Consider the following 144,179-nt stretch of genomic DNA (forward strand, 5'->3'; position numbering starts at 1 on the left):
GGGAATCGGTATCGACTTCAATTGATGCGATTGAGCCGAGCATTGCGCGAGAAGCGGCCGCAATACGCGGAGAAGTATGAACAAGTGATTCTACAGCATGACAACGCTCGGCATCGCGTTGCCAAGCCAGTTAAACCCTAGCTGGAAATACTGAAAGGGCAAATAATATACTACCCCACCCGCCATATTCTCCAGATATTGAGCCATCCGATTATCACCTGTTTCGATCGTTGGCACTTGGTCTAGCTGACCAGCAGTTCCATTCATATGAAGACATCAAAAAATGGCTTGATAGCCTCAAAAGATGAACAATTTTCCCACGACGGTGTACGAGATCTTCCAGAAAGATGGAAAAAAGTAGTAGCCAGCGCCGTGGGCAATACTTTCAATGATTCACTTGTAACCATTTTTCCAGAATAAAGTTGTATTTTCATAAAAAACAACAGCGAGAACTTAGTTGCGCATGAATAACTAAAAGAAGATTCGCTTAGCTACCGGATGCTAAATTTTTTTTTTTCAAGCACGTTTAACCCATAGGTCCCCAATGTTTTTGACAACCCCTAGTAAAATTTTGTAAGGAATTTTTTTGTAGAACATATTAATCCTTTAATACCCAGTTTAAGAGGGTTTTTGAACAATTTTTGAAAAAATGGGTTAAATATTTAGTCACATAACAAAAAAAAGTATCATTGAATTTCACTAAAAGCCTTCTAAGACTAAATTTAAGAAAAATCAATATTTGTACTGGATTCACCATAATATTTAATATAGGATTTGATCAATGTTGCGAAATTTTAATATACTGTAAAAAAATTGTGACCCGGTTGACCAAAACCCAGTTGGGGTTTTACTATTTTACATGAGTTCTATCATTTGCAATTGGTTGGTTTGGGCCCGAAAATTGCTGTCACACAGTGTAATATTTATTTAAAACTTAAAGAAAATCTGTTATCTTGCTTTGGTTTAAATTTTTTACAGACATTTTTATCATTACGGTCTCAATTTTATAGAACAAATTATAATCTTATACATAAACATTGCAGTACCGATGCGGCACATCCAATGCGCAAAGGGCTTCTTTTTTGTAACAATAGTGACGTCATTATTCTTATCATTGAATTTTTCCTCGTCTGTGCTATTGCCAGCTAAAACATCCAAGGTTTGAAAGATCCCTTCCTCAGTAAGTTTAGTATTTTGATTTGGTATTTGATCAAAAAAGAAATTTTCAATCTTCTTGTGCCTGAAAAATGTAATAAAAAGGGTTTATATCAGCTTCTTAAAGTTTATTGTTTACTTATTACCTTTCTGAAACAGTTAACAATATTCTGTTGTTTTACCATCTCCCACGCCCTTTATTGGCTCCAAAAACTCAGTCACAAAAATGTGTCGCTTCAGCGCGCACATTTTTTATAGTGTCTGTATTTGTCTATACTGAACTTTCAATGCATGAATCACTCCTTGCTCCAGCAAATTTATAAGCTCGGTTGAGTTAAGGGAAAGATTCTGATTCTTCTGTCCAGCTGACATGCAACTTTGTGACTGGCAGCGTAATCCACAAGCAAAATAATGTTGTTGTTTGGTTTTTTCATCTACTTATCAAGCGAAAGTAAGATTTTATTCCAAATATTTGTTATCATCCTTCCTTTCCCATTAGCGAAGTATGGCAAAGGAATTTCCACATTGCGAAAACATCGAGGATTTTGTGACTTCCCAGTGATGAAAACTTTTTTGTACGCACCAATAGCATTACACAGAAGGAGCAAAGTAAGTCGAACATTTTGCCTTTTCCGAAAGGGCAAAGGACTGTCTGTGATGCCCACCTTTTCCATGTGCTTTGCCCATAGGAAGTGGCCCGTAATCATTTCAACCAGCCTCCTACAGTCCCCTCTGCTTAATGACAGGCGGATTTGCGACAGTCGGTCGGGCATGACAGGTAACATCAGTTTTGTTCATCTGCAGCCTCTCTCAGCCTGCCAAGCTCGCTTGTGGGTTAGAGTAACCCGTTTGCTAACCGTGGCTTTGATGGCTGCAGATGGTAGCAGAACGGGCCTCAGTTGGCCTTAGAGGCCAGTTTGGCTAAAGAGTCAGAGATCTCGTTTCACGCGATACCCATGTGTCCCGGGACCCACGTTAGCATCAGACTATTATGTCTACCGATATAGTTCAGCCCGGATTTACAGGACGTAACTACCCCTGATGTGGTTGGGGGCTGTTTGAGGCCATGAGCACAGGTTTGTTGTATACACATATAGATCTGCCTCTCCATCTGTTTTTCACAACAGTATACAACACAGATGCATGCATTCCAAGAGCAAAGTGCAGTTTTGTCCCGCTGGATTCCACGTAGACCCCAAAGCCGGAGCCGTGCTCGGTCCTGGAGCTATCCGTAAAAATGCGAAAATAGTGTTTGCCGGGCTCATTTTCTGAGTTTGTCCACAATTGAGGCTCTGGCAGCGCCACACTGTATCTCTTGTCAAGCACGACTCTGGATGGCATGGAGTCAAGGGGCATGGCAAGGACCGTTGGGTCGAAGTCCGTGCCTTCTCTGTTGCCCAGTGCCGTACAGTGCCGTATCAATTCTCATTGTGTTGCAGCCTGCAGATGGCCTTCAAAGCCTCTTCTTAGATGAAAACATCAAGTGGTGTTATACTAACTAGAGCATCTAAAGCCGGGTCTGACGTGGTCGGAAATGCTCCTCCGCAACAGATGGCCACAGCGCGTTGTACTCTCTATAAGGTCCTCCTGACTCCCACGACAGAGAGTACACTCATCCAGACCACTAATGCATAGGTGATAATAGGTCTTATCATAGCCGTGTAGATTCAAAGCTTGTAATAACGGCGTCATGTTGCCTCTGCTGGTCAAACCATAATAATAAGGCTTTTTCCACTCTTTTGCGTGCACTGCTCCAGCGCGTCTCGGGCTAAACCTCGGCAATTATGTGAAAGGAAGTTAGAACCAAGTAAGTATGATCACACCACCTCTATCAGAAACGAGAATTTTGCATTTAGTACTGATCCGGCTTTAGATCGTAATACATCACTTTTAGCTCACTCAGTAACCGCTTAACCGATTTTACAAACTTATTTCGCGCATTGTCTTTAGCCCCACTCGAAAATTCTTTGCAACTTTTTAATTCGGACAATAAATGCTCTCACCTCCCATATAACGATATATGTCACAGGTGATGCTAGGTTTTCCAGCTTTCAGTAGTGGGAGAGTGAAAATTTTAAGATAGAAATTGAAGTGAGGCCTCTCTAAGCGATTTAAGCATCATAGTGACACAACCCAGATGCTTTTAAAACTTAAAAAGTTTGCTTGTGTATTTATCGATACATTTATTGATGAAGCAAGCGAGATATCTGAAAGAAGAATCTAAGAAGGCTTAGAAATGTTCAACCAACTAAACTCTATTTTGAAACAACTAAGGACGGCCTGTAAGGATCTCGCTACATAGGTGGATTTGGACGACATCAGGAAAGTTCTCAAAGCCGATCTTTTCACAGGTCTAAACTGATAGTAGTGCCTTTAAATTCATTTTTATTTATGAATTTCGAGCTTCAGTAACTTAAAGTCCATTTTTTGTATAACATCATCTGTGATTTTACAACAAAAAAACAACAGTTTTAATATCTGGCAGTCCTAAACTCTCACTGGGAAACAGATTCTCGTTTTAAACTAAGAATTTTAATTAATCATTACACTGGTTCACTCTTGTGCCCCCTTCAAGAATGCCGTTGAATGATATTTTTAAAGTAAAGTACGATAAGCTGCTTTTCTATTATTCTTTCAAAAAAAAAAAAAATCACAATAAACCCAGTTTGCACAAATAAATCAACTCTGCTACAAAAGACCAACGGAATATTTGAAATAAGTAAAGGGATTATTAATTTTTGTTTCACATTAGCACTTTTATTGAATCTATGGACAGACAAACAGCTTTCCATGATCAACCAGCCAAAAGAATTTTCTCTCTTCAGCCACCTAAGTTTTCGATGGCAATAATATTGCATTTTTGGAATGCAATTAAATGCCTTCGGTGCAGATTTGCAAACTACAAACACAAAGGCATGCAAATGTAGCTAAAATCTGTAATTTCAGCAATATCAGCAGCAAGCGCACAGAACAAAGGCAACAACGCTTTGATTAGCTCATGCAAATTTTATATATTTATATGTAAGCATGTGTACACTCATATACTCCTATGCCCCAATGCCCTGCCGGAAAAATTTCTATTGGCAAACTGGTTTGCTTCAAATGAGTTGGTTTTTCTAAATTGGTTACTTTTCATTCAAGCGACAGATGAGTTGTAAACAATGAAGGCCTAGGAGTTGTCTATTAGCCTCCTCTGCATTGATCTTACAAAAGTTCAAAAGTTGTATTAAATTATGCAGATAACCCTGCGTAACAGCACTCTGGCACTTTTATGGTCTAATAAAGATAAAAAAAAATGTCATGAGAGAAATTTCTTATAAAGCGTGATTTTTTATACATAGGAAAGTTTTTCAAGAAAACACACCTAAAATTCAGAAAAATGCATGACATTTTTATTTAAATCGATAGTACCGTCAATATAATTTAATGTTTGAAGATTATTTCATGCAAATGTTGACCGCGACTGCGCTTCAAATGGTCCATCCACTTAGTCCAATTTTGGCATACTCTTTCCAATGTATCGGCCGGTATCTCACATATAAATGCTTTAATGTTGCCTTCCAATGCGTTAATTGAAGCAGGCTTGTCCAGTAGACATGAGCCTTAACATAGCTCCACAAAAAATACTCTAAAGGCGTTATATCGTATGATCTGGGTGGCCAATTGACAGGTCCCGAACGTGAAATAAAATGTTTACCGAACTCGCCTCTCAGCAAGTCCATTGTTACGCGTGCTGTGTGGCATGTGGCACCACATGTCATGCAAGTCAAGCTCTTGCATTTTGGGCAAAAAAAAGTTGAATATCATTTCAAGGTACCGCTCACCATTCGCAGTTACGTTACGATTCACAGCATCTTTGAAGCAGTACGGTTCAATGATACCTCCACCCCATAAACCGCACCAAACTGTGACCTTTTCTGGATACATTGGTAGCTCTTGCAATTCTTCTGGCTGATCTTCACTCCAAAATCGACAATTCCGCTTATTTACGTACCCATTGATCCAAAAATGAGCTTCGTCGCTGAACACAATTTTTCCATAAAAAAGTGGATCTTCGGCCAACTTTCCAAGAGCCCAGCCGATTCACCAAAAATTCTGCGTTGCGATAGGTCGTTCGGCTTCAATTATGGCACCAGCTGTATTTGAAAGGCTTCACAACCCAATCCTTTCGCAAAGGCTTCACAACTCAATCCTTTTCCACGTTGTTGAGTAACAGAGGCGCTATTGCTGCGAACGGCGACGAATCGATAATTGATGATCATCATTAACACTGGCCGATACAGCTGCGATATTTTCTTCAGTTCGCACTCTACGTAAGCGTGTTGGTGGTTTGATGTCCAATAATGTAAATTTGGTTTTAACGTTAGTCACAATAGCTCGAATAGCCGCTTCAGTTGGTCGATTTAACTGACAATTAAATGGAAGAAGCGCGCGATAAACTTTCTTAACAGAACTCGCATTTTTATAATAAAATTCAATGATTTGCAACCGTTGTTCGTTTGTAAGACGATTCATGGTAAATTTATAGACCAAACTGAAGAGGTTGACGGTGAAACAAAACACGAAACGTGCGGCAGCTGTTTAAGCCAACTTTTTAAAAAGATAATAGCTAAAAAATCACCCGTTAGTTATGCCCTCAATTTTAGGAAACTCCGCACAAGTTTTTTCTAATGGCGATCGCTCCTCGGCAGGCAATGACGAACCTCGGAGTGTATTTCTGCCATGAAAAAGCTCCTCATAAAAATATCTGCCGTTCGGAGTCGACTTGAAACTGTAGGTCCCTCCATTTGCGGAACAACTTTAAGACGCACGCCACAAATAGGAGGAGGAGCTCGGCCAAACACCCAAAAAGGATGTACGTGCCAATTATATATATTATACATATATATAATGTCGTAATTCCTATATGAAATAACAATAAATGGAAATAAAAAATAGTTTAAAAAAAACTAAAAAACACGCTTTTATTGCCAATCGAACTAAAAAGTATAAAATAAATTTTAATGACAAAGAGACTTATAATGAAGTAATAGCAAATCGAATGATCAGTCATAGTCAACTACCTCAGAACAGAATTATAGCAAAAATTAAGATACAAATAGAATAATTCAAATTAGAATTAAAAGCGTGGGATGCTTGATATAGTAAATATTACAATCATTCTATTGGCAACTACCTATGTACAGAAGGTTATGAAAGTGAAGCAAAATGCATCCCACGCTTTTAACACTAATTTGAATTATTCTATTTGTATCTTAATTTTTGTTATAATTCTGTTCTGAGGTTAATGGTTAATGGTTAATGGTTGTAAAGGGTTAAGGTGTGGCCCTTTAGCACTGTGACCATATTGATCTATTGTGCCCCCTATGCTGTCTATTGAATGGGAGGGAGTGATTGAAGGTCTTCATCTGTAAGCATGAACTTGTTTAAAAACATTTTCCTTCTATGCGTCAACCCCGGACATTCGATAATGAGATGTTCTAAAGACTCCTCATCTTCGCAGCAGAATCTGCAGGTGTTGGTGTTAGTTATGCCTAATTTATGTAAGTGTTTGTTGCAGGTGAAGTGACCCGTGAGGGCGCCTGTGAGAGTGCGAATGCTCTTTTTGTTTAACGTGAGGGCCATGTTAGCTCTTTTAGCGTTGAAACTTAGGAACTTTTTGGAGTGTCTAAGACCCTCTACATTGTTCCAATACTGATTTAACAGAGTTTTGGCCCAGTATTTTACTTTTTGTTTTAGGTTGTTTTTGTCGAATCCGAACATAGGACTAGGTCCAATGAAGTTTTCATCTGCCCCTTTTTTGGCTTGAAAGTCTGCCTTTTCGTTGCCGTCATATCCCTTATGTCCTAGTACCCAAATTAATGAGACATTGTTTTTGGATGCCAGATTATTGAGTGCCTTGTGGCATTCTAAGAGGGTTTTTGAGTTGTAGGTATAGCTATCTAAAGCTTTTAGAACTGATTGGCTGCCCGAGAGTATTCTGATCTTTACTCTCTTGTGGTTTCTACGTTGCATGATGTTTACTGCTTCCATTATTGCGTATAGTTCCGCTTGGAAGATAGTGGTGTCCCTGGTGAGAGTGTATGATTTGTGGATTCTGGGCCCCACTACTCCTGCTCCTACACCATAAAGTGTTTTTGATCCATCAGTGTACCATTTTTGTGAATCATCATTCATCCATTTCGGGCTTGTTTGTTTGTTCTGAGGTAGTTGACTATGACTGATCGTTCGATTTGCTATTACTTCATTATAGGTCTCTTTGTCATTAAAATTTATTTTATACTTTTTAGTTCGATTGGCAATAAAAGCGTGTTTTTTAATTTTTTTAAACTATTTTTTATTTTCTACTTTTTAGTTCGATTAGCAAAAAAGCGTGTTTTTTAGTTTTTTTTTTAACTATTTTTTATTATGAATGGAAATTATTGTTATCATTGCAGTCAGTGAATTAATGATTCGATATATTCGTGTTATAATATATTTAATTCCTTTCTTATCGACTGTGAGTCTAAAACTATGCAGTTATCGGCCGTGATAAAGAAGTAATCGGGAAGAAGAACTTATTTCGTGGAGGGAGCCTGAGAAACGGCTACCCCACTCCATTGGCCAGTTTTTTTCGATTTTCGTGGTGTGGTGCACTATGAATTCCTTCCACCTGGCCAAACTGCTAATAAGGAATATTATTTGAGCGTTATGCGCCGTTTACGTGAAGCAATTCGTCTAAAAAGACCAGAGTTATGGGCCAACAACTCTTGGTTTTTGCATCACGAAAATGCACCGTCTCACACTGCACTCGTTCTTCGTGACCATTTCGCGAAAAATTCCACGCATATCGTTCCGCAACCACCGTATTCGCCTGATTTGGCTCCATGTGACTTCTGGCTATTCCCAAAACTCAAGAGACTACTCCGCGGAACGTGTTTCGAGTCGATTGAGGAGATAAAAGCTGAATCGAAGAAGGTGCTGATGGCTATACCGGAAATGGACTATTTGGCATGTTTCGGGGATTGCAAAAATCGTTGGCATAAGTGTATTTCATCGAGAGGGAATTATTTTGAAGGGGATGAAATTGATTTACAAGAATAAATAAAGACTTTTAATTTTAAAACCAAATTCACCTTATTTTTTGCCCACAGGTACAAAAAGAAAATATTAATCCTGGCAATCCTAATAAGGATAATGGAAAACTTTTATCAAATTATTGCATTGTCATCGGTCCTTGATAGGTGTGCAAAATTCCAAGTCGATCAGATTTTTAGAAGCCAGTGAAAATTAAGCTCAAAGATTCCATTACATACATACATACATACAACCCGACCTAATAAAAGTGTGTTAAAAAAGAAAAAAATCGCGGAATAAAATACTTAAAAAAAAAATTAATTTTGGGGCGAATGTTCTTACTATTATTGTTCCGAGAAAATAATTTTTTTGCAAAATTTTCGAATTATAAATTTACATAGAAAATAATATAATAAAAAAGATTAGTGCAAAATTTCTCGGAGATTGGTCAATAACTTTTCGAGTTATCGTGTACGCCAATTCAAAATATATAGTTTTGAGAAAAACGCGTCTAAAGTTTGAATACAACGTAACTATACCTCTCCCAGCGCTCGAACGCAAAGAATAGAGTCGTCACGGTTGACGATCTATAATATAAAAAATACTTAAATTTACGTTCTAAAAGTTTTTTGACATATTCTTTAAGGATTATATTAACATTTTACAGGTCTCTGTCCCCTTAAGACGTTCGCGGCTTAGTAATGGGGAATTGCATAATCACTAGACAATTTTACTTTAACCGTGCTTCCTTTTACCATATGTTAATGTGTGAACAGTGTACGAGTACATAGCTGAAGAGTAAATTACTCTTAACATGCGAAGCAAATTCACTCGCAATTGACGAAATCTCACAAGTTCAGCACAAGAAATTTTCTCCACTAACTCACGCTTTTCTTGCATGGTGCTTTTCAAACTACACACAAATGTATTATATTTGTGTGTGTAGATTGTGCAGTGTTTCTAGCAATGAAAGTATTATATTAATGCTTTAAATAAAATATTTGCAGAGGTATTTCAAAACTTTTGTAAGCTTCTTTATTGAAAAACTGTAAAAAGTCAATAATAACCAATATCTTTGAAAAGACTATTGTCAGGAACTGCTTATGCGTAGTTTTATCAACTATATTTGCCTGCTAATATCATAAATTTAAAATTATTTTTCTGCTGACACCTTTCGGACATAGAGCAGCTGCCGCAATCGGGTTCATCATGTGCACATTACACATTTCACTTCTTTTCAAATACCCACCCGCACAAGGGCTGCAATGCATTACTTGAGACACAAAGTAAAAGTTCTGTATCAATTTCATTTCAATTTTTTTTATTTGTCTTCTTAACGAACATTTCATTTATTTTATCTATCGCAAACCTTACACTTGCAACGTCACGCATGTCTGCCTTCCAGATGCCCCCCACCACCAATGCGCTGCAATCGAACTTAAAATATGTGCTTTCTGCAAGCTGTGTCGAATTTATACAAAATTTTAGTATTGTCTATGTTTATTTTATCGAAATTTTTTGCCTCTTATCCTATTTCCTGCATATATTCGTATGCATACATTTCTAATCGCAAAACCCGAAATTTGAATACAAAAGCGCTGACGATAGCAAAACATATATACATACATACGTATGTATGTGCGTTCATATATTGGAGGTATATCCCGTGCATGCGGTATCTGTCACATCCGATTATAATTTTTATTACATTTACCCACATTTTTTGGCCTGTGTGGATTTATGTTACACTGGCGTGTAGGGTGGGCCGCTGCCTGTGTAGGTTGCCACAACGCTTGCAAAGCACTAAAATTGTGTTTAGGGCCTTTTGTGGTTGGGATGTGAATGTTGCATGCCCGTTGTTCTAAATTTCCAAATTTCAAATATGCTAATTGTTGAATGTTGAATCCTTTTTTGTGTTTGACTAGAATTTACAATGTGCGCTTATGCTTTTTCCTAGTTTTTTTCGTTTACGCTCGCAAACTCTTTCGAATGATAAACGCATTATGTCATACCCGTTTACACTAAACTCTACAGCACACACGCGTATGTCTGTATACACTGGTGGGGAAAATAATAGAAACAGGAGCGACTTGCAGCACTGACGTGTAACTAATAATAATATAAATGTAATATTCAAAAATTTGTCCGCTGTGATTCCACACAGAGGGAGGGAAGGGAAAGGAGCAGGGAAGAAACCAGACAGGAAGAAATGGGGCTTTGGATGAGAGGATGGCGACCAAAGGCGGTGATTTACAATCGCATTAACCACTTCAAGCTACTATTTTCACCAGGTGTGTGACATTTAAACACGCAATGTACGCAGGTGTAGCGAAAACGTGAGAGCCCAGATGCTTAAACTTTTGCCCGATGAGAGCACGGCAGCTGCGAAGAAGGTGCTGAGATGACTCCACCTCGTACTCCACACAGTTTCTGCTGAAAGGACTTGAAGCACTCCGAAGCCTCACCGCATGAACACCTAACAGACAATGCCCGGTAAAGATACCTACCAAATTCGGAACCTGCGCCTTTGTTAGCCTTAAAAGTTCCCTCGATGGCCCCCGAGTTACTCGTCGCCAGAAGGATCTCGCGACTGAGCAAATTTGCGCACTAGCCCAGCACTCGCTAAGTTGACGTGAGGCCCATCCTTCCAGAAGCCGACCACAAGTTCTCAAGGGATTCCCAATCCTCTCATTTTGTGATGAAACCATTTACAGGGTTCCCTGTCAGTCAGTTCATCTGCCCAGCAGTTCCCCTCTATGTTGCTGTGACCGTGAACACAAAGGAAAATAAGTTATTCAGGCATTCGAGGGAGAAGACACGCATTCCCTGACTAATTTCGAACGCACAAACAGCGAGCCTAAAGCCCTATTTGCCGCTTGGCTATTGGAATGGATATCCTTTACTGTAATTACAGAAGTAAGCAACCAATCCTCTACTTCCTTAATTGCCGCTACTTCCGCTTGGAAAACACTACAGTGGTTCGGAAGCCTAAATTTGAGCTTGATGGGAGCTAGCGTGGAAGAACAAAGATCCAGTGCCATGGGGATGAACTCAAAGTTTTTAAGAATACTAGAGTGTCCGTAGCTTAAGTCTAGCTTATGATCTGAAAACCTTAATCTGATTTCGGCGCGTGCAGCGGCAGTTTTTCCTGCAATGTCAGCGGATGCCACATTCAACATAGCGTTGAGCGCTAGAGTAGAAGGGGTCCGATTCCAATTAGGGCAGATCTTTGGACCCTCTCCAGCTTCTTAACTGATGTCATTCTTTCCACAGAGTTCCACCAGGAAAGGGCTCAGTAGAACAAAATTGGCTTTATAAAGCCAAAATTTAACTTTAGGCGAAAAGTCCCACCTTTTGCCGATAGCGCCCCTACAACCATGGGCCAAATTGCCGCAGTCAAAAAGCGCTCCAAGAAAAAGGTGTTCACCGCTGTCCACGTACAAATAAAAAAAGGAGGGACAGAAAGCGTAAGACTACAGTTCGGCAGGACAAATTGGTCATACGACAAATCGAAAGGATCAATCAAAGGATCCATTCAGCACTTAAGAGGAGATAAAAAGAAATGTGCAGTTGGAAGAGGTAAGCCGAAGAATGAGATATAGGTTAGGTTAGCCAGCTTGCTTACCTAAGGCAAGGAACTCAGTGGCCCTAAGGCCCATTGTGATACATGCACTTGATTTCCATCAACTAACTAAGTTGCTTAAACCACTTAGATCTCTTTAAGAAGGTAACTCGTCCACCACGACCTCCAGTGAGATATTTTGTAAATTTCACAAAAAGAAATTTTTTTCAAAGAAATAAACGCCAAGACGGCTTCTTTGAAGTGCAGGGCATTCACAGAGGAGGTGTTGTACCGACTCAATTTCTTCTTCATCTAAACAACTCCTTCAGAAGTCATTGCGAGGTACACCCATTCTACTGGCTAGGGTGCCAATAGTGCAGCAAACCTTTATAATACCTGTGAGGACGCTGATAGTAGATCATTTGAATCCAAGCAATATCTTTTATGATTCAGTTTTGGTCAGAGCCCTTTGGAAACCCTGCAATTAGTAGTCAGAAACGACCTTCTGTTTGTTTCCGCGATTATGCTCAAGTCCATCGTAGTGTATAATTCCTTTAGAGGAATGTTTATGTCCTCTACCACTAGCTTAAGGTTAAGCTCAGAGCCTTTCCTCGCACACTTGCCTGCTCTTTCATTTCCGTCCACTCCAGAGTAGCCGGGAATCCAATAAAGTGTGGTGTTGTGTTGTTTGAGAAGTGAGTGGGACCTTCTGCGTTCTTTAACATATCTTGAATTGATGTGCGCTGAGGCCAGGGCCTACATCGTTGCTTTACTATCACTAAAAATTGTAAGGCTTGCTGGAGGTAAGTCCATCAGTCTTATCGGTTTTGCTGTTTTGTCCATAGCGTAGATCTCAGCTTGGAAGACGCCTAGAAGATCTCAGCTGGGTGGCTAAAGGACCAATTTACGAATAATCGTTCCCGGCACACTCCCGATCAAATCCAATTGTCCTTCTTTGAGCCGTAAATATAAATATGGTAACACCTTCATATAATTTGACTCTGGTCGTCTGCAATCCTTCGTGTCAATTATTCGTCTTTTATAGTCTCTTTTCAGATCTATCTTGGATAGTCTGTTTTCAATGGGTCTTGCAAGTGTTCCACAGATGGTAGGATTGATGCATGACTGTACGTGTTTCCTTTGTGCATGTCTGCTCCTTTAATCATGGAAAGATTTCGCCCTTAACATATATATCCATGGGTGGAATAAGCAGCATCACTTCCAGCGCCACCTGAGGCTTTGATCGGAGAGCTCCTGTTATTCCTACACAAGCTAATCGTGGGAATTTTATAAGATTCTTTAGGTAGGGTTGCAGACCTCCCACCACACGAAAGCTCCATAAGTCAAAATGGGTCTGTTAATCGCCTTGTACGCCCAGAGTTTAATATATGATTTCAGGCTCCATTTTTTGCCAAACGCGATAAATTAGAGATAAATTGGGCATTGCAAGCTTTCTTCATTCTTACCTCGGTTTTCCTTTTCCAAGAAAGCTTTGAGTCCAGAATTATGCCATTTGGATCCGAATTACTTGGATTCGAGAGATAGAGTTAGTTCCTCCATCCATAGAGTTAGTTCCTCCATCCATAAACTCGGTATCTTATATCTTCTAGTGAACAGACCAAGTTCGATCTTAGCTGGGTTAACCATTAGACCGTTTGAGGTCGCCCACTTAAAAAGTTCCTTTAACGCGGATTGCATGAGCCAGCTGATAGTCGAGACTTCGGCAACTATCTTAATCCATTTCTTCTTCATGGTAATAAGCAATTAATTTAAAACTAGGTTCCTCAGTATAGCTATAGGTTAAAATAGGCAAGTTTGCCGAGAAGAAGTTCAAGAAAAGTACCGTTACTTTCAAAAAAGAGTATCAACCAGAGACTTTCATTAGTGTTGCGACATTTGCATCGCGAACACTGGCTGTTTGGGTATACTATGGCCAGATAAAACAAAGATAAATATGTGCGGATCCGATAAAAAATACTTCGTGCGGCACCCACTGCGTGCAATCCTACTTACTCCTGCCATAAGTTCTGTTACAAGTTGAGCTCATTTTAGGTATTAAATTATAATACTTTTTTTAATGAGGTTAGTTTTGTTTAATCATACAAATATTGAAGAAAAGAAACTTTAGTTTTTATTGGAAATCGGAACCATTTGCTTTTACACAATCCTTCAAACCATTAGGCCGCTCAGCTTGCAACAGCACGGCTCCCATGGATATTGACATCGCTGCTCAAACCAAAGATTGTTTGAGACTCTTCAAATTTCATTGAGATCTTCAACAGGCCAAATTCTTCAATTCTAACCATAAACTGCAGTCCAATGTATTTAGATCTAAATTTCCCGAAGGCTAATCCTCTGCGGCTATGAATCCAGAAATATTGTTTTTTAGCCACTGCTGGGTGTTTTTGCCTTATGGACTGGGGCGTAAACCTTCTGAAAGATTCAACGCTCTCCATTGAAGAGAGTACTGTTCAACTGCTTCACCACACCTTCTAAGACATCTTCCCGGTACACTTTTACCTCGGTCTTAACCGCTTTTGCAGAAATGAAGAAATGTAGCACCTTAACAAGACACTCCCCACCAAACTAATGGTTTCGAGGCTGGGTGGTGGCCACGCTGACCACTTGGAACAACATTTTTTTAAGTTTTAGCAGTTCTTAATTTAGAGTTTCTTTAGAAGTTTTAGCATAGATTTCGTCGTTTTTTTCTTATTAAAAACTTCTTCAACAGTGAAATTTTTTCTCATCTGTAAAAAAAATATTTTCATGGCCGTTGACCGCGTGCCACCAAAGATGCTGCTTGCATCTGTCGAGTCTAATTTTCTTCAAGGGCGTTGTCAAATATGGCCAGTTGAGCGATGGAAGGCTTCCATGTGGAAGTCAAGTCTAAACAGATTTGCCATAGATCTGGTCGATAACTAATTTCCGAGGACATGATTTTCTCCTTTCTAAGGGGATTTCTGCAAATCCTTTTTCAAACGGCTTTTATAGCTGCACTGGTTCGAAACGCGCGAGGTTGACCACTGCTTTTTTTGTTTGTTACTTCAGACGTTTGAGAAGAACGACTGATCGTGCGGTAACCAAATATACTCGAAATATTTAGCTTTTCCAGCAATTCATAAATCTCACTTGAAGTTTTATCACACTTTTACTTTTACCTCTGTAATACAATCACTGCACTGCGATTTTCCTTAGCTTCCCACTCCATTGTTAGCGGCTCCTTCAAGCGAAACTTGCCACGAAACTGAGTATAATTTTTGAGCAGACAATACAAACGAACAAAAGAAAAATAGCGGAACTTATTTCTGTGAACTCGTTCTCGCCGTATGCAGTGTAAAATTTGTAACAGAATTTATGCCATTACTAAGTAAATCCACAAAAAAAAACTAGAACTGAATACTGTTTCCTTAAATTATTTATGTTGTTTTCTGGTTTCCTCAATTTTTAATCTTTTTAATCGTTCCGAGTTAACAACTCACATAAATATTTTTTTCAAAAAAATAAGAGCTAAAAAAGAAAATGCGAAAAATTGCCTTGTTTCTATTATTTTTCCCACCACTGTATGTGTGGGAGTGACGTTATCTTTTCACCCTTTCTAGCTTTTCAACTATCCGCTTCGATTACTCAACCAATACGAAAAGCGAGGCCGACAGAATTTATGTATTTATCTCTGTTACAGTTTTTGCGCTGCACGAATGAGTTTTCGAAAAATTCCCGCACTCTAAATGATCCAATATTGCAGAGTGCAAAGTTGTGCATATCTTGACATTTGATGAGGGTCACTACATTCCATAGCAAAAACAAAAGGATTAAGCTCACTAATACACAAACACAACGCCTGCTGTGCATTTGCAGTCCTTTCAACGCAAACTTAAATGGTTACGTGGAAGTGGTAAGGGGCAATATTTAAAAAAATTTCACCTGTAATATTTCGTTCATTTCATCCATGTTTTTTCAGCGATTCCCTTCTCTGCTCTCTGCCCGCCTTCTCGTCTGATTGGTTTTTGGCATCTATCATTGCTACAAGCAGGCAATCAATACATACTTACATATACATATGCATACACAAATACATATGTATTTGTATGTAGATAACATCGGCATTTCAACGCCATTAATGGCTCATCGATTGGTCTGTCGACAAATTGGCAGCCTAGCGGCTTTTACTGCTTTTATATTCATATATATACACACACACACACATGCGAGTATATAAATTACAAAAGTAGTAAATCGTAGAGGTAAAAGATTACCAATGACTGCGATAAATTATTAAGTGGAAAATTTGTAAACGAGCGAACAGCTGACAGCCTTGTCAAAGTTTTTATTTGTACCACGCCGTGGCATTAACTGTACTTCGAGAACCGCAGGTGCTTAAGTGTTTTTGGGCAGGCTGAGCGTTTGCGTAAATAATTCGCATAAATTCTGTAATATTTAAAATTTTGCATATTGAAGCAATTTTGTGGTGTTTATTACACAGGTTGATTGAAAAGTGTCGAAAGTGACAATTGTTAACTAGCAGAATAATCAAACTTTATAGGTACTTACTGATGGGAAAGAGAATATAAGTATCAATCCACCGTAAAGCATGCCCGTCGTAAGAGGCGACGAAAATCCTGCAGGAGAGGCCACACATATCCTCGGCTCGAAAGGCCTCACATACCCAGAGAAACTCTAGCACCAGGGCTGTACAGCTCATCAGCATCAAGCGCAGTAATATCCTCATTACGGTATATTGGAGAATATTTCATACAGTCTATAGGCTGATGAAAGCATAGGGTTTTCCAATAACAGGTGTTATTTTGAATAGCCCGCTATTTCGGTAGATGTCACTTTTGAAGCTGTCATTTTCTGATTTGACAAGTAGAAACTACGCCATTAATAAAATTGAACCGATACACACTTAAACAAAACAATTAAATTATTAAAATTAAAATTTAATAAAAAATAAAAATGATGAAAATTTGGCAGACACGGTTCGTAAAACTGGAACATTTTTGGGTCATCGTGAAGCACCTTGTCGGACCGCAATAAAGAAATTGGTGAAAAATTCGAGCTGTTGGGACAAGTTAGTGATGTGAGGAATAAAACCCGTGCACGTCGCTCAAGAACAGCCGTAAATTTTACTGTTGTAGGCGAAAGTGTTGAAGAAAACCCAGGTTTGTGCATTCCTCGTCGTTCTTTGGAATTAGGCATTCCATAAACGTCATTACACCGTATTTTACATAAAGATTTGGGTCTTAAGGCTTATAATGTCCAGTTAACACAAGAACTCAAGCCGGCCGATCATCAACAACGTCGTATCTTTGCTGAGTGGGTATTTCAAGTGCATGAAAATGATTCGGAATTCCATCGAAAAATCATCTTGAGTGATGAGGCCCATCCATTTCCACCTCGGTGGCTTCGTCAACAAGCAAGATTGTCGGATCTGGGGCTCAGAAAATCCAAGAGGTAGTGTTGAAAAGCTTATCTATCCTCAACGTGTGACTGTTTGGTGAGGTTTATGGTCCGACGGAGTCATTGGAAAACCCTATAGTACTCTATCACATCAGCATGCTGTCCCGTTAAAGTTGTGGCAAGCCTTCGGGTACGTTCGTCACAAGCCACCATTCGATTGGTGATGCAGGCTCAGTTGAGAAATCCTAACTACTTCCTGTCCTGCCTCTGAACTCTATTACCCATGAAGCATAGAATCAACCTTCGCATGGCCTACTTGCTTGTATACATAGATAATCATGGACACACTTGGGCAAACTGCACTTTCGTGTGAGGATAGCGGCCTGAAGTCGGGACTCAAAAGAACTGAAAATGAATAACCAAAATCAAAAACAAACAACCGAGGAAAAAAATAGAAAAAGAAAGCAGAGATAAATCTCGATACAGTGCAACAAAGCGAAGCCTCACAGTCTGAGGCACAAGAAGACGAGTCTATAGCATGAATGCTGGCTACAAATACGGTGGACCCAGATGTAGGTGAATACAATTGGTCCTTTATTCCTTTATGGGTGCCATAATGGGTTCTCTCGAGGTAATGTAAAAAGTAGTTCCGGAAAGACTGCCTCTGCAGAGAGAAGGGACGGTTTTAGTGAACACTTAACGCAGTAGACGATGGTTGCTGTAGGTGTGTAGGCATTTCGAACCCTACCTCACCCACCACAAAAAAAAAAAATCGGTACGTGATTTTAATTTTGCACCTTCAGTTCACAAAAAATTGATTTTGATCTGTCAATTCATTTTTTGCCTACAAGCCATTTTATTTGAGGAGATTTCTAATTTTTTCTTTTTTTGTATGAGGAGGAAGCATCTCCAGCCTGTATTCGTCAGCGTGGGATTTCAAGTCTAACTAAATATCCTACTATAAATGCATCAATCCCTTCCTGATACTGCGGTTAAGTAAATCGTCCCGAGGCAGTTGAGCACCAGGCTCTACATCAGTTACTCTTCACATGCAGTCCATCAAAAGTTGCATGCACTTCAATCCTCTCCCAGTTGAGTGTATTTCCGAAGGAAACCACCCCAGTTGGGCCTGTCTACCCTCTCCCACCATATTTGTCTCCCGCCGACTTAAAAATGGAATGTTTCCTCGTCAAGTGCCGTCTTTTTAGCAATCGATGCCTTCGTAGGCATCTGTGTGCTTTTATGAATGCTGCATATCGCTGATTTCTGACGAAATCTTATGCCACGCACACTTTGAAGTCATCATGATGTCGACTATGTTTTCTGGTATTATCGGATCTTCTGATAGTTGCCTTACACATCCCTTACATCTAACTCTTCATCGTTCCGGTACTACGGTAGCTTTTCATCGAAGACAGAGAAGCTTCAAGAAGGCGTTCTGATAAACACGGCCTCTTCTACTCTCCCCGCGTCCAGGTTCGCCAGTTTCAGAGCCAACATCATGCTATCGGACCATTTTCTAATTAGGTAAGGTTAGCATATCGGTTAAGCATCATCAAGTGTTCTGGGGCGGAGGACCTGCTCTATGTACGTGCCAATAAGCTGCCAATTTTCTGCACTTTCTTCCATTTTTTCGATGATGTTGTCTGCTCTTAAAGGATCGAGCCTGCATTCGACAAGTTTCCGATCTGATTTCCATCTCTCACATTTGAGGAACGTATGAGCTCCATCGAAAGGTGCGTCTTCGCAGGCGCTGTCAGTGGTTTCCGTTTTCACTATTTTGTTTAGATGTTTGCGAAAATACGCATGTCCAGTTAGCATCTGGGTAATACAGAAGTTCACTTCTCTGAATTGTCTGTCATACCACTTGTCTATGCTTGGTATGAGTTTCGCGGTCCATTTACCTTTCGTCTCTGACTCCCAGCGCTCTTGCCCTATTTCTAGTGCGTGTATGCTTTAATTTGTTGTTTTGCTCTATTAGTACTGGCGCATGTGCGGTCCACTATGGCGCTTACCGAGCTCCATAGTTCTCTTCTAACTCTATCGCTAGAAGATATATTGGTACCGAGCCGCTGTTGATGTGCACTGCTGCGTCTGATACCGTGCGATACGCTGAAGCCACACGGAAGGCAGCAGTTCTTTGGGCCTTGGCAACAATCTTGCGGCGACACTCAACTTTAAGCGTGTCCGTCATGTCCATGAGAAGCTTCCACCTGCTTGCGATGAGGCCTCCGATATTAATCATCAATTTTGATAGCACTGAGATTGTTTTGGCAGATTTGTCAGCAGCGTAGTGGATTTGTGCTCAATAAGTCAGCTTATTGTCGAGTCTGATGCCCAAATATTTCAGCATATTTGAAGTGGTTATGTTCTCTGTGTAAACTGGCATATTTACTAGAGTTATGCGCACGTTCGTAAGTAGAATTAGTTCTGTTTTTTGTGCGAGTCGAGCCATGTATTGGTCCTTATCGTCGCTTGTGTAAGTTTCCGCCTTGCCGCATCTGCATCGAGTGCAGTAATAACTGCTCCAATATCATCTGCATATCATACAAGATAACAATCGTCGGGCATGTCCTTGGTGAGGATGTCGTCATAACTGGTCCGTAAGTAACTAAAACGGCTTTCGTGGTAATCCAGCATATTTACTAATTCATTTTCTTCAGCCTATATAGGTACTTTCCTTTTGCATGTACAAATATGTAGCTTTCTTCATACATATCTCGCTGGCATAATCTCTTAAAGTTCTATTCAACCATGCACAAGCAAGTACATACATACGCATATGCAAATATATTTTTAAGCCTGCACTTTTCTCAGTAGTAGTTTAATTGGCTGATAACGGAATACATAATTAATCAAATACTTAGAGATTAATAATTGACCTTTTTTGCACTCTGAAATATAAGTATTAGGGCGGGTCGATTTACAAATCACTCATTTCTCTGTGAAAATCGTACTCTAGGGATCAAAATAAGAAACTTTGCCGAAGGAATCATACCTCTAAAACGAATTCTGATGTCCTCCAATTTGGGTCGAACGAAAAATCCCACTTTGACCCATTTAGAGTGCTCCAATCGAATCCAAATGTGTGGCCGACCCCCACGGCCGATCCACCCATGCCAGTGGCACACCCCCTGGAACTCCCCTGGGGGGTTCCCCATACAATCATTTCAAAATATCACCATTTTTGGCCTTTACATGAGAAAAGAAACTAAAAAGTTCGACCCAAATTGGGGGACATCAGAATTCGTTTTCGCAAAGTTTCTTAATTTGATCCCTAGAATATGATTTTCATAGAGCAATGGGCGATTTTTTTGCCTTCAAACAAATCCACCCCGCCTAATAAGTATCCTTATATTGTAATATTTTGCCAGTTAATTTTAATTAAATATTTATTTTTTTAAATAAATGCATAATATTAGGGGACCATTTTGTCACAGCCAATTGGAGCAAAATTGATGAAGTTATGAGTAAGTTGCTCGAAGCCGAGTTTCCATATCTACTCAACCTTCTTTTTCTAAAACTTGTAATTTTTGAAGTCCCTGTACGCCATAGCTGCTGGTCCAATCATTTGAAATTTTTTCATTTTTGGCGAACACTTTTTTTGGCTTCCAATTGCTACGAAAAATGGAAAGCCAAAATTCTTCCAAGTATACCTCCAGAAACATCTCCTTTAACAAATCCAATTAATTGTTTTCTTCCTATCCCGCCAATTAACTTTTCTTGAAGCACTTCCGGAGATGCATTGTCACTTGCTCACTTTCCAATATTTTGTAACGAAACTTAAAAAAAATATTATCCAAAGTAGATTTCATCAAAAGGCGGAACATTTACAAATGCCCAGCGATCGAGTTTTTTGTAACTTTGGTAGGACTATTACAAGATGATAGAAAGAAGATTGCGCCCATCAGAGAGTGTGTGACGTCACGTTTTTCCGAGTTGTACAGTATTGCCAAACATTTGCTCTTCGCAATAAATTTAGTGCTTTTTTATGTATCAAAATGCGAAAATTTCTAAGTTGGCGTTTGTTTCTTATTTTTAATTTAAAGCTACCGAAACTTTAAGTAAAAAAAACTGTATTATTATACAAAAGAAGGTTAAAAAAGGCCACTCTGAGAAGATTTTAGTGCTAATGAAAATTAGTTGGTTCTTATGAAATTTGATATTTTGAAAGTGTGAATTTAATTTTTGGCTCCATTTAAGGTTATGCAAGAATATTAAATGTCCCTCTCTCAACTCTTACGACATACTGACATTTTTACAAAAAGAGTACCTTATCTAGTTACATAACCTCAAATATAGCAAAAAAGTCGTCCCCTTAACAAAAGAGTCCCGCCTAACAAAAAAAGAAACTCATAAATTAAATTGTACATAAGCATAACACATTTATTGAAAAAAAACGCACATTTTAACGCATATAAAGTTCTTTCAGTGATTCAATAAAAATTTGTTGGGTTATTTTCTTTGAATGGGCATTTTAGTGCGTTTTTATATCCAAAGCTAGGCAACACTGCAGTAGCGAGAGAGAGATTTGACTGCCGAAAGCAGACGAACACCAACAGCACCTGCAATCGCGGGCAATGCCACCAGATGTTAAAAAAAGTAAAGCTAAAGCTAAACTGAGTGAATTATTTAACTAATTATTAAAAAATGTATATTTTAAAAAATTATAAACATTACTTTTAATTAGAGCAGGCTAGAAAAATGTCATGAAGAAAGAACTAAAAATCCGAGACTACATAACAAAAAAAAAGCTAAATTAAGTTGTGAAAATGGTAATCTGGTTACACTGGTGCTAAAATCAAGTAACTCATTGTCAAATTCGCTTAGCGCAAAGTAACGGGACCACTATACCGCCATCTCTCTATTCTTTCCATCATGGGACTATTATTCACAGATATGACAACCTAACAAAAAGCACTCAACTCAAATCAGTTGACTTAGAGCGTCACCTGGCGGTTGTTCCGGAAACTTTTATGTAGCTTTACTGCCAGCGCTTCTTTGTAGTCGACGATGAAGTAAATATTCATCATATATTATATGACAAGTAATAATTCATAACATTGTTAGTACCTTTAGGGACTAATCAAACGTTATGTAGATAAATGAAAATTAACATTTCATTAATAATTATCCTATATTTTTACAATTATTCGAACTCATACAGCGCAGTATAGGACTGCCAGAAGTCATGTCGACTGTTTCATCTTGGGCGCTATCACGATCAAAGTTGTCAACCGCTGGCTACACCGCATTTTGCGAATTTTCTGGCTCCATATAATATCCAACTAGGACCTGCTAAAAAAAAATAACCAGCTTGATGTGGTGACTGAAATTCGAAAAAAGTGGAAGTGGACAGCGCATACGCTTAGTAAAAGTGATGACAATGTTGCTAGACAGATCATGCGTTGAAAGCCCCTTCTAACAAACTAGCCGAGAAGAGGGTAGGTCATGTACCGCCTGGAGACGCTCAACAGAAACCGAAATGAACTATCGTGGTTTTACGGGAAAAGAACTGGGATATAAAGCTCTAAAGCGTGTCCGTTGGCGAAGAAGCATTATTGACGTCCTATGCTTCAATACGAGTTAAATGAAAGCCTGTTTCCCGTTTAAATATGTTATTAATAAACTTTATTTACAAGCTTTAGTAAATAAATAAAAATAAAATAAATATGCAATTAATAGTCCAACACCAATCACATATTCCAATACCGATCTTACTAAAGTTGTTCAAATTGAACTGTTTTAGTCATCGCTTTATAAAGGCAGGGGCACCCGTAGATATCTCAAATGCATCTGCTTGATGTGTGAATATTGCGAGTACTAAGTGCTATACTACTGCCTTTGCTAAAGGTCCCTGATATGACTATGGCATTCCGCGTAAAATATGCACCGGGTAGCTAGGGTTTATTTGATTATGGATTGTAGACTACTAATAAATTTAATCTTCAAGTTTCAGTATATAACTGAAAGCCAACGGGCGCGGTTCAAAATAAATTTTTTTATATTATTTTTTTGCGCTTGTCAGTAAAACAAAAGCTTCGAAAAATATGAAGCTAATATACGTAGTATTTTTATTCGTTTCTCTTGCTGCAGCGGACGAGACATTTACCGGACCAGTTCCAGTACAGACAAATGATTTAGCTCTAAATACTAGACCACGTCTCGACTGCCTAAGGGTCGATCATCGCGGCCAATGCATCAGCCATGGACCACAAAGAAATGTGTTTCATATACAATTGTAAACATAAGCAAATACATCTGTGTATCTCTTTATTGATGTGAGCCTTAAATAAATACATTTATTATGATTTTTCCATAAATTAGAATTTGCGTTTATATTCTTTGTTATTATATGATAATAATCGTTAAGTGTTTAGAGAGTGAATTGTTGAGAATAAAAAATTACAATCTATTGGCGAATTGGAAAATAAATATAAATAATTAGAAAAATTTATTAGTTGGTAATCAATTCACATAGATAAGCAAGTAAGTACAAACGAGGGTCGTTTGAAAAGTGCGTGCAAAAATAAAAGCTACTTAATTGCTTGGGGTAAACCTTTTTTTATTTTTCCACATATATTTTCCTTGTAGGCTTATACGTCCAATGCCGTTCTAGTTTGTTGATCCCTTTCGAATTTCGTTATTCGGCCGTTATTATTAAAATTATTGATACCTTTCGGGACACCCTCTGCAAATGTAAAAACACCTAAAACACTACCAAATATTAAATTCCAAGCCAATCTGAGTTGATTTTGAGGTTCCGACTTGAGTCTCAACTTAAGAAAATCGTCGATTTTCAAAAAGTACGATCACATAATCATTTTAATCATTATATGAATCATTCGATTAGATTTAAGTGTTTTACACTCTACTGATGATCAGAATCTCTTGAATATCATTATTTGATCACAGTATTGTGAAGGTTAAATTTAAAAAAATTAAGTGAAGAGAAGCTAAACTTTAATTCTCTAAAAATCAGTATCTTACATTAAAAAAATATGTTAGTGTAAACACTTCAGTAAGTGCTCATATAACTTCTTGTAATGATTTAGTTTTCTGGTATTGTTTGGCTCTAACTAGGTTTTCCATTTATATTTTTTTTGTAAATTGCACGTGCGCATTCACAAAAGAATCTTATTGTTGCGAATGTTCTTAAAAAAAATGAGGTTCAAAACAAATTGTTTTTTTTTTTGCAACTCTCTTAGTATTTAGTGTTGTACTTTCTTTCTATTGCTGCATGCTGGTTACACTGATATCACTAAGCTGTATAGCTGGATGCTTGTGAAATTCGATCATTGGTCGGCTACTTGATCGCTTCATTTTATTTTAAGTTAATTTCTTAATGAATGTTCGATTTCGATTATACTGTCGGGATTTTTGTGGTTGTTGTTTTCGGGTATGGTCATTTGAAAACATTGAGTTCCGTGTTTTCACGTTCGCGGAATCGTTCATTGCTTTTTCCACTGTTCTTGCGTCTCGAAACCTCTACTCAACCTTTCCTACTGACTGATTCAGTTTAGTGCGCGTATGTGACCGTCAAACTATGTGTTTATAAAGTGTAATTTACGTTCTAATGTTTCTTGTGTTTCACTTAAAGCGGAAAATATTGTATAATTATTAAATGGTAAAGTTACGTTCTCCTTCGGAAATTTATTTTTTGGGATCCGAGACTCCACAAATACTTGGCTCCAAATTACCATAAAAAGAGGTTGTCTGTAAAGTCGGTTTACTGACGATAGTTTAACGTGATAACGTCATAAGAAAATACTGATTGAATGGTTGCATTTTTCAAAAGAAAATTTTAATTTTATTTGTTTGATAGATATTTTGTGTGGATATAGAGAATGAGTTAACATTAACATAACATAATATACTTTAACATAACATAACATAAAATAACATAACATAACATAACATAACATAACATAACATAACATAACATAACATAACATAACATAACATAACATAACATAACATAACATAACATAACATAACATAACATAACATAACATAACATAACATAACATAACATAACATAACATAACATAACATAACATAACATAACATAACATAACATAACATAACATAACATAACATAACATAACATAACATAACATAACATAACATAACATAACATAACATAACATAACATAACATAACATAACATAACATAACATAACATAACATAACATAACATAACATAACATAACATAACATAACATAACATAACATAACATAACATAACATAACATAACATAACATAACATAACATAACATAACATAACGTAACATAACATAACATAACATAACATAACATAACATAACATAACATAACATAACATAACATAACATAACATAACATAACATAACGTAACATAACATAACATAACATAACATAACATAACATAACATAACATAACATAACATAACATAACATAACATAACATAACATAACATAACATAACATAACATAACATAACATAACATAACATAACATAACATAACATAACATAACATAACATAACATATGTGCGAACACACTCGAGCTTGACTTGTTTACAGTAGCACAGAAAACAAACTATGTGACGTATCACGCTGAAATTTCCCATGTAAGCTTATAACAGTCCTGCCAAAAAACAAAAAATTTATTTTTGCCATATGTCATCCGCGGACCGTTTTATTGATACCGTCTCGCTCATATTTGAGTAGAAGGTATGCTTGGAATTAATGAGGCGGCCGTAGCCGAATGGGTTGGTGCGTGATGACCATTCGGAATTCACAGAGAGAACATAGGTTCGAATCTCGGTGAAACACCACAATTAAGAAAAACATTTTTCTAATAGCGGTCGCCCCTCGGCAGGGGGGGCGCCATGAAAAGGCTCCTCATAAAAATATCTGCCATTCGGAGTCGGCTTGAAACTGTAGGTCCCTCCATTTGTGGAACAACATCAAGACGCACACCACAAATAGGAGGAGGAGTGCCGCCAAACACCCAAAAAGGGTCTACGCGCCAATTATGTATTAAATATAATTCTAAAAGCCGGAAGCGAAAGCATATTGATGAAAGAAGTAAGTCAATAGGGACCAGTTCTCAAGGTGTGAACAATGAGTATTTAATTCAATACTTAATTAATTCAATTCACTAATTTTAATGTTAAAAATTAATTTTGATTAGATCAAGAAATTTTTTCTTCATCCGAAAGCGATATCAAAACACAAGATGATCCGAAACTTCAAATGATGGATAAGGAAGTACTGGGGCCATTGAGAAGAGGCAAAAATAAATTCCTTACGCCGAGACTTCTTGAAGCTTTGGACAAGTGGAAATCTGATTAGTGCCTATTCATTTAATTATTGCAGTCGCAGAAGCACTTGGACATCCCGTTGATACACCTGGAATAAATCGCACAACATTACAGGAGGAACGTAAAAATAGGCCGATTGAAAATATCTGCATGTGTTAAAAATAATTTTAAGCTATGGAAAAATTGAATTTTTTAATTGTTTTTATTTTGTATTATTCAATATATAAAAATATATTATTTTTTTATAGGTTGCAGCTGGAGTGGTACACTGTGATGGAAAAATGTTTCCTGAATTAACAGGACTAGAAAAGCGCATCGTTTACCAGTCATTACCTCTCATGGAAATGGTGAACAACTATTGGCAGTTCCAAAATTAACTACTTCAACTCGCCTAGAAATTGCTGAGGCTGTTCATGAGACATAATATTTGTTTACTTTTTTTAATATTTAGATTACTATAAAATAATTATTTCTTAGAAACTAACATAGTTTTAAAACACAATATTCTAATTCTTCAACTGCAATATTTCGAATAGTAAACATACATTAACTATTTTTATTTTACTTAACTTGAGATTAATTTAAAAAAATACCCATTTTTCTTTATTTTTCAACTTTAGGTTCTAATCGGAACCTTTACATTTTCTCCGATTGGCTTAAGATTTCATAATTTGCAGTTTTTTAGGTAACCTTACTTTTCTAGAAAGTGTCCTGCAAAAACTAAAAGTGTTTTATTTTTTCCACAAGAATAACGGCCAGCCTATTGTCCACGCCTGATAAATTACCATTAATTTCTGCAATCACCTCCTCATTTAAATAAAATCATTTTTCCGCCAGCCAATTCTTAAAATTGGGAACAAATAGTAGACCGAGGGATACGAGCGAACCAACTCTAGAGAAAAGAGAAAAGGGCGTATGTGAAATGAGTTGGATCCCTATATTCATTACTTTTGTGACCACATCTGCTGAGGCGTGCGCTGGTGCGTTGTCGTGATGGGAAAAGGAAAGTCACTTGACTTCCTCGAATGATAATCCAAGAGTGTTTGCCGAAAAACCAATGCACTCACAAAGAGTGACTGCTTGGTTCGGTTTAGCCGGCGTCATCATTGGGCAGTATTTTTGTATTTTTTCCAAAATGAGGCCGGTCAGGCAGTTAATGTGAATAGTGTTCGCTATCGTGAGATGACAACAAACTTTTTATGGCCCGAATCGGAAGATGTGGATGTGGACGATATGTGGTTTCAACAGGACGGTGCCATTTGTTACACAGCTACCGAAACAATGGCTCTTTTGCGCGAAAAATTTGATGGCCGAATAATCTCACGTCGCGGCGATATCAATTGACCGCCAAGATCATGTTATTTGACACCGTTGGACTTATTTCTTTGGGGTTATTTTAAAGAAAAGGTGTACGTCGATAAGCCAACAACAATTCAAGAGCTAAAGGATGAGATAATTCGGCACATTAACGGAATAAAACCTCAATTGTGCCTCAGCGTCATCGAAAATTTGAACCATCGGATGGAGGTGTGCCGACGAGGCCACGGCGGCCATTTGGCCAATATTTTGTTTTATACGTAATTGAATCATGCCAGTATTATTAATCATAATAAAAAGAAATGATAATAATTTCTTAAAAAAAAATGTATTTGATTCAAAATCAACACCGGCCCTTAAAACTTAACTACCCTTTATAAGCTGCACCATATTGGCCTTGCAACGAAACTGGTGAAGCTTATAGAGAATATATACAGCGATACAAAGACAGTTGTATGGAATGGCTCAGAACCTTCAGATATATTCAAAACAAACTCAGACGTCGAACAGGGATGCTCGTTGTTGTTGTCGTTGTTGAAGTGGTTGAGTATTTCCACTGAAATAATCCTAATTAGTGACCAGCGCCGTTTTATTACCACCGGCCTCGTATAAAGATGTTTTTTTGTGTCCCTAAGTCAAATCCATTTAATGAGGTCCAAGGATAGCAGCAAATTCTTTATCTCGGTGTCTGAGATCTCATTAATTTGCTACAAGAAAGGCTTATCAAAGGAGCGGAGTCGACAGCTTCTCCAGATAGGATTGAATAGTACATTGAGTCTAGCTGCATGCTCCCCACTTCCCAATGACCTGTAAGGGTTGCAGTGATGGGTGAGATGTTTGGTCGAGAGCATCCTAGCAGATCATTCGTCCTTTGAATTTTGTATGACCGACATGTGTTTTTTCTTGTAATACATGTAGTTAGCTGTTTCCATCTTCTTTCGGCTAAAGCATGATAGTGTGAAGCAATGGATGCTTTTCATGTGTTGAGTGGGGTGGAGACTGCCACCGCCTCTGCTATTTCTAGTGTCGAACCTTTTCTTGCTAGCTGATCCGCTATCTCATTACCCCGTATGCTCCTGTGACCGGGCATCCATATCAGAGTGATTTCAAGCCAATGACTAAGCATTTCCAGCTCCTCTCTACACTGTGAGACTAGATAAAATGGAGTTATAGCTGCTTGACTGTCTGAGAAGATAGCTACTCTTGCACCAACTTCCTTGTAGAGTTTTTGTGATTTGCATGCTTCTCTGATCGCTAACAGTTCTGCCTGGAGCACGCTGGCATAGTCAGGAAGACGAATTGACTGGGATAGGTTGAGCGGCTCCAAATGGAAGCCAGGTCCCACACCACAGTTCATCTTAGAACCATCGGTATAGATTTCGTTATCGTATCTTCCAATCACCTTCCCTTTGCTCCATTCGGCTCTCGGTGGAAAAAATGCTTATTGTCGCCAATAATATTTGCGCTTTACAAAAACCACTTGCAGGAAAGCTTAGAAGGAAGATTAAAGATAGAAGGGAAAAATATTAGACTTCTAATGCATGCGGATGATATCATTTTGTTAGCGGCAAATCCAGAAATAACACCTCCGATGAATTTTAAAAAACATTTTGAATACAGAACAGCTGCAGCAAAAAATGGTATTAATACTTCGTGGACTTGCCTTTTAAAAAGGAAAGAAATTTCAATTGAAGCATTGAAGCTAAATGGCAATTTTTTCTTGCAGTTCGTCGTTCAATACAGTCATACACAGCACAGGCGTGGGGTTTTGGATGGTTTGAAGAAGTTGATATACTGCAAAAGTACTTTGTAAAGCAAATTCCGAAGCTACCATCGCATACGCTTACATACTTACTTCTTTTGGAAACTGGCATGCAAGAAAATCGTTTGTTCACTTTAGAACTGTTCCTTAAGTAACTATATGCGCAGAATTTTGTTAATGTGCTCACCAAATCTGCCACATTATCTGTCCAAAACTGTTATAAAGAAAGAAGTATTCTGGACTAAATTTAATCCACATATCACAGTGATCAGCTTTGTTTATTGCCATAAGGTAAGAGAACCGCACCGGAAACTGTAAGCACTGTAATGAGGATAAGAGAGGTGTTGAAGTAAAATATTTTTGTTATCCTTACGATTTACCAATAAGTATTGTTGGATTTATAACTCTGCAGTCAGCTGCAACGCGGGCCGTGCGAGATAACTACAGGGAAAAGAGATCGGAAGTGAGGCGCCTCTTCAGACGCAAGAAACGAGAACAGGAGAAGCGTGAGCGTGAGTTGCTAGAGGAGTACAGGGGCAGGAATGATGCTCGAAAATTCTATTCAAGTCAAGCGTCTGACACAAGGTTTCAAGACCGGAGCATCAGCCTGCAAAGATAAAAACGGAAATCTGGTTATGGATACACAGTCCACACTGGCCATATGGAGGGAACACTTCTGCAATTTACTTGCTGGCGATGACGCACACAATTCCGACCCAGTAGAAGATGACCCCGATTCCGCCAATCAACGATAATTTGAACGTTCCACCACCTAGTTATGCCGAAGCCAGAGTTGCCATTAAGCGGCTCAAGAATAACAAAGCGGCTGGCGCTGACGGCTTGCCCGCTGAATTGTTCAAGACTGGCGGCGATGTGCTGATAGGGAGCATGCATCAGCTCATCTGCAAAATATGGCTAGCAGAAAGCATGCCCGACGATTGGAATCTCAGTGTCCTTTGTCCTGTACTGAAGAAGGCTGACCCAACGATCTGCACCAACTACCAGGGCATCAGTCTTCTAACCATCGCCTATAAGGTCATGTCTAGCGTCCTATGTGGAAGACTTAAGCTGTTGCCAACACACTGATCGGGTCTTATCAGTGCGGCTTCAGAAGTGGTAAGTCCACCATCGACCAGATTTTCACATTACGCCAAATCCTGGAAAAGACCCATGAAAAGCAAGTCGACACCCATCATCTCTTTGTCGACTATAAAGCTGCGTTCGATAGCCCGATAAGGGATTGCCTGTACGCCACCATGTCTGAGTTCGGTATACCAGCGAAGCTCATACGGCTTTGCAGAATGACGTTGAGCAACACAACCAGCTCCGTCAAGATAGGAAATAACCTGCCGAGCCATTCAATACCGTTCGAGGTTTCAGACAAGGCGATTCACTGTCATGCAACCTCTTCAACTTCGTGATGGAAGGGGTGCTCCGAAAAGCAGGTGTGCATCGCAATGGCAGTATTTTCTACAAATGTGTCCAGCTCCTTGCGTACGCCGATGACATTAACATTATCGGCCGCTGCAAGCGAGATGTCACGGCTGCGTTTTCCGCTATCGAGAAGGAATCATCACGAGTGGGTCTGGCGGTGAACGAGGGTAAAACGAAGTATATGTTGTCTACAACGCGGAACACACGGCGTGTAGGAACGCACGTCATTGCGGACACCTATACTTTCGAAGTTGTGCCAGAATTTATTTATCTTGGCCGTTAACAGCAACGACGATATCAGCCTGGAGATCAAACGGAGAATCACTCTTGCTAATAGGTGTTACTATGGGCTAGGTAAGCAATTGAGTAGTCGAGCCCTCTCTCGCATGAGCAAACTGACACTTTACAAGACGCTCATCATACCCGTGTTGCTTTATGGCGCAGAGGCATGGGTAGTGTCACAAACCACGAGCTGTATGAGCTCTACGCCGACATTGACGTAGTTCAACGCATCGCCATCCAACGCCTGCGTTGGCTAGGGCATGTCGTGCGTATGGATGAAGAAGCTCCAGCAAAGAAGGTGTTCGAGGGCGAAGTCCAACGGAGCCGACGAAGAGGAAGACCATTGCTCCGGTGGAAAGACCAGGTGGAGGAAACCCTATGTTCGCTTGGTATACAGAATTGGAGAAGGCGCGCGCGGAGCAGAGGCGCCTGGAGAGAGCTAGTGAGGTCGGCCGTAACTCGGTAACTAGTTGTTATGGCCACCTAAATAAGTAAAGTTCATTCCCTTTCATATTTCATTATTATTATATCTTTATATATAAAAATGAATGTTTGTTTGTATGTCCTCGATGAATTCAAAAACTACTGGACCGATTATTATAAAAATTGGTATATATTTGTATGTATTTTTCCACGGAAAAGGTTTGTAGAATATGCTCATTGTTTCCAATCGCCACCAGGTGGCGCTGCAGAGTACCAACTTCTGCCCCGTTCAACCGATTTTTTCGAAATAAACAAAATCAATAAAATGGTTTAGAATGAATTGAATAGTTGTGTACTGATTTTTCTTTAAAGTTATTTTTCTTAAATTTATTTTAGTTGTTCGAGTAGCAACGCGCGCCGGGTACAGCTAGTAATTATTTAAAAAAGTAAGTAAGTAAAAAAGTTTAAATTTGAATTTTTAACACTACTAGTTGGAAGCCTTCGGCCGATTTCTAATGTACACATATGAATATAAGGATGAATTTTTCCTGCACTAAGCAAAGTTTTCTATTATGTGGAATTTTCATAATAAACAAAAATGTATGAGTAGCTCATGTCTGCGTTAATTTTTAGCTTCCCTCTATGAAATAAGTACCCCATTCTCATTTACCTAAGTCGTAGATACAAAATTTATATGAATGGAATTTCAATCCCACCAGTAGTGGCCCAATTTTTAGACCCAAAAGACACTTAGCGAATTAATTTTCTGCAAAAATATTATTTCTAGGGTAACCAATTCAAATCTCGAACCAAATCGGACCATGAATACGATTTGTAAAAGTACCGTGTGTCTTTTAAGGGCTTGAAAACTCGAAATGATAATACAAAATAGAAATATTTTGGAAGGATTTTTTTTTTTTTCATTTTTAATAAAATCTGGTAGATAATCTCATGGCATTTATTTTTTTAAAGGAATAGGGGTAACCAGAGGCCCGAAAAAATTATGATTTTAAATAATTTTTTTTATTTGCTTATTTTGGGCTTTATTTTACAAAAATAAAAACACAAAAATAAATCATATTTCGAATTGACTTAAGCAAAATTTCAAAAAACAAAATTAATAATTGTAAAAGTTATCGCTGTTTGTGTGGAGCCCGTTTCTCCAGAAGTCCCTTGGGGTGATCATCACAAGTCCTTGAAGATTCATCTAAAATCAATCGGGCAGGAGAAATAAGTTTTATTAATAGATAATCTTGTGCCTGATCGAAGCTTTTTATTTTTTTTTTTTCAAAATTAACAATACCTATGGCGGCCTCAAAAAATTTTTTTCAGATTTTCAAGAAAAAAAAACCGACAGTTTTGTTAAAAAAATCGAAATTTTTGAAAAACAAATTCTTCGATCAGGCACGAGTTTTTTATGTTTTTCAAACTCAGTTTAAATTTTATTAAAATCTACCAAGCGGTTTTTAAGTTACAGTGATCAACAGTTCAAAAAACATAGTTTTGAGAAAAATGCATTTAAAGTTTTGCTTCTGCTAGCGAACATTCCGGAGCGCCCAAGCGCCTGTTGTTAATTGTTGAATAACTCGAAAAGTAATTGACGGATTCACTTCAAATTTTCACACACTATTTTTAAGATATTATACTTTAAGAAAATGTTAAAAACAATTAAATTTTTTGAAAATTCTGACTACCCCTAATCCCCTATATCAGGCATATGTCCGCCGCGTCTACGAATTAAACAGTCTATTCAATCAGTGCAATTTTTGGCAACTTTTCCCAATAAATTTGGTCAATGGTGACTTGAATATTGCAATAAAGCGATTGATAAGCGCGCTGTATGGCAAGTTGCACCGCCTTCTAGGAACCAAATCTCGTCAATGTTTAGCTGATGTTCCAAAATTTTGGTAACAAACATTCAATCGCTCGCCATTTGCCGTAACGGCAGCTCCTTCATCAATTCCAAAGATGTAGTCAGTGATCTATGAACTTCACGAACAGATTTATTTATTATGTCTTCAAAGTAAATGTCCACAATTTGGAGGCGTTGTTCTGACGTTAAATAGTTCTTGTTGACTTGAAAAACCTTACTGAAATGAAATGTGAACACTGTTTGCCATTTTCTGCTGTCAAAGCATAGTTATGGGCATCGATAGTTCTCATGCAGCTGAAAAACACTTTATTTATATAATTCTGCACCACCTCAAGTATCTAAAAACACCTGGTCACCTGCAACCATGCACGAATTTTCAATTTCACCGTACAGACAGATGAACAATCAAATTTATATGGCTTACAAAAGTGATAAAAAAATTGAAAATTTTTTGCGATTTCTCAAATACCTGTATCTGAGCTATAAATGGTCGTACGACAGTTCTAAACAACAACTTTTGGCGAAAACCCAAAACGATTGTTTTCAATTCGAGTACCGACGTCGCTACAAGAAAAGGCCATATATGTATATGTAGGTATTAAGAAAAAAAACAGCTTATTAAAGCTGGGTAAAAAAGTTATTCAGTGGTTTAGTAAGAAAAAATGTTTTCAAGTCTGTGGATCCAAACGGTGCAAAATGAAAAAAATGGGAAGTTTATTCCTCATACTAATTCTGAGAATTTGTGATACCCCTTCACTTGTTTTGTTAAAATATCTCAAAATTAGAGCCTTAAAGCGACTATTTGAAAAATCGTCAAAAAATGTTTTTTTTTACCACTAATGGAGGACGTTTCTAGAGGACTTTTCTAATGAAGCAATACTGGGAACAGTTCACAGTGACAAACAACTACTCAGGTATATCGAACATAGAAATATATCGTATCTGAGTATTGGGGGCAAGCAGTTTTCTTGATTGAACAACATAAGGCAGTGGATCGGTATACAACGTGTGGGTCATCTTTTCTAACAGCTAGAATTATTTTGAAATATACTTGTAGCTCAAAATTTGTAATACTTATGAAACAATGTAATAATATATTGTTTTTAAATTATATAATCGCTTGCATGCGAATACGAATAGCAAATAAATAAGAAGAAAATGGTATATGGTCCATTCGAGGTTTGAAACATAATATCCTTGGCGGTCTGAAACAACACAAAATTCACAACTACTGCTGACGTCAATACGGCCCATAGAGCTTTCAGCACTTCACTTTTAAACTCTCCTTCATAAGCAACAACTGTTGGGAATGAGTCCGGATTTACTGAAAGCACTTTGAAACCCATCAAATGGTCGAAAAATGTACTTCCATTTATTCAATAATCGCCACACTCTATTTCTATAACAAATAAAATTCATCGAATAATGTCAAGATTATGGGGAGGGTGTGCAAAATGAGCAATAAAAGTAATTTCGGTACTTACGCCAAACACTTTGAAAACTCTCAAGTGGTCACAGACGCTCGCCATATGTGCATTTTAAAGCACTTGACATACATACAATCGCTCTGATGACTTTCACTTTCCATAAGGTGCCCTTCCATTAAGCACAACAAAACGACAAAAGCCACGCGCCCATATTTATAATGCACCATTTTTTTCACTTTCCCTAACTAAAAAAGATTTTGATAAGTAACGAAAAGTAAATAACAATACGATTTAATTTTTATAGCAACCAACTTCAAGAGTGACCTCCATTTGATTTACTCCCCGCCCCCTCGCGCCCAATCAACTTCCTTAAAATACTTGGTGTGGCTTTCCGGAGGATTTCAGGCCAGGCGCATTCGGCTTTTTCATAAAATATTCATTGACTTTTAACAAAAGAACTATTAACCGGCGAAAAAATGTACGGATACACATGTGAATGTCCTGTGTAATGGAACGTGAGTGTGTGTGAGCATATGTGGATATACAAATAAAGGTATGTGTAATTGTGTGTGTAAGTGTGGCATCAGCATTTCAGTGGTACCCGGAAATAAATGGCGGTTGGCGATGCCAATGATTGTTTTTCGAAGGGATAACCGGTGAAGGAGTAGCAATTGGAAATCACAATTTCGGAAAATCACAATTACATATACAAAAGTAAGCTGGTGAGGTAAGCCTTGCAAGAGAAGCTACTAGTACCGAACTGATGCGCTTTTAGTGGATTTAGAGCCATGACTAGTTCACGCGCCTGCTCATTCCAGAAAAGCCGCTGCTAAATTTTATGCTAGTCAGTTTTGCACAACGAAGTGCGAGGTGTCCCTGCCGAGCTGTATATGAGAAGGGGTCATTTCATGGCTACCTGTACCATTTTACGTGCATGATAACTACTTTAATAATTTTCAAAGTTATTAATCCTAAAACGGCGAAATGCGCAAAATAACAATAAAAAATAAAATTTATTTTACATTGAATAATTGAAAAAAGATGGGGTGCCTTTTATATGTCGGGATTAGAGAGCAAAAACAAATTTTAATCATCGAAAATTACTTTATTGTTTTTCAAAATATTCTCCATGAAGATCTATACACTTTTGCATGCGTTTGAACCAATTGTCGAAGCACTTTTGCCACTCTGAATGAGGTACCTCCAAAACATGCGTTCTGAATGCCGCAACCGCTTCTTCAGGTGTCGAAAAACGTTGACCTCTCAGTTTGTTTTTTACGTACGGGAATAAAAAGAAGTCATTCGGTGCCAAGTCAGGACTATACGGCGGATGACCCACTAGTTCGATGCTTTGGGTGCTCAAAAATGCAGTTGTTTGAGCCGATGTGTGAGAGCTCGCATTGCCCTGGTGAAGAGTGATCAGTCTTTGGCGATTGGTTTTCCTAATTTCTTGGAAGACAACTGGCAAACAAATGGTTGTGTACCACTCAGAATTTACTGTTCTGCGTTGATCTAGTGGTACGGTTGCGACATGTCCAGTTTTTCCCAAAAAAAACAGGCGACCATTTGCTTGGAAGTGCTTCGTGCGCAAACAACTTTTGTTGGATTTGGCTCATCTTGAAACACCCATACAGTCGATTGCTGTTTACTTTCGGGCTCATACGCGTAAATCCATGATTCATCACCTGTCACGATGTCATAGACGTGTTTCGAAGCCCCGCGATCGTATTTTTTGAGCATTTCCTTCGACCAATCGACACGAGCCTTTTTCTGAGCGATTGACAAATTGTGTGGGATCCAACGCGAACAAATTTTTTTGACAGTCAAATGTTCATGCAATATTGAATGTATGCTGGTCCCACTAATGCCAAAGATTGTCTCAATCTCACGATAGGTCACATGACGATCTTGCAATATCAGTTCGCGCACAGCATCAATGGTTTTCGGAACAACAACTGATTTTGGACGACCTTCACGAAATTCGTCTTGGAGTGAACTACGACCACGATTGAATTCACCATACCATCGATAAATACTGGTCCTTGATGGAGCTTCATCGCCAAAAAATGAATTAAGTTCATCCATGCAAAGTTGCTGAGTTAATCCACGTCGAAAGTTGTAAAAAATAATCGCACGAAAATGTTCACGATTTAATTCCATTTTTGAAGCGAGATGAATCTTTTATGTTACTGTAAACAACACAAATAGCGCTGGTATTTCAAAACGTTCTGAGTACGTAAAAGCCAAAAAATGTCAAACTTTGCGATATAGCTGTCAGTTACCAGATTGCAACACCAGGGTTGCCAAATCCCGAAATATAAAAGGCACCCCTCGTATTTCACTTATGCTTCCATGTAGCAAAGAACTTTGTTAAAACATTGAATATACTCGCATAAAAATGGCAATAATTAGGGCAATCATAACAAAATGTCGTCACCCAATTTATGGTTTTTCGTGCGAAAACCAGAAAAAAGTGCTGAACAAGTCGAATCATATCGGCCCATCAGCCTATTGCCTCTAAAGTAAAGGACTGCCTTCAATAAAAAAAAAAACATCTCTGGGAGCTTTCATTGCAAATTAGGCGTCTCTCGACCAATATTACCTTGTTTTGGGCAATTTCAATTATCCCATTCAAGTACTCAAACCAAACAATACCTTAATTTCATTTTTTGAATTTAAAATGCAATAACTTAATCGCACAGATCAATTTTGTTATAATACTTGATACGCCTATATGATTGTTTGATCAGATATCTCGTAAAATAAGTCTTCCGCTATGAGTATTAGAAAAAAGTTGTTTGTTTCAATCAGTTTCGACATTCAAGTGAGATGTGAAAGCTTTAATTTGAGGCTGATTTCCTCTAGGAGCAAACCACTCCCTTTGAATAATAAAGCGTTTTCCAATAAGAGTTGTTATTCCCGTAGAAGATCAATGGTTTCGTAGCGCCATCTTGTTGAAAATAAACGTTGTCCAGTTTAATACCATCCAATTCCGGTCATAAAAAATCGTTAACGCATCTCTCGATAGCGCAATCCATTCACCGTAACTGTTGCTCCAGCTTCATTTTCGAAAAAGTAAGGTCCAATGACTCCGCCGGACAATAAACCGCACCAAACAGTCACTCGTTGAGGATAGAGAGGCTTTTCAACAATAACTCTTGGATTTTCTGAGCCTTAGATCCGACAATTTTGCTTGCTGACGAAGCCATCGAGGTGAAAATGGGCCTCATCACTCAAGATGATTTTTCGATGGAATTCCGAATCATTTTCATGCATTTGAACGACTCAATCAGCGAAGCCACGACGTTGTTGAGGATCGGCCGGGTTGAGTTCTTGCATTAACTAGACTTTATAAGCCTTAAGACCCAACTTGTAATGCAAAATACGGTGTAATGACGTTTGTGGAATGCCAAAGAGAATTTCAAGAATTCCAAAGAACGATGAGAAATGGACAAACCTGGGTTTTCTTCAACTCTTTCGGCTACAACAGCAATATTTTCATTTTCGGCTGTTCTTGAGTGATGTGCACGGGTTTTATTCTTCACATCACTAACGTGTCCCAATAGCTCAAATTTTTTACCAGTTTCTGTATTGCGGTCCGACAAGGTGCTTCATGATGACCAAAAAATGTTCGAGTTTTACGAACCGTCTTTGCCAAATTTTCACCATTTTTGTAGGGAATTTTATTACTTTCAATGCGTTGCTTGCGCGAGTATCGTTCCATTTTTATTAATGGCGTAGTTTATACTTGTCAAATATCAAAAACTGACGGCTTCAAAAGTGACATCTACCGAAATAGCGGGCTATTCAAAATAACGCCTGTTACTGGAAAACTATTATCAGGCGTATTGGAAGTATCTTCTTCACTATCCGCACACTACTCGCGTCATGAGTAACAAAGTCCTGCACTGATAACCAAATCGTAATATATTATTTCAGAACCACAAATTTTCCTCACTACTTCGGGGTTTCTCTGCCAGGTATACACCAGCACTCATCTGTATAAACATGCAGAGCAGGAATGTACTCACGGAAGCGCACACGAGTGTGTTTACGTTCACTTTGCCGCACTTGGTCACACACGAACGATGGAGAGTAGCTAAAAGCGTTGGTAGCTGGGGACAAAGTTGGACAACACTCCAGTTCATTTGACTTGAATGCGTAGTTGAAGAAGGGCGAGAAATTTAAAAAGTGGGAAAAAGTTTACCAAATACACCACACAGTTCTATATAACCCTTACACCACCGGGGTTGAATAAACGCAATTGTGAGCATCAGGAGATACGAAAATTTTATCATCGAAACATATCGCACCCTAAATACAAAAGGGGCACAACTCAAAATTTTCCACCCTCGAGCTTGACTTGTTTACAGTATCACAGAAAACAAACTATGTGACATATCACGCTGAAATTTGCCATGTAAGCTTATAACAGTCCTACCAAAAAACAAAAAATGTATTTTTGCCATATGTCATCCGTGGACCGCTTTATTGATAACGTCTCGTTCATATTTGAGCTTCTGCTCATTTTGAGTTGTGACCCTTTTATATTTAGGGTGCGATATATGTATATCGTTCTGCTGCGTTGGGTAAAAACATGTGTAAAGATTAACTTAGACAAGAACGTTCCGGAATCAGCGAATTGTCCTCAAAGCGAGATTACATCCTCACTGACCCTTAAGTTCATCGAGAAACTGAATGTGTTATGAACGCACAATTGCATCCGGCTACTTTTGGGTCCCAGGACAAAGGGGCAAAACTGGAAACGAAGTAGCGGGCGCATTGGCAAAGCTTAGAAAACCATTAGACGAATAACTCAATGCCTACATTTCTACTTAAGTTTAGCTCTCGAAATTCTCGAAAAATTCAATACTTAAAATACTTGAAGTGATAAACGCAGCACCCAGTATCATGACTATGACCCATTTAAAAATAATTGCTTGACTTGCTTTGACTTACCAAAAGTGTGCTACTTCATGGTTTACCATATTTCGTTAAAGCTGACGAGAGATCTTCAGGAGACTAGGGACCACTAATGAGGAAGTGAAATTTAAAGAAGGGGAAAAGCCTTGCACTCTCCCATGCATCATGCCGTGGATTGGAAAGTGAACAGAGTGGCAAAATATTCTTTGGAGCGATAAAACCAACGAGAAATTTGTTTTGAAATGATGCCAACAGAACTATACGTAAGCCCCATTGTAAATAATTCCATACAAAACTCAGAAGACTATTAAATAGGACGGCGAAAACATAGTAAATTGTTTTGAAGGTAATTCAATTCAAAATTTTTTTAAATTTATTAAACAAAAACGACAAGAATCGAAAGCAAACAGCGCAATTTTTCAGCTACTATTAAAATTCAATAGGTTTTAAACTGATCAAAAGTAGTGAAATTTTGATGAAAAATTCTAGAATTTTTTTTTATATATAAAAAATATTTTAAATTGGATTTGTATGGTTTTAGCATGATAATAAATTATATTCTCATAAACAGATTATTAAATTGAATAATAAGCAAATAAGTTGCCAAAACTTCTCAATAATTTCTATTGCTATAAGTATTTATCGCAGTGTAGTTAGCTGTACTACGGGTCACAGGTAAAGGAAGAAGAAAGCCAGTTTTCCATTGGAAATATTATAAAATAAAATAAATAAATGAATAAAAAAGAATAAAAAAGTACTTCTCTAATTACAAGACATGCCGAAGTATCGATTATTTTAAGAATCTAAACTTTTTAAAAGTTCGGGTATTTTATTTTCAATCTAACACTTTTTTTTAATAGGACTATGGTTAAGTTCGTGCGGTTTTTTTTCGAAATTTGAAACTTTATTGACGTAAAATGGTTACAAATTTAATATTCAAAGTATTGTCCATCGCTTACTACTCCTTTTTCCCATCTTTCTGGCAATTCACGGATTCCCTTTGTGAAAAATTCGGTCGGTTTTGCCGCAATCCACGAATCGATCCATTTTTTGACTTCATCGTAATTACGGAAGTGCTGGTCAGCCAGGCCATGTTGCATCGATCGGAAGAGATAGTAATCGGATGGCGCAAGGTCTGGACTATACGGCGGGTGGGGTAGGACATCCCATTTGAGCGTTTCTAAGTATGTTTTGACCACTTGTGCAACATGTGGCCGAGCATTGTCATGTTGCAAAATAACTTTGTCGTGTCTATCGGCGTATTGCGGCCGTTTTTCTCGCAGTGCTCGGCTCAAACGCATCAATTGTCGTCGGTAGACATCCCCCGTAATCGTTTCATTCGGTTTCAGTAGCTCATAATACACAACACCCAGCTGGTCCCACCAGATACACAGCATAACCTTCAGGCCATGAATATTCTGCGCCGACGTCGATGTTGAAGCATGGCCAGGGTATCCATACGTTGCCCGAAGTTTTGGATTGTCGTAATGGACCCACTTTTCATCGCCAGTCACAATTCGATGCAAAAAACCCTTTCTTTTGTGCCGTTGAAGCAGTTGTTCGCATGCCATAAAACGGCGTTCAACGTCTCTTGGCTTCAATTCATACGGCACCCAATGGCCTACCTTTCGGATCATTCCCATGGCTTTTAAACGTTTGGAAATGGTTGATTGATCAACTCCCAAAGTTTTTGCAACCTCTTCTTGCGTTTGAGCCGGATCTTGATCGAGCAATTCCTCCAATTCGGTATCCATGAACTTTGGCGGCGCACCCTCGCGTTCTTCGTCTTCCAAGCCAAAATCACCACTTTTAAAGCGTGCAAACCACTTCTGGCACGTTCGCTCAGCTAGAGCATGCTCACCATAAACTTCCACCAAGATACGATGACTTTCGGCTGCTTTTTTCTTCATATTAAAAAATTCCCCGCAAAAACACATTATTTGGCACGAAATTCGACATTTTCAAGTGTGGTAAAAATATTGTTGTTTACGCTTCAAATAAAAAACTTATACTGACGTTTGTGCCTTACGACAGTAGCTCTCCAATGAATGTTTGGAAATGTGGATCGATGGAATAATAATCAAGTTACGCCATCTGTTGTAAAACCGTAAGGAACTTATTCATAGTCCTATTATTTTTTTTTTTTTTTTTTGTATTATAGAGGTGCGAAGTGTAATGTTTTAACTTGATTCCATCAAATTTCAACAAAAATATATGGTTTGACCAAAGTTATAGACATCTTTGTTGGACAGCCTCTGTCATTTATTTTGCAAAATGTCAAGTATATCGAACAATCTACTACCATGAGAAATGAAATGAGACTTTTTTTTAATTTCAAATGTTTATTAACAAAAAATGGTTACAAATTGAATTTACAAAATAATACGCATCGCTAGCGACACATTTTTCTCATCTCTCAGGCAATTTGTGGATGCCGCCCCAAAACAATTGGCCGTCTTTGGCCGCAAACCAATCATCGAGCCATTTTTTGGCTTCTTCGTGAGAATTGAAGCGCTGCTCGGAAAGTGCGTGGCCCAACGATGCAAACAAATGTTAATCGGAAGGCGCCAAGTCTGGTGAGTAAGCCGCATGCACCAGCGGCTCCCAATCGTACGTTTCCACCAATTCCCGGGTCGCTCTTGTTCGATGGGGCGAAGCATTGTCACATTGTCAGTTAATGCAGCACCCATCTTCCGACCTTTAAAATCATGCCCATGTCTTTCAAATATTTGGAAATGGTTTTTTGGGTCTCTCCCAACGGCTCTGCCATCATTTCTTGCGTTTGACCAACATCTTCATCCAACAATGCTTGCAATTCGGCGACCTCAAACTTTTTCGGTGGCCGGCCACGGTCCTCGTTCTCCACCCTAAAATCACCACTTCGAAATTTTTCAAACCACCTGAAGCACTGTGCTCTACTTAGAACATGTCCACCATAAGCTTCTATTTATAAGCATTTGATGAGCTTGAGAAGCGTTTTTCTTCAATTGATAACAAAAAATCAACGATGTCCGCAAATCGTAGTTTGAAGGCACGAAATTCGACATTTTTAAGAGCGACAAAAATGCATTGTTGTATGAAACGTAACAAACAATAAACTGAATATTATTCACAGATGACAGACGAAAAAAAACAAGACATTTGGGAAGGTTTAAAAACCACTCCTAGCGACATCTATGGACTAATAGCTGAAAGTCTCATTTGATAGGTATATACCGGAAGGTTGCTCAACAAGCTTTGCGGTTCCATAAGAAAAACATAATTTTATGGTTTGAAATGTACTTAAATATTCAGTACAGTTACCCTAAGCATCAGTACATCTGTTCCAACGAAATGCTATATTAATTTATACGCTTCCCAAAATGTTGACGTCATAACCATTTGATGAAAAATGTTTACCACGCATGAAGTTTTTTAAGCCTGGGAACAGATGGAAGTCGCTGCGGGCCAAATCTGGTGATGCTCCAGTAGAGTAGATGCTCCAACAATTCGAACTTTAATTAATGGTTTTGAGCCATTGTCAAAATGCTCTTGTGACACCGTGCAGTGTCCTGAAGAAAAGAAATTTTTTCTTTTGCAAACTGGATATTTCTTCATTGCTTATTTGCTCCAGCCGATCTAAAAGGTTACAATAGTAATTAGAATTTATTCCTCAAAAATATCCCACAAAAACTGATGTCAACAACTTCTTGGCCGATTTCTGGGCACGAACTTGTTTTGGAGCCGAAGCACAAGGTTCACACTACTCTTTATCCTCCTGGTGTGACTTAGGATCCTGGTGATACACACAAGTCTCATCCATGCTGATGAATCGATGTACAAACTCCACTTTATCCCTTCAAAAAGCGCTAGTTGTTGCTGAGAAAGTCGCATTCGAATGTTAGTGAATGCGGCACACAGCTTTCCGAAACCCAAATACTTCAGTCAAAATATTGCCCAATGAGATGCTTAGGACTTCTTCTAAATCGTTTTCATTCTCTTGACAATTTTCCAATACGATTTCCTGTATTTTTCTACGATTTCTGGTGCTCTTGCTATTTTTGGGTGTCTTTGACGTGGATTGTCTTCTAGGCTTGTACAACCACGTTTAAATCCAGCAACCCATATTTCTACTGTACTAATTGATGGTGAAAGTCCTTATACACTTTCAATATTCGTTCACAAATATTCTTTGCTGTTAAACCTTAAAAAAAATCAATCACTGCGAAATACTTGATTTTTTCCATTGTAGAAAATACTGGGACTCGTCGGTACTAAATAGCTTGCATACAAAATATGAATTGACGGATTGAAATGGAACTTCACGTACGAAGAAATTTCATATGAAAAGTGTATAAAATAACACACAAAAAAATTTGGGTAATACAAAGCCCTCTCTTATTGAACCACAAAACGTATTTATGTGTCTAAATGAATATTACGTCGAATGTAAATTATATGAATTAATTAATTGAAGATAACGTTTTCATTATTCAAAAATTTAAGCAAGAAAAAAACACGTTGCTCAATTCCCAATATGAGAATCATTAGAGGCAATAATTTGAGGTCAAACCCAAAATTTAAATTTTCACAAAGGCTTTAAGCCCTGTTTTATGGGGCATTAGTTCTCAAAACTACTCTTAATAGGTGTATATGTATATGTGGAAGTAAGTGTATATACGAGTACGTATGTATGTTTTTATATCTCTCCATATGTGTATCTACTTGCATGCTGCCGCACTGAGAATTGTGCGACCAACCAAGCGACTAACCGGTCAAATGGGCAAGCGTCCAACCCGCCGCTAAACCCGCAGGATATATTCAAGTGCAGGATAAACGTGTAAATGGATGCGACATCGAAGACGAATGGAATGCAATTCATTTTCAAGTGGTTTTTAACGAAAGCGCCAACCGGCGAACACCGTCTGACTGCCTGCGAACAGCGCACAGCTTCGCATCGAGGATAGCGACAATTGAAGCAACCGGGAGGTGAAATGAATGATGTCAATATACTAACCGGTAATGGAATTGGTGGGCGATGCTGGATCCGGCTAAGAGCAGTTAAACTACGACTATCATATGGACAAACTACAACGTAAGCGAAGCGGGTAAACGCTAAAAAAACGAGCGAATTGGCCAGTGCATTTCATTAAAGTGGTCATTTTTACTGCGTTCGAACGGTGATACCGGGTTAAATTGCTGATAAATGTAGTGTAATGCTTAAGGACATAAGTTGTATGAACGTAAGTAAGTGCAGGTATGTGAGCATAAAAATGAACACACACATGCATGTATGTCACACATACACCCAAATACCCTGCAGGGAAGAATAAGAGTTGTGGACTAAAATACCGCCAGTTCACTTTCCAGCTCAAATTTGAGGGAGTGCAGAAGCCTCCAAGAAACCAGCACTAACACCGATAACAAAGGGTCCGGCTCTGAAAGTATTCGATGCGGTACCAGCTGGTGGGAGCAGGTATTGGCTTCACTTGTTGTGTCCCACTGGCGCCGGTTAGCGCGAAGGAGAGACGACTGCCGCGCTTTGTTAAACTCGGCCAAAATCGCGTAAGCGGTTATCGCTATACTTAAAAAGAAGAAGAAGCCTCCAACTATTGGCATCACTGGGGCGTGTAAAATATGCCCCACTGCCGCCTTTAAAGTCATTCTGTACTTACTTCCCGTTGGTCTTCAAGTTCAATCCATTGCTGCTCAAAGCGCTATTAGGTTGAAAGGTGGTTGGCCTTCGGAGGCAATCTCCTATAGGACATGGTAGCATTCTGGGGCAGATTCCTTCTTCTTTCTCTATGCTTCGTACGGATTTCTCCATCTGCAATCTGGATTTAAAGGGTTGTACCAGGGCTATCTTAACACGTAGGCTGGATTGGTAGTAGAGTCTGCACGGGCAGACCTCTGTTTTCACCGACAGATCCAAGATTTAATCCGGAGTTGGAGCGTAGGATTTCTCTAAATCAGGCAATATTTCTTCTTCTTATTCTTCTTCTTCTTAATTAGCGCGATAACCGCTTACGCGATTTTAGCCATGCTAACCGGCGCCAGTTGGGCACACCAAATGAAGCCAAGTCCCTCTCCTCCTGATCTTTCCAACGCAAAGGAGGCCTTCCTCTTCCTCTGCTACCACCAGCTGGTACCGCATCGAATATGATACTTTCAGAGCCGGAGCGTTTGTATCCATTCGGATGACATGACCCAAACAACATATCCACTGGATCTTTATTCGCTGTGCTATGTCTATGTCGTCTTAAAGCTCATATAGCTCACCGTTCCATCGCCTGCAGTATCCGTCGTTGCCAACGTCAACGTTGCGCCAAAAATCTTATGCAGAATCTTTCTCTCAAATACACCAAGCATCACTTCATCGGATGTTGTCATCGTCCACGCTTCTGCGCCGTACGTTAGAACGGGAATGATGAGAACCTTGTTGAGCGTTAGTTTTGTTCGTCGAGAGAGGACTTTACTACTCAGTTGTCTGCTTAGTCCAAAGTAGCACTTGTTGGTAAGAGAGGTTCTATGTCGTCGTGGCCACTCCTAAGTGAATGGCGATCATTAACTTTCCCCACTTGCGTGGACTGCTACATATGGAACCATCCTCCCAGTCAATATTTCAGTCTCCTTTAAACTTCCGAAAGCTAGTAACGCTTTTCAAGCAGAGGTCTCCGCGACACTGCAGGTATGCAAAATGCTTAGAGATCGCAAAAATGTGTTAATATAATACAAAATTAAAAATCGATTTACCCGAATGTGACTTGTAGGCATTTTGGCATACTCAAAGACAATGGCTTTTTTCAGCTCATTGAGACTGGTGAATCTTTTAAATCGGACCTTGCTCGCCAAAATGGCTCAAAGAGAATAATTAATCGGATTCGCGTCGGGTGAATTTGAGAGCCATTGTGTGGATGTTATGAAGGTCGGAACGTTGTTTTTTAACCATTCTTGGTGCATTCAAGCTTTGTGAGATGGTGACAAGTCCTGTTGAAACGCCCATGGTCTGCCACCGAAATGATTGTCTACCCACGGCTTCAAAGTAACTTCGAGAATTCTTTTCCGATAATATTTCGTATTTCCCTTGCCGCCACGGCCGATGAAAACGATTGGAGAGCGCCCATCGGCAGTTACAGCGGCCCAAACCATTACCTGTGGCGGGTGCTGCCTCCTGATGGCCAATCGATGACTAAAATTCTCGTATGAATGGCCGATCAAATTAACCCTATCATTTTAGGCAAAATTTTCTCGTCAGAAAACACAATGTTCGGTAATTAACTGCTTTGACCAAGCGAAACAACTCCTTCGCTCTCTCAAGTTTGATTTGTTGCTGCTTTGGTGTAAGATCATGCGCCATTTGGTTCTCGTAAGGCTGACTTTGAGATCATTTTTCAGAATGCGTCGGATGCGACGGTCAGATATTTTCAGTTGCTTCGCCATTTGATTGGCACTTTGTCGAGGATTTCGCTCAAGTCGCTTCTTCACTTTCTGAACCATTTCACGTGACGGGCTTGGAAACAAAACTCTGGACTGTCATTTAGCCAACTAACAGATGGCTGAAGTTGGTTACACTTCGAGTGCCGGACCCTGTATACCCAATTGGCGCCTGCACCCTTTTTTTGGTGCTTGGCTGAGCTCCTACTGCAATTTTTCGTGTGCGTCGCCATGTTTTCCATAAATAGACTGACCTACGCCGCCTCCGAATGACAGATTGTTCTGCAAGGCAAACCTCCGAGAGTGTTTTTGCCAAGTAAAAGCTCTTCATAAAAAACCATCCACCGTTCGGAGGCAGCATTAAATTGTGAACCTCTCCATTTGTGGAAAAAAACTGTAAGACCCACAACGCAAATAAACGGAAAATCTCGACCAAATACCCAATAATGACGCGCTAATTTGATTTCTTCCACTAAATACCGGCATTTTGAACTATATTTTTTACATATTAATTTAGCTTTTCCCTGCAGGGTGTAAGTCCACCATGCATAACAGCGCAAACATACACAAAGCGCTCGAAATGTAATTGAAGATTTGTTTTTGCAAGGAAGCGAAATACTGCCAAGAGCAATCCGAGCATCAGCAGCTGCTGACAAGCAGTTACATGCAAATTTTTGCATAATACACCTACACACACATGCTCTTACTTTCCAAGTGTATTGAGAGTGTCGTTTTACGCTTTGCTGACCAACCAAGCTCTGTTTACCAATAAGTCTGTTCTAAATTGCCCGGAGATGTTGCATTATTTATAAGCTTAAAATTTCGAGCTCAAACTAATGGTCAACTCGTGTGGTGTTTGGTTTGACTTTGATTACTACGTTTGTTGTTGTGTGGCTGATGATTCTCGTTGATATTCTTCTGACACACTCAAACTGTATGCATATTTCACCTCAAAGATTACGTTGCTCATGCAAACATACATACTTACATACAACTGCACCCGTTTCTCCCATCAATTCTTATTCATCATTTGAATTCCATTTTCTTAGAATATTGCAAATTTGCACATTATCTACGTGCGCGTAGATACCTCGCATCAGCTCACAAATCTACATGCATAAATATTTGCTTTTCTACTATTTACGTGCATACATACATACACACATTTAAGTATGCCTGTCATAGCATAAATAAATATATTGAAGTGAACTTACGGACAAATTGAAATGATTAGTACTGATTAGCTGGATAGAGTGGCGGAACACACACACACACACTCGTTATGCCTCTTTGAGGTTTGAGTAAGAATAATTTTATTATCGCATGAAAATACATCGCTTTTTGATTTACTAAAAGCTTTGCGTGAATGATTGATCGATCCATTTATAAAATACATTAGGGTGTATTATGAGGAAATGTATGGACAAGTAGATATACATATATATACATACATATATGTTAGTATGCGTGCATTATAATGTATTCTATCTATGTACTATAAAATACATAAATAGGCCATTTAAGATGCGAAATTTGCATATTGAAATACGCATGAAAGAGATTATTTGAACAGGCATTAAGCTTAGAGATGCTCAGATAATGAACAGGTTGCATATATTAGCGCAGGTCGCTTGCATGAGCAGAGCCTAACATTGTAAATATTCTCAAGGTTTTCTTAATATGGAATCTACGAGTTGTAATTTGAGCCCAAAATTAGGTACAGGTACTGCAAGCACTTTGATGCGCTCTCCTCTGACACTGGTCATAACAAATCAAAGAGTTTTCTTGTATAACAAGAATGGTTCACTTGATCTCAAATCCAGTATGTCAATGGGCCCTACATCTGAGATATATAACTACAGTTACGAACACGAAAATAGTAGTACGAAAAAAATATTACATTTTTTTCCAAAAATGTTTAATCTATGTTATGATTGGCAAATTCTTGTTATTATTTTGAAATTAAAATAAAATTAATCTAAAAAGTTTCAAATATTATTTTATTCTTTAACTGAACGTAAAGGGTTTTCAAATAAGAGGTGTTACTTTAATATTAAAAAAATTCTATTTTTTAATATAAATGATAGGATGTTTATTCCATTATCAAGAGGAAGTGGAAACTAACATCAGGCAAATGACCACCACGACCACGCTTACAGGACAATATCCTTTTCATGAAATTTTCCATAACCGAATTGCAAAGTGGCTGCCCTAGTCCTCGTTAGCCTCACGAATTCCATCTTTGAGGTCTTGAATCGAGCCTGGACTGTTGGCGTAGACCTTCTTTTCCACGTGGCCCCAAAGAAAAAAGTTACAAGTTGTTAAATCACAAAATCTCGGTGGCCAATTGTAATCACCTCTTCGAGAGATAACACGGTCCGGAAACTTTTCCCGTAAAAGATCAATGGTTTCGTTGCTTGAGTGGCACTTAGCGCCGTCTTGTTGAAAAAAAAAACGTTGTCCAGATTAATACCATCCAATTCCGGCCATAAAAAATCGTTAATCATATCTCGATAGCGCAATCTATTCATCTGTAACACCTGTTATTGGAAAACCCATATTTTTAAATCACTTCTATAATGAAACACACAAAATTTTGTAAAACAAAAGATAGAAATACAGGGTTACCATTAAAATGGTGGTCATATACGAAGTCCGGTACTCGAAGTGTAACCAACTTCAGACTGCTCGCGCAGCTGATGCACGGATATCATCTGTCTATTAGTTGGCTAAATGGCAGTCCAGAGTATTGTTTATATGCACGCGGAAGCATTTTCCCAAGAGTAAATACGAAAAATCCAAACTATTAATAGATTTCAAACGTAAAAGTCTGATTGCATTATATTTGGCTGGAAAATCACTACAAGCAATTGTTCGTGGGCTCGAGCACTTTAAAGTGATTTAAAAAAAAAAGTTTTTGTTTATCGCACCGATACTCGTTACAATGAGGCTGGTAGCAACGCGAAACGCTATGGACGTAGTCATCAAAAGACTACAACGTCACGTGAAATGGTTCAACAAGTGAAGAAGCGACTTGAGCGAAATCCTCGACTAAGTGCCAATTGAATGGCGAAAGAACTGAAAATGTCTGACCGTAGCATCCGCCGCATACTGAAAAATAATCTCAAAGACAAGCCTTACAAGATCCAAAAGGCGCATGATCTCACACCAAAGTAACAACAAATTAAACTTGAGAGAGCGAAGAAGTGGCTTCGCTTGGTCGAAAGTGGTCAATTTCCGAACGTTGTGTTTTCTGACGAGAAAATTATTCAAATTGAGCAATTCGTAATCGCCCAAATCGAAAGAGTTTATTTGACCGACGGTTCATGCGAGAATTAGAGTCATCGATTGGCCACCAGGAGATAGCACCCGCCACAGGTAATTATTTAGGCCGCTGTAACCACAGATGGCCGCTCTCCAATCATTTTCATCGAGCCTGGCGGCAAGGAAAATACGAAATATTATCGGGGGAGCTTTGAAGCCGTGGGCAGACAAACATTTTGATGGCAAACCATGGACGTTTCAACAGGACTCGGCACCATCTCCCAAAACTGGAGCGAACCAAAAATGGTTAAAAAACAACGTTCCGAACCTCATAACGTCCACACAATGGCTCTGAATTTCACCAGACGCGAATCCGATGGATTATTCTCTTTGGGCCATTTTGGAGAGCAAAGTCCAAACTAAAAGATTCACCAGTCTCGAGGTGCTGAAAAAACCCATAGTCAAGTCAAAAGGTGGTCATATCGAGTAAAAGTAAATTGATGCTTAGTTTTGTATTATTTGCACACATTTTTTACTTTAAATTAAATAAAAGTAATTTTCCAAACTAAATTTAAGGCCTTTTAATTGGTTACTCTTCGAGTGCCGGACCCTGTAAGTACCGCATTCTGACCAAGTTTGTAGAAAAAATGAAAGAAAAACTGCATTGACGAAATTTGCAGATATAAAGTTGTAACTAATACTAAGTTGAATTTTCCAAGTTGCTCATTAAGGCAGCACAACAGCAGGGTATTGAGTCTAATGAATTCCCCACATCGCTGCTTCGTAATCATAAACAATTTCCCAAAATTGTTGATTGTTACTCGTGAGTCATTGTGTCCAGTTCTTCTTAAGTCCTCTCACCGATTTTCTATAGAAATGAGGCCCAGGGACTGAGCCGGCCATTCCATAACCTCAATTTAATTTGCGCGAAACCAATTTTTAGCTTTCCGACTCGTGTGTTTAAGATCAATATCTCGCTGGTAGAGCCATTTTATTGGCATTTTCTCTCTGCAATACGGCAACATAACATTCCGCAGTATTTCCCCATAAATATGGCCATCAATTTTGTGTATGGAGCCTGCGCCATAATATGGGAAACATTCCCATGCCATTAAATTTGAGCCCCTTTGTATGATGGTTTTTACATACACACAATACACTTTGTGGCGGATTTTCGGCCCAACTGCTGAGTAATTTAAAAGCTCCTTCCACAATCTCGGTGATTATTGTGGGAAACATTCCTCTCAAACCATAAGCACTATGACAGCCGCATACGCCAATGCTTTAATTCCATTTCGATCGAACTTGGAAAGTATCTTGTTGACAACTAATAACCACAGCAGAGGGGATAAAATTCCCCCCTGTGGAGTTAACTGGTATAATGCTGATGCATAAGCTAGCAATTGACATTTCTGAATTGTAACTAAATCAGCTGCGCGGACTGCGTTACTCCTTTGTTTCTCATACATAGACAACGATTAGTTCGGCTTTGTAACAAAGAAATCAGGAATCTTCGGATATTTATATTTTTTATTTTTATTTATTTATTTATTTATTTATTTATTTGTTTTGTTTTTTTTTTTGCCTCGTCCAAGGAAGTCGTCAATGTTTTTAACTTCGATATCCCATCCCACACATTTATTTAGGAATGTTTTCGACTTCTTCAAATATTTTGCTGCAAATACACATGACATTTTTTTACCATTAGGGTGTTTGTAGGGAACACTGCTTCAAATCGTTTTGCATACGCGGAACTCATTTTGTAAAAAAAATATACGAGGGGAGCCTTTTATATGTCGGTATTAGAGAACAAAAACAAATTTTAATCATCGAAAATCACTTTATTGTTTTTCAAAATATTCTCCATGAAGATCTATACACTTTTGTATGCGTTTGAACCAATTGTCGAAGCACTTTTGCCACTCTGAATGAGGTACCTCCAAAACATGCATTCTGAATACTGCAACCGATCCTTCAGGTGTCGAAAAACGTTGACCTCTCAGTTTGTTTTTTACGTACGGGAATAAAAAGAAGTCATTTGGTGCCAAGTCAGGACTATACCGCGAATGGCCCATTAATTCGATGTTTTGGGTGCTCAAAAATGCAGTTGTTTGAGCCGATGTGTGAGAGCTCGCATTGTCCTGGTGATGAGTGATCCGTCTTTGGCGATTGGTTTTCTTGGAAGACAACTGGCAAACAAATGGTTGTGTACCACCCATAATTTATTGTTCTGCGTTGTTCTAGTAGTACGGTTGCGACATGTCCAGTTTTTCCGAAAAAACAGGCGATCATTTGCTTGGAAGTGCTTCGTGCGCGAACAACTTTTGTTGGATTTGGCTCATCTTGAAACACCCATACAGTCGACTGCTGTTTAATTTCGGGCTCATACGCGTAAATCCATGATTCATCACCTGTCACGATGTCATAGACGTGTTTCGAAGCCCCGCGATCGTATTTTTTGAGCTTTTCCTTCGACCAATCGACACGAGCCTTTTTCTGAGCGATTGACAATTGTCTTTTGACAGTCAAATGGTTATGCAATATTGAATGTATGCTGGTCCCACTAATGCCTAAGATTGTCTCAATCTCACGATAGGTCACATGACGATCTTGCAATATCAGTTCGCGCACAGCATCAATGGTTTTCGGAACAACAACTGATTTTGGATGACCTTCACGAAATTCGTCTTGGAGTGAACTACGACCACGATTGAATTCACCATATCATCGATAAACACTGGTTCTTGATGGAGCTTCATCGCCAAAAAATGAATTAAGTTCATCCATGCAATGTTGCTGAGTTAATCCACGTCGAAAGTTGTACAAAATAATCGCACGAAAATGTTCACGATTTAATTCCATTTTTGGACCGAGAGGAATCTTTTAAGTTACTGTAAGCAACACAAATAGCGGTAGTATTTCAAAACGTTCTGAGTCCGTAAAAGCCAAAAAATTTCAAACTTTGCGATACAGCTGTCAGTTACCAGATTGCAATACCAGGGTTGCCAAATCCCGACATATACAAGGCACCCCTCGTATGACTACAAAATTTATCACAAAACTAACAAAATGGCACAACGCGTGTTGCAAAAGGGATACGCCTGTTTAGCAGCATTTGAGCTTCTGTTATAACGGAACGGAAGGAAAGTTTGAATTTTTCGGGTCACGCTTCCATTGGACTTACTATAAGTAATTAGCTGAATTTAACATTGATTCGGAACGATCGAAAAGGGGTCTATAGAAAGCGGGGCCAAACTTTCCAAGATATCTTAATCTCATCATCATCACCATAGCATCACAGTTCGGGGTGAACCATTGCTTCCATTACCAATCGCCTCCACGTCACTTGGCCATCACCTTTTCGTTTGAAATCAGATATGCCCACAGCTCCAAAGTCGCCTTCGATGTCATCTCTCCATCTTTTGCGCGGCCGGCCTCTTCTTCTGTCGCCGTGTGGATTTGTTACGAATATTTTAGAGTTTTTAGAGCTTTACAATGTGAGATGTTAGAATTCCTATCGGGGATAGAGCTTCAGAGTTTACTTAGATTCGCAAAGACGCAGACCCAGAAGGTCTAGCTCCATCTGCTAACAACACTAAGGACCAATAGGTCTATGTGATGGCTTTAAGCCAGCCGGGTCAACCTAATCTAACCTAACCTTTTTTAGAGTTATATCGTTGCTAATTCGTAAAATGTGACCGTACAGGATTTCAGAACCCAGACTTCGCACCCGTATGTGAGTGTAGGGCTTATGATAGTTTTATAAATTCATAGTTTCTGGTTCCTGGAAAGTAATCTCGACTTCATCAACTTTGTATGTCTGAAGTTTGACTTATTTGCAGCCATAATTGTTGTTGGATTCGTAGCAATAACTTTTATGCTGAGATAACGGTGCTAGTCTTTCGGAAGTTCTCCTGCCTTTCGGGAATTCGCACCCTAATATCTTTTCTTTCCTTTCCTTCCTTCCACTGAAGTTTCTCTATTTCTTTAGAGGGAGTCAATCTCCGGTCGGATGTTAGCAGCATCACCAGGCGCAGGCGAAACTAGGGAGTGATTGGATGTGAGAGACGAAAGACTTCATTTCGCTAGATCTGTCATCGATTTACACTGCGCTCCCCTTTGTGATGTATAGCCAAGATGTATAGCCGTGTAAAGTTCACCCATCAAAGTTCTAAAGTCACCAAATGTGCTCTGCTAATTGCAAGCGTATTTCCCTGAAGCCAAGATGTCCATGTAAATAAATAAACCATTTTGCCCTTGCATTCATAAACTACATTTTGTTATCATCTATGCATCTATTTGAAAGAAAATTTGTGTATGTAAAAACATTCTTTGAATTTCCATATATTTAAAGGTCAGAATTTCTACATAATTTATTCTCTGATTATCTACGAGAATATCCCTGCTCAGCTATTTGTTGGCTTTTCATTAAATTAATGCTCGTTGCAAAATAATTTGAGGCTGAATGCTAATGAAATGCTTTCATTCGGTTGCATTTAACAAATGTTAAGTTGCATTTAACAAATGGTCAGTTCCGCGGGGAGAGTGGTAGAGTGGAGAGGTCTGGTCAGTTCCGCGGGGAGAGTGGTAGAGTGGAGAGGTGTTTAGTACGTAGGTGTAGCTGTGAGGCTACAAGTCGTGCATACTGCTATGCCGGTATAGCAGTACTCATGAGAGTTTCCTCTTCATGGGCGTCATCCCGAAAAAAAAAAAAAAAAAAAAAACATTCTATTTTGGGAATATGTGCGTATGTGTGTGTACAACATGTAAACATTTTGTTAGCAACAATGCCGTAAAGTGCATATTTGCACTGCATAAATTCTCGCCGTTGTAATTATAGTTGTTGTTGTTGCGTAGTTTCGGTTCTTGGTACTGCTTTCATGAAAATATTTTGAATTTGGCCTCAAATGAAATTCCTAGAAGCTATTCAGAGAAATGGCAAATGTGTGCATGTTTATTAGCATGGAAATACTTGTGACCAGGTGTGTGTAGAAGTGTGTGTGCAAGCAATAGAAATAATTACACCTATGCGAAAAGGTTTTCAAAATAAATTTCACTCGAGAGCGACGTTCGCTGTGTGAAAATAGTGGAAGGCGAAATAAATGACCGGCTTGAATTTTCTTCTATACAAAATTATAGATAATAAAAAAGGTCGAAACTCTCTATTAAAGTTAGGAACTCTCTTTCGGCATCGACAGCAACCAAAGGTGTAGACCCATTGCAAACCCATCAAATCAATATCTGCAACCTAACTTTCAGTATTTGAGCGATTCCATGTCAAGGGATCCAGGTAAGTATTTTGGTTCTGATTTTGAATTTTTTCTGAAAATTTGTGAATTTGTAGGCTGGATATTTGAATTTGACTCAAAACGTTTGGTGAATCCTATATACTATGACACTTACTGGGTTTACTGAGCACAGTCTCAGCTATTATTGAAAAAAAAAGAAAAAAATTGTCTACAAAATCTTTTCGAATATGGAGAGATACCGGCACTCTCTTGGAAAGCCCGGTAAGAACTTTCTATACTGACGGCTCTAAGACTAAAAATGGTATTGATGCTTTCCATTTCAATTCAACCGGGCTATTCGGGACATGTTCTTCGATTTCGATGTAACTCAAATATGTTGCTCTCTGGTCAAAATAATGAGACAGGTATTATTTTGTTCGCCCGAAAAAAAATTTTTTCAAGAGTTATCGGCAATTTTATTTTCGGCTCAAAATCGATTTTTTTTTTCATTATATAAGAATTTTTTTTTTTAGATGCTCATAACTTAGTCAAAAATGAACCGATTTTAATGATTCTGGGTTCAAAATGATCGTCATTACTTACACGAACGACTTCATGTAGAAACAATTGCAAAAAAGTAGTTGAAATTTTTTTATTTTCCAAAAAACAAAAAGTGCGAAACAGGTTTTTACTCAAAAATTCATTACTCAAATACAACTCATTTTAGCTACTGGGCATTCAGCTCAATTGAAGTTTGAGGTGTCCTCTTGATTTGGAAGAAGTTATAAAAAAAAAATACGCCTTTCGAAATATTGAATTTCGAAAAACTTCAATTTTTTTCCTTTTTTGTTAAATAAAAAATTTTCAACTACTTTTTTACAATTTTTTCTACATTAAGTCGCTCGTGTAAGTAATGACGATCATTTTGAACCCAGAATTATTAAAATCGGTTCATTTTTGACTAAGTTATGGGCATTTAAAAAAAAGTTTTCTTATATAATTGAAAAATATCGAGCCGAAAAATAAAATTGCCGATAACTCTTGAAAAAAAATTTTTTCGGGCGAACAAAAAAATACGTGTCTCATTTTTTTGACTAGAGAGCAACATATTTGAGTTACATCAAAATCGAAGAACATGTCCCGAATAGCCCGATTGAATTGAAAAGGAAAGTATCTATTGTATGATATACATATAAGAACTTTGTTGTTTATTGTTTATTATTATTAAGAGGGATGTCAGAACCATTTATCTTAATTTTGTGGCTAGTAAAATTTCGTCTTGTTGTATATATTACTTGGTGAGTCTTAAGCTCGTTTATTTTAATATTCCTCTCCTTGAAATATGCGTTAATAGTGTCTGTCTAATAGTGGCAGTGGAAATACTTTTACTGGAAGTAAAAAGGACTGTGTCGTCAGCAAAAGTAGCTAGCATCGTATGTTCCCTTTCAAGTGCTGGGATATCGCTTGTGAATAATATATACAACAGTGGGCCTAGCACACTGCCATGGGGAATTCCGGCTCTTATCTTCATTAGTGTTGAGCTACCATCATTGACCTTACCATAGAAGTACCATTCAGTAATATAACTTTTTAGTATTTGAAAATAGGTTTTTGGCAGTAACCGCTCTAGCTTTCAAGAAAAGACCGTTGTGCCACCCCTTGTCGAATGCCTTTTCTATGTCAATATAAACTCCAATGCAAAACTTCTTATAGTCCGGGAGCCAGGGGTCGGTTTTACACTGCGTTTTTATACAGCTAAATTCTTAACTGCACTTGTGATTTAGCTTTCATGAATAACGAAAGTGAACGTCAGCTGGCGCACCCGCGGTGGGTGTGATTGTGGGAGGGTACGAAACGTGTCGAAAAAAAATTTCTACCAACTCATTTTATACCGGCTGAATTTTTTTTTTGTGTACAGGTATTGTTGACATTTAGTAGAATAAAAAAAAAATAGTGAGCTGCGCCGTAGATGTGGACAATACGTCAGCTGAACAGGCGAACTTGTAAAATAAATTAAAAAGTAAAACTACTTTATGCCGATTGAAATTTTTTTACATAAATTTGGGCACATATGAAAATATAATAATGATAGTCAGCTGCGTTTATAGCGGTGGGGAGACCGTCAGCCGAAGCAAGAATGTATCATTGCGTTCATACATCTCGGCGGCGCGCGGAATTTTCAATGATGAGGTCAAAATGACCCCTTGCTGCCGGACTATTATTGTCAAGGTCAGATAATATTTTATGCGTGACTCGACGAATTTGATGGACAGTTGAATGTTTGCATCTAAATCCAAATTGATGGTCCGGAATCGCTTTTTTGTTGTCAAGTATTGGCCTTAGTCTGTCGATTAATATTTTTTCAAATACTGTGATCATTGCTGACAATAAGCTTATAGGTCTATATGATGATGGAATAGTAGCATCTTTTATTAGTTTAGTAATGGCTATGACATCCGCTATTTTCCATAGTCTGGGGAAGTATTGCAGCCATAGCAGAAAATTGCAGAGATTTCGGAGATATTGAAGTCATTTTAAAGGTAGCTCCATTAAGAAGACGCCGGTTATCTGATCGAAGCCTGGAGCTTTATTCTTCTTTATTTTAGTTTTTATGCATTTTTTATGTTGTCAGTTGTAATTTTTTGATAATTAGTTGTTGTATAAAAGGATCTGTCAGGGTCCATTCCTGTTGGATTAATTACAGTCACATTGCTAGATGAAAAAACTGTTTCATAGTAGTCAGCTAGTATATCTTCCTTTTCTCTATTCGTTTTAGCCCAAGAGCCATCAACTTTCCGAATTGCAAGGTGATGATCAGTTTTATTGAGAATTTTTCTCGTTGCTTTCCATAGCGAATTGTGGAACTCCGTTGTTAGAGATATCTTGAAATTTTGGTGTTTTCTTTAAGCTTAAGTACCTTTTTTAGTTCCTTTGCATTCTGGTGATCACGTCTGTTGCCATCTTCTTCTCAGAGATGCCTTTGTCATTATAAAAGTTTAGCTCATTGTCTAATAAAAAGCATATAAAATTTAAAATGTCATACAAAAATTAGAAGTATTCCACAATCCTTTCATCAGAATACCACAAATGGAGAACGAAATCGAACTCAACCTCAAAATTATTTTTTAAATTTTCTGCTGAATATTCTAGAATTTTTAGAAACTTTTTTGGTATGCAGCTTTATAGCAAGTATGAAGTTGCTGAAAAATTCCGTTGATTTTTTATAATTTTTTTTTCTTGAAGGTGTTACGCAATTTCTCCATATGACAAAGCAAGCCATTTTTTCGCTATGGGGGTTGTCTGCGTTGATGTGTTTTTATGTAAAACAGAACGTTTTCATAGGGTAGATCATATCAGGGCTTACGTTGGTAAGTAGTCGCACTATTATATGAGCCCTTGATTTTGACAGTCGACTAAGTCAAAATTTTAAAAAATCGAGTTTATCAGCTACTTGTTATCTAATCCTAATGAACTAACATAATCTGAAGAGATTAGCAGTATGCCATGAAAATTAACTCGTAAAATTGAGTGTATTTTTTGGTTGTTCATTTTGATATTCGACTAAGTCAGTTCGTTGAGAAATTTTGGAAAATAAATAATAATTTTGTAATGCCTTCAGATAACGATTCAGGTATGATCAAGTAATCATTTAAATGTAAAAACGTACTATTTATAGTTAATTGTAGACATTGTACTGCGAAGAAGTTTAAGTAATGCTCCCAAGAAATGGAAACGAAAAAGAGCAACATCGTCTTCAGATGAATCAACTGATACTGTGAAAGTGAATTTGGAACCCCTACAAATGGAAGAAATCAACATGAAATCAAGAAAGAGGAGCCGAAATCAACTTAATTATGCACAAAATATAAGAAAAATGAAGAGAAATAGTGGAGAGGAATATGAAACAAAGAAGTCTAAGCTTGTGAGTGGTAAACTTTTCGAACATAAAGATTGCCGTTGTTACAAACAATGTATAAATGCAATTGGATATGAAGATAGGAAAGCAAATTTTGATTTTTTTTGGAAATTAGCAAGTTTTGAAAAAGAGAATTTGTTTCTGCACGTTTTGGTTCGAAAGCTACCAATAAAACAAAGACGACCCAGAAATGAAGAAGGATATATGAGAAAATGTAGTTATAAGTATCATATAAATTTACGGAATTCAGAAGTTTCCATTTGTAGAACTTTTTTTTTGGATACTTTTAAAATATCTTACGGAAGATTAAACGGTGCCTTAAATGCCAAATCACCTGGAATGGATTTACGTGGCAAAATGCTTGGTTCATTTAGAAAAACAGATGAAGATAAAATTAAAGTGGTACGAGAACATATTCTGAGTTTTCCAGCATGTGAGAGCCATTACACGAGATCACATCACACTTCAGGTCGAAAGTATTTAAGTGCTGACTTAGATATCCGAAAAATGTATGAGCTGTATGTGAAAAAATGTGATGAAAATAATATATCACGTGTGAAGGAGTGGACTTACAGGAAAATTTTCAATACGGAGTTCAACTTAAATTTTCATACTCCTCGTAAAGACACTTGCCAAAAGTGTGATTCACTAAAACTAAAAATAGAAGCATCCAGTAACGAAGACGAGAAGTTGCATCTTATGGAAATTCGTGATTCACATCTTATCAGTGCCGAACAGGCCAACAGATGACATACAAAAAGCAAAAGATAACCCGAGTGAATATTACGGTTTCACATTTGATCTACAGAAAGCACTTGCGTATCCAAAACTTTCTGCTTCGGTAGCTTATTATAAGCGCAACATGTATGTATACAATTTGGGGTTTCATAATTTCCACAATGAAAATGCTAAAATGTATGTATGGGATGAAACAATCGCTTCAAGAGGATCACAGGAAGTTGCGTCCTGCATCTTAAAGCACATTCAGGACATTACCACTCAAATGCACGTCATAGCTTACAGTGATGCCTGCACAGGACAAAATCGTAACATCAATATAGCTTTAGTTTGGTTAAAAATTGTACAGTCATCTGATAACAATGTTGAAACTGTTGATCATAAATTTATGGTATCCGGCCATTCTTTTTTGCCAAATGATCGCGATTTTGGTATGATAGAAACTAAAATTAAAAAATCGAATTATTTATACATACCTGAGCATTATTATAATTTAATAGAAGTATGTAAAAAAAACAGATTTTTGCTGGTACAAATGGCTCAGAAAAATTTCATTTCGACAAAACAACTAAAAGATTCAACGAATAATAGAAAGAAAAACACCAATGGAGAAGCTGTGTCTTGGCTAAAAATTCAATGGATCAGATTTCTAAAAAATTCTCCATATAAGATGTTTTATAATACTACCTTAGATGACAATTCCGAATTCAAAATATTAGACCTCTCACCTAAAATAGGAAGACCTAAAATATACAAAAATATTGATTTGCCTCCATTGTACACAACTATTAGACCAATAACAAAAGAAAAACATAAAGATATGATGGATTTACTACCCTATATCCCACCAATTTTTCACAAACACTTTACTTCCCTAAATATGTATTAACAAATAATTTACTTTGTTACAATGAAATGAGTTTGAATAAAATGTTAATTACTAATAAAAATGTTTCCTTGGAATAAGTCATTTATAAAGTCATTCTGTTAATTGTTAATTTGTTAATGAAAGTCGACTAAGTCATCATCATTTTCCATAGTGCAAAAATATTTTTTAATCCTTTAAAACGCAAAACTCTAATTATCTCGAAACAAGGAAAATATGATTTAGTCGACTTTCAAAATCAAGGGCTCATATTACGAAATTTACTTAGAATCCACATTGCTATATATGCAACTTTCTATAACTAAAGTATTATTCCCAACATGGCAAAACCACACGTTTTCTCATAGATGCCAAATTTGAAAGGTTTTCTGTATATGTATTTGTATATGCCCTTTCTAAGGTCTTATTTTTACTTATGGCTCTATTACTCTAAATAAATGACTTTCCATTGTCGTTTAATGTGTAGATGGCGGGAGCGATGGATGCCAACCAGCTTTTCGTAAATATTTGCCGTTCAGAAACCGCATACAACTGTAAGCTCCTCTATTTGTAGGACAACATCAATATTAACGTAGCGAATTGGTGTAAAAGTGTGGCTCGTAATGAGATGGTTGATTTTGAGGTACCCCATAAAGTGAGCCAATTTCCAATTTCTTTGGATGAGCGGAAGTGCTGGCTAATCACAAATATTTCTACATGACTTGGAACAGTCAATAACCGGAAGGTGCTTATGAGGTGCTTGCGAGTGCAGTCGATGGCATATGACCTGTATGATTTGAATGTTTTCAAATATGTGTTAACAGCATTTGCAACTTGTAACCGAACGAAGGCATGCCAGAATATCACTTAATCGGGTATTTAAAGTGTTTCGTTATATTTCTCTTGAGTTGTCCAGCTCTAGCACATCATTTACATGATTTTTAGTCAAATTTTCAATGACTGTGCTGTGTAGATCTGGCTGTATCTAACCAATGGCTTGGTGGGGGCATTGAAGGCTTCGATCGATTGCGCCTTACTGGCTTGAAATTGAAATTTGAATTTCTCGCGCCAAGAAGCACAAACATATTTGGTGGCTCCTAAAACACTCAGGCTAAAAAGCCCATTGTATTTAGAGCTCTGAAAGGAGGGTAGATAGTCAAGGAGCAAAAGAGAAAAGTATCAGAGAAAGAGATAGGAAAGAATAGAGACAGAGATAGAGATAGTTAGTCCTGTGAGAATTTTCCAGATTCTTTGGCAAATCTGAAAATATCCTCCAGTTTTAGAGAACGAATATTACTCATTCTCACGACATCGGAACCCAAAACTCGTAGTCTTGCTCAAGCAAAGGCAGGACACTCACAGAGAAAGTGCTCAGTGATATCCGCCTCCTCCAACCACGACAAGCACATTGGGTCCTCAATGATTCCAATGGTGGTCATATGCTGACCCCATGGGCTGTGTCCTGTAATAATACCGACTATCAACCGAACGTCTTTCCTTCTAAGTTTTATTAGAAAGTTTGACAGTTTTCTATTCGGACTTATCACAAAACACTTTGCAACTCTGCAGCGTTCTAGACCGGACCATCGCTCTTTATGTAAATTGCATGCATAAACGCTGATCCACTTCATGAATCCTGTGCAACTGATTCCGATTATTAGTTCTGATCCCTGTGGGGGAACCGCTGATCCACAGTTGGTCAATTCTCGGCAATTTCATTCCCTTGAACACCGCAGTGTCCTGGTGGATAAGTACATGGATATGGATAAGTACAAACTTATTCGGTCTTGCAACAGAATTAAGTATTTTCTTACATTCTTGAATAATCTTTGGGATTTGCTTTTGCCTTTAGTGCAGCCTAACTGTCACTGAAAACTCCAATCTGTTTCCCTCTCTATCTCCTTTTACTAGCTTAGAGCTGATACTTCCAGAGATTTTAAACTTTTGAAAATTGTTTGCTCTATCACCACCAATGATAACGTTAGAGCTGAGTCAATTATCACTACGTTAAATAAAAAAGAAAAGATCTATCTGCATCTCTATCTCGTCCCTGCTTGGCTGCAGGGAAGTTAATGCGCTGGCAAAAGTCACTAGATTTGTGCACAGAGGGACGCTGCAGCATGGTGTCTTTTCGTCCCTACTTTGGCTAATTGCTAATGACGAAGTTCTGAAAATCTTACATAAGGGTGGGGCTAAGGGAGTACCATACGGCGATGACTTGGTCGAGATCGTTTCCCACAGTCATGGTTGAGATTTTGGAAAGGTCACTGGCTATACTCAGTCACTGGGCTGTCAGTTGCGGCTCAGAGTCAACTCTGTGCTGGTGCTATTTACCAGAAAATATAAACCTCTACACTTTCGACTTCCCAAATTGAACAATCGCGTTCTCTCGCTATCATCGGAAGTTTGGTATTTTGCAGTGATACTTGACTCCAAACTCCCTTAGAAACTACACATTGAAAATCGGGTAAAGAAGGTCGGTATAGCTTTGTACTCCTACAAATCTATGTTCGGCAAAGAAGGGGGACTCTAACCACAAATACTTTAGATTTACGACGCAGTGGTTCCGCGAATTTTAATTTATGGATATCAGGCTTGTTGGGAGTCTCTTCGGCAGGGATATAAACGAACTCGCGAACTGGGAAGAGTGCAAAAGACTGCATGTATTGGGCTCACAGGAACATATAGAATTTGACCCAGTGCTGCCCTGAAAGTAGTTTTGCACTTACTTCCCATCGACTTTTACCTTATTTCCCTCGTTGCTCAAAGCACAATCAGTTTAAAGGAGGTTAGCCTCTGGAGGTAATCTCTCAAGGGATATGGTAGCATTTTTGGGCAGTTAGCACCTTATTTCTTCGAACTTCGGACAGATCTCTCTATCCGCAAACTAGAGTTTGAGGGTCGCGCTAGGGCAATCTTTCCAAATAGGCAGGATTGCGGAAAGGGGAAAATCTGCATCACTCCAAGACGGAAACGGGAGTTGGAGCAGAGGTTTTCTCTAAATCAGCCAATTTAGCTATTTCCTTAAAATTGCCGAATACTGCTAGTGTTTTCCATGCAGAAGTCTTTGCGACCCTGCAGGCATGCAAAATGCTTAGGGAGCGAAAGAGATATTAACATTTATTCCGATATCAAGCTGCGATCAAGACTCTGGCGACGCTGCAGAACCAAACTAGTAACTTCCTGTAAGGAGGAGATCAAATCTCGTCGGTGTGCAGGTAACATTTCTCTAATCTGGGTTCCAGGACATAGGAACATCGAGGCAAATGAAATTTTATTTTTTATTTATTTATTTATTTGTCTTTGAATGGATACATTCTTACAGACTATGTTAAGCTAATGTACAATAGTTTAGTAGTTACTAAGAAAAAAACGTTTTAAGATGGTTGACTTAGATGCCATACGGCCATGTAAAATCAGCACCAGAAGAATTGAAAAACATATTTAAATCTCCACATGCCCTAGGAGTGGGAGCATTCACCCCGTAGTTGGTTCTCAAGAAGCGAATTTTAAAGGTTTCGTACTGTCGGAGCCTCATATTGGGTATATTTAATTCAACTTTACTTAAAAGGGAAGGACAATCAATAGATCCAGAAATGATAGGAATAATAAATGAGCACGATAGAATAGATCGTCTGCTATCAAGGGGGTTTAAGTCAAGTCAAAGTTTAAAGATCGGAGCGCAAAACGAAGAAAAACTTTCTGAACTCTCTCAATCCGATTAGATAGACCTATTTGGTACGGTCTCCAAATAACAGCGGCATACTCTAATCTTGATCTAACAAAAGCACAATACAATGTTTTGAGAGTGTGTGAGTTGGTAAATGCAGAACAATTTCGGCGTACGAATGCTAGCATCGCATATGATCGTCTTATGACGTGGTTAACATGGCTAGTGAAATTCAGCTTCAGAGTCGAAAATAACGCTTAAGTCTTTAATTTCCTCAACGGATTGCAAAGGTAAGCCATCAATACTGTACGAAGTATGCAAAGTATTGTTTTATTTAGCATATTTTACGTGAGAGCATTTGCCTATATTGAGTGACAAACGGTTTAAATAGCACCAGTTCCGGACATTTTGCAAGTCGGTTTGCAACTTTTCAGAATCACTAACACTGTTGATCACCGCAAATATTTTAATATCATCAGCAAACAACAAGTGTTCAGCAAAAGAAAAGCTTAAACCAATATCGTTAATAAAGAGAATAAAGAGAATACTTCCCTGGGGGACACCAGAGGACGCAATAAATGCACGGGATGTCATATTATCAACGGCTACAACGCAGTGCCTGTTGGACAAATATGATTTCATCCACGACAAAAACGTGGAGTGTCACCCCATTGACGCAAGCTTCGACAAGAGTATTCGGTGCGATACTTTGTCAAACGCTTTAGAGAAGTCTGTATAAATTTTATCAACTTGAGATCTGTTCTGGAAGGCTGAAATGCAGTAATCATTGAAAATAGGCAAATTAGTGACAGTGGAGCGACTTGCAACGAAACCATACTGGTTGGTAGATATTAGGCCTTTGACAGCAAAATATGGCTTATCATTCACAGTTATCTCAAAAAGTTTTGAGACAGACGAAAGCTTCGAAATCGGTCTGTAATTGCCAACATCGTTTTTATTTCCACTCTTAAATATAGGCGTAACGGAAGTAAATTGCTGATGAGCTTGCCAGGAAGGGGGCTGAATTGGTCTCAGAGGCCTCCTACCCGGTCATCGGCATCCCCTTGACTATTGTTAAAGAGGAATTGCAGAACTTATTTCTCAGAAAAACGCAGAAAAGATGCAGCTACATTTCTTCATGTGTAATTTCGAAAACCCTTTGGCCCCAGTCAATAGACGGAGCACTCAGAGAGAGTCCTGGAAACTTCACACCATTCAATTTTCAAACTTTTAGCTGTGCTTACCGGTCATTGGACGATCAGCATACACGCGAAGATGTTGGATTTACCATTTAACCCCCATTGCGCCGTCCCCTAACTACCTACGCCTACTGTCCATAAATCTATAATATCCCCTTAAGTTTCACATGGGTCCTCATCATGTAAAATTCTCATTTCAGTATTCTCAAACATTTTCGGTTGTTCAGGACGTTTCTTACCCCTCACGTCATAGCAACCACTTTTAAATCATTCAAGACAAGCCACGCCAAATCTATGCAGTTCAGTTAAAGATGCTCGATTTGAGTCGCCGTGTTCATACGATTATCTTCAGCCACACTTTCCTTTAAAATTTAAAAGTTCCTTTAGTATACTTGCCATATAAGGGAGTAGGTGTTGGCAGGTAAGTCGACATTACCTAGAGGCGTAAAAATTTTAAATTTTTTCGGTATTCCTTGTGAAATCTGTTAAGAGTCATTAAATTAAAGCTTAAATGAAAACATGACTCCCATTTAATTTTACATACAATTCATTAGTGCAAATGTGCGAGCATTTGCGAAATTGAACAAGAGACCGACAGAAGAAACGAAAAAGATCGGTGAAGCAAAGGCGGAAACTACTGTAAATGTCACATTTGTGCATACATAAATCTTCGATGGGAATCTTCAAATGACGTACATTGCAACCGCAAAGAGCCAACAACAACCAGCATTAAGTCATGTTAGCTCACAGGCCGATACTAAGAACACACACACACACACACATTGATAATGCACACACACACTCACACAGTTACATGCTACGAGTATAGTCGTTAATGACTGCAAATCGACATTTGCGGATGCGACGGAAGTGAACATTTTGAATACTTTGATGGCTGCCAGCTGGTGAATAATGTCGCCTTGGGAATGACAAGAGTTCCCGGAGCAACCACTGCAATTTCAGCTGAAGGAGTAGAAGACGACAGCAGTAAATCAGGAGTAATCGGAGGGGGCAGAAACAGGAAAGTTAGAAAAGGCGTTGGCATTCCACTTTGGTTGCACACAACTTGTACCAGAGCTGGTATTGTTTTTGTACTTGATAACGCCAACAACTGTGCGAACATGGCCCATTCACCAAAGAACAATGACTACGAAAGGAACTGGCATGGGGGAGAAATATACAAAAAACAAAAAAGCTTCGATAACGACTCACCATGCCCAGCTCTTCTTGCTGCCTTCACTGCCATATTGCGTTGTACTCGATGAATAATTCCTTAGAATTGGAATTCTCTGTTCATTCATTTCATTCATTATTTTATATATTGCGGTACATATGCGATAGATGGCATTTGAGCTGTACAGAAAAATTTGCTCAATTAAATTTTAAAAATTTAATCAAGAAACGGATTCATTGACGGTTTAGCACAGCATTTTTTTAGTGTTAAATTTTGCAGTTATGTTCTTTGAATTTGCATAATTTTTTGTACGAAGATACTAAAGCATCAAAATGCTCGAGACGAAAAAATAAGCAGATTGCTTATCACTGAAACTCCTTCTCTAAATAGTAATGCTTTCTCGTGCACAACCGAGATCCGACCTCCACATGTATTTGATCTTTGGCAGGTTGGAATTGGCTCTAGAAAACTCCAGAACAAAATATAAAAACTAAGTGCAAGATTAGAAAAGTATCTCCCATCTCATCTTTCATCTCTCAAGCACCTCATTCTCGGTAATATTAATAACTTCTATTACTCTCCATTGCCTACTATGACCGACCGTAGTAGTTACTTTGAATTATTGCACGTCGCATCCTTTTTGTGTCATTTGCCTTTATTGCTCATGTATGGTGGGAATTCTCCCGACAGTAAAGGAATGTTAAGATGTTGTTAATGGAACACAAAAGTTGTTCTTATTGTTTTCGATGCCTGTCTTCTTCGTCAGCTTTGCTGCTGTTGCTCTTATTTTTGCTGCCTTCATCAATACCTTTTCCTCTAACGCCACGTCATATTTGGTATGTTTCTACTATACTGACTACTGCACCTCTTCGTATTTTTGCTGTTATGCAATCATTGGTAATGAAAGGAATGTGCTTATGTGCAACTCACGCAATGATGCCTGCAACTCATTTTCACGCACCTTACCTTTGATGTAGGAGATACGAGAATACGTAAAAGAATGCCATGCCAACTGCGCGATTCGATGTGGAGTGATCCAAACGTTTCGGACATTGTCGTGATTTTTTCTGAAAATTAATCTATTTGAAGGCTTAAATATAACAATAATCCAATTGAACAATTTCTAAACTTTAATTTTTAGATTTATAAAATCTCGAAACTTTTGGTACAGAGGTTTTAGGAATCACGCAAGTTTGTTTTTCTTAATTTTTTAGGATAAAATACACTTCTTAAAAAAGTTCTAGAAAAAAGAATTTAGGAAAAATGTTTAAGGAAAACAAAAATTTTAAGAAAAAAATTATTAGGACAAATTTTAATTTAAGGAAATTTTTTTTAGGAAAAGAATTTTTTTTTTGATTTTCAGGAAAATTTTAATTTATAGGAAAATTTTTACATTTTAGGAAAATTTTTAATTTTAAGGAAAATAAATCTTTTTAGGAAAATAGTTTTTTGGAAAAATTTGTGTGCAAATATTTTTTATAATTTTTAGAAAAAATAAAAAAATTCTCCCCTAAAAATTTTGAACAAAAAAGTAATTTTTTTTTAAGGAAACCAAAACTTTTAAGAAAAATATTTTTAGGAGAAATTTTAATTTTAGGAAAACTTTTTATTAGATTAAATGTTTGTTTTAATTTTTAGGAAAGTTTTTAATTTTTAGGGAAATTTTTTTTTTTAATCTTTTGGAAAACATTTTTTTCTTTTTTAATTTTTCGGGAAAAACATTTTTTTATATTTTTTTTTCGAACAAATTTTTATGCAAATATTTTTTTATAGTTTTTAGAATAAATAAAAAATGTCTCCCCCAAAAAAATATCGAAAAAAGAAGTAATTTTGTTTTTTTTTAATAACGTTCGAAACAAGAATATTTTATCCTAGAAAACAAGAAAAAAATGTAATTTTATTTTTAGCTTAACTTTTAATTGTTAAAAATTACTAATGTTTAGATATCTTCAATACTAATAATTTGGTATAAAGTTTTCCAACATTTAGACAATTTTTTCCGTTTTTTATGTTTTTTTATTTTTTAGGGTAATTTTTTAGGGTAAAATATACTTCTTAAATAAATTTTTTTTCGAAAAACTTTTAGGAAAAAAATTAGGACAAATTTTTAATAAAATATATTTTTTTCGTAATTTGTAAACAAAAAAGAAGCCTTTCACCTAAAAATATTTAACTAAAAGATTTCTAAATAAGAATATTTCATCCTAGAAAAAAAATTATTTTAATTTTCATTTAAACTTTTAATTGATAACAATGATTAATTTTCAGATTTCTTCAATATTAAAGGTTTTGGTGTACAGTCGAAATAATATACATTTTTTAAATAAAATTGTTTTGGAAAAATTTTAGGAAAAAATATTTTTGGACCAATTTCTATGCAAATATTTTCTTATAATTTTAAGAAGGAATAAGGAATTTCTCCCCTAAAAATTTCGAATGTATAATTTTTTTTAAAACAATATTTCGAAACAAAAATATTTTATCATAGACAATAAGAAAAAACGTTAATTTTAATTCTAGCTTAACTTTTAATTATTAAAAATTATTAATATTCAGATTTCTTCAATATTAAAAATTTTGATATAAAGTTTTCCAACATTTATGTACATAAATTTTTCCGTTTAAATTTTTTAGCGCGAAATATACTTTTTAAAGAAAAATTTTTTGGAAAATTTTAGGAAAAAAAATGTTAGAGATAGATTTTTAGGAATTTTTTTTCTATAAATTTTGAAAACATCAGAAGTTTTTCCCTTCAGAGTTTTGAACATAAAGCTAAATTTGTTTCCAAAACAAGATTTCCAAACTTGTATATTTCATCTGGGAAAATAAAAAAAAATATTTTTAATGTATAAAAATTGTTAATTGAAGCGGAGCCGCGAATAACGTTGTAAATGCCAAAATCGTTTTTTTACAGGAAAGAAAAAAAACGTTTTTGGAGGTTTTGTGATTGTTTTTTGTTCCTGTAATTTTGGCTTGTCTAAAACAATAACATTAATAACTTATACGAAATAAAATGTGGGAATTCTAATTTCGAATTACAAGTAAGCGGTCATTTTAACATTTTTTTCAGTGGAAAAAAGTTTCATATCCCACGCTCGACAGCAATTAAAACGTTTTTCCACCATGCACAGCATCTACAGTGATGGCTTTTAAAACGTTGTTCCATTGAGAAATACGATTTGTAGGAACTCATTTAAAATGTTACTACCGCAAAAACCAAGATATTTGGCTTCCGATGAAAGAGTAAGACACTGATTGTTAAGTCCTGGAAGCTTAAAAGGTGAGGCTTGTATTTTCTGGTGAATAGCATCAACTCCGTTTTGTCAGAATTGACTCTGAGACCGCAACTGGCGGCCCATACGTTGAGTGTAATCAACCTTTCAAAATTTCAGGTATTACTGATGAAAAGGGTCCTGAAACCATTAAGACCAAGTCATCGGTATATGCTACCACTTTTACCCCACCCCTGCTTAAGCGAGTTAAAGATTCGTCAATAACTAATAGCCAAAGGAGAGGCGAAAGGACGTCGCCCTGCGGTGTACCCCTATGTACGAACCTAGTGATTCTAGGCCTTTCTGCCACAGCATTTATTTCCCTACCACCAAGCAGGGATCAGATCCAGAGGTAGATAGAATGAATTCTAGTTGTAAGAGAAATGAATGCGACAAATACTTTTCGAGTTATTTAACAATTAACAAAGGGCGCTCGGGCGCTCCGGATAAGCCATAAAAACTTTAAATGCGTTTTTCGCAAAACTATGTTTTTTGAACTGGTGATCACTGTAAGTTAAAAACCGCTTGATAGATGTGAATAAAATTTAGACTGCTCTTGAAAAGCATAAAAAGCTCGTGCCTGATCGAAGGATTTTTTTTTTTTTCAAAAATTTCGACTTTAATTTTTTTTTGTTTTTGAAATTTTGCTAAACTCAAGCAGAAACATTGCGTATTAATACTTTTTTTTAATTTTTGTAAAATAAAGTAACTGACTAGCAAAAAAAAAATTATTGAAAATCATAATTTGTTTGGGCCTCTGGCTACACCTAACCTCTTAAATAAAGCGAAATTCATCGAAAATCATCAGACGGAAATCTTTACAACTTAATTCCCTTTTTTCGATAATTATTTATTTAGTAAAAAAGTCAAACTATACAACGACAATGTAAAATTAGGCATATTCACTCTTCTCTTGCCTTATACTAAAACTTAAACAGCAACCCTCGTAAGTACTTTCCAGTTATGTATAGTATTCTTGCAACTCCCTGGGGGATACAGCTACACACACACATGCAACCAATGTGCTGACTTCGACTTGCGTTTCTCTTTCACTTCCTCAACATCCCTCCTGCATTCTCCCCTCGACAACCTTAACGCCACTGCTGTCACTCCTACTTTTGGCGTTCCTTTGCGTTGTCTTACGAACTTTTATTATGTTATTTGCTTTAATTAAAAAAGTTCTCTGATATGAACAATTGATTCGATATCGAAAAGACATTCCCACACGTAATAATTTATTGCTGCTATTATAGGAGAGCAGCAAATGAACTGAGGGAGGGGGGTGGGTGTAATTACAAACAAAAACAGCTAAAATATTTGGTGCACGGAAGTTGTACAAGCACGAGAATGTCAGTCTTCTGTTTACATGGAGATCAACAGTGAGTGACTATTGAATATGCATTATTTTTAAATTTAAGTCGTCGACGAATAACTTTGCGGAGAGAATAATAAATTTATGGCCAGCAAAAATGGACTCATACGTACGCGCCAGATGTTGTTTTAAATAAATTTAAGATTTTTTCAGGTTTCACTATTTTTTTGTTCAAAATACAACTCTTGATAATTGTATGTGAAAAATTCGCCGTAGCCGAATGGGTTCGTGCGTGATTACTATTCGGAACCTACGTACTCCAAAGGTTCGAAGCTCCGTAAAACATCAAAATGAAGAAAAAGTTACTTCTAATAGCGGCCTCGGGAAGCAATGGCAAACCTCCGAGTGTATTTCTGCCACGAAAAATCTACTCATAAAATATTTGTGCCATTCGGTGTCGGCTTAAAACTGAAGGGTTAAAAAAGTACCTGTGTTAGAAATAAAGACACAACTGTTCCAATTTTTTTTATTAACATAGTCCCCTTTTAGAAAGATACACTTCTCCCAACGCCCCGGCCATTTTTTTTAACCCCTCCAAAACAAGGATTTGTCAAACTCTCCAAAATAAGCCTATGTCTCGGCGGTGACTTCGTCGTTTAAACTATTTCTTCCCCCCCGCGAGCCATTTCTCCATGTTAGAGCACAAGAAATAGTCGCAGCGAGTCAGACCCAATAACTCAACGCAGTATTGTCCAGTGATCGTTCTTGTTTTTCTAAAAAATCCATGAAGATAACGCCGTTCGTATCCCAAACAATCGTCGCCATGAAATTTGCAGGCAATAGACTGTCTTCGCCTTCGTTGAAGCATATTTACCGGGAGAAATCGATTGTTTTGATTGTCGCTTAGTTTCTGGTATGAAATGATGAAGCCAGGTTTCATCAACGGTGACAACTCGATGCGAAATTTTCTTTGAATCTCGCTTAAATTGCTCCGAAATTAACAGGCGCATCCGCTTGTTGTCAATTTTTTCATCGCCAACTTATTATTGTAAAATATTAATTGCCGTTCCTGTCGATATACCTATGGCCTCTGCAACTTCGCGCACTTTTATTCGTCGATCAGCGAGATCGCAAATGTCGTGGACTTTTTGAATGATCTCCTTCTTAACCGCGTCTGCCGGGTGTCTTGATCGTTCCTCATTAAAAATGGATGTTCGCCCACCTTTAAATTCGTTGAACCAGTATCTCACTTTGGCCATAGATGGCGAAGCCCTATCATAGACAGCATCCAACTTTGCTTTAATCTCCTCGGATTTTTTTCCATCCAAAAACAAAAAGCGAATTACCCAACTCTTTTTCCATCTTAGCGAAGATCATGAAACATGTCTTAACTAATCTATTAATCAGTCTAATAAAGGGTTTTCCAATAACAGATGTTATTTTGAATAGCCCGCTATTTCGGTAGATGTCAATTTTGAAGCTGTCATTTTTGATATTCTACTATCTCTTGCCTCTAAACAACATAGTTATCAAAGACAAGTCATATTTTAGCGTAAAACGTCTGATTAGTCCTAGGCAGCATGGTTTTGTAGTTGCAGGCTTCCAGAGTGGATACTAAGTTGACGTGTTCTACGCGGACTTCTCTAAAGCCTTCGATGAAATCTTCCACACGATTTTAGTAACTAAATTGGCATTTCTCGGTTTTCATTCGGCTTTCCTTGATTGGATTCGAGTCTATTTAGTAAAGAGGTGCAGCTAACTACTGTATCGCTGGGGTATCGTCGAAACAGTTTGTTACCTACCACCTCTGGTGTACTTCAGGGTATTGTTATTTATTTTGTTTATTAATGATATCTGTTCGTCTTTTTCCTTTGCTAATTTTCTTCTCTATGCCGATGATCTAAAAGTTCATGCTGAAATATGAAAAAGGTTGAAAACGTCCAAACACTCAGTCAGGAGACCATTGTACTACACTCGGATATATTTCAGTAGAAAGAATAGATAGATAGGAAAGATAATATGTAAATGATAAGACGTAAAAATTAGTTTGAGGTCGCTCTTTCACAAATCTCTGGGATTCATTGATGAACCTTAAGAGATCCGGAAGAGTATAAATCTTATCCATACTCAGTATATCGCAATATCATGAGTCTGATTCTGGAAAACTCCGGACAGCTACAGAGAAAATGCTCTGCAGTGTCATAATCCTCTAGGCAGGATAGGCATATCGGGCTGTCGACGACCCCTATGGCAGCCATATGCTGACCACAGGCGTTGTGCCTTGTGATTACACCCACCAGTACTCTCAGGTCCTTTCTGCTGAGTTTTAGGAGAAAGGTCGCTATTTTCTTGTTTGGTACTTTCACAAAGCACTTGGCTACGCTGCACGAGTTCAACTCAGACCAACGATCCATAGTTTAATCGATGCAGAATTGACACCTAGAAAGGGTTCAGGGCCTAGTGGCATACTTGAAGAGCCTTCATTAGCCAGTTTTCAGCTAACTGGAGCCTTTCGAATCGTATATTTCTTAATATTAAAAAATGTCGTAAAATACTTATAAAACTCAGTTAATTGAAAAAACCTCATGTTCTTGAATGGTACCAAAAATACTTTAAAATCCTAATAACAAATAATAGAAAACATAAATAATTATAAGTTGTAGTAATGGATACAGAAAACATCTCTAAGTCCTAACAATTTACCGCCAAATTGGCATAGCCAATATAAATATTTTAGTGAATCAAGCAACCTAGAGCTATGCTTTATTAGTTTGCTTGAATAGATGGCATTAAATTTCAAAAAACTGCTCTTAATTAAATTCCCGCAAGCCAATGCTATTTCTCTTTAGGCTCTTTTTATTTTCAATTTAATTTTTTTTATTCGTCATGAGCCAATTTAATAGATAACAGTGGCGTCCCAACAACAAACCGCCAATCAAAAGCATATAAACAAGTAGTCAAGACGAAGCCTCTTGTCAGCCGGAAAAGTCAATATTTTTTAAATTAAATAAACTGAACGACGTTACGCCTGATTGGTTGTTAATAATGAAGACGACGGTGGCGGCGTCACGTACTCATCAGATAAAACGCGCGAGGCGAATTCGAACAGTGGGCGCAACTCCAAAAATGAGGATTGAAATTTTATCGTATAATTTAAGGCGCTTTACTAAATTGTGGCTATACAGTGAGCAAGCGAGTTTACAAATCTAATTATCATGAACTTCTTTCTTATTGGAAGCGGTGTAAGGCAAGGGACGCATTGTCAAATTCAATATTCTCTGGTTTTACACTGTGCCATCAAAAATTTTAAGCTATCCTTTTCACCTTTAAGTAAGGTCACGTTTTCAGCCGATCTGGTCTAACTATCGCTGATTCAGATGATTTTGCTGTGATCACGAGAATTCGCAGGCGCATTGGCGATATTTTTACATCAATTGAAGCAAGCACGGGAGCCGTCGGTTTATTGATAAACGAAAACAGATCAAAATATGTACATTAAAATCTCAAAAGAAGGGGGAGGGAAAGGGAGAAGAAAACTGTCCTATATCTCAATCGGTACTTATAACTTTGAAGGTGTGTCAAATTTCAATTGTCTTGGTGCTCTCATAAGCAACAGCAACGATATGAGTGTCACCATCAAGGATAGACTTATGGCAGCCAACCGTGCTGTGCCAATTATGCTAATATTAAATTGCTCAAATCGAAATCTCTCTCAAGTAAATGTAAATCATAAAGTCAGCGCTTACATGCGTTGCTGAGATTTGGTCCATAATGGCGTCAGAAGAAGAAAGACTTCGGATCTTCGAACTCATTATTTTGGGAAAAATGTTTGGTCCCCTACGAGATGACAAGGACGAGTACCGAAAACGATATAACAAATAACTAATTGACCTATGCAATAGCGAAAACGTTGCACAGTTTACTAGGACGTAACGACCACGCTGGGCCGGTCACTTAGTGCATATGGAAGAATCGCGACCACAGAAAAAATAATAAACTATAATCGAATCATCGTGAGAGGCACAAGCAGATCCAAGTTGATATAGCTACAAAACATAGCCCAAGACCTGGAAAGATGAAAAGTCAAAAACTGGAAGATTGAAGCTCTTGACCGAGCTAAATGGAAGAAGATCGTTCAGGAAGCTAAAGCTCACCACGAGATGTAATGCTCATGGATTATGATGATTATGATGAATAGGAAAAAGGCCTAAAGGAAACATTTATAAATAACATGAGTGATGTAGGTTTTTAAAAGATATTTCACATTGACGCTTTGATACTTATCAAGGAGACAGATGGGAAATTTTACACGATACGCCAATGCATTAATATTACTTATGGGGTAAGGGATAGTCAGAGGCTCGAAAAAATTATGATTTTCAATATTTTTTTTTTTTGCTAGTCAATTGCTTTACTTTACAAAAACAAAAACATATCATTAATACAGCATGTTTCTGCTTGACTTTAGCAAAATTTCAAACAAAAAAAGGCATAATTGTAAAAGTTATCACTCTTTGTGTGGAGTCCTTTTCTCCAGAAGTCCCTAGCGGAGGTCCACACAAGTACTTGGAGATTCATCTAAAATCAGTCGGACAAGAGAAATTTGTTTTATTAATAGATAATCTTGTGCCTGATCGAAACGTTTTTCAAAATTAACAATATGGCGGTCTCAGGAAATATTTTTCAGATTTTTTAGAAAAAAACCGACAAAAAAAAATCGAAGTTTTGAAAAGAAAAATTCTTCGATCAGGCACGTGTTTTTTATGTTTTTTCAAAGCAGTATAAATTGTATAGAAATCTACCAAGCGGTTTTCAAGTTACAGTTATCACTAGTTGGAAAAACATAGTTTTGAGAAAAGCGCATTTCAAGTTAAACGAATTATTTATTTACTTACACTGTGTCATCTATTCCTGGGCCATATAACAGTTCTTCAGCCCTCATAGCAGCTTCCAAAATATCGATTTGCTGTTGCCTACGTAGCATTCTACCTTCTCGAGTGTTATCGTTAGCGCTTATCTGCCACTTTCCTTGCCACTTTCATGCGTGCAGCATCCATTTTTTCAGCGTACGAAGGTTCGAAGCGCCCGAGCTTCCTTTGTTAATTGTTGAGTAACTCGCTTCAAATTTTCACACAATATTTCAAAGATATTAAAATTTAAGAAAAGGTAAAAAAAAATTCATTTTTTTTTTAATTCTGACTACCCCTAACCCCATCGCAAATTCATGATTTTTTGGGAGACTGAGTAAATAATTCAAAGGTTGTTGAAAAAAATTCATGAAACTTGTTCTGGCGAGGAAAGAAAAAGGACTGGCAGACCAGAAACTGCACGTTCCGTTGAGAATATTGCTGGTGTGGCGCAAAGTGTTGCCGAGCAGCTTTCAAAATCGATATCGCGACGTTTGTAATCGTTTGTTTGGTGATTTTTACATAAGGATTTGCATTCGCATACTTACACAATTCAATTAGCACAAGAGTTGAAGCCAGCTCATTATTAACCCAGAAATTTCGTAAATTGATTCTCTGAACAAGATGCTGGTTTTTCACTCAAAATTATCATGAGGAAACTCATTTCACACTGGATGGATTTGTCATTAAACAAATTATTGCATCTGGGGAGAAGAAAAGCATTGAGTAATTTCAGAAAAATCATTAGGTCTACTAAAATGCACTGTTTGGTGGGGTTTTTGGGCTGGTGAAATAGTTGGCTCGTTTTTCTTTGAAGATGTAAATGTAAGAGCTATTACTGTCAATGGGCATCTCTATAGACAACGGATAGAAGATTTTTTGTGGCCTAAGCTTGAAAAAATAGACATAGACTAGACGAGACTAGCACCAATGTAACAGTGAATGGCGAATGCTTTCTTATTACGGTACTAGAAATTCAAACCCGTGATCTCCACAATATTTTATTCATTGGTTCCAACAAGACGGAGCTACTTGCCATACAGCTCGTCAAACAATGGATTTACTGCGTCGTAGTTTCGGTAAGCAATTTATCTCTCGTCTCGGTCCAGTGGGTTGGCCACCAAGATCTTGTGATATCACACCTTTGAACTTTTATTTGTGAGTGTATGCAAAGTCTAAATGCATTGTAGATAAACCAGCTTCGATTGAGGCACTAGAAGCCAACATGAATAAAGTTATTCACGAGACACCGACCGAAGTCCTCCAGCGAGTCATTCAAAATTGATGTTTACGGATGGCCGAATTACGGCGCAGTTGCGTCGGTTTCGGAAGTGCGTCGGTTCGAGTCTCCGTGCACGAAACACAAAGTAATTGAAACATTTTTTTCTAATAACTGTTGCCCCTCAGCGGGCAATGGCAAACCTCCGAGTGAATTTCTGCCATGAAGAAATCGAGTGTCTCCTTATAAAAATCATTCGGAGTCGGTCCCTGCATTTGTAGAAAAATCTCAAGACGCACACCAGAAATCGGAGGAGGAACTCGACCAAATACCAAATAAAGGGAGTAATGTCAATTATACATGAATATATAAATATATGACCACCTACATGTACAGGGCCCGCCATCTATCGTTACGGATTTGAACTAGGTATAATTTGAAGAATGGTAACACTTAGCTGTCATCTGATTTGACAGAAAATTAGTTTTATTCTTCCGCTGAACGAAAATGGTTGTGTTTACGCTCAAAGAACGCTGGGAAATATTACGACATTACTTTGAAAATCATGGTAATGTTGCAGAATGTGTATGAAAATTACGTACGGCAATGGGAAGAAGAAAAGCACCGAATGAAGCGTATGTGCGTTACTTTGCGAAAAAAGTAAGAGAAACTGGATTGCTTATTGACAAACCAACGCGTGACCGACCAAAAACCGTGCGTACACCCGAAAATATTGCTGCTGTGGCCGAGAGTGTTCATGAATCACCAGGAACATCAGTTCACCGTCGTTCTCAACAATTGGACATTTCGGAGCCATCATTGAGACGAATTTTGCGTAAAGACCTTGGTATGACGCGGTACGAAGTCCAACTGGTTCGGCAGCTGAAGCAAACCTACCACCCAATGCGTTTTCGCTTCGCTTCATGGGCTTGGGATCGACTTGAAGAAGATGAAGACTTTTACCAAAAAATCATCTTTTCGGATGCTGCTCATTTCCATCTCGGCGGGTATGTTAACAACCGAAATTGCCGCATTTGGGGCTCAGAAAACCCGCACGCACTCGAAGAAAAGCCGATGCATTCACAACGAGTCACTGTTTGGTGCGGACTTTGGTCGAGAGGCATCATTGGTCCATTTTTCTACGAAAATGAGCGAGGAGTGGCCGTAACCGTCAATGGAGAGCGTTACCGGGCCATGTTGAACGAATTTTTGTTCCGAGAAATTGAAGAGGAGGATATTGGTGGCATTTGGTTCCAACAAGATGGCGCTACTTGCCACACAGCGAATGCTACGATCAACCTTTTACGCACTGTCTTCGAAGATCGCATTATCAGCCGAAATTCTGATATCATTTGGCCGCCTCGGAGCTGCGATTTGACGCCGTTGGATTATTATCTTTGGGGTGCCGTCAAAGACCAGTGTTATGCCAACAAACCAGCAACAATTGATGCACTGAAGACCAACATACGCGATGTCATAGCTGAAATACAGCCGCATACAATCGAAAATGTGTTGAAAAATTGGACCGATCGTATGGATGGTGCATGGCTAGCCGAGGCAGCCATATGAATGAAGTTGTATTCCATCATTAACCGGAAGGATTGTACTTCAAAATAAAAAAACAGTTTGGAAAAATATTTATTAGTTTCTTTTTTATAGCATTTTTAATTCCGTAAAGTTATATGGCGGACCCTGTATATGTTTTACATTTTTATAATTTTTATTTTTATTTCGAAATTAAAATTTAAATTAAGTTCTGAAAAAATGTCCGCCTCTATTTTTTACGGCATAATTCGATCAATTCGTATCAATTGAAATGTCACTGTTCCGTTGTAATATGGGTCACTGTCAATTAATCTTTACTTTGCAACAGCAATGGACTGAGACATTTTACTATTAAAAATTAAAAAGGCCAATTTTTTAAGATGCACTCAATTTTCGCTCATTTTTTGGTTTTTTTTTTAATGGCTATGTAAGTTTGTGTGTGCCTTGTCTATACGATTTTTGTCATCGGCAACAGCCTAGATATTGTACTTGCCATGTCGTCCCTACACTTTATTGTTGTTGCTTTCATTACATTTTCTGTAATTGAAAATAAGGCAAGCAATTGTGAAAGAAATTGTACTGAGTGTCCTTAAAGCGTCCTCGGCGACATTGGCACTAACACACACACGCACACAGACTCGTCATTGACATTTTTACAGTCTAACAGCCAGCTGCAACCAGTTTTTGCCATTTCCCACAATTCCAGCAACAAAATACGCCATCCTTCTTTTTTCACTTGCCAAACAAACGGGCCTCAATTACCACTGTTAAGAGTTAACTTTGGGCCCCCCGGCAGTTGTACATTTATTTCCACTTTAACCGTCTTGCACTTCTTCACACTGCAATGACATTTCAATTTATTTTAAAACACAATCAGCTTTTGATTTTCAATAAGCATCGGCAATGACGAGTTGGCTCCTTACAAATGGCAATAGCGGCAACAAAAAAAACCAAGAAAGAATTAATAGAAAGCAAGCAAAGTGGAGTTACTTGAGCAACGACGGAAAAAGGCAGTGGCGAACATTCACTCGTTGACTAGAAAAAAAGGCTGAACTTTGAAAAGCCATGCAAGCGCACAGAAAGACTTAGCTTGAAAGCGAACTTCAGTGGAAATTAAGGAAACGCTAAATTATATTAAAAAAGAAAAGGAAACAGAAAGGGCGATAACAAGGTTAGCAAAATAACGTTGTTAGTATTCAACGCTTCTGATGCAGCAGCTTGGAAAATAGTCGAGGCATAGATGGTGGCGGCAAGTGGCGAGTCGAAAGCGCCAAGTTCATTGTTGAGTAATAGAAAAGTAATTTGGATCAATGTAATGAATTGCGTTGCTACGTCAGCAAACGATTTTTTTCTAAAATTAAAGCGCTCCAATAACACTGGAGGGAGGGCAGTGTGGCGCTAGGGGGAGGGATGGCGCGATGAAAGCAACGAGTCCAACGCGTACAGCAGCGACAACGTTAACCTAAAGTCATCACTTGCGCATTTGTATGTGCGCTTTGTATTTGTAATTAAGTGCAACTGCGAATTCTATGCCTCGCACTCACGCCATGTTTGAGGCATTAAATTGGATTGTTCTTAATAAAGAGTGAATGCGTTTCTATGAGAACTTTGATAAGTTTCCATATCTTTGTTGATTTTTTTATATCATTACTCATTTTCATTCAAACTTTTTTTGTATCACACATTTTAGCCCATTTTAAAAGATTGCGTCAATAAGTTTCCGGAAATTAGAACACGTGGCACAAAACACGTCAAGTGGAGGAAATGTTGAGTGGTTGCTGAGGAGCCCATAAATTTTTTTTCCGAGCCTTTTTCTTTAAATATTAAGTGAAATAATGGTTTCCAATAGGATTTTAGCCGACAAAAAACTATAAAAAATTAAATAAAAAAATTTTGAATTTTTTTTGGAAAAATATTTCGAGATTACAATATTTTTTTTAATATTTGGAAAATTTTTTTTCAAGATTTTCGGTTTATTTTTAGTTATGTTGCAGAGATATAGAAGCTAACAATTCTTTATGTGCCTTGATATATCCAAGGCGTTCGACAAAGTATGCCACTATGGGCTACAGAAGAAAATAAATGCGTTGCTACCCAAGCAGTACTCCACCATCCTACATTCGTATTTATCCGACCGCTACTTCAGAGTAAAACAAGAAGATTCATATTCATGCCTCAAACCAATCAAAGCAGGGGTGCCCCAGGGAAGCGTACTTGGCCCTTTATTGTATTTGCTCTTTACATGCGATCTGCCATGCAATTCAAACTGCGTAACAGCTACTTTTGCCGACGATACAGCTATTCTTTCGATAGGAAACACGGAAAACACATCGACATCACAATTACAATTAGCCATAAATGAAATATATGACTGGACCAATAAATGGCATATTAAATTAAATGAAAGCAAGTCTGTGCATATAAATTTCACCCAAAACAAAATTAAATATGTTCCAATATATTTAAATGGTAGACAGGTTCCATACTCTAATACTGCAAAGTATCTGGGCAAGACTCTAGACGCCAAGCTAAGATGGAAAGCCCATGTAAAGAAAAAGAAAGAAGAAATGGAATTAAAATACAGAAATATGTATTGGCTTATGGGAAAGGAATCAGCACTATCCACCAATAATAAAATGATTATATACAAACAAATTCTGAAGCCTGTATGGTCCTACGGCGCACAGTTATGGGGTTGCTCCAGCCAAAGTAACATTCAATCTATACAAAGGCTCCAAAACAAAATTATTAAATGTGCAGTCGGTGCTCCGTGGTATATCCGTAGCTCCGATCTTGAACGCGACCTAAATATTGACTCGGTGGTAGACACGATAAAAAAGATAGCAAAAGCCCATGATGAAAGGTTAAAAAACCACGTCAATACGGAGGCCATTATTCTCGCTAATCCAGCTAATTGGAGAAGAAGACTGAAACGCAGAAAGCCCAAAGACTTAATGTACTAACCACACCTTAGCGTTAACTGTTGTATATACCTTATTTTCTAAATTCTAAACAAATTGCTCGTTAGTTAATAAAATTTTTTCTTTGTAACTAGTCGCAATGTAAAATAAAAAAAACAAAAAAAAAAAAAAAATGTGCCAGTCAAAGTCAAACAATTTTTTCCATCGATAAGACATCTAAAAAAATTTATTAAAATGGTTAAAGTTTTTGTGTAAAAATATTTCAAAAAATTTTCTTTCAATATTAAGTCAAATAATTGTTTCCAATGCGAGCTTTTGTTTAAATATTTGGAAACATTTTTTTTAATACATTGCTAAGGTATCAGAAAATCAGAATTTTTTTTGAAAAAAAATCCATTAGGAAAATTATTTTTTTTATAAATATTTTTATTAAATATTTGTAAAATTTTTTTTTAAGACCTTCATTTTTTCTTAATTATATAAATATAAGGTTAAAAAAATTTTGAACTTTTAAAAAAAAAAATATTTTGAAAATTTTTATTTAATTTTTTTTTTAAATATTTGAAAGCATTTCTTTCCATATTTTCGGTTATCTGTTTAATTATGTTGCGGAGATTTAAGTCCTATATCATATTATTTTTATGCCAGCCTTTTTCTTTAAATATTAGATAAGAAAAATTTAAAAAAATTAAAAATTAAAAAATATTTTGAAATTTTTTTTTGAAAAATATTTGTCAACATTTTTATTTAAATATTTGGAAGAATTTTTTTCAAAGTTTTCGACTTTTTTTTTTGCTATGTTGCTAAGATATCAGCAAATCAGAATTTTTTGGACGAAATCCTATTGGAATTTTTTTTTTTTAATATTTTTATTAAATATTTGTAAACATTTTTTTTAACTTTCAATTTTTTCTTAATTATATATAGATATAAGGCTAAAAAAATTAAATAAAAAAAATTTCAACGTTTTTTAAAAAAATATTTGGAATTTTTTTTTTTTAATATTTCTTTCAAGATTTTCGATTCTCTTTTTAATTATGTTGCTGAGATATAAAAGTTAACAATTATTTGTGTGCCAGCCTTTTTCTTTAAATATTAAACAAAAAAATTTAAAAAAATTAAAAACGGAAAAATGTTTTGAAAAACATTTCTAAAAAGTTTTATTTAAATATTTGGAGACATTTTTTTAATACGTCGCTAAGATATCAAAACTTTTTTTGAAAAAAATTCCGTTGGAAAAATTATTTTTTTATAGCTATTTTTATTAAATATTTTAAAAAAAAATATTTGAGACCTTCGCTTTCTTCTTAAATATATATAGATGTAAGGTTAAAAGAATTTTTAATTAAAAAAATTTTGAACTTTTTTAAAAAAATCGGAAATTTTTTATTTAATTTTTTTTTTTAAATATATGAAAATTTTTTTTTTGAAAAATATTTGTCAACATTTTTGTTGAAATATTTGGAAACATTTTTTTTAAGATTTTCGACTTTTTTTTGGCTATGTTGCTAAGATATCAGAAAATCAGAATTTTTTTGCACAAAACCCTATTGGAAAAAAATTTTTTTTTTTTAATATTTTTATTAAATATTTGTAAGCATTTTTTTAACTTTCGATTTTTTCTTAATTATATATAGATATAAGGTTAAGAAAATTAAATTAAAAATATTTTGAGCTTCTTTCTTTAAATATTTAGAATTTTTTTGTTTGTTTTTAATTCGGAAACATTTTTTTCACGATTTTCGAATCTCTTTTTAATTATGTTGGTGAGATATACGAGTTAATAATTATTCCTCTGCCAGCCTTTTTCTTTAAATATTAAGTTAAATACTTTTTTCCATCGATAAAACATCTAAAAAACAATTTAATTTTAAAAACTTAAAATTTTGAGGGAAAAATATTTGGAAAAATTTTCCTTGAATATAAAGACAAATAATTGTTTCTAATAGGATTTTATTCGATTAAAAATTAAAAATTAAATAAAATTTCGAATTTCTTTTGAAAAATATTTGAAAACTAAATTTTATAAATATTTGTATATATGAGATGTAAAGCTTAATAAATTGTAAAGCAAATAATTGCATGTAAGAAGACATTTTAAACTACAGATACCTGTAAAATTTCGAAGCAAAAATATATATTTTTTTTTATAAAATGTTAATATAAGGATATGTCAAACAAATTTTAGAACGTATATTAAATTTAAGTATTTCTTATAGATCGTCAGCCGTGACGACTCTATTCTTTGCGTTCGAGCGCTGGGAGAGGAATTTTCATGTGATCAAACTTTGGACGCGTTTTGCTCAAAACTATATTTTTCGAATTGGCATACACGATAACTCGAAGAGTTATTGGCCGATCCGCCTGAAATTTTGCACACATCTATTTAATGATATTACTTTCTATGTGTTCCAAGTTTTGGAAAATTTTTCGAAGAAATAATTTTTTCGAAGCAAAAATAGTAGGAAAATTCGCCCCAAAATTAATTTTTGTTTTTTGCTTTGAAGCGTTTTATTCCGCGAATTTTTTCCCCCCCATTTGTTTTTAATGCATATAGAAATTATGACATTAAGAAACAAAAAAATGTTTGGTTTTTTCTATTCAGGCCACTGACGCCGATGCTACAATGCCCGCCGATTGAGAAGCCCCGCTGCGACGTTCCTGGAAGAATTGAGTGTGCATCCGCCATTTTAAATGATTAAAATAAAATAAAAATTATATTATTTTAATATATAAATAAACTGTATGCCAATTTTGAAAAAAATATGTTAACTTCTTCATTTTAAATAATTTAAATAAATTTTAAATAATTTTTAATCTTCATTTTAAATGAAAATCAGGGAAAATGTGGCCGTTTACAGGTATCTGTCCCCTTAAGCGCTTCGTACATGCGTCCAAAAATCTCATCTAAAAATTCATAAAATATTGAAAGTAGTGTTAAAACAAAACAATTCGTGTAAATTTTCTTTTTTTTCTTTTTTTTTTTTTGTGTAAAAAGAAAATTAGGTGTAATCAGGTATTTAGTTTTGCTTAGCTGTAAGCAAGTTTTATTCTATATTCCAACGCTTCCAACTGTTTTTAATATCTCTCAAACTGGCTACTCCGAAGATACAAGGTGGCTCAAAGTTAATCATCCAATTTCAGTTTGAACATACATTTTGCTTTTTTTTGCATTTTGCTTCACTTTCATAACCTTCTGTACATAGGTAGTTGCCAATAGAATGATTGTAATATTTACTATATCAAGCATCCCACGCTTTTAACTCTGATTTGAATTACTCTATTTGTATCTTAATTTTTGTTATAATTCTGTTCTGAGGTAGTTGACTATGACTGATCGTTGGATTTGCTATTACTTCATTATAGGCCTCTTTGTCATTAAAATTTATTTTCTGCTTTTTAGTTCGATTAGCAAAAAAGCGTATTTTTTTAGTTTCTTTAAACTATTTTTTATTTTCTACTTTTTAGTTCGATTAGCAAAAAAGCGTGTTTTTTAGTTTCTTTAAACTATTTTTTTTTTATTATGAATGAAAATTATTGTTATCATTGCAGTCAGTGAATAAATGATTCGATATATTCGTGTTATATTTAATTCCTTTCTTATCGACCGTGATAAAGAAGTAATCGGGATGAAGAACTTATTTCGTGGAGGGAGCCTGAGAAACTGATTTACAAGAATAAATAAAGATTTTTCATTTTACAACCAAATTCACCTTACTTTTTGCCCACAGTGAAAAAAAAGAAAATATTAATCCTGGCAATCCTAATAAGGATAATGGAAAACTTTTATTAAATTATTGCATTGTCATCGGTCCTTGATAGGTATGCAAAATTTCAAGTCGATCAGATTTTTAGAAGTCAGTGAAAATTAAGCTCAAAGATTCCGTTACATACATACATACAACCCGACCTAATAAAAGTGTGTTAAAAACAAATTAGTGATGGAAACCTTTATTTTGAGTTCCTTTACTAGCCCCATTGCTTGTCTGTTTGTACGCCGAAGATGTCGAGTTTATAAGTGTCAAATATGATTGACATACCACGCCAGTTGCAAAAATTATAAGTCTACCGATATGGTGATTAATTTTGCGCCACCTTATGCAACTAAAATTTGCAATTATTTGGGCTAACCTCATTTACACTAGCCTCTGTTTTTTGTACTAAAAAAAAATATAATCTGAGTATCACATAAAACTATTTCGCATACGCTTAACTGCAATCCTATTTAATATCGATCTCCATAAAAATCAAGTTTTATACATAAAAAACTTTCAACATCATTTCTCTTCTGTTAACACCACAAAGGCTGGCGTCAGAAGTTTAACAGAGCATGCAAATGAAAGCATACACACAAACGTATGCACTGGTAAGTAAACCATTATAAATCGTGAGCATGTAACTGTACATATGCATGTATCTGTACATAAATACATAGGCATGAGTAGATTCTGTGAGCGGTGATTATTACCCCTCCCAATCATGCAGAAATCTCGTAATAAACAGGTGTTCATGCAAAGATGTGTGCGTGTGTGTGTGTCAGCGAGTGAGAGTTTGCTAGTTGAATACCGTATGTGTATACTCGAGCGCATTTTAAAGCGCGCAAACATACACGGAAACATATATGGACAAACCAGCAACAATAATAAATCTTTGCCAGCAGCAACTTTCAACTTAAGCCTATTATTTATGCCCTGCCTGCTATCAATACATCAAAATATTTTACCGCCTGTGAAAAGTGGAGAGAGCGAGAGTGCGGGTGGATAGTGAGTGTGAGTATGAATGAAAGTGTACGAATGCGGTGTGTAGTAAGCTCTGTTTCGGGGCAGTCGCACAGAAAATTGCTTTAACCATTGAAAAGTTACTTATTGCTCATTTTTTACAATTCTAGCGAAATGTGGCAGTTACACGATTTTGTGAAAAAAGGAAATTGGGACACGTACGTACTTATAGACAAATATTTAGCTATTTCGCATTTCCTTATGTTGAAAGTTTTTTTGTATATACTCGTATACCCTGAGCGGTGTTGGAATAGTGTAAATATTTTTGTAAGCGTACATTGATAGATTTGTATTTGCCACACTCACATACACATAGGCGCATAACATACATGTGTGAGTGTAATATCCTTCACAAATACATATATACGAGTTACATTTTCATGCTCGCTTTTTTACTATTTGCAGACAGCAAAAATGTTGAATAATAGCAAAACTTTTTAAGTTAATATATTTGTTGTTGTGGTTGTTGCCCATTTTTTCTCGCATTCACAACGTCTGCCATTTTACGATTTGTGATGAATTTCTACATATTAACAATGCCATCGCTTATTCCACCCAACTTGGCCTTAACAAGCGCTTGCCCACACACGCTGGAAGTGGCGCTCAGTCAAGTGCGTTGCCGTTTTATGATTTATTTGTGCGTAGGTATTTATTTATAAATATTAATGCAAATATTTGCACACTAATACTTTAGCATTAAAAGTTATACGCACATTGTAGTGGATATTTATGCGTAGAGCAAGTGAAAAAGGCAATATGGCAATTATTCAGTCAGATCTGTAGTACAAATACATATGTTTATGTCTTGCATGCATGTGTGTGTGTGTGTGTACTTTGGGGGTGTGCAAAATTTTTCATTCCTTCATTCCTTGCAGATTCGGATTCCATATAAAATTCTATGAAAAAAAGTTAAGCGACTAGATTTTATAAATAAACAGGAATTTTCAAGTGATATTTTTTGTTCGTTTTTCAAACTGATACCTGCATTCTTCCTGTCTTTGAAAAAAATTTGTAAAAATGTCATAAACATTTAAGGGGGGAGCCTGCTTTAGAGGCTTCAAAAAATCGATTTTTTCGTTGTTTTTTTGGGGAGGAAAGAAATATTCGAGTGAAACGAAACTTTCAAGTATTATTGTTATATATTTCAGCAGTCTTCTCAAATTTTTTCATTAAAATATATGTCATATTATGCCCGGTACAAGCATTTTGCGGAGGCGCTTCGAGTGTGCATGTGTCGTGCGGCGGGCAAAATGCAGATCGCAATTTTCATCTGAAACCAAAAACCCAAAAAATTTTTATTTTAGTACAGATAGCTTCTAGTTAAACCAAGAAAATTAAAAAAAATGAGAAATTCAACAATTCAATTCAATGTTTTTTTTTTGGAAAAACAAATTCATATTAGATTGTTTAAAAAGTGGGTTAATCATTACTTTCTTTAGGTTTTTTAGATTCAACTAGAAGAGAATTTAATTCCGAATAGAATCAATGGTATCTCGTTTCGATAGGACGTTTAACTTTCACGATTTGGTCATACGTCGATTTTGCTAAGCTCTGAGATATATCCATAAGGCCACAAAAAATGTTAATGCCTTCCCGTGCGACACCCAAAAGCCTCATGACGAACACAATTCTTCTGTTGATTTCGTAGCCGGTGTGAATTAACGGTCCTCGATGACCGCTTTCGGCAAACTCGAATAAATTATAACATCGTCCGTAGTTGCTGATGCCAATTTTTTTTCACTACGGCTAGTATTAGCGTCTGCATCGTCCGATGACGAAACATTATGAAACTGATTGCCGTGGAATCTGCGCTTCCGTGGTTTTCCAGCCCGTTCACTTGAAGATTTGTTCCCTTTTGGATAGCTCTGCATGATTTCAAGATGTGCACGGGTCGAAAAACAAATTAAAACTGAACTTAAATGCCAAATATGGCTTTGCTCAAGCCGACGCAGCCAGGTAAAATATACCCTTATAATACATACTTTTATCCCTTATAACCCATAGCTCCATAATGACCTTCTACGAATAGATAAAGTGTCTCGAAAGGCTGTTAGTCCCTTTGCATAAGTAAAATAGGTACAATACATACAATAGATCGAGGGGCGGAGCGCGGGCACTTCGAGCGATCCGGCCGCTTGCTCACAATTTCTTCTGTAACTCCGAAAATATTTTGAATTTGCTTCTGAAATTTAGAGGACACATTCTTGGATAGTTTGGGAAGACATTTATGCAAAAAAAACGATTTTTTGAGCCTCTAAAGCAGGCTGCCGCTCCTTAATTTTATAATTCAAATTTATTACTTTATAATTTTATATATTGGGTTGGGAAAAAAGCAACGTCGTATTTTGTCAATTGAGCGCGACATTTAAACATATCTTGCGTTGTACTTATTGCATCGGGTCACGCTAAACGGCGATTTGAGGACGACAATCTGTACTACAAGTGTCTCTTTGACAGTGTTGTGATCGTACGTTTCAGTCTTAAGTTATAGCGCGCCAAAGATGGAGTCCACCAAGTAAGAAATTCGTCATATTTTACGTTTTTACTACCTTAGAGGTAAAAATGCAACGAAGGCGGCGGCAAAAATTTGTGAAGTTTATGGGCCTGATACTGTAACGATTCGCATAGCACAGCGTTGGTTCGAGCGATTTCGTTCTGGTGTAGTAGATGTCGAAGATGCACCCCGTACTGGTAGGCCAATCGTCGCAGAGACTGATAAAATCGTTGAAATTATCCAAAGAGACCGGCATGTGAGCATTCGCTCGATTAGTCAGGAACTAGGTGTAGACCACAAAACCGTTTGGCACCATTTGCAGAAGATTGGATTCCAAAAAAAGCTGGATGTTTGGGTGCCACAAGTGTTGACACAAAAAAATGTCTTGGACCGAATCAACGCTTGCGATTCTCTGCTAAAACGGAACGAACTTGACCCATCTTTGAAGCGGATGGGGACTGGCGATGGATCACGTACGACAACGCCAAGCGAAAAAGATCGTGGTCGAGAAGCGGTGAGCCGGCCCAAACCATCGCCAAGCCCGGATTGACCGCCAGGAAGGTTTTGCTGTGTGTTTGGTGGGATTGGAAGGGAATTATCCACTATGAGCTGCTCAACTATGGCCAGACCCTTTATTCGGTCCTCTACTGTGAGCAACTTGACCGTTTGAAGCAGGCGATTGACCAAACGCGTCCAGATTTGGTCAATAGGAATGGTGTTGTGTTTCACCAGGACAACGCTCGTCCTCACACATCTTTGATGACCCGCCAGAAGCCACGGGAGCTCGGATGGGATGTCCTATTGCACCCACCATATAGTCCGGACCTAGCACCAAGTGACTATCATCTCTTCCGGTCCATGCAAAACACCCTTGGTGATACCAGGTTGGCCTCAGAATAGGCTTGCGACAACTGGTTGTCTGAGTTTTTTGCAAATAAGGAGGGGAGGTTTTATAAAGGGGGATAATGAAGTTGCCTTCTAAATGGCAACAAATTTGCGAACAAAACGGGGCATATTTGACTTGAATCGGATAACTCTAAGTACGTCAAATTTCGATCACAAATACGACATTTCTTTTTCCCCAACCCAATATTAATTATAACTGAAACCATTTTGCCAGTGATAACCTTATTTATTAAAAAAAAAATCAAAGCCTTGCCTTTTGTTAAAAAGCGCCATTTAAAAGGCTAAAGGGATTGACAAAACGCGAACCAAAAATCCATTTCCAAAAAAAAATGTTCTTTATATCGACATTAAGCAGCATTAGAGAGACCGATTTCGTCGAAAAAGGCGCGACTTGGGAAAAAAAATATCAAAAGTAGTATCCCACCATAACCCATCATCTTATAATGTTGTGATTTTGAGCCAAATTTCTTGCTAAGAACTTCACAGATATCATCGTCGAACCACCCTATATACCTGACAAGATTTCAGCTGAGAGAATTTTCACTTTCCAAAAGACAAAACATAACTTCAAGGCATTCGTTTTCAGTTCTGGGAAAACATAGAAATAGGTGTGGAAAATGTTTTGAAAATTCGATTATTTGTTGGCATATGCAGGTGTATTATTTTGTAATGGGCCTACTTTAAAGGCAGTACAATAAATTTGAGTTTAAATCCATATTTTACATTTACTTGCCTGTACTTTTTTGACAGGTTAATTATTGAGTAAATAATAATAATAAAAAATGTAAGTCAACTAAAAGAAGTCAGTTACAAATCCATAAATATTTCAGATCAAATTAAAAAAAAATCTGCTTGCATACCATAAAACGAATATACCAATCCCCAATATATACAAATGGATGTACACACAAATACATAGAAATATAAAAGCAAAACCATGCAGCGTAACATTAAAAGGTATCGAAATAAATCAGGTGCACATACACACACATACCCTTACATACATACATGCATACATACTTAGAAGTGAGGAATGAAATTCCGCTTAGTGCTTTGGAGCTCTAAATTATGAGTCAAATATTTTCGTACATTTGTGTGTACGCTTGTGCATAAATCTATCCTAAATAGGTGAGAGATGCCTTAATGAAAAGTGGTGAGTTATGTTGAGTACCCTTTTCCTTAATTGCTTTGCTTTTTCGGTGTTTGTCTCAAGGTGATTGATGATTGTTTTCAATTACTAAATTGAATTTGTTTATATTCAGTGATGCGTACAAGTAAAATCACAACCAAATGAGCGCAAACAAGCACTCATTCATGTTAATACATCTGTGATTACATACATACGTATATATGCTAATATGGGTACAAAGGACGTACATATGCAAGTATGGGGACAAAGAAGACTTCTTCTAGGTAATGCATTAATTAAATTATTTCATTCCGCATATGATTTATCATACAGTGTTAATTTTATTGCGTTATACATACATACATACCTACATTTATTTTTAGTAAAGTCATTCAAAGAATCGAAGTAAATATACACATACACACACACACTTTTATAAATATATATGTGTGTATACTCATATGTGTAAGCCAGCTCAATTTAATCTGTTTACTTTCGGGAATTTAAGTTCTCTCTATTCAAGCAACGAAAGTTGCACCTGAGCTGCTTCTGAATCCCATCCATAGATAAACGTAAAATATCAAAATGTGATTTGAATTGGTAGTGGTAATTATTTATATTTGATATCTTACGTAGCAGTTCATATAATTACCTTGGCAAAGGGTTCTGAAGAAATAAGACTCACGGATTGAAACTCTCTGCGCATTTAAACACTGCAATGTTTTCGAGTAAAAAATGCGACCTACTGACCGAATGAGACTGCTTTTTTCGTTTATTAAAAGAGGCTTTGCCTGATTTGATTATAATAACCACCTACACCTGCCCTCAAATCTAAGAAATGTAGGTAGGTAGGTAGGTATAGTGGTTGTCGGTTGACACACCTAGGCCTGCTATAAGCCTATTGTGACACCACCAGTCCCCTTGCCTCGCTTCAATCTACATTGTTCTCGTTGAACCAACCTGTTGCTTTAATACCTATATCTATTTTTTTATTTTTCATATTTTTTTATTTTTATTTTTATTTTGGCAGCTTCTCCAAACTTATTCAGGGAACTTTTTCCTAAAATATTGAACCTTCTTCTATCCAGAGCCATGCACCCGCATAGAAAGTATTCTATAGTCTCTTCTTCTTCAATGTCGTTACAGCTTCTGCAATAGTCGTTATAGGGTGCTCCCAGTTGTTGTTGTTTTAACAGCATTGGTAGCCCTGTCAGTGTAGGCATATCAGCGGTCATCTTCGTCTAGCTCATCTAGGGGTAGGCCCATGAAACATGCTGTTTCGACAGGTTAGGTCCAGAGGGAGAGGGGTGTTAGATGAGCCGGTTTGAGGGGGCATGTGAAGAGGTGGTTAGTGTCGTGCGGGGTACCTTCACATGCCGGACATGTGTTTGGTATGTCGGGATCGATTCTGGATATGTAGGAGTTTAACCTGCTACAGTATCCAGAACGTAGTTGTGCCAGTGTTACACAAGTCTCACGGGGAAGCTGGAGCTCTTCGTCTGCAATAGGTGGTGGTTGGACTCTGAGTACGGCATTCACAGGCCGGGAGTTCATGAAGGTGGTGACGGTCTCCCGGTGAATGTCGTTTATAGACTGTCTAAATACTGTCCGGTCCAGTAGGTTACGGTCAGTCTTGTCCTGGATTTCGCCAGCGTAGTCTAGGAGGTGTCTCCTGGCGTGCCTGGGAGGCGGCTCAGGCTCAAGCAGGTGTCTGCAGCGGTGAAAAGTGCGGTAACATCCAAGCAGAAACTGCTTGCTGAGCAGTTTGTTGTGCTCCACTACTGGGAGCATTTGTGCCTCGTTATGTAGGTGTTGAATGGGAGACATCAGGAGGCACCCGGTCGCTGTCCGAATGGCGGTATTTTGACATGTCTATAGCTTTGTCCACTGTGTATCACTAGTTCCAGGCGACCATACAGGCGCAGCATAGTTTAGAACCGACCGACCAATTGCCTTAAATGTCGAAAGCAACAGTTCTTTGTCTTTGCCCCAAGAGCTGCCGGCCAGCGATTTGAGGACCTTGTTGCGATTTTGAACTTTAGTAGCAATTGCGGTTGTGTGCGCAGAGAAGGAGAGCAAGCTGTCAAAGGTTACACCCAAAATGTTGGGGTTATTTACCGTCGGAATTGGTGTGTCGTCGACTTTTACCTTAAGGGACAGCTTGACCTCCTTTGTCCAGGTGGTAAAGAGGGTCGCCGTGGACTTGGTGGGGGAAAGTTGGAGATTTCTCGCAGTGAAAAAGCGAGAAAGGTCGGTGAGGTAGTTGTTCACTTTGGAATACAGGCCATCAATGCTCCCAGTCTTCTGGCATGCCTGTCAATCAGACAATGCCCGGTTAGGACCCCGATCAGATTTCTCATGTTCTTTCGGTGTTTGTCAATAAGCATCTTACAAGTTGCTAAGGGCTCACATTGTCTAGTTGGATCGGTAATGTGGTACCCAATCTCGCTAGTTCATCTGCTTTGCAGTTGTCTACTACATCTCTGTGACCCGGCAGCCAGAGCAGGTTTATTACAAAGTACTGCGATAGTTCGGTCAAAACGTCGGCATTCTTTTACTGTCTTCGAGTTAATATATGAGGCGATTGTAAAGCTTTTAGGGTCCATTGCCTATTTATTTATATCTCTTGTGATGAGAACATTTTTATTTAGGGCTAACAGGCCTTCCTTGATAGTCAGAATTTCAGCTTGAAATACACTACAGTGATCCGGTAGCCGGAATGAGATGTTGGTATTAATTTCCTCAGAGAGTGAAGGCCTCCGCTTACTTGTTCATTTAGCTTGGAACCATCAGTATAGATACTGATTCCGCTTCTATAGTCCATTACCCCATTGTCGCAATCTTCTCTCGTTGGGAAATTTGTGGTAAAGGATGGGTTTAAATGCAACTCTACTGAGCTACAAAAGTCTGTCGTTTGATGTAGAAAGGGGTATTCGTCTAGCATTCCTGCGTGGCCCCTTCTGTTAATGGCTCAGTTAGAAGATTCTCTTTACCTAAGTGCCGAATTCGCCGCCAGCTGTTTGCTGTAGGCCTCAATCTGTAATAAGTGCAGCATGACATTCTTCGCTGCCGTGGGCGTAGTCTTTAGTGCCCCGCTTATGCAGAGACTAGCCCGCCCCCCTTCAATACTTTCTAGGCGTTTTACTGTGGTTCTTATCTCAAGTGTTGGCCACCAGACTAAGACACCGTATGTCATGATAGGCCGTACCACTGCTGTATACCTGTATAGCCAGGGTACTATTTTTAGAGTAAGGCCCTATTTGGCCCCCACAATTCTTTTGCATGTATAGAGTGCTGTGGCTGCTTTTTTTACTCTCTCATTAATCGTTTGTTTCCACGAAAGCTTCATATCTAGTACTAGTCCTAGGTAGCTTTCCTCTTCCGCAATTGACAATGTGATTCCCTCAAGGGTAGGGGGTTTAGAACAGGTATCCTGTGTTTTCTGGTGAACATGATTAGTTCTATTTTGTTGGGATTTACTCCAAGACCACTCGATGGTCTGTGGCTTACATCGTTCAAAGCATTTTGCATTATATTGCAGAGGGTATCTGGGAATTTTCCTCTTATTAATATTGCAACATCACCTAACTAGGACACTATCCTCCTTTCCTCTAGATTGTTTAACAATTGATTCATTGCCAGTATCCACAGCAGAGTAGAAAGTACACCGCCCTGAGGGGTACCCCTCCTGATGGATCTGCGTATCGTCGATAGGCCCAACGTCGAAATTACGAACCTGCCTAATAGCAACTGTTCTATAAATTTCACAAGGCCCTCGACGACACCCAAATCAGTTATCGCGCTTGTTATGGCCCCCGATGGAGTGTATCTGAGTTGCGAATGAACAGTCAAGTCGCGGTGTGAAAAATGCACCAAGCCATCAAAGATCAAACTAAACGCCTCTATCCAAGAACTAATAACTGCAAGGTCAAGATTGGGAAAATGATAAGCGACAAACAGATTGCTTTGCAGTGCTGGAAGGAACATTTTAATGAAATTTTAAACATTCAAATGAAAAAAACGTGAGTCACGGCAAAGCGACCCTGATTTTGCAGAAACAAAAAGTGCAATTGCTAAACTTAAAAATCAGAAATGCAATAGGACTGATGGTTTTGCTGCTGAAGTATAGAAGTACGGCGGAGAAGAACTGCATACACAACTGCATACACACCTCGATGGTAAAGATATGGCGAAAAAAAAGGGATATGCCTTTTGAATGGTTATCAAGCTTGTCATACACAAAAAAGGGGATAAAGCAAACTGTTGTACTTTATGGAGTATTTTGATATCAAACGCTGCGTATACAATATTTACTTTATTATATTACTAGCAAACCCGGCCCGCTTCGCTGGGCAAAGACACGGCGGGTCCACGTTTTGGCATATATTTCGAGACCCTAGTCATCAATAGGTATGAATATTACCCCGTATTAAAGCACTTATCAACAGCTTTCATTTGATACCCATATTGTACATACACAACCAAAGGTTACCCGGGTCCACGTTTTGACCTATATCTCGAGACTCTATCTACCAATAGGTATCCAAACTATACGGAAACCATCTTCAATACCTACTTAACAATGTGTGTAAGTTTGGTTTAATTCGTTGCAAAGACACGGCGGGTCCACGTTTTGGCATATATTTCGAGACCCTAGTCATCAATAGGCATGAAAATTACCCCGTATTAAAGCACTTATCAACAGCTTTCATTTGATACCCATATTGTACATATACAACCAAAGGTTACCCGTGTCCACGTTTTGACCTATATATCGAGACCCCAGTCACGGAGCGGCATGAAAAATACTCTGTACTAAAGCATTCACCAACAGCTTCAATTTGATATCCATATTGTACGAACACATTCTAGGGTCCACGTTTTGACCTATATCTCGAGGCCCCAGTCACGGAGCGGCATGAAAAATACTCTGTACTAAAGCATTCACCAACAGCTTCCAGTTGATATCCATATTGTACAAACACATTCTAGGGTCCACGTTTTGGTCTCTATCTCGAGACCCTAGTCACGGAGCGGCATGAAAAATACTCTGAACTACAGCATTCACCAACAGCTTCCATTTGATACCCATATTGTACATACACATCCGAAGGTTACCCGGGTCCACGTTTTGACCTATATCTCGAGACCTTTTTTTTAATAAGAAGTATCCTATGTTACTTCTAACACCTCCAATAACATGTGTACAAAGTTTCATAATAATCGGTTAAGTAGTTTTGGCGTGAAAGCGTAACAAACAAACTTACATTCACATTTATAATATTAGTAGGGATTACGAAATATTATACTTTACAAAAAAATATGCGAATATTCCGAACAAATTTAGGATGATTACCAAGCAGGCTTCAGAACCAACTGGTCTACAATAGATTAAGGTTTCAAGCAGCTATACGAATAGATATTCACGTCTACTGCTTATTCGTGGACTTCCAACAAGCATTCGACAGCATAAATAGAAGGCATGTTAAATTTTTGCTGCATTCTTTAGGCATCCCGCTAAAGCTAATTTAGCTTTCCTTTTATGGCGCTAACAAATACCACGGCGAAGGTCAATGTGCAAGGAGACTGCTCAGAGTCATTTCCCATTATATTGGGAGAAAAACTAATAGGAAATAAGAATTAATACAAAGAAAATGAAGTTTATGGTGCGGTCCAGCTCCGGTTTAAGGTATGATGACCTGCTGATCGTAGACTTTGCATTCGAGAGTGTACAAGAATTTACCATCTGGGTATCAAAATAGCAGCCAATAAGGATACATCATTGACAATAAATGATAGAATTTTAGTATGTCTTACTTTTCTTATTTAAAGCTGCTTAAGTCAAAATTATTATATCGTGACCAAAAGTTAAGGATATAGAAAACTTTGATCCGCCCCGTGTTTACCTAATGGTTGGTTGGTGATTCCTCCAGTATCCAACTAGCGCTTCCGCACCATTTTCTTGCCACATCCTAGTTACGAACTTGTTTAACAGTTATTTACAGCAAGACTTTATCCAGTCTGTGTGGTTTAGGAAGCTTATTAGGCTGTTGACGTCTAAGCCAGACAATTGTTCGAGACTCTCGGGGTTAACATTCTGTCTTGCCACAGGGCAGGGCATTTACAGAGGAAATGGAAGATTGTTTCTCCGGTTGTTTACAACTAAACTAAGCTTACCTCGAAGTTCGATTGCTGAGGCCTTACCTCACAGGGCATTCGACCAATCTTCCTCCGTAAAATGTTGTTATCGGAAAGCCCATACTAAATTCGATTTTTTTCTGAAAGCCACGGCTTCTTTCGAGCTTTGCTTTCTTTTGAACCTGTTTCGGAAACCTTTTTCGAGCCGCTCAAGCTCTAACGATTTTTCTAATTTCTTCGGATAGGGCAACAGTAAGACAGAAAAGAATTGTTTACGATCTCTGATAGACTCGCGTATAATTTTACGGTCTTAGCGTTCACTAGCGAGTCATTTTCTTCCACTTTTTGATTTTTTATGGAGAGATTTTGTTTCCGCAAATCGCTTAATAGCACATTGAACTGCGCTCCACAAACATTCCACCAATTTGACAATCTCAACCTGAAACTCCCCTTCTTCACTTACAAATTGAACTCCCTTTTTCACGTATTTCAATAAAAATAAATTATTTACGTTTGCACTAAAGATTTTTCACACATAAACAATCAACCTCCAAATGCCAAAAATTATGAAGGGTGGTTAAGTTTCAAGGGCCGGTGTTGATTTTCAATAAAATACAATGTTTTTATGAAATATCATCATTTCTCCTTATTATGACAGTATTGGTATGGTTCAATTACGTATAAAACAAAATATTGGCCAAATGGCTGCCTCGGCCTCGGCGGCAAACCTCCACCCTATGGTCTAAATTTTCGATGACGCTGAGGCATAATTGAGGTTCTATGCCGTTAATGTGCCTAATTATCTCATCCTTTAGCTCTTGACTTGTTACTGGCTTATCGATGTACATCTCTTCTTTAAATTAGCCTCAAAGAAAGAAGTCCAACGGTGTCAAATCATATGATCTTGGCGGCCAATTGACATCGCCACGACGTAAGATTATTCGGCCATCAAATTTTTCGCGCGAAAGAGCCATTGTTTCGTTAGCTGTGTGACAAGTGGCATTCACCTGTTGAAACCACATATTGTCCACATACATATCTTCCAATTCGGGCCATAAAAAGTTCGTTATCATCTCACGATAACGAACACTACACACTCAAAGTAACTGCCTGATCGGCCTCATTTTGGAAAAAATATGACCCAATGATGCCACCGGCCCAAAAACTGCACCAAACAGTCACTCTTTCTGGGTGCATTGGTTTTTCGGCAATCACTCTTGGATTATCATTCGCCCAAATGCGGCAATTCTGCTTATTGACGAATCCACTGAGGTGAAAATGTGCCTCATCACTGAAGATGATTTTCTTCGAAAGTGCGCGATATGCATTTTGATTTAAACGCCCGTTTTCATAATAAGCGTGAATAACTTTAACCCGTTGCTCGATTGCGTGTCTTTCCATGGTTCAAATTGAATTAACCTTAAATTAATAAAATCAAATGGAATGCAGAAAAAAACTTGACGGTTAGGTGTGGTTTACATTCAATATCGGCCCTTGCAATTTAACCACACTTTATATATGCCTTTAAAAATCAACTCTTTAGACTTTAAGCACCAAGTGGGCCATGGGATTTCCCATAGAACAAATTATGGCTCGAATCAAAGGTCAATTAATACATTTCTTAACAAATCGAAATACCGACAGTTAGATTGTTTTTATTATGAGGATCTTTTGATGGCAGAAATACAATTGGAGGCATTCCGAGGAGCGATCGCCACTAACAAAACTTGTCTATCATTTTGTGTTTCAAGCGGTCGACAACAGATAGTAGTTATAGTTAGTTATAACAGATGGATTGGATCTCATAACCAATAACAATATTTTACAAATAATTGAAGATTTGTTTACCCATCAACAGACAATCAAATTATGTAGATTCTGCCGCTGAATCTGAAAATTGGATCCGTTTTTGATGAATGCCTTTTATGTATCTCGTGGGAATGCATTAGATTTTATAAATCAGTAGGAACTACATTTTAAATAAATTTTCATTGAATTCACTGAATTTTTCGGAAAATTCCTAGGTCGTCTTTCAAGTTTATAGCTTCATTTTTGCTGTCTTTGATATAATTTTGTAGAAATGTCACAAATATTTAGTTTCATAATTCTGATTTGCTATTCTATAATTCAAAAGTATTACCCAACTAGAATAACTAACTAAATAATATGAAAAAAATGATTGTTTTTGGCCACTTGCTAAACTTTACTTAAGAATTTCGCATACGAAAAACTTTTATATCAATTCAAATTTTTCATGTAGGTTTGCAAGATTGGGGGAATCGTTATTTTTGGGCTTGCGTTGCAAGGGCAGTTTGTAGGGCTCGAGTTTGTCGTTAAATGTGCATGGGTCTGTATGTCTTAGTTATAGTCACTCAGATTTCATGATGTGTAGTCTGGTTATTTTGTTGTTGCTTATCAGATAAAAAAAGTGAGAAGTTTCTTATCTGTAGTTTTGTGTCGTTAAGGGGGGAAACCGGTTTAGGAGACTGAAATTTTGGTGTTTTTCGAGAATTTTTTTAACAAAGAAGGAATAATCAGAATTGTTTTAAACATAGAGGCTATTTTACTCATATTTTTAAGTACACTTTAAAATTCTTTAAAGCCATTTCCGCCGCAAATAGTGGCGTTAGAGTCTGTTATCCAAGGACGATCGCCATCCAAGTATCTTGCTGGTGGGCTTTCTTGAAATGGCAATTTTTCTCCGTAATCAACCGTAATTTTTTTTTTTCGTTAACAACATGTTTCCTAAAAATATGAACCTAATTGGGATAAAATAATATTGAGAATGGCATATCTTTGTGGCGCTTGAACACAATGTAACTTTTTCATCTATTTTGCTTAAAAAAAATATTTTTGATGATAATATAATCCCAAATTTAGGTTCATATGAATTAGGATTGAATAAAGAATACTTCGAAAAAAGTTTATAACGATTGGTCTATAACTTTTCGAGCTAGAGTGCCCACTAGTTGAAAAAAAGTAGTTTCGAGAAAAACGTCGTTCTAACTAACGCGCGCTACGGTGCGGAATCGACGGGCAGTCACTTAAATGCTCATAGAATCGGGAATAATGCGAATTTCGCTTTAAAATTTTTACCACATATTCTAGAGTAGTTATACTAACAATTTATGCAATAAAAAAGTCGAACTTTTGACAAGTCTAAACTGGTTTCCCCCCTTAATTTGCTTGTGCCTCTCAATGGTTTGATTCCATTCTGCACCTTGGCTTTCCTAGACAGCATTTTGCACTTTGTTGCATATAAAAATTAAAATTTGGTGAAAGGAAATTCAACAGACCGTTTTAGACCGAATTAGCTCCAGTTTTAATAATATGCATCTTTTATATGAAAAAAAACCGCAAGTGCTATGAGAAAAAAAATTTTGTTCAAAGCTTAGCGCAATTCTTTCGCCATTTAGCGCATTTCAAATATAATGCAATTTTATTTGTAATTTACAGCTTGAATTGGCTTTATTATATATTTCTTTTGTTCACTTTTATTACTGCATAAACATTAATAAAATTAACAGATTATAACTTCTAAATTTAAATAAAATTTTTTGGAATATTAATTAATTTTTTTATAAAACTTTAAAGTTAAATTTTTATAGTTTTTAGGTAAAAAGAACGCATAATATTGTACTAAAAAAAAATACCAAAAAAATTTCCGCTCTGTACATAAATACAGCGACCAATCCATATTCTAAATTTAAAATAATCAATTATCTAATGCGCAAAAAAGTTACACGAAGCAAATATGGTAAAAAAATACGTATTTTAAAATTCTGAATTATGGATGTTCCAGGCACAAAAAATTGCGATTCGAAAAATAATTTATGCGTTTTCAATTTGTGGAGTATTCATTTGAATTTTATTTCAATTACAGACAATTGAACGCAGCTGTGTCGTGAACAAATTTGCTCATGCACGCACGCACATACATACATGTGCAATAAAAAACAAACAAAAAATGAGACTGCTCATGCATTAAATGCTGATTGTGGTAATACATGGCGTATACGTAATCAGAGCACAGCTGCACCGCAATTGCGATATTGTAGAAAGATTTAATGATGGACTAGAAGTTCGACCGACTAAACTGATTGATTGACTGATTGGCAGGCTGCCTGGTGGAGCGTCGATGCGTCTCTTTGTCAGTTCTGTTATTCACCACTTTAGCTGATTTGAATTATTAAGCAGTTTTACAATAAACAGCTGAGGCACAACCGAGTAAACAAAATTACTAGATTTATCAGGCGAATTGCTGCTGCGGTAGAGTTTAAAATATTTTACAGCAAATAATAATGCGAAAATAATGCTGGCAGCTTTTTTCATTAGCCACTTTTTCTTGTTTTTTGTTGTTCGGAATTGTTTACGTCTAACTGCTGGAAAAATTGTCATTCATACGCCGTATCGCTGCAGGTTATGGGCAAGTGTGAAGTGTGCGTCAGCAAAGCAAAACTAACACCAAGAAAAAAAGAAGATAATAATAAATGATGCTAAATTAAGAATAAGGCAGGCAAAAAGAGGCACGCGCCATGCAGATATATTTTTATGATAATTTGATTATCTTGCAGGCCTATAGGCATCCACCATCAGTGACCACAGCCGCAACGCACACTGTTTAAGCGCCACTGATTATGGCACAGCAAAATGTAGGCGGCTGCAACTTTTTGGTGACTGCATAAATTTGTTTTTTTTTCTTTCTTTTTTTGTTTTTTTTTATCACCTCAACGTAGGTGTGTGTCAGTGCGCGCTTCATGAACCAAGATAAAGTTTCCCACTTTGATAATTTAACAACTTTGCTGAGCCGCAGCGGAAACAATACGAACAAAACAAGCAAAAAAATAGCAACGTTTACAAAAAGCAAAACTAAGTAAACCGGAAAGCGTGTCAGCGATGGCTTGTATGCGGCTTTGGCTGCGTACCACCACATTTTTTTATAAACAATTTTTTAACTTTTTATACAAAATATATTTATAACTTTGTTGCTTTCTTAACGTTTAAACATTTAGCGAAGTGCGGTAATACGCTTTCGCCAGTTTTTTTTTTTTTTTGTAGTTTTTTTTTATTTTCCTTTTTCTTTTTGGTTTCGTTTTTTTCTAACTTTTTTTGTGTTTTATGTTTCATTTTCTTTCTGTATTTGATTCTGCCTTGAGCCACTCAGCACATGCCGTCTGCACTTCTAAACAGCCCATCTGTGCGCCACTCCCCGTCATATATAGGCGCACGGCCTCAATAACCAACTGTCTAAAAGTCTCACTTTTAGTCTGCCATTTTGGCGATTCGTAGCGCCTTTTTATTGTTGGTAAGTTGCTTGAAGCAAATACCAACTTTATTCGCTTTTAAAATTTTACAATGCCGCGCATTTTTAGTAACTTTTTCTCTTTTCCGTCTCCGTTGCCTTTATCCTTTTCCTCTCATCCACTTACGCACAGTGTAACCTCGCCGTAAAAGCTGCGGCCTGAAATCGTAAATGTGGGCCGATTTCGCTGAAACTCAATTCACGCTTTTCAGGATAAGGAAATAAGAAGATTACTTGGGAAAAAAGAAATATGAAATATGGTGAAGTTCGACGTATTGCCAGGCTTACCCCTCTTGGGATGTTAAACGTTAAACGATTTTGATAAAGTAAATAAAGATAAAAAGTAATAATTTTAGTATCTGTAGTAAGCTCGATAGCCAACACTTCGACATAGAAGATCTTTTGTGTGCTATTACTTATTTTAAGAGTCCTATTTCTAGACGTTCCCTGCCTCAGGCTGGGAATCGTTTGCAATTTTTATTTTTTCATTAACTTTCCCACCTTGCGAGGAAATTTCGGCGTATCTGCAACAGCAGCATTCTTGATTTCATTCGGACCCATTTGATCTCGATGAAAGACGTGTAGTCTTGTACTTACCGAGGCAGTACAGTTGAACAAGATATGCTCATTGGTGTATCATCCTCCAGACAGAGACGACATTCTGTCGCATTCGCAATGTGAATTTTTGAGAGATGGTAATGTAAGTAATAGTGAACTTTCAGAAAACCTACTATTTTCTTCATATCTACTTAACGCAAGTTATTCAATTTCCTATTGTAGGTAAAAGGTCTTATAAGCCTTTTGGTTTGAGGAAGTTCTTGAGTGACTTCACAACGGGTTCAGTATTCTCCGAACTTCTTCTTCTTAATTGGCGCGATAACCGCTTACGCGATTTTGGCCGAGTTTAACAAAGCGCGCCAGTCGTTTCTTTCTCGTGCTAACCGGCGCCAATTGGACACACCAAGTGAAGCCAAGTCCTTCTCCATCTGATCCTTCCAACGCAGATGAGGCCTTCCTCTTCCCCTACTACCACCAGCTGGTACCGCATCGAATACTTTCAGAGCCGAAGGGTTTGTATCCATTCGGACGACATGACCCAACCAGAGAAGCCGCTGGATCTTTATTCGCTGCGCTATGTCTATGTCGCCGTAAAGCTCATACAGTTCATCGTTCCATCGTCTGTGATATTCGCCGTTGCCAACGCGCAAAAGTCCAAAAATCTTGAGCAGAATTTTTCTCTCAAATACTCCAAGGAACGCCTCATCGGATGTTGTCATCGTCCATGCGTCTGCGCCATACGTTAGGACGGGCATGATGAGAGTCTTGTAGGGTGTTAGTTTTGTTCGTCGAGAGAGGACTTTACTACTCAGTTTCCTACTTAGTCCAAAGTAGAACTTGTTGCCAAGAAAGATTCTACGTTGGATTTCAAGGCTGACATTGTTATCGGTGTTAATGCTGCTTCCTAAGTATACGAAGTCCTTTACAACCTGATTGATTGATGTCATACCTATGAATAAAAACACATACTGGAGTCAGATTGGCTGTTAATGAGCAGATTATACTCTGATCTGGTGTCCCGGTTAAGATGCTTGTATGACCAAAGTTAGGAAGATCTTTACATTTTCAGTGCGCTTCCGGCTGCACATTTTTTAAGGAAAATATGTGGTGAGGATAGTCCTACACCGCTTCTATAGCAACAGCGGGTGGCCTTGTTGGAGGCAGAAGAAGAGGACGCTGCAGAAATAGATGGCTCGAAGGCATGAAAGTTGACCTTAAAAAGCTAAACGTGCAGTGGTGGAAGGAGATGGCATTAAATAGATACAAATGGCGGAAGGTTTTTCACTATGTTTAGCAATGGTGCACTGAAGACTGTGATGCTAAGAAGATTATTCGTAAAAGATTATTCATGTGGAGAAAATGCGTCACACCGTTAGAGAAAAAATTATCAGAAACACTGTGCGTCAAGCTCTTTTCTGGATATTCGACTAGACCAATTTTTTTAAGGCGTTACGTACATCCAGCAGTGCCAAAAATGCGCTGAAATAAAAACCGTTTTTAGAAGGGATAACAATAGAAATAAATATAAAAAAAAATTATGCATTGTTTATTAGTACTTATAATACTATAAAAAACTTTATTTTAATTTTTCTTTACAAAAAATAGTATATAAAAATCACGTGACCCAAAGTATATTACAATTAAACAAAGTTGCTCCACGGTCTGCAACATTTCTCCTTGAAATGTTGATGGATCTGTAAAAAGTATACAATTTCCAAAATAAAGTTGTATTAAGGTTGTCGAGCCGGATTTTTGAAGTTCGAAAAGTTTTGCAATTTATAGGATTTAAAAAAAAAGTATGCGTTTTACGTCATAAATGTCACACTTTAATTATGTTTCTAAATTTTTTTAATAAAAATATCAAAAATCCAGCTCGGCAGACTATAGGGAAAACACTTTCGAATATTTAAAAAAAAACTGCATCAAAACATGTTAAAAACTTTATGAGTTATCATGCAAACCGTACCGGAAAAAGTAGTTTCAAGAAAAACGAGTTTAAACTTTCTGCCTCAAACGAAGACTACCTATACGCATCAAACTCTCGTCGAGCAGTTACACTTTCTAAGGCCGGCCACACACATACAGTTTCAACTGATAGTTTAAACTGTACAATTCAACTGTACAGTCTAACATCCACTTGTGTGGATATTTCAGTTTCAGTTCAATTCAACTCTACAGTTGAACTGAGACAAATGAAATTTTCAATTTTTTAAACTGAAAGTTTAAACTGATTATTACGTGTGTGGGGGTTCGCTGTACATTTCTCAGTTCAATTAAGAGGAGGTGTGTTGTATTCTGTGGTATTCCTTTTTAAAAGTATAATTTTCGCGTAGTTAAGATGGCGCGTAATAAACCTAATCAAATAATTAGCGATTTTATTGAAATGTATCGATCGGAACCTTGTCTTTGGCAAGTAAAGAGTCATGATTATCATGACCGTATGAAAAGAGATGATGCATATACCAAATTAGCAAAAAAATTGGACGAAATTGAACCTGGTGCTACGAAGAAATCTGTTATTATCGTCTTGCTTCTTCGAATCCATTGCCAGAACTGAAGAATTGAACTGTATGTGTGTTTGCTTCAACAGTGTACAGTTTCAACTGATAGTTTAACTGAACAGTTTAAACCGTCAGTTGAAACTGTATGTGTATGGCCGGCTTAACGTAAATTTTTTATTTATGGGTAATTTTTTCAATCGCCTTCCACAGAAACACGCCTAAACTATAAAGAAAAATAATCTGTAACAAAAATCGATTTTTTGAAAATTCTGGACACATGTAGCCATTTAAGAGTTGAGGCGTAAGTGGAAAAGTAGTTTATCCGATTTTTGGAGTTTGTTCGAAATAGAGACTTTAGTATAAATGTTTTGAAACCTCGTGGGTGCAAATAACTAAAAAAATGAATTATAATAGTGAACCGCTTATTCCACTCTTTTTTGGGTGTTTGGCCGAGCTGTTCCTCCTATTTGTGGCGTGCGTCTTGATGTTGTTCCACAAATGGAGGGACCTACAGTTTAAGCCGACTCCGAACGGCAAACGGTTTTTTATGAGAAGCTTTTTCATGACAGAAATACACTCACAGGTTTGCCATTGCCTGCTATTAGAAAAATGTTTTTTCCTTAATTTTTGGTGTTTTCCGAGATTCGAACCTACGTTCTCTCCGTGTATTCCGAATGGTAGTCACGCACCAACCCAATCGGCTAAGGCTTTACACCTTTACATCGATCATTTCATCCACCTATTTAATTTATCATTTGTTCGCACAAAATTTTATTACAGGTGGTATTTAGGGTTAAAGGTTAGATTCTCGAAAAAAAAAATAAAACAAAAGTACCATTGCAATTTTACTTCACAGTCGTGAGCCAATGAGCAGAAAACTGAGAATTAATTTTTTTCCTGTTATTCTGATTACATTTTTGTCGAGTTCTTATAAGCTTTATACAAAGTTTGAAATTTTGATTTATAGGATTTGATGATGAAGGAACTATATTTTTATAAAAAATTTATAAAAAATTAAAAAAAAGAGGTTGTCTGTAAAGTCGGTTTACTGACGATAGTTTAACGTGACAACGTCATAAGAAAATACTGATGTAAGGGTTGCAATTTTCAAAACAAAATTTTAATTTTATTTGTTTGATAGATATTTTGTATGGATATAGAGGAGGAGGTAAATGGAATTGCAATGGAATAGGTCAAGTTACATTTACACAAACGTGAAAAATTACGAAACATTTATCAAATTCATGAAAGATATGTGTAATTTCGATTGTGCATCAGACGTTAATAAGTCAACAACACTAAGAGGCACCATCATCGATTTGCCTTTTTCAAGACACTTTACACTCGAAACACTCTTTTTCATTTCCTACTTTTCCTATCATCGTCCTATTATCAACAGAGAAATGGTTCGTTACCATGCACACAGGAAGAAGGCATATGCAAATACAAACATGTGAATTTATATACGAACGCGCATATACATACATATACATACATACATATATATTATAGGTATGCTCACTCAAGTAAGGAGCGCCAGATGTCGAACGTTGCCGAACGCGGGGGCCGATTGAGCTCTTTGTCTTTCGTTCCGAGCTCTCGCTTGCAGTTCAACCAAGGTAACGACCATTGAGCAAGATAACGACACATTTTTTCGTGCGTGCAGCCGGTTAAATCGAATTATAAGACGTTATCACGTCAATAAAAATAGTCAAAACTAGTCAAAATGTTGTGAAACTAAAGTTTTTTCGCGGGTTGCAAAAAGCAAAGGAACATGCTGTTTATATTTCTGAACTTGAGCAGCTCTAGTGTTGTCAGGTGTCATCTGTTAAAATTTTAACGATTGGGGTTTATAAGCTCTTTATACAAGGTGGGGCAAATTTAACCACCCTATCAGAAGATTTATAGTTTTTGCGAATGCCGTTGTACGCCAATCATATTTGACACTTGTGAACTAGACAGCCCCGGCTCTGAAAGTATTCGATGTGGTACCAGCTGGTGGTAGCAGAGGAAGAGGAAGGCCTCCTCTGCGTTGGAAAGATCCGGTGTCCTTCTCCACCTTCACTTGGTGTGTCCAATTGGCGCCGATTGGCAGGAGAAAGAACCGACTGACGCGCTTTGTTCAACTTGCCAAAATCGCGTAAGCGATTATCGCGCCAATTGAGAAGAAGAAGAACTAGACAGCTGAAGGTTTCACTGGTAAGTTTGACATATTTTACCACAAACGCACTCAGAAATTTTTTGTATGTGAGCCATATTAGTGTTGTTTACAGTGGCTTTAAAAATGCGTCTCGTAAAAAAAAATGGAATGAATCAATTATTTTTCACAATTTTCGATGGGAATTAAGAAGGCAGGAAATGAATCGATGAAAAAAACACAATGCAGGGTGACCAAGCCATCCTTTAGCACCGCAAAACTTTATTACATCGAATGTACTCGTGTTCACTATTCGCTCACAGCTAAATTCTGGGAAGATACTCCAAAATCAGTTGTTGTGCCCGAAAGTAGTTACACTGAGCGCGAACTGATTGAGCAAATTCGACTTGTTACATAGCGTGAGATTAAGGCAAGGCTGGGCATTAGTATGACGAGCATCATCAAGATTTTTTTTTTTTTTTTGATGACCTTGCGGAAAAATTCAATTTAAAAAACGCCCTGCAAAAGCGTCCGGGCAAATCGCTTTGAAAATTTGTTTAAACGAATATTTTGAAAATACAATTTATCTCATATACCTTCTCAGGACCCCAATAAAGGAGGTGGAGGAGGTGAAAGAAATCCATTATTTTTGCGTAAAATTTTTGGTTTAATAAATGGTTTCAAAAATTTTTTTCTGGTCGATCTTTAACTCCTGGGCGATGCTACGACTATTAATACGATTAAATCCGATTATTTTAACGAGATTTTTGAGATTTTTGACATTATCTTTAACATTAAATTTTTGAACGGAATCGACGAAACCAAAATTGCACGTAATTAGCTGTTACATTATCAGCACCATAAACACATTCGACACTATTCCCAATTTCAGCGCCCTGACTTGCATTTTCACCTTCATCAAAGAAAATCTGAAAAACGTACCAAATTTTATCGTTGTTGACTTCCATTGTTGAAACCCTGCAACTCAAAAATGAATGGAACAAACAGAAAACAGCAAAAGAACATTTTAGTGGGAAATGTCATCAGGGCAACAAACACAAACTTTAAATTGTTTAATCGATACTTTACGAGATATCGTTTACTCCAGCCATCTACTGAGAAAATAACTGATTTGTTTCTTCTCAATTTAAAATTTAATTTTTTCAGAAGGCTTGTTGATTTTTAACTCTTCATTTGGAATGCTTCAAAATATAATAAATTATAAAAATTATTTGTCACTAGTAAATTTTAGGAATTTAATACAATTTAGTGTCCAAAATTTCTTCTTTTAAATTAGCCCATCAACTTCTTCCTTTGTTTGGCCTCCCTCGCTACACTGTGCTTCGTGCTCATTCTCGTTTTCTACTTTTTGCCTTTGTAAGTTTTACGCTTTCAACTTTTTTTCCGCGCATTTGTCTCTACTGCAATAAAGAATTTTATTTTCCTGTTTTAAAACAATATCTATACATACATACAAACGCACACATCCACGCATCCACTCTTGCAAAGCATTGGGGAAAAAATTGCTGTAGCCCACCAAAGCGTAGCGAATGCCATATTTCGCTTTTGCTGTTACATGTGTAGACTGGCACTCGCTGGCAGGTCCTTTGTATCATATGTTGCCACGTCTACGAAACGTCTACCTTTCCCCCGCTCCAATTTGCCTTCAACCGCCTGCAAGCATTTTTGGCGAAACAAATTGACGTAATGATGTTCAAGGTCTCTTGCAGCTCTCAGGTGGTGATAATGTGTCGTTGCTTTTTTTGTTTTTATTTTTGTTTTTGCCTTGCAAAAGCCTCCATACATATGAAAATTCATAAAAATATGTAATGCCGTACACGCGTATTCATATTTTCTATATACTCACACACACACACATGTAAAAATGTATGAGATGTATGAACACAAGATTGAGTGTGGCCGACTTTCTTTTTATTTTTGTTATTCTTTGTTACTTTCTGAATAAATGAAAAATTCGGCGAGAATAAGATGACTGGTGCATCTCTACCGCAGAATTTTAATTAAAAAAATGCAGGTAACAAAGGCGAAAAACGAGTGTAACTAACACATTGACATTTTCATCAAAAGCTTTGTGTTGCCAAAAGAAAAAAAGAGAAATGTTCCAAAAAACCCTTCAAAAAAGTTAATAGTTCCATACAAAACTGTCTCTATTTTCTCTTTTGTTTTAGGGCAGTCAAAAAGAGGATTTTTTGCCGAATTGAATACCTGGACAAAAATAACTCGCAGACATCGGCTTGATATCCAAAAAAATCTCTGGTTATGACCGCATCAATTCAAGCGCGGTTAGTACTAATTGTCCATATTTTTGCCTTTGCAGCGGGAACTTAGTTGCGGACCTAATAATATTTATTTAATATATTTAAAGGTCATTTTTAAGGGTGTTTAAATCCCTAAAACCCCTACCTGTAGTGGCCATAGAATTTGTACTTCAAAGGTCTAACCATAAACTATATCTCTGACAAATCGCGTCTTTTATATTAGCAATCAAAGAAAAAAAAGTTCGAATTCCAAGCGTCAGATGGGCCACCCTGCATATCACAAACATTCAAATATTCCCTGAGTGATCTAACTTTAAATAAGAATATAAAAAGAATTATAAAACCGGCACTCAAATAAAATTTCTAAAATTTTCCAATGAGATTTACCAAAAAAACTTGAGTGATAAAACTTACCAAAAAGTTAAAAGACAACTAAAATAGTTTCATAACTTCTTCTTGCTAACTTAAAAGGGCCTTACAACTTTTTGGACATCATGTTTGTCACCCTCATATGAGCCCAGTAACTTTAGTCTATTCAAGGTTTTATCAAAGTTCATAAGCATTTACATATGCAAATATGCGAATAAGGTGTACGTCAGGCTATGCAATCACTGCACACCCCAAGAGTCTTATAAACTCTGAGTTAATATCTTTTTCATTGAGATTCCACGCATTTTTATGACTTGTTAAACAAATCTCAACCCTTGAATGCATTGCCAGTATGGTGTGTTTTCTGACCCACCAATACTTAAGCGCAATGCTTACAATCCACAAACAAAGAAACGCTACTTTTTTCATGCAATTTTCAACAAAAACACCTTTTGTCGAGCATTAAAATACTTCAGGCTATTTGGGTTTTTTTCATTTCTTATGTCTGATTGTTAGAAATACTCAATTTCAAGTTTACTTTCCTTGAAATTCTTAACGACGCTTATGTTGTGCCTGCTTTCTGTTTGACGCGCCTGTCCACTTTAAGTGCAAATAACTTTTCTTTTCAATGCTAATCGAAAATTCAAATTTTTTTTTTGCGAACTTTCAATGATGAAAAAGTGGCAAAAAGGCCTGAAGTCGCAAGGAGTAGAAATTGCACCGACCAGCAAGCAATGGCGTAGCATACAGTTAGGCGCTGGTGCAAAATCAAAGCACTTGCAAACCATTAAAGTAGCAATAAAAGTGATTGTCGTAGAGAAATCGAATAGCCAAGGCAACTTCAACTCTATTAACGAAAGAAATAAATAACAAAAATACATACATAATAATAAAATTAATCAAATAAGAATAGGAAAAGTAAAAGTGAAAGCAAACAAAAGGTGCAAGGCGGGCAAGGCAAATGGAATAGCTTTTGGGAAAAAGTTATTTACCACAATCACACACAAGTCCACTTGAAAAAGGCTGCAAGCAAATACACATTTAACATATCTATAAATATGTACACACGCACACACATACATGTACAAAACTACACCTCATTTGATGTTGTAAGCTCTGCCGCCACTTTTACATTGCAGCCCTTCACCACTTTTTTTAATTTTTATTACTCTTAGAATGTTAGGCGAAATAATTGAAAATCTATAGAAAAGGTCAACCTAGCACTAAAGGATGTGGACTTTGTGCAAACCTTTTTTCCTTTTGTATGCCTTCTACTACATATGGGCAAGTAAAAGCCGGTGCATACTTATTTTCAATTTTTATTTATGTGTGCGCATGTTTCTTACTGAGAAGACGCTTTATTCCACAAATACTGGCCTCTCAACTGTAAGTATATACGAATGTCTGTCGCATTTGGAGTTCTAAAGCAAATTGTGGTTAAAATCAGCATCAGCAAATGTCAACTTGCATTATGGCACAAAATGCCTATTGAGACTGTTCGACTGTGCGAAGGCGTTGGAAGTACAAAACTCAGGGTACTGTGTTTTAATGCTAAAAAAAATTAAGAATTTTATTTTTCAATGAAAAAATGTGAGCACATTATGAATTGAGATACTTTTATTGATGAAAAATATAATGAAACTTTAAATGGAACTCTTTATATATATAATTTTTTTTTTTTTTTTTCTTCAAAAACTTTTCATCGCTCAATGGAGCCAATCAAACATTAACAAGATTTACGGAAAAGTCGTCTTAGGAACTAGTGGATAGTAAAATTCCATAAGAAGAAGGGAAAAATTTAAATATGCACTAAAAGCAAGCAAACTTAAGAACTTAAACTTTTTTATTCATTATACAGGGTTGCCCATATTCGACGGACCCGACGTATTTCGATGACTCTTTGGGCCCATTCCAATCGACGAGGCTTGTCCGCAGGCAACAATCTTTACGTCAATTGAATATTGTACGAGAATAAATGCAAATCAATGCGAAAAATTCGTTGTAAAGTGGTCCGAGCAATGCCCAACTGCTGAGAACGGCGATTTTGGGATGTTCTTGGCGACGCCTTGGTCGGTTTTGATTTGACATCTTTGGATTATAAAGATCATCACCAGTCGAAAACCTTTCGCACAAACGTTTAATGGTGTTCTTAGAAGGCGCACTTTTCAAATTATTTAATTTTTTATACGCACGTTGAGTTTTCATAATTGACTTCTTTCGTTGAATGTAAATTTCAACAATTTGGGAGCGCTCGCATGGCGTGTATTGTTCCATGGTAAAAATCTGCTTGGACTGGCACTTCCAACGCGGTAGGTCATTAAGCGATCTGACGTCTCTGTCAAAAGATACAGGGCTGCCAGATGGGTCCGTCAAATATTGGCCACCCCTTTATTATATTCCTGATAAAAATCATCATCATTATCGGGACATCTTAGCCAGCATACACTCTTCTGAAACATGTTCGGTTATTCATTTACTCATTTAGTAAGTCTAGAAATAATGCGTTTTTCAATAGGTGCGCTTCAACTTTTTTCCGATAGGGAGGGCGAACGACGCAATATTTTTTATTTTTCGCTTGTCATTTGTAAACTTCATTAGTATACATTTCATCAAGGAACGCTACATACTTGAGCAACGATTGCAAATCGTGCAAATTTTTTATGAAAATTTATAAATTTTCCAAAAAATCATCTTCAGTGATGAAGCTCACTTTTGGCTCAATGGCTTTGTCAACAAGCAAAATATGCATTACTGGGCAGAAAGCAATCCACACGTGATTCATGAGGCACCGTTGCATCCCGAAAAAATCACTGTTTGGTGCGGTTTACATGCCGGCGGCGTAATTGGCCCATATTTTTTCGTTGACGAGAACGATCGCCACGTTACTGTAAATGGAATTCGATACCGCGACATGATAAACGATTATTTTTGGCCGCAATTGAATGGTATGGACTTAGACGACATGTGGTTTCAACAGGATGGGGCCACAAGCCACACAGCACACGCTACAATTGATTTGTTGAAGAGTAAGTTCGATGAGCGCATTATTTCCAGAAATGGACCGGTCGAATGGCCGCCGCGCTCGTGTGATTTGACGCCTCTAGACTATTTTCTTTGGGGTTATGTGAAGTCATTGGTCTACAGTAACAAGCCGGCGACGATTTGTGAGCTCAGAGCCAATATTGAACGCGGATTCAACGATTGGACTTCGTCAAACGTGCACGCGGTGGTCATGCAAAAGAAATCGAATTTCATACTTAAATGTATATGGTCAAACTCGATAATAAAAAAAAATTAGTTAAAAAAGTCAAACCGTTTGTGTTTTATTAAAAAAAAAGTTGAAGCGCTTTTACTGAAAAACGCTTTACTAGGTTTCTTACAATTATATGGAGTGGGGAGGCAAAAGTGGAAGTGGGGTTTATGAATTGCTGAAAAAACTTAATATTTCCTATATGTTTGTTTACCGCACGATCAATCGCTTTTCCCAAATATCTGCAGTGACAGACAGAAAAAGCAGTGGTCATCCACGCGAGATTTGAACCAATGCAGTCATAAATGCCATTCGAATCCTGTCTGTCTGAAAAGGTTGACGCTTCCATAGATTTGTGTAAAAATTTCAAGGAAACCAGATGAAAATTACGGGAGTTGTACAAATTTACTGAGAGGATTCAAGCAGTCGATTCGAATTTGAGAAAGAATTCGCATAAATTCTCTTAGAAAGCAGATCATCATTTCCAGGGCATGAATGTAACGACCAGATCCATATCAAGACTACTCGTATTTAGAGATGATCTCCACATGAAAGCCTTCCGTCACTCTATTGGTCATCTTCTGACAACGCGCTTGTAGAATATCAGACTCGATAGATGCAAGCTGCTGCTTCTGTGGCACGCGGATAACGGCCATGATAATATTCTTTTCACAGATAAGAAAAAATTTGACTGTTGAAGAAGTTTTTAATACGCAAAACGACAAAATCTATGCTAAAACTTCTAAAGACGCAAAAAATGTTGTTCCAAGGGTTCAGCGTGGCTAGCCAGTGGTTCAGCGCTAGCCTCAAAACCATCAGTTTGGTGGGGAGTGTCTTGTTACGGCATTACATCTCTTCATTTCTAAGAAAACAAGTTACGACGGAGGCAATAGTGTACCGGGAAGATGTCTTAGAAGGCGTGGTGAAGCAGTCGAACAGTGCTCTCTTCAATGGAGAGCGTTGGATCTTCCAGCAAGATTCCGCTCTAGCCTAGAAAGCAAAAACCACCAAGCAGTGGCTAAGAAACAATATTCGTGGGTTCAGAGCCGAAGAAGATCTGAATCCATTGGATTACAGTTTGTGGTTAGAATTAGAAACATTTCCCGTCGAAGACCTCACAGAAATTTGGAGAGTCTTTTAGTATTTACATGACAAATATAACTAACTTCATAAAAAAAGTATTAATTTGATATCTATAACAGACTTAACTTGTAACAGAACTTATAGCCGGGCTAAGTATATATAACAGTGCAAAGGTGCCTTTGGGAACACGTGGGGTATCTCTCCTAGCAAGATACTATGGATCTACACAACCATGTTAAGACCTATTGTCACCTATGCATCAGTGGTCTGGATGAGCAGACTCTCTCTCGTGGGAGTCAGGCGGACCTCAGCAAGTCTACAATGCACTATGACCATCCATTGCATAGGAGCTTTTCCGACTACTTCTGGCCCAGCATTAGATGATCTGGTTGGTCTATCGCCACTTTTTGCTTTCATCCCAGGAGGCTGAAACACAATGGGAATTGGTACGGTCCCTGTCCGGCTTTGGACAGCACAGAAGGCAAGGACTTCGATCCAACGATCCTCGCCATGCCCCTTGACTCCATGCCATCAAGAGTCGTACTTGAAAAAAAATATAGTCTATAGTCTGAAAATGAGCCCAAAAAAAACTGTTTTCGCATCTTCACGAATGTCTCCGGAGCCGTGCTCGGCTCTGGGGTTGACGTGGAATCCAGCGGGACAAAACTGCACTTTGCTCTTGGAATGAATGCATCTTTGTTTCAAGCGGAGGTGTATGCAGTTCAAGAAGCGATGAACTTTGTTGTGGAAAACCGATGGAGAGGCAGATCTATATGTGTCTGCAGCGACAGCCAAGCTGCGCTTATGGTCTTAGACAGCCATCAAAGCCACGGGGAGGATGAGATGGCGGAGCACTTCCTGAGCGTCTGCCCCGCCTTCGCTCGAATCAGGTTTGAGGTCTTTGGCGCTGATGTGTTAAGAAGCGACCACTTTGGCTCCTTTGCACCACAAAATCTACTCAGATTTCTTCGGAGGTCGGGTAGATTTAAAAAGGGGACCCAAGTGCAGTACAATGGACTTAATTTTATCTGAGTGTGGTACTTGCTAGGTGAAAAGGTGAATTTTAATTTTTCTCAAAAAATATTTATTTATGCATCAATTTCTATTTTATCTCCTTCAAAGTAGTTCATCTCAAATATAATAGAATTGTGCCAGCACTTTTTCCAATACTCGCAGCAGTTCTTTTTGATCTGTCCTTGAGCTATCCCAGCGATTCGGGTTTTATCTCCTAAATCGTGGACAGGAAAAAGTCGCAGTGCCCCAAATCTGGCGAGTACGGGGGCTGAGGCATGATAACGGTGTTGTTTTTGGCCAAATAATATCTCCCAAGCAAAGATGAGTAAGCAGGTGTATTATCATTATGCAAAAGCCCATAATTTCTTTCCACAATTTCGGGCGTTTTTTCGTATTGCTTCAGGCAAACGGCGCATAACTTCAAAATAATACACCTTATTTACCGTACGATTATGTGATAAGAACTCCTGATGCACTACGCCTTCGTAGTCAATGAAAATAGTGAGCTAATCATTGGCATTCGATCGAACTTGGCGTGCTTTTTTTGGTCTTGGCTCTCCTGGATTCTTCCATTGGGACAATGTGGATTTGGTTTCGATGTCATAACCGTATACCCATCATTCGTCACCAGCTAGCTACGACTCTTCTAAGCAAATCTGGATCATCGTTGACGTCATTCAACAATTCCTGAGCGATGCTCACGCGACATTGGTTTTGATCAAAATTCAGCAATTTTGGAACGAACTTCGTTGCCACACACTTCATGCCCAAAATTTCCGAAAAGATTGCATACCATGAGCCAACCGATATGCCGACACCCTCAGCAACTTCTCGAATTGTGATTCAGCGATTCTCCATAACAATTTTCTTCACTTTCTCAACGTTTTCATCGGCTGTTGGTGTGCTGGGGCGTCCAGAGCGAGCGTTGTCGTCCACATCTTCTCCACCTCCTGTGAATAGCTTGTACCACTTGTAAACATTTTTTTGACTCAGAGTACTCTCACCGTATGTCAACATTTCAAGAGTTTTTGAGCACTTCATTCGATTTTTCACACAAAATTTAATGCAACTTCTTTGAACCATTTTTTTCGTTAGCAGAAAATCGCAAAATACTTGCCTTATTTATGCCTCTCACAAACAAAACTGTGAACATATCTTCGAGACGAGTGTACCATTATAAGAAAATAATATAGGGTGCGCCATCTTTTATGTCTATAACTTTGTCATTTACCAATCGATCGCCTTATATGTTTTCGATACGTCAATTCAGTACAATTTCAACCATGGATCGCTTTACACCGATACAAAGCGCTGAAATAGTGACGCTATACATCGAAAATAGTCGATCTATTCTTCTAACTCAACGTGAATATCGCAAAAAGTATCGCGACAAACAGGCACCGTATGACAATACTTTCTTCGTTTGGTGTCGAATTTTTTTGAGAAGGGGACCATCAACATTCCGTTCATCAACAACCAAGACGTTCCAATGAACTTGTTGAAGCAGTGAGAAAGAGCGTTGCCCAGGAGCGAACAGTGTCGTATCGTCGTCGCGCTCAACATTTTGGTGTCAATGAAACCACAATGCAGCGCATTTTAACGGATGATTTAAATTTGTTTCCGTATAAAGTGCAATTGACAGAAAGAATATTGCCGACAGACCATTCATGTCGCTTGGAATACGGCCAAACAGTCGTTCGAATGGTTGACACTTAACCCAATTTTTGGAAGCAAATTTTAATGACTGACGAGGCACATTTTAACCTCTCTGGCAGCGTAAATAAACCAAATTGCCTTATTTGGGGAACTGAGAATCCACACGATAAAACGACATTGCATGACCATAACTGTAACTGATTGGGCCGGCATTTGCGCCAAAACCATCATTGGGCCATATTTTTACCGAGAAAACGAAATGGTCGATGGAAACCGATATCGAGGGATGTTGGCTCATTATGTCTGCTCGCAATTTTTTTTTTTTTTTATTACAAACATTTAACTATATATAGGTATACAATGTTTGTTGACACTACAACTAGTTTAAGGGAAACTAACAAGCAGTATGATTTTAACAATTATGTGGAATTTTTATGAAGAGAATTTTAAAATCTCTTCTTTACATTAACTACCGATAAGATCATATGGTTTTTTTCGCTGGAGTCGTCGGGTTAGGCCTGCGGTGTTGAGAAGTTTGCTGGCTTCCTCGTTAATACAAGCAGAAGCCCACTCTATGAGGCTCCAGAGGCACATTAATGTCTGCTCGCAAATACGTGAAAAATGTTTAGACGGTTACTGGTTTCAACAAGAGGGTGCGCCATGCCACACTGCGATGCAACAATTGAATTTTTGCAACGAAAATTCCCGAGACGTTTAGTGTCAAAAAGAGGCGACAGCGACTGGCCCCTCAGATCACCTGACTTAACCCCCTTCTTTTTGTGGGGTTAGCTAAAAAGTAAGGTTTACGCCAACAAGCTGCAAACTATTGACCAGCTTAAGGCTAACATTCGCTATAAAACCCGAAATGCTTGTCAAGGTGATGACAAACGCAGAAAAAACATCGCAGTTTGTGATTGCTAATAAATGTGGCCACTTGATTGATACGAGGCGTGCCTTTTATATGTCGGGATTTGGCGACCCTGGTGTTGCAATCTGGCAACTGTATCGCAAAGTTTGACATTTTTTTGGCTTTTACGTACTCAGATCGTTTTGAAATACCAGCGCTATTTGTGTTGTTTAGAGTAACTTAAAAGATTCATCTCGGTCCAAAAATGGAATTAAATCGTGAACATTTTCGTGCGATTTTTTTTTACAACTTTCGACGTGGATTAACTCAGCAACATTGCATGGATGAACTTAATTCATTTTTTGGCGATGAAGCTCTATCAAGGACCAGTGATTTTAGATGGTATGGTGAATTCAATCCTGGTCGTAGTTCACTCCAAGACGAATTTCGTGAAGGTCGTCCAAAATCAGTTGTTTTTCCGAAATCCATTGATGCTGTGCGCGAACTGATATTGCAAGATCGTCATGTGACCTATCGTGAGATTGAGACAATCTTAGGCATTAGTGGGACCAGCATACATTCAATATTGCATAACCATTTGACTGTCAAAAAAATTTGTTCGCGTTGGATCCCACACAATTTGTCAATCGCTCAAAACAAGGCTCGTGTCGATTGGTCGAAGGAAATGCTCAAAAAATACGATCGCGGGGCTTCGAAACACGTATATGACATCGTAACAGGTGATGAATCATGGATTTACGCGTATGAGCCCGAAAGTAAACAGCAGTCGACTTTATGGGTGTTTCAAGATGAGCCAAATCCAACAAAAGTTGTTCGCGCACGAAGCACTTCCAAGCAAATGGTCGCCTGTTTTTTTCGGAAAAACTGGACATGTCGCAACCGTACCACTAGAATAATAAGTTCTGAGTGGTACACAACCATTTGCTTGCCAGTTATCTTCCAAGAAATTAGGAAAACCAATCGCCAAAGACGGATCACTCTTCACCAGGACAATGCGTGCTCTCACACATCGGCTCAAACAACTGCATTTTTGAGCACCCAAAACATCGAATTAATGGGTCATCCGCCGTATAGTCCTGACTTGGCACCGAATGACTTCTTTTTATTCCCGTACGTAAAAAACAAACTGAGAGGTCAACGTTTTTCGACACCTGAAGAAGCGGTTGCGGCATTCAGAATGCATGTTTTGGAGGTACCTCATTCAGAGTGGCAAAAGTGCTTCGACAATTGGTTCAAACGCATGCAAAAGTGTATAGATTTTCATGGAGAATATTTTGAAAAACAATAAAGTGATTTTCGATGATTAAAATTTGTTTTTGTTCTCTAATACCGACATATAAAAGGCACCCCTCGTATTGTACTCAAAAATTATTATAGTTTTAATAAATTCTAAATAACCAAACCAAATAAAAATACCTCATTTATTCAAATAAGTTGTTTTTTTTTTTCAAAGTTATTCAATGTTTTCATACAGATATAAAAAATGGCGCACCCTGTAGTCGAAAATCGAATGTATGTACGTAGCCCGCGAAATTTGAAAATTCACCTTATTTTTTGAACACACCTCGTATTATAAGTAGATATTATAAAATACTATTACTTCACACAATCCGAAATTTCTTGAAAAATTCATTCTCTTAGTTTTCTTTTTACAAAACACCGATCACTCCTTTTTACTTTCATGTGAATCGCTGCATTTTTAAGCCACTGTACCACATTTTTAACTAGAAACCATTTTACTTAAAAAGAATATCTTTCAGTACATACACACACACATATAAATATACATACACATACATATGTACGTGTGTTTGCTGATCGAATTGATGTTGTACGTGCATAAGCCACTAACCAGCTGCGCGCTGCTTATTGTTGTTATTTATTCGGTAGGTGCGTATGTAGGAGAGAAAAGTGCCAGTCGTAATGGAGAATGTTAAAGTGGCTGACGCCATAAGGCAACGCCGACACCCTCACACGGCAAAGTGAAGTGAAGTGAAGTGCGCTGAAGTGTGAAAGCAATGTTTCCGCAATTTATTTATTTTGCTAGCAAATTGCTTCAACTCAATCAAGTTGTCTATTACAGTAACATCGAACAAATTCAGCAAATACTCGTACAAGCGTTTTGTACATGGAAGCAACAAAAACAACGACAATAGAAACTTAAATAATAACAACAATGCTGCAAGCGAATAATCAGCAAGAAAACAGGGAAAAAGTAAATAGAATTGAGCGAGAAAAAGCGGCGAAGAAAAAATCAGCAATCAATAGGCACAAAGCATAGCAGCGCACTTAGCCACATAACATAGCATACAAACATACCTCGCACAAATTTTTGTATGATCATACAAATATACATACATACATACATACATACACACATAAAGCACCACTTGAACACGCCGCACTTGGCAATCATTTCACCAACGTCAAAGTGGATGTCAAATGCATTTGCTAAATCAAACCCGGCATCAGCGTTGAAATGTCCAACCAGCGGCTGTAGCCTTGGGTATTGAAAGTGTTGTACCATCAATAATTTTATGTATGTATGTGTGTGTCGATGTGATTTTAATACACACAAATGTACGTGCGTACGAAACACTAGACTCCACACACACACATACACACAAACCTATTAATTAAGGCCGTGTCGATACATACAATTCCAATTTCAACCGCCAACAGCGGACGCGTCTCATTTTAATTCCTTCCGAAAAACAAAGTATTCTTTTGCAATTTATGCTGCCAATTCCCGGTGCAATTAATTACGCAGCTTCAGAAACAAAGCCGCAACAACAACAACAACAACAACAATAGCTGAAGCAAATGCGTCGCCCACTGTATTTTTTTTTCTTGCTTTTTTTTTTGTTGTTTTCTGTATCCGCTTAGCATTTGCTAACGAATTGTTCGCAATTGTGCAGAACCTAGTGGTCGTAAGGAAACGGATAGCGGCGGACAGGAAGTGGAAAAGTCTCTAGCCGGCATGCGTTTCTGTTTAATTAGCAAAATTCAAGTTAAATGCATCGCTTAAGTTCTCCCGCGCGACTTATTTTTAATTCCAATCGAAAAGTTTCTTTGGTCAAAGTTTTATACTTACTTCCCTTTTGCGACTTGATCGACTAAGACGGCTTGCTCGCTGCTGTTGTCTGGTGCGCTGATGGTGAACTAAAGCTATAGTACAACTCGCCACTTACTATACTTATTACGCTTAATCCGCACTTGCTATTGCTAAGAGCATTTTATCGATAGCACCAACAACAACAACAACTAAAAGTAGCATCAGCCAAGGGAATTGAATTGTAGCCTTACAGTGTGGCAGCAAGAGTTGCGAATATATATGTGTGTGCATGTATGTGTATGAACTTATAAGGGATGCCATTTTTTTCGATTTTTACGATCCCGGGACCCAGTTTTTGCAATCCCGATTTTCCAGGACTGATTCTGGAACTAAGATATTCATTATTTAAAAACCACTAAGCTCTAACTCATAAGGAACGCCCATAATTTCAATTTTTACGTTCCCGATATTTTCGGTCTCCCGTTCTTAAAATCCCGGTATTCCGGCACTAGTTCTGGCATTTAAATATTTGTTATTTTGCAACAACTTAACCCGAACTTATAAGCGATGTCAATTTTGTTTATTTTTACGATCCCGGACCCAGTTTTTGCAATCTTATTCTGGAACTAAAATATTCATTATTCTAAACCACTAAACTTGAACTCATAAGGAACGAAATTTTCTTCGATTTTTACGATACCGATATTTTCGGTATCCCGTTCTTACAATCCCGATATACCCGGATTAGTTCTGGAATTAAGATATTCAATATTTTGCAACAAATTAAATCGTACTTATAAGCGATGCCAATTTTGTCGATTTTTACCATCCCGAGACCCAGTTTATGCAATCCCGATTTTTCGAGACAAATTCTGGAATTTCGATACTCATTATTTTAAGACCACTAAACTCGGACTTATAAGGGACTCCAATTTTTTCGATTTTTACGACCCCGATATTTTCGGTATTCCGTTCTTGCAATCCCGGCATCCCGGGACTAGTTCTGGTATTTAGATATTCATAATTTTGCAACAATTTAAATAGAACTTATAAGCGATTCCAATTTTGTCGATATTTACGATCCCGGACCCAGTTTTTGCAATCTTATTCTGGAACTAAAATATTCATTATTTTAAAACCACTAAACTCGAACTCAGAAGGAGCGAAAATTTTTTCGATTTTAACGACCCCGATATTTTCGCTATCCCGTTAATACATTCCCGATATTCCCAGACTAGTTTTGGAATAAAGACGCAACAACATTATTTTAAAACCACTAAGTTCGAACTCATAAGAAACGCCTACTTGTTTGATTATTTCGATCCCGAGATTTTCGGGATCTCGTTATTAAAGTCCTGATATTCCGAGACGAGTTCTGGAATTTTGGTATTCATTATTTTACAACAACTTGACTCGAAAAAATTTGAGTGTACATACCTGAGAGAGTAGCTTAAAGTATTTCGAAAAAAGAGCGACGCAAAAAACTAAGAAAGTAAAGAAATTGAAGTTGTTTTTTATATAAAAAAAAGGACAAAAGTTGATGTCATGAAGCTTTTTTTCTATAAAAAGGCATTTTTCTGTCTCAATTTCGTATGTATCGTAGGGAATTATATACATACATACTCGGGACTAGCAGCCCTAGTAGCTATACAATAGCAGCAATCAGTGCCGCAGCTGACCAGCCCAGGTTACGCACAACGCAACCAATTTATCGTCTTAACTGTTTAGTGTGAAACCACAAGTTTTACCCATCAAAGCCGAAACGCACAATTCAAGGAAACTTGAAATCACGCGCACATCCAACCTCACATCCATACAAAACCCCCATCTTGCATAACTCATTCAGCTGTGTGTGTATTTGCTAAGGATGTACGAGTAATTGGGAAGTTACCTCCAGCTCCAAAAACAATATGGCAACATCAACAACAACAACTGAACTTACGCTAAGTAAAACATGCATACATACACGAGTATGGCTCTGGAAGCGCAGGCGGATAGCGGTGTGTGTACGCAAAGCGGATTTTCGAGTATTGGATTGATTCACTGGTGCATTGTTGTTGCCACAGCGCTGCGCAACTCACTCCGTATGGCTCAATGCAGCAGCAGCGAGTGAGGTGTATTGAGTTTGCAATATTGTTATTACTTCTATGCTAAAACTTTCTCATGGTTGTTGTTAGCTGGTAACTAATCCTTGTATTATTATAGGTACTAGGGAATAGTCGAACCAAGCGAAAATCGTATTGTGTTTAAGATTTAAGTTATAACATTTTTATTATTATTTCTTTTTTTTTTAATTACCGGATGCATTGATATTTGCAGTTATTACGCTGGTGGTCATTGAGAAAATAATAAATACCTCAGCGGACTAGAATGGAACAAATTCTCTATTTTCCTCTACGCTTGGAAATTACTTAATAAAAGTTATCGTGCAAAGCACATTTCTAGCAATTTAAAACTTAAGCGAATCAGTAAACAAAAAGCAATAAAAAAGCGGAATGCGAATAGAAATTTACCGCGTTTTCAATGACAAAATCTATCTCAGAGTATATTGTTGGCACTGACGAGTGGGAGTACTTCAGCAAGGAAAAACTTTTTGCATACCGCTTTCGGAGGAAAAGGAATGATGGGAGGACTTACTTAAGGTTACTCACAGTTTACCTCTCCACTTATAAACGATTATATTTGCAGTTGCACAGCATGGGTGTATCTACTGAGACAGAACCTCCGGCGATGCCTTAAATGCTAGGCTTGATTTGCTCACCTTGGATCTTTAGATACAGCAGGAAGCAATAAAAGTAATGTGTTGATCCCATAAATATGAGGAAGACGGAACTTCGGCGCACAGAAAAATATTTAAAATGCTATCTAAGCAGTATCAACTGCTTTTGGCGAAAGGAGGTTTTTATGGCCATAATTTCATTTGGAAGAAAATTTTACGTAAGCAATGGAGTAATTCAGAGTGCATTCAAAGAGGTTTGACGAATATTTTCTTTACCGATGAGTCCAAGAATGAAATAGGTTCTGGAGCCGGATGGTACTCAAACGATAGTAATAAGATCATTACGCTATGGGAAGAATGGCATTCCTCTTCCAAACGGAAATTTTGGTCATTCTGAAAGTCATTCTGCTACTTTGTGAAGAGATAGAGTGGGAAACTCTATATATTTTATATATGTAGTAATGCTGCATACTGCATAATGCAGTTTTTCCTTTTCGCATCAATTTATTTCTTTAAAGGCCATTAAAATTTTAAAGGGCAATACGTAACCAAAGTTATCCACTGCGTATACTTTATTTCATAGGAGAAAAATTTCGTTCAACTATATTTTTACAATTTTATAAAATAGCCGGAAGGAAATTGAGGTACATATTTTGAGGTGTATATTTTTTTAATTCACTCGGAAATTTCAAGGATATTTAAGGACGGAGTGGCCAGGTGGACATTATTTTAGTAAATTTGTATCAGTGGAAAGTAAAAAAAATTGTAATTACTGGATATATCCCTTTCATTTGTTATTCGTACTCTAATATAATATGGTTAATATAGGTAAAGGGACTTTCGAAATTCTAGATTCTAAATTCTTTAGAATCTTTAAGGTTTCGCTATTTTTATTGAAAATACATATAAACATAAGTACCTTTATACTTAATTTTTTACTTTTTTGCATCTTATTGTTTTTCCAATATTTTGTATATAAAATTTTTTTTTATTTTTCATATTGATATTTTTATATCTCATTTTGTTTAACTCAATTTAATTAAATCCTTTTATATTTTTTCATTTACTTTTTTTAAATTTTATTTAGTTTTATTTTCTTTTATTTTTTTTATTATTTTTTTTTTTATTTGTTTACATATATTTCATTTTATTTTATTTTATCAATTTAATTAATTTTTTTCATTTTTTATTGATTTTTTTATATTTTTTATATCTCATTTTATTTATTTTATATACATATACGTATTTCATCTTGTTTTACTCAATTTAATCAAATTGTTTTATATTTTTTCAATTATTATTTTTTTTAAATTTAATTCCTTAAATAGTCTTTAATTTTTTCGTTTTTATTAATTTTATTTTTCATTATTTTTTTTAATTTTTTTTTATTATTTTTTTTTTTTTTTTGTTATTTTATTTCATTTTTTATATCTCATTTTTTCCATTTTATTTTATTTAATCTTATTTTACCCAGTTTAATTAAATTTTTTAGTATTTTTTATTTAGTTTTTTTTTTTATTTTATTTAGTTTTATTTGCTTTTGTTTTTTCTTTTTGTTAATTTTCTCACAATTTTTTATTTTTCCATCGATTTTATTTTATTTTTATTATTTTTTTAAAACTCATTTAAATCTATTTAATCTTATTTTAGTCAATTGAATTAAAATGTTTTATATTCTTTCATTTAGTTTTTATATTTTCTCTTTTCAATATTTGGTTTTTCTTTTATATCTCATTTTATTTACATTTTCATTTAGTTTTTTTTTTTAATTTTACTTGTTTTATTTTCTGTTTTTGTTTTTCCTTTTGTTAATTTTATTATTTTATTTTTTTTTTATTATTTTACATCTCGTTTTATTTTATTTAATCTTAATTAACTCAATTTAACTAAATTTTTCTATATTTTTACATTTAGATCTATTTAATCTTATTTTAGTCAATTGAATTAAAATGTTTTATATTCTTTCATTTAGTTTTTATATTTTCTCTTTTCAATATTTGGTTTTTCTTTTATATCTCATTTTATTTACATTTTCATTTAGTTTTTTTTTTTATTTTACTTGTTTTATTTTCTGTTTTTGTTTTTCCTTTTGTTAATTTTATTATTTTATTTTTTTTTATTATTTTACATCTCGTTTTATTTTATTTAATCTTAATTAACTCAATTTAACTAAATTTTTCTATATTTTTACATTTAGTTTTTTTTCATTTTGCATAGCTTTATTTGCTTTTATTTTTTCTTTTTGTCATTTTTTTATTAATTTTTTTTTATTGATTTTATTTTATTTTTGTAACTTTTTTATTTTTACTATTTTTTTAAATCTCATTTCATTTTATTCCACTTATTTCATTTAATCTTATTTTACTTAATTTAATTACAATTTCTTATATTTTTTCCTTTAGTTTTCTTTAATTTTATTCATTTTATTATTTTTTGTAAATTTTTTTATTATCATTTTTTTTTTAATTTTTTTATATCTCATTTTGTTTTCATTTTCATTTAATTTTTTTAAATTTATATGTTTTATTTCCTTTTATTTTTTTGTTGCTACAAATTTGATGTTTATTATTATTTTTTTATATGTCATTTTATTTTATTCCATTGTATTATATTTTTTAGTTAAACTATTTCATTAAATTAATATTTTTATATACATATTTATTATAATTTTTTTTTTATTATTTTATTTAATTAAATTTTTTCATTTAGTTAGTTTTTATTTATTAATTCTTATTTGCTTTTATTTTTGTCTTGTTAATTTTATGTTTTTATTATTATTATTTTTTCAATTTAAAAAACTTTTTTATTCGTTACATTCCAACTTATGTATTTTATGTTATTTTTACGTTTTTGTAATTTATTTATTTTTTGTACAAAAAGAAAAATCGGATGGTTAATTTTGCGCCTCTCTATACCTGTATATAAGTATACTGCCTACTTCATTCGAGACTTGTTCCAATTAATCTAAAAAATATTTTCGTACTAGGTCAGTAAATTTTGGCGGCCTGATCCATTTTGAATACTGTGCTATGAGAATCAAAGAACTCGAAAAACAGTCAAAGAGTATAAGTCATATTTGGCACCTGTGAAAAATATAGTAAAAAAATTAATATGATTTTGAAACTTAAACTCTTTAACAAATTTAAATGGATGAGAAAATGAAAAACTGTGTATGCCGCATTTCTATACAAAGTCTACAGTTTCAAGTGCATATGAAAGTTGTCCTGAATAAATTTTAATAGCGCTCAAGGTAATAATACGCACAATTCGCTTTTACTCCCACAACTGAGTAAACTTCTCATATTTCCGCTTCGATTGAAAAAACGTAGAATGGATTAGAAAGAATTAGTAGGTATATAAATTAAACGAAATCCAAGAGCATTACCAATATTTTTCTGGTTTATTCTTTGAGATTTTCATACAGAAATACCGGCATACATTTCTGTAAACTAACTGTCTCAAATATCAAAAGCTTATTTTCTGTTTAGCTATTTAAAATGGCAATTTCATTCAACAATGTATCCATGTAATATACAATTTTCATATCTACTAGGTGTACAAACACACATACATACATGCATAGGTAGGCACCTTCAAACGAATTGTACTTAAATAACACATTCAGTTAAATTGCATTCAGAATTTCGGAATTTGTAAGCAATTGCCATTTCCAAATCTACACACGCGCGCACAAAACCCATTGAAAAACAACGAAATGAGAGCAAAACCAGGTAGAAAGAATGAAATGAAAGAAGAAAAAAAAACGAAATGCAATGCACTGAAATGAGCTGAAAGGAGACGAAAAAGAAATTTAAATTTTCCGATTATTATACAAAGAATTTCATAGATATTTCATGCAATTTCACATAAGCACTTTCCTCTATTCACAATCATATCCTCCCTCACATGTTTCACATGAGTTGCATGCCAAAGGATGCGTGATAATTCCGTCGATAAGCGTAATTTTCAATTTGTTATGGGCGGGGAGCAACGCAATAAGGAGAGGCAAGGGCGCGATCTAAAGCAGGTAGCATATAAAGCACGCGCTCAACAGCGAAAGGAACAACCTTAGGTGACTATGCAGCGTAAAAAGAGTGAGAGATTGGAAATTCACACGCTTCTATGGTTGCTCATACGCCATGGATGACGGTGCGAAGGTAATGATAATCATCGCACACACCGAAGGAAATTTTGATGATGACGTTGTTGCTACTAAATATAATAATAATGATGGATTTTTAGCAAAGCGCTCGAAAAGAAATCGGATTGTAAATTTTGCATGATAATGAAGTTTGTGGCAGCAACGTCCACGCAGTCAAACAGAAGGAAATAAGTATGGGAAAATGATTTCTGGTAGTAATATCGAAAATATTGATGATAGAGAGGTGCTTACACACCCGTGCTGAAATATGATTCATTTTTGCATTTACAAGTTTTGTTTTTTTTTTTGTTATTTCTTTCGTTAACTTTGCACCAGCATTTCATTCTAGAGCAGCGTTCCATTTCAATTTGCGTCCATCAAACAGGTATTACGCCAAAAATTAAATAAAAAAACATAAACAACCAAAATGGAACCAAGAAAGTAGATATACAAAGATGTTACTCTGTTAGCGGTAAATGAAATTGATGAAAAAATAAATATTGAGAGGAGAAAACGACATTGAACTAGCGGATTCACTTTCGCTTCATGGATTTTGTTAGCTAGCAGAATACGTACGAGGTAAATTGTAATTCCACATCGAATAAAGAATAAAGTTCAAAAGGAGAATATAAATTTATATTTTTAACAAAGACCAAAAATGTAGGAATACGCAAAGCAAATGAATTTTGATGGCAATTGACGATTTTTCGCATAATTTCCACATCAAAGAATTTCACTGATGCTTTTTATTACAGTACGACCTGTTTATGGATTTTCTACGCTGAAAGTGCAAAAGGTTTTATTTTTTCAACTGAGAAAATAACTTTTATTGCATTTTTGATAAACTTTTCATTGAATTGAAGGAAAAATAAAGAAATAGTAGTACCGTAAGGGTTGTGTAAAAACTCAAAAGACACTGAATAAGACGATAGGAGTTTCGGACACATAGAATTGCTTAAGATGCTTTCCATTTCAATTCAACCGGGCTATTCGGGTCATGTTCTTCGATTTCGATGTAACTCAAATATGTTGCTCTCTGGTCAAAATAATGAGACACGTATTTTTTTGTTCGCCCGAAAAAAAATTTTTTCAAGACTTATCGGCAATTTTGTTTTTTGGCTCAAACTCGATTTTTTTTAATTATATAAGAAAAAAAATTTTTTAAATGCCCATAACTTAGTCAAAAATGAACCGATTTTAATAATTCTGGGTTCAAAATGATCGTAATTACTTACACAAACGACTTCATGTAGAAACAATTGCAAAAAAGTAGTTGAAATTTTTTTATTTAGAAAAAAAGAAAAAAAATTGAAATTTTTTCGAAATTCAATATTTCCAAAAGTGTATTTTGTTTTTTTTTTTATAACTTTTTCCAAATCAAAAGGACATCTCAAACTTTAATAGAGCTGAATGCCTAGTAGCTAAAATGCGTTGTTTTTGAGTAATGAATTTTTGAGTAAAAAACCTGTTCCGCACTTTTTGTTTTTTGCAAAATAAAACATTTTCAACTTCTTTTTTGCAAATGTTTCTGCATGAAGTCGCTTCTGTAAGTAATTACGATTATTTTGAACCCAGAATCATTCAAATCGGCTTATTTTTGACTAAGTTATGAGTAATTAAAAAAAAATTTCTTATATAGATTCTTTCCATTTCAATTCAAAAGGGCTATTCGGGACATGTTCTTCGATTTCGATGTAACTCAAATATGTTACTCTCTGGTCAAAATAATGAGACACGTATTTTTTTGTTCGCCCGAAAAAAATTTTTTTTCAAGCTTTATCGGCAATTTTGTTTTTCGGCTCAAACTCGATTTTTTTTAATTATATAAGAAAATTTTTTTTTTAAATGCTCATAACTTACTCAAAAATGAACCGATTTTAATAATTTTGGGTTCAAAATGATCGTCATTACTTACACAAGCGATTTCATGTAGAAACAGTTGCAAAAAGGTAGTTGAAAATTTTTTATTTTGCAAAAAACAAAAAGTGCGAAACAGGTTTTTTACTCAAAAATTCATTACTCAAAAACAACGCATTTTAGCTACTAAGCATTCAGCTCTATTAAAGTTTGAGATGTCCTTTTGATTTGGAAAAAGTTATAAAAAAAAAAAAAGTACACTTTTTGAAATATTGAATTTCGAAAAAATTTCAATTTTTTTTCTTTTTTGCTAAATAAAAAATTTTCAACTACCTTTTTGCAATTGTTTCTACATGAAGTCGCTCGTGTAAGTAATTACGATCATTTTGAATCCAGAATTATTAAAATCGGTTCATTTTTGACTAAGTTATGGGCATTTAAAAAAAAAAATTTCTTATATAATTAAAAAAAATCGAGTTTGAGCCGAAAAACAAAATTGCCGATAACTCTTGAAAAAAATTTTTTTCGGGCGAACAAAAAAATACGTGTCTCATTATTTTGACCAGAGAGCAACATATTTGAGTTACATCGAAATCGAAGAACATGACCCGAATAGCCCGGTTGAATTGAAATGGAAAGCATCTTAAAAGATTGTCAGTGTATTCCCTGTTTTTGGCACCCAATGACACACTGTTAGCTGAAGTCTTGGTCGAAAGTAAGTCGCCAACTTTGCTAAAAGCGAGCTATAGAGATATTCAATCACTCTCTCTTGGTAGCTTTCTATATGGACGGCTCTAAAACTGAACTTGGTAATATTATTTACCGAGATGGTAACTGGTATTAGATATTTTGGTAGACTGGTATTGTCCTCTGCACCAAAAGGAGGAAGCTTGATGGACTCGTTCTGCGTAATCTAAAAGGAGTCACAATCCAGCTATCCAAAAAAAACAAATACTTAGAGTAATCCTCGATAGTAAACTCACACTTTGAAACAAAGCACTGACATACTTCTGGCAGTGAAAAGGTGTCTTTAGGAAAACGTGGGGTCTTTCTCCAAGCAAGTCCCTATGGAGCTACACAGCTATGATAAGACCTATTATCATCAGTGATCTGGATGAGTAGACTCTCGCTCTCGTGGGAGTCAGGAGAACCTTGTCGAGACTACAACGCACTGTGGCCATCTGTTGCATAGGAACTTTTCCGTCTACTTCAGACCCAATAGTATATGCTGCGGTTGATATACCACCACTTGATATTTTCATCCGAGAAGAGACCTTAAAGACAATCTGCAGGCTGCAACACAATGGGAGTTGGTACGGCCCCTGTCCGGCAGTGCACAACAAAGAAGCCATGGGCTTAGATCCAACGATCCTTGCCATGCCCCTTCACATCATACCATCAAGTGTCGCACTTGAAAAGAGGTACATTGTTGTACTGCAAAGGCTCAATTGTAGTCAAACTCTGAAAACGAGTCCGACAAACACTGTTTTCGAATTTTCACGGATGGCTACAGGACCGAGCACGGTTCGGGCTCTGGTGTCTACGTGGAATCCACTTTGCACTTGGAATGTGCGCACCTGTGTTTCAAGCGGAGGTGCATGCTATTCAAGAAGCGATGAACTTTGTTGTGGAAAACAGATGAAGATGCAATTCTGTATGTACCTGCACATCGAAAAACAGCTGTGCTCATGGCCTTAGACAGCCCTCCAACCACTTCAAGGGTAGTTGAGTCCTGTACATCAAGGCTGAACTATGCCGGTAGATATAATAGCCTGATGCTAACTTGCGTCCCGGGACGCGTGGATATCGCTTTTTTGACCCGGGTGGCGGGACACTGTAGTGCTCTAGGTACCAAACTGGCTGATGAATTGACGAGCTTCGGTCCCTTGCAGTATCGAATTGGGTCGGAGCCAACGCACAGCGGAACAGTCGGGTAATTCCCGAGTCTCAATAATAAATCGCATTAGAACTCTTGGTGCAATACTAACGCCTGCGAACACACCTTCGAGTGGCTTGGTAGGTTAATAGGGTAAGCGCTTTGCGAGTAGCCTGTGCTTACCGGGCAGTGTCAAAGCATGCAAATTGCGAGAAAAATCCCACTGGATATCCGAGTATGTAAACTAAACCGTCTCTATTCAAGGCGTCGTGCCAAACCAACAAGGGTCCAAAAGCGAATTGCATTACTTAACGAATGGCAGCAATTGTCACACTTTTTTGCCATATGACGTAGAAGCAGCGTCTTGGAACTAACTAGTGGGCCATTTTGATGTCTATAAGGGGTAATTCTCATCATACCCAGATCGACACGCTTTATCAACTTTTGAAGGTAAGACACAGCTCCGCGGCAAATATCCGTCCCTTGACCTATTCGTCTCGATAAGGAAGTAAATTACCAACGAAGGACATGTGAATACATTTGAACATAAATTGCGTGTAATGCAGAAGAAATTAAATACAAAACGCTTCGAGCATACACGAACTCATAATGCAGAAAATCGAACGTAAAATGCAGAACCTGACTGGAATTCAAAATTATTATGTTACGTAAAGGTTGCCCAGCAACTATCAGCAATAACTGGTAGATGAAAGGAGACCAACACAGCAGAACGATACATAGCCAACAATGCCTTGCGACAATACAGATGTTGCGGTGTAAGCAAAAATTCATTTTTCGGGTCAAAACTACACGCACACACACACAATCCAACACAAAGTTCTTATAAAACAAAAGTAAACTAAATGAGACGAAGGTATTGCAATAAAATGGAATAAACAAATGAAAATAAGAATAAAATAGGAGCAGTATTTTCGTAGCACGTGCGCAGGTTTGGAAAACTTCATAAATAACTATTTTCCAGTGCAAAAGTACTTTTGTGCATTACCTATACATACGTGGGTTGTTACTTAAGTTTTGAAATAGACAAGTAAAAAAAATATTTATAATAAAAGGATTTTATAATTTTCAAAATATTTGATGCGTGCCGCTCTAATCGGCATCAGAAATCAAAGAAAATCCTCGCTCGAAAATGTTCACGATTTTATTATATTTTTTGGATGGATGGGATTTATAATGAAATTCCGATTGATTTATAAATTTCGAAACTTTAGTGGGTAAAAGGGTGCAATGTTGAGCTTAGAAGTGTTTTGCGCAAGCCTGTATGTATCTGCTATTGGTACGGGTCTTGGTCTCATTAAAAATATCAAACTTTAAACAATGCTGGATTCCACATTTTCACACTTGTACTTCAATATTGGCATCACCGAAGCGTGAAGAACTTGCCCTAGTGCTGCCCTGAATGTCGTTTTGCACTTAGTTCCTATCAACTTTTACGTTATTTCCATCGCAACTCAAAGTGCAATCAGGTTAAAGGAAGTTGGCCTCTGGAGGCAATCTCTCAAGGGTCATGATAGCATTTTCAGGCAGTTAACACAGTATTTGTTTGAGGTTCGGACAGACATTTCTATCCGCAAACTGGAGTTTGACGGTCATACCTGCACAATCTTTTCAAGTAGGCAGGATTGGAAAATATCCACCGAAGCTGGTGCTACTGACTGCTCATAGACGGAATCGGGAGACGGAGCAGGAGTTTTCTCTAAATCAGCCAATTTGTCTTTTTCGGAAGGGCTATAACACCATTAAATAAGAGAGGGTGCAGGAGACATCACTGGGTCCCATCGCCGCCCTTGACGTCATTCTGCACTTACTTCCCGTTGATCACCAAATTCAATCCATTGCTGCTCAGAGCGCTATTAGATTTAAGAAGAACGACCTCTGGAGGCAATCTCCTGTAGGACATGATGCACTTCGAGACAGATTTCTCCTTCCTTATCTGTACTTCGTACGGATCTCTCCATCCGCAAACCGGATTTTAAGGGTTGTGCTACGGCTATCTTTCCAAGCAGGCTGGATTGAAAGGAGGGGGAGCCTGCATTGACATAAGTACGTCGACGGATCCAAGATGGAATCTGAACTCCGATTTCTATCTTGAATTTGGTTCAGTCTCCTTTAAACTGTTGTAAACTAGTGTTTTTCAGGCAGAAGTCTATGCGATGCCTGGAGGATGCAAAATGCTTAGGGAACGTGGGAGCGAGGAAGGTATTAACATGTTTTCCGATTGTCAAACCGCGACTAAAGTTCTGACGCCGCTATGGTGCAGATCCAAACTAGTCAACTACTGTAAAGATGAGATCAAACCTTTTGAGTGTGCATATACCATTTCTTTGATCTTTCCCTCACTTAGAGGAGGATTGAATTGGTCTCAGAGGTCTCTTACCCAGACTCCGGCATCCCACTGACTATTGTTAAAGAGGAATTGCTCAACTTATTTCTCAGGAAAGCGAAGAAAAGGAGCTCTATTTCTTCATGTGCTATTTCGAAAACCTTGTGATCTTAGTACATTAGACGGAGGACTCAGAAAGACTTGGAGCCTCCACACCATTCAATTTCCAAACTCGTAGCTGTTTTTAACGGTCATTGGATGATCACACACGTGAAAAAGGGTTACCATTAAACCCCATTGCAGACGCTATGGGAACCTTTCAGAGAAGGAGCCGGTTGAGCACTTTGCCTGTAAATGTCCGGGACTGGAAGCTAGACGATTAAGGTCACTGGTTGCTCCTGGGGCAGTGCGCCAACATAAATTCCATAAATCTTCTCCATTATATCAACAGCTCTGGCTGATTGTAGATATCAGCCTGTTGGAGGCATTAAAATAGCGCTTTAATGCTACTTGGGGAGTGTCTGAGTGGTACTTAAACCATTTCAGCTACCTACCTACTTCCCTATCCCAAAACTCAGATAGCAACCCTCGTAGTCTCGATAGCTTCCACATTGCAATGTGGAATATTTTAGCCACACAAACAAAATTGTTTTTATGATTAGAGATGTATGTGAGCTTACTTGTGTACATTTTTGGTTAGGATGTATTACCGAGTGTGAAGAAATCCAGCAGGGAAATCCACTAACATCTATTTGGAGCATTTCAAGTGAGCTTAATACCAAAACTAGTTCGCTTTTCTATAAAAGTAAATGCTGAGTTTTACACGGCTATGTACCAGGGGTGTCAATTCTGTATCCGTGCGGAGTTGCTTGTCTCCCATCGGACGCGTCCCCAGGAGACGGATCGGCGAATGCTCGGCAGAGTTGGTTAGAAATAAAATACCACTCGTGGACGAAGGCAAGCAAAACACCTGCTTGGAGGTGCTGATAACATTCTATCACCAAGCTAGGACAGGCATGCTAGCAGGCTGGTTCGTAATTGATGAAATCGCGTCAGTTGTGAACCAGAATTTGAGACCACTAGTCCAGACTTTCCCCTACATGAGAATCGCACTTGCTTTTACACTTACACATACACACACAGTATTTTTGTAAAGCGTTGTGATCATGGGTTTACTCGTTGATCCTACCTGTGTTTGTACAAATTAGAACCATTTAGGAAGTAAACTACTGGTGCTTAACGTGGCTCTGGCCAATGTGACCTTCCGCACGTGCAAAAAATATACATATTTACATATACGTGGAGCGCTTCGTTACCTGCGAATGTGAGTAGACCTGCATATTCGTAGTGGTTTGTAAGAACTTTCAGCAGTGCTTAAACCCATACGTGCAGGTGCACTTCTGCACTCACTGGCCGCCATTTCCTAAATTAAGCAGTAGGTGTGTGTGTCTGTACCTGTACCTGCATGCGCCTGAAATAGCTACCAATATTTCCTTGCACAAATGCGTTGAGTCGTAATATGTTTTCTCTTTTTTTTCTCTCTTTTTTTGAGCTTAGTTTCATTTTCTAGCCCAAAAATCCATGAAAATCAAAGAGGAAATTATGAATTCTCGAAGTTACTGTTGCATTGGTTCGCTTCCTTCGGCGATAGATATTAGTCGAGGTCTGCACTTTGACCTACAGCTCTGTTGTGCCACCTCGTTGGGTGGTGGTGGTATGTGGCAAAGGAAATAAATTGTGCTTCAGTTCGTTACATTTCTCAATTCCAAATTGGCATTTGTACTCAGCTGTGCGTGTAAAATGTATGATTGACAAATGGCAAAAACGTGTTCGCAACGTCAAAGTGACAAGGGTTGATATGTGGCAAATTACACAACTAGCGGTTTTTCCAATTATCAAAGGACTTTCCTGCCAAGATCGTTAGCAGGCGATATGAAAATAAAAATTACAAATTTATTGATAGTGGAATTCTACACTTTTAAAGTCACAAAAGTGAGTTGGATACGGGAATAAGCTTCCGTCCTTTTTTAGCCAAAATTACGAATTATTTAAACAATTAAATAATACAAAATAGTATGTGAAGTATGTGCCATTGGAAGCTACAACTTTACTCCATTTTTCAGGCTGCATACGGATTCCGCTGACAAAAAACTCGAGATCTTTTGACTTGATCAATTCATTGAGCCAGTTTGCGATGCTCTCGTAAGAAGTGAACCGATCTCCAATAAGGGCTGGCTGCACTGATCGGAACAGATGGTAATCCAAAGGTTCAACGTCTGAAGAATACGGCGGGTGGGACAAGATTTCCTAATTCAATCCCTCTAAATATTTCTGGTCCAATTTAGTAACATGTGGCCTGGCGTTGCCGTGCAGCAAAATCAGTTTGTCATGTCTTCCTTCCCATTCCGGCCGCTTTTCTTTGATAGCTCGATTCAAACGCATTAACAGCAGTCGGTAACAATCGCCACCGATGATTTCAGGAGTTCATAATAGATAACACCCTCCTGATCCCACCAGATGCACAACATAACTTTAGAACCAAGAATATTTTTGTAGCAGTAGATGGACCTGGTGCAACTGGCAGGCTCCAACTTTTTCGACGTTTATGGTTATTATAATAGACCAATTTTTCAATGCCAGTGACGATGCGATGCAGAAAACCTTTTCTCTTCTGCCGTTCATGAAGCCTCTCACACGTCACCAAACGTCCCTCGATATCCCTCTCCTTCAATTGTTGTGGCACCCAGTTACCTGCTTCTGGACCATTCGCATTGCGTGCCCAAAATTCACAGCCTTGCTCTAGCAAAGAAAATGCTGAGTGCTATCCGGCTCTTATTGGCAAATCGGGTGCTCAGTAATTCCAATACACTTAGTATTACAAGGAGCAAAATATTTGATTGAAGAGAAAGAAAAAGAAATACATTAGTTTGGCCCAAAATTTTTTGCGCAAATGGTTTAAAGCTGGTTTATGGTCAAACTTTAGCTCTTGGACGATGCTATGACTACCGTCTTTTTCCGAAAAAAAGACACTGTTTTACTTTCTTTTTTGATCCAAAATACGCACTAGGGCTTATTTTGGGGGAGGGCAAAAATAAAAGTAATATATTTATATATTTTTATTTAATATTTATTTTACACATTGGAAACATCACTATCAGTTCTTTTCTCCCATGAATTTTTTACCCAATTCACAATTTCTTGTAAGCCTGGTTTTACAAAATTACCTCGACGATGGCTTATTTATTGCAATGTCAAGTATGTGGAGGTAACCAGTGATTCTTGCCGAAATCAATCTTCCTCTCAGTAAGAAAGTTTTTCATGCCTTTAGCGCAGACACCATCTTTTCGTCGATTTCAAAGCTGCATTCGACAGCACAGAAAGGAGTTACTTGTATGCCGCGATGTCTGAATTTGGCTAATACGGCTATGCAAGACGACGTTGCTCAACGCCAGCAGCGCCGTCAGAATTGGGAAGGACCTCTCCGAGCCGTTTGATACCAAACGAGGTTTCAGACAGGGTGACTCGCTGTCGTGTGAATTCTTTAACCTGATGTTGGAGAGATCGTACGAGCCGCAGAACTTAATCGCTCAGGCACAATATTTTATAAGAGCGTACAATTGTTTGTGCTGTTAGTTCTGCCTTCTCAAAACTGGATAGAGAGGCAGTGCGAATGGGTTTGGTGGTGAACGAGGACAAAACGAAGTACCTCCAGTCTTCAAAGAAGCAGTCGGCGCACTCGCGTATCGGCACCCACGTCACTGTAGACAGTTATAATTTCGAGGTTGTAAAAGACTTCGTCTATTTAGGAACCAGCATTAACACCGATAACAATGCCAGCCTTGAAATCCAACGTAGAATCTCTCTTGCCAACAAGTGCTACTTTGGACTAAGTAGGCAATTGAGCAGTAAAGTCCTCTCTCGTCGAACAAAACTAACACTCTACAAGACTCTCATCATGCCCGTCCTAACGTATAGCGCAGAAGCTTGGACGATGACAACATCCGATGAAGCGACGCTTGGAGTGTTCGAGAGAAAGATTCTGCGTAAGATTTTTGGACCTTTGCACGTTGGCAACGGCGAATATCGTAGACGATGGAACGATGAGCTGTATGAGCTTTACGACGACATAGACATAGCGCAGCGAATAAAGATCCAGCGGCTACGTTGGCTGGGTCATGTCGTCCGAATGGATACAAACGCTCCGGCTCTGAAAGTACTCGATGCGGTACCAACTGGTGGTAGTAGAGGGGGAGGAAGGCCTCCTCTGCGTGCGAAAGATCAGTTAGAGAAGGACTTGGCTTCACTTGGTGTGTCCAATTGGCGCGGGCTAGCACGAGAAAGAAACGACTGCCGCGCTTTGTTAAACTCGGCCAAAATCGCGTAAGCGGTTATCGCGCCAATTAAGAAGAAGAAGAAGTCTTAAAATATAATTAAAAGATAGCATAATATGTGCACACATTTTTAGAACAATAAATTTAAAACTTTCTCAGAAAAAATTTTAGAAAATTCGCTCTTTTCGGCCTTCTAGCTGTATATAATACCTTACATAAAAACTGTAAAACGTACCGAATCTTATTTTTATTGACTTCCCTTGTTGTCACTCTGTAACTCACAACTTTCTGGAATAAACTAAAAACAACAAAATAATTAGTTTAGTGTGAAATGTCATCTTGACAACGAGCAGAAACTTTAAATTGTTTGATCGATACTTTACGAGATATCGATCACTACAGCCATCTACCGAGAAAATAAGGGATTTCTTTTTCCTCAAACTAGTTTTATATAAAAGGGTTGTCTCGTATAAATGCGAAGCAAATATTGACTAAAAGTTTTGATTCTACTGATACCTTAATGGGGGCTCGGGCTCTAAAATACCGATGTATCTCTCAGTGCGCTACAATGTCTATATTTTCATTTTATTATAACCACAAATCGATAGAGGTGTTTAACGTTAGATTTAGGCACTATTTTAAAGTGTGAAATGATTGTCTCAACTTTGCAAACAACCGAACGCATATTTATTGCCTCATTTATTTTTAATAAGGTATGTATGTACATACATACATAGGAAACGAATTTGAGCATTAAAAATGCATTGAAGTCCATTTGAATAGTCCGCTTTCATGCATATCGCAACAATTGAAACAAACGGTTTCAACCCATGAAAATTAAATTGCACATTTTAATATACTTTACTTTCAACAAATTGCGTTCTAATTTTCGCGATAAATCTTTGCACATCGTAAATTGCTGAAAGCCAACCCACAGCGCACGCATTAGGTTTTGCCAATTTATTTATGTATGGAGAATTTTCCAATAAAGCGAACGCATTCGGTGTGAGTTCAGCTAAGTATGTGTGACTAATATCATATATGTGCATGTGTGTATGTGTGTGTGAGTACTATATGCGCATATATTTCGATGTATAAAACATTCATATAATCGACAGCAGCTACAAATACTATCCCTCACACATACATATATGCATGTGTATGTGTTTGTAAGTAAGCAGCAAACAAATTTATGTACTCGTTTATCTATTTTAAACATCCTCTGTACAGTCCTCATTCCATTAGACGGTGGCTTTATTGTTATTGCTCTTGTTGTTACAAACATACGTACATGGATGGTGTGCTGCCATTGCGTCGTCCATAGCATTAACGTAATTGTGTATTTATCCGCTAAACATGAAATGAAAAGTTATTGCAACGTATGTCATTAAGCTAATATACTTCGCGCCATTCAAGCGCTCACTGCTGGACGATGTGTACGTAAGCTACATAAACATATATACATGCACATGTACATCCTCCCTCACTCACTTACTCAAGCATCTAACACTTTCACCAATGCTGTGTGTTGTGTGTGAGCGATAGAAAACGGTTATATGTGTGTGTGCGTGTATTGTATGGTTGCGTGTGGAGATTACCGCCCTTATTGGGTTTGCATGTGAGGTGGCCTACGGTGTTTTGTCACACGCACTAAAAAGAGCATCAACAAGGAAGAAGATGCTGCTGGATTACAACAACAACTACTACAACATTATTGTTGCCAGCAGATTACAGGGCAACAAATCTACCAATACAGCAATTATCGGCTAAATTTTATTACCAGACAATAAACAAGTTTGTCGTCAGCGATACCAAGAGCAGCAATTTACACTCAGAGAAATGACTTTCTCCGCAATAGCAGCAAAAATTTGTTCGTGAAGTCTATGATTGATTAGGATTTTGACATGGATTGAATAGTGAATTTTTTCTTTTATTTTTTTCCAAATTATAAAATATGTAAGAATCATACATAATCATAAGGTTCAAATACAGTGAGTGTGAATAAAATTCATACAGCTTTTATTTTTAAATTTCATAAAAAAATTAAAAAATTTCCATAAAACTCATAAAATATGTAAGGATCATACAGAACCATAAAGTTCAAATACAGTGAGTGTCAATAAAATTCATACACCTTCTTTTTCTGAATTGTATAAAAAAAAATTTAAAATTTTTATAAAAATTATAAAACACGTAAGAATCATACAGAACTATAAAATTCACGTACAGTGTGTGTCAATAAAATTCATACAGTTGTTTTTTTGTTTTCGAAAATTTATAAAAAAAAATTTATTTGAAATTTAATTTCAAACTTTTTTTAATTAAATTTTTTTTTTTATTTATCACAAATATATGATTTATATTCTACAAAACTTTTATGTATCATAATCTCACCTGATTAAAAAACTTTCTATAAATCAAATTAAAAATTTCATCACATTGCGTCAGAAATATGCTCAGAACCAAAAGCGAGAGATGGGAAGAGGCTCCATAATCATTAGAAAAAAAATGATATCTACGTTTTTGGTGTTGAGCTCGAACTTGTTATTCATTTCACCTTGCGGAGACTAATTAAAGATCAGTTCACGGTCAAGCACGGAATATTCAACAGAAAAATTTCAGAAATTTATATATACGTTGTCTCGTTTACTAACGAAAGTATTATATATTATATAAAATATATCGGGTTTAGGAACAAGTTTCCGCCTTCGTAAAAGAGGTGTCGCTCCTGATACTATGTATTTTCGAGTTGACTCTAGTAATATACTGGTGATTTGAAGGTGCTTATGTGAGTCTCGATCGCAGTAGTTGACGTTCATTTAAAGCGTGAAGTCAAGTTTGAGGGAAGTCATGCTTCATTATTACCTTTTTATTGATCAATATTTACAGTAATCACGCTGCATTAAATACAGCTTGTAAAGAGTGGTTTCGACGCTTCCAAAGTAGCAATTTCGACGTGAGTGGTAAAGATCGCCAAGGGGCACCGAAAAAATTTTATGAAGACGCATGTCGAACCTTTGACGATATGTCTAAAGAGTTGGACGTTGATAGATCAACGGTCCAGAAACCAGGTAACTGGGTGTCACACCAATTGAAAGAGAGGGATATCGAGGGGCGTTTGGTGACGTGTGAGAGGCTTCTTGAACGGCAGAAAAGAAAAGATTTTCTGCATCGCATCATCACTGGCGATGAAAAATGAATTTATTATGATAACTCTAAGCTTCAAAAATGTTGCAGTCTGCCAGTCATGCCGATAACTCTGTATGGATGTGAAACATGGAACTTAACAACAAGTATATCACAATCATTGCAATCTTCCTAAACCGTTGCCTACGAAAGATAATGCGGATATTCTGGCCTGATATTATAAGCAACGATGATCTTTAGGCGGCTACCGGACAAACACCAGTTCACATAGAAATTCTACGTGGCAAATGGAAATGGATCGGACACACATTGCGCAAACCACAGGATGACATCGCAAGGAAGCCGTAGGTGCGGGAGACCAGCCAACACATGGAGGCGACAAGTAGCAGCAGAGGCGGACAGAACAGGCCGTTCCTGGAGTCAAATTAAACATCTAGCTCTAAACAAATTATAACTTATTTATTGAGGCCCTATGTTTCATCTAGCAACTATGGGAAAACATAAATATATATAAAGGTTATGTTGTGCATCTGGTGAGATCAGAAGGGTGTCATCTATTATGAACTCCATAAGCCATCTGAAACTATCACTGGCGATCGTTACTGACTGCAGCGAATGCGTTTGTATCGAGCTATTAAAGCAAAGCGGCCGGAATGGGAAGGGAAACATTGCAAACTGATTTTGCTGCACGACAACGCTAGGCCACACGTTGCTAGATCGGTCCAAAAATATTTAGAGGGACTGAATTGGGAAATCTTGCCCCACCTGCCGTATTCCCCAGACATTGCACCTTCTGTATACCATCCATTCCGATCAATGCAGTCAGCCCTTATTGAAGAGCGGTTCACTTCTTACGAGAGCATCGCAAACTGGCTCAATGAATGGATCAAGTCAGAAGAATTCGAATTTTTCGTCAGAGGAATCCATATGCTGCATGAAAGATGGGGTAAAGTTGTAGCTTCCAATGGCATATACTTCACATAATATCATGTATTATTTAATTGTTTAAATAATTCTTAACTTTGGCTAAGAAAAGACGGAAACTTATTCCCATATAGTACCTTTTAACTCATTATTTTTAGTTTCAAATATCCAATTCCATGTTAAATATGGTCGTCAACATGAGTTTCGGATGATTTTTCTGTTGTACTTTATTTTTAGTTTCTGCAATGAGTTTCCTTCGAAAAGATGGGTGATTGCAGTTTTTTTTTCAAACTAAAGTATCAGCCATTATGGAGGCTGTGAATCAGATCGCAATTGACCCCATTGGAAAATATATCAATACTCTGAACTCTGCAAGTATGCCACTAGGCCCTGATTCCTTTCTAGGTGTCAATTCCGCATCAATTCAACTATGGATTGACGACTTCATGAGGTCTACCCAGAGAGGACGTTGGTCTGAGTTGAACTCGTGCAGAGTAGCCAAGTGCTTTGTGAAAGAACCAAACAGGAAAATTACTACCTTTCTCCTAAAACTTAGCAAAAAGGCCCTGAGAGTACTGGTGGGTGTAATCATAGAGCACAACGTCTGTGGTCAGCATATGGTTACCATGGGAGTCGTAGACAGCCCGATGTGCCTATCCTGTCTTGAGAATGACGACACTGCAGAGCATTTTCTATGTAGCAGTCCTGCATTTTCCAGAATCAGACTTAGGATATTGGATTGCGATATACTGAGTATGGAT

Source organism: Anastrepha obliqua, chromosome 1 (assembly GCF_027943255.1).
Source record: "Anastrepha obliqua isolate idAnaObli1 chromosome 1, idAnaObli1_1.0, whole genome shotgun sequence".
Lineage (NCBI taxonomy): Eukaryota > Metazoa > Arthropoda > Insecta > Diptera > Tephritidae > Anastrepha > Anastrepha obliqua.